Source organism: Oryzias latipes, chromosome 12 (assembly GCF_053564925.1).
Source record: "Oryzias latipes strain Hd-rR chromosome 12, Olatipes_Hd-rR_3.1".
Classification (NCBI taxonomy): Eukaryota; Metazoa; Chordata; class Actinopteri; order Beloniformes; family Adrianichthyidae; genus Oryzias; species Oryzias latipes.
In genome coordinates this window covers 13,545,076-13,689,254 of record NC_136248.1, presented here as the reverse complement: position 1 = coordinate 13,689,254, position 144,179 = coordinate 13,545,076, and the positions used below count along the sequence as shown (strand labels likewise).

At 40.5% G+C, this 144,179-nt stretch overlaps 1 protein-coding gene and 3 long non-coding RNA genes across 11 annotated transcripts; 3 read left to right on the top strand and 1 right to left on the bottom strand.

Moving 5' to 3' along the window:
• Positions 1 to 58,907: 58,907 nt before the first annotated feature.
• LOC144996543 (uncharacterized) lies at positions 58,908 to 65,627 on the top strand. Its single transcript, XR_013659464.1, has 7 exons — positions 58,908 to 59,261; positions 60,268 to 60,349; positions 60,651 to 60,721; positions 61,067 to 61,178; positions 62,723 to 62,750; positions 62,867 to 62,986; positions 65,191 to 65,627. It is a non-coding gene; the product is annotated as an uncharacterized LOC144996543 (long non-coding RNA).
• Positions 65,628 to 67,443: 1,816 nt separating this feature from the next.
• Positions 67,444 to 106,975, bottom strand: LOC144996541 (uncharacterized). Of its 8 annotated transcripts, XR_013659462.1 has the most exons (8): positions 106,764 to 106,970; positions 105,630 to 105,719; positions 105,319 to 105,468; positions 105,076 to 105,107; positions 104,804 to 104,937; positions 103,902 to 104,041; positions 103,055 to 103,180; positions 102,120 to 102,762 (listed from the first exon to the last, which is right to left on the bottom strand). XR_013659462.1 is itself a non-coding variant. In XM_078956142.1 (7 exons), the coding sequence occupies exons 2-7, from the start codon at positions 105,712 to 105,714 to the stop codon at positions 102,667 to 102,669; spliced, it is 618 nt and encodes a 205-aa protein (XP_078812268.1). In that variant the 5' UTR covers positions 106,764 to 106,975; the 3' UTR covers positions 102,120 to 102,666. The 8 variants fall into 8 exon arrangements, 3 of the variants coding, with proteins under 3 accessions (XP_078812268.1, XP_078812266.1, XP_078812267.1); XR_013659463.1 differs by lacking the exon at positions 103,902 to 104,041 and having other exon boundaries at positions 106,764 to 106,967; XR_013659459.1 differs by lacking the exon at positions 105,076 to 105,107 and having other exon boundaries at positions 106,764 to 106,951.
• LOC144996454 (uncharacterized) lies at positions 81,506 to 84,987 on the top strand. The gene is made up of 4 exons (XR_013659397.1): positions 81,506 to 83,490; positions 84,092 to 84,156; positions 84,261 to 84,420; positions 84,527 to 84,987. It is a non-coding gene; the product is annotated as an uncharacterized LOC144996454 (long non-coding RNA).
• Positions 106,976 to 107,076: 101 nt separating the features above from the next.
• LOC110016017 (uncharacterized) lies at positions 107,077 to 110,023 on the top strand. The gene is made up of 3 exons (XR_002291272.3): positions 107,077 to 108,817; positions 109,102 to 109,275; positions 109,484 to 110,023. It is a non-coding gene; the product is annotated as an uncharacterized LOC110016017 (long non-coding RNA).
• The last annotated feature ends 34,156 nt before the right edge of the window (positions 110,024 to 144,179 follow it).

The window sequence follows — 144,179 nt, the reverse complement described above, 5'->3', positions numbered from 1 at the left end:
TTAACAAAGGTTGTTAATAAATCTTATTAAGCTTATTAACACTGACACATTTGTTAGGCACCTATAATATCAGTAAATGCATCATAAGCATCTTGAAAACATCCTAATAATAATGCTTGTAAATGTGTTAACTAAGTAATTAAATAAACCTTATTAGACTTATTGTACTAATAAATGTCTTACTAACACCCTATAAATTCATTTATAATGCTTGTTAATAGGTTAATAAAGCTTGTTAAGGAATCTTAATATAAAGTGTTACCAAAACTACAAAACAGAGGTAACAAATAATTGGGCCCACATCAGAAGACTGAGTCGACCTGAACAGTACCAACCACAAAAGAAAGACCTCACCCCCTGATGAGACACACTGGGAGGCAATGAGACACACATGAGAGAGGATGGGGGGTTTAACTGTAACTTTCAGTTTGACTTATAAATGCTTTAGAGTAAACTGAGAATGTTTCCCCTGCAAAAATTAGAAATTAAAAATGTATTTTTACTATAAAATTCACTTAAATTATATGAAAAGTTTTGGAATAAAATGTTGTGTTCCTCTCACTCTTGGAATGGTTTGCTCCACCTTCCATTTCCGCCAACCTTGATTGATGATTCAAATCACCTAAGCACCTCAAAGCTCCATGGAAAACAAAGGTTAAAAATCAAATCAAGACAAACAATTCACTTAAATATGTACACCTATTGACAAAAAATGAAAAAAAAAACAAACAGAATCCATAATAGTTTAAAAAGACTAAATTTGACCCCCTAGCCTTTTTTGGCTTAGAGATATTTGATTCATGCAGCTGAAAACAAGTCGGAAATAGAACAATTTGGTAAAATAGATGTCTCAGAGAATTCTGTTAATGTTCAAACTTAAAAATGCAGAAAGCACTTTAAAAATCTTGGTTGCCCAACCTGGCTAATTTGTTGCCAAAACACAACATGAACTCTGCCAGCTGTTGGGGCAACCAAACCAAATCTTAATTTCACAAATCAATGCCTGTTTTCAATTGTTATTATAATTATTTTGCTTCCTTAAAACAGTTTTATATCTAAATTATTTTAACTTAAAAATGTCTTAATGTGTCTTAGGTGTTGACCTTTTGACTCTCTGCAAACCGCATCTCAATTAGTATTTCTTTTAGAAACTAGTCATTTTTATGCTTCTTAATAACAAAAAACATGAAAATGTATGAGGCACTTTCATATTAATAATTAAAGAATAACTTTTCCCTCTGATTCAATAACAAACAACTGATTTAAAATTAAATGACACATTACTTATTTGGGTGTTTTTTTAAATTTAAATTATAGTTTCTCAAAACACCCATCTAAGCCGGCTGTTGTGAAACGTCCAAAGTTACTTTCTCCCAACCCAGTGTGTTTAAATGAACCTGATTGGACCCAAACCAGTCCAATTTGAAAACACAGCTGGATATGTAAAACATCATGAAGGTCTTTCACAGCGATGCACTGAGACATCATTAACTAATCCCTCAAAGTAATATTCACAAATGAGGCCCTGTAGTCTTTTGGTGACATCAAAGTTAAGTAAATAAAACCATTAATTAAAGCCGCAAGCGGCGTTGTATGGCCCGCAGACGCAAACCGCCTCCACGCCCAACTCTACGCACCACCGCTGACCTCACCGCCCTCACAGCCCGCAAATTAAAAGCTAGTCAAGGCTGGATTTGCTAATTATGCTAACTATGCTAACTATGCTAATGTGGCTAAAAGTGCTAGCATAGCGATCAGCATCATCAACTGACTCGGAAAAACACATTACCTAAAATGCTAATTATGCTAACTATGCTAGCTATGCTAATGTGGCTAAAAGTGCTAGCATAGCGATCAGCATCATTAACTGAATCAGAAAAACACATTACCTAAAATGCTAATTATGCTAACTATGCTAGCTATGCTAATGTGGCTAAAAGTGCTAGCATAGCGATCAGCATCATCAACTGACTCAGAAAAACACATTACCTAAAATGCTAATCATGCTAACTATGCTAGTAATGCTAATATAGCTAAAATTGCTAGCATAGCGATCTGCATCATCAACTGACTCAGAAAAACACATTCCTCCATTGGTGAGAGCTACATGTCATAAGTTGATAAAAAACCTACTTTTTCCAAAATGGCGGCTTTTCTGTTGATTTTTTCTCCATAGCAACCATTTTATGTTTTGGTACCCTCGGGAGGACGAACAGATTGACGTCAGTTTCGGACAAATCGGTAAAAGTAAAGTTTTTGTTGTCCTTAGCAACAGTGGTTTTATGCTAACCACGCCCACATTCCTTATATGTCCATATCCAGTGTTTTTCAATGTATTCAGTTTCAGGCATTAATGCATGCATTCAATTTTCATTGTATTGTATTGAAATACATGGGAGTTATAATACTGCGCCACTTTGCTAGCTTGCCACGCGCACGCCGTTCAAAATCTACAACTTCTAATTCCAACATTTTTTACACAGTAGCTTGCCATTGATGCCCAAAAAGTTTTGAGACGATCGAAGAAAATTCCAACGACAAGTTTACGTTTGAATCTGGTGGTAAAGGTGTTTTTTATAGAAAATTCAAGATGGCCGCCTTTTCCCGAGGTCAAAGGTCGACGAAACTCCAAAGATGATTGTAGACTTACGCTAGGGACATGCGAGTCAAATTTCGTGAAAATCGCTTGAAAAAAAGTTCATTTTTCCATATCGTGTAAAAACGCGAAAAACTCAAAATGGCAGATTTTGGCACAAAATGGCCGCCAAACCGTAGGTCGTGTGGCCATCAAGTAATGATTTCAAAACTTTCTTTGGATATACCCGACAAAGTTATCTGGGTTTCGTTAGCCGATTCTTAAAAATAAAATCCGAAAATTTTTTTTTTGCCGAGTCAGCACTTTTTTTTGCGACGGTTTTTTGTTTACCACGGCCACATTCCTTTATCGATTTTGTCGTATGTGACATCGTTTTGTTCAGTGTGGGCCAGGGTATCGCATATTTCAGTTTCAGGCTATTCCGATAAAATATGTGCGAGCTAGCTAAAATGGCGACGGTTGCGAATTCGCCACGCGCACGCGTTTCAAATTCTACAACTTCTAATTCCAACATTTTGTCCACAGTAGCTTGCCATTTATGCCTGAGAAGTTTCAAAAAGATCGATAAAAATCCCTAGGACGAGTTTTCGTTTGTATCCGTTACTAAAGGTGCTTTTTTATGAAAATTCAAGATGGCCGCCCCTTCCCAAGGTCAAAGGTCAACAAAACTTCATTGGTAGTTGTAGAATCGTGTTTGTGGCATGTGTATGAAATTTCGTGAAAATCGCTTGAACAAAAGGGTAGTTTTCCCATATTGTCAAAAAACACGAAAATCGCCATTTCTCTGAGTTCGCCACAAAATGGCCGCCAAGCCGTAGGTCGTGTGGCCATCCCATAATGATTTCATAACTTCTTTGGGATATCTCCAACACGCGTGTTTTGGGTTCGTAACTGTATTCCAAAATATTTTTTTTTGGCCCCATAAGCGATTTTCGGCCCATTCATTTTTTTTACGAGAACGCTCGCCGTGATGTCATCGTCGTGGGGGGGTTGACGTTTTCTTTGCCGAAAATTCATTTTCAATTTATCCCAGATGTGTGCCAATTTTGGTGAGTTTTCGGGTATGTGGCGGGGGTCAAATTTGAGCTCAAAGACGCCGTTAGAAACAATAATAATAATAATTAAAGCCGCAAGCGGCGTTGTATGGCCCGCAGACGCAAACCGCCTCCACGCCCAACTCTACGCACCACCGCTGACCTCACCGCCCTCACAGCCCGCAAATTAAAAGCTAGTCAAGGCTGGATTTGCTAATTATGCTAACTATGCTAACTATGCTAATGTGGCTAAAAGTGCTAGCATAGCGATCAGCATCATCAACTGACTCGGAAAAACACATTACCTAAAATGCTAATTATGCTAACTATGCTAGCTATGCTAATGTGGCTAAAAGTGCTAGCATAGCGATCAGCATCATTAACTGAATCAGAAAAACACATTACCTAAAATGCTAATTATGCTAACTATGCTAGCTATGCTAATGTGGCTAAAAGTGCTAGCATAGCGATCAGCATCATCAACTGACTCAGAAAAACACATTACCTAAAATGCTAATCATGCTAACTATGCTAGTAATGCTAATATAGCTAAAATTGCTAGCATAGCGATCTGCATCATCAACTGACTCAGAAAAACACATTCCTCCATTGGTGAGAGCTACATGTCATAAGTTGATAAAAAACCTACTTTTTCCAAAATGGCGGCTTTTCTGTTGATTTTTTCTCCATAGCAACCATTTTATGTTTTGGTACCCTCGGGAGGACGAACAGATTGACGTCAGTTTCGGACAAATCGGTAAAAGTAAAGTTTTTGTTGTCCTTAGCAACAGTGGTTTTATGCTAACCACGCCCACATTCCTTATATGTCCATATCCAGTGTTTTTCAATGTATTCAGTTTCAGGCATTAATGCATGCATTCAATTTTCATTGTATTGTATTGAAATACATGGGAGTTATAATACTGCGCCACTTTGCTAGCTTGCCACGCGCACGCCGTTCAAAATCTACAACTTCTAATTCCAACATTTTTTACACAGTAGCTTGCCATTGATGCCCAAAAAGTTTTGAGACGATCGAAGAAAATTCCAACGACAAGTTTACGTTTGAATCTGGTGGTAAAGGTGTTTTTTATAGAAAATTCAAGATGGCCGCCTTTTCCCGAGGTCAAAGGTCGACGAAACTCCAAAGATGATTGTAGACTTACGCTAGGGACATGCGAGTCAAATTTCGTGAAAATCGCTTGAAAAAAAGTTCATTTTTCCATATCGTGTAAAAACGCGAAAAACTCAAAATGGCAGATTTTGGCACAAAATGGCCGCCAAACCGTAGGTCGTGTGGCCATCAAGTAATGATTTCAAAACTTTCTTTGGATATACCCGACAAAGTTATCTGGGTTTCGTTAGCCGATTCTTAAAAATAAAATCCGAAAAATTTTTTTTTGCCGAGTCAGCACTTTTTTTTGCGACGGTTTTTTGTTTACCACGGCCACATTCCTTTATCGATTTTGTCGTATGTGACATCGTTTTGTTCAGTGTGGGCCAGGGTATCGCATATTTCAGTTTCAGGCTATTCCGATAAAATATGTGCGAGCTAGCTAAAATGGCGACGGTTGCGAATTCGCCACGCGCACGCGTTTCAAATTCTACAACTTCTAATTCCAACATTTTGTCCACAGTAGCTTGCCATTTATGCCTGAGAAGTTTCAAAAAGATCGATAAAAATCCCTAGGACGAGTTTTCGTTTGTATCCGTTACTAAAGGTGCTTTTTTATGAAAATTCAAGATGGCCGCCCCTTCCCAAGGTCAAAGGTCAACAAAACTTCATTGGTAGTTGTAGAATCGTGTTTGTGGCATGTGTATGAAATTTCGTGAAAATCGCTTGAACAAAAGGGTAGTTTTCCCATATTGTCAAAAAACACGAAAATCGCCATTTCTCTGAGTTCGCCACAAAATGGCCGCCAAGCCGTAGGTCGTGTGGCCATCCCATAATGATTTCATAACTTCTTTGGGATATCTCCAACACGCGTGTTTTGGGTTCGTAACTGTATTCCAAAATATTTTTTTTTGGCCCCATAAGCGATTTTCGGCCCATTCATTTTTTTTACGAGAACGCTCGCCGTGATGTCATCGTCGTGGGGGGGTTGACGTTTTCTTTGCCGAAAATTCATTTTCAATTTATCCCAGATGTGTGCCAATTTTGGTGAGTTTTCGGGTATGTGGCGGGGGTCAAATTTGAGCTCAAAGACGCCGTTAGAAACAATAATAATAATAATAAAATTAAAGCTACAAGTAGCATTTAGCGGGCCCGAGCACGTGCCACCGCCTGGCACGAGCGACCGCCCCGTGAGCAACGCCCTGCTCGAGCCATTCTCGTCGTTTTTTCTTGTCCATTCTGGAGCTCCAAGCTAATGTTAATATGACAGCAGCCTGTGGGGAGGGGGGGGGGGGGGGACTATAATCTGTTGCCTTAAAGGACAAAGACTTTTGCATATAGCATGAAAAAAATTCTTAAATCTAAGCCTCGTTTAGACCTGCTCATTTTCTCATCAAGTAGAAGAAGGTTTTTATCAGATTAAGAAACAAGCAATGATGATAATTGCTATCACTGTCCCTAAGGATGAGAACAATAGAACTCATTCAATTTTCACTACAATGTCTAGATGAGTGTCAGCTATGTCTGATAACTTGGCCAATTAGCTGGACCGGGATCTTACAAAGTGCAGGTGGTTTAACGTCCAGTGTGATGAGTCTGTGGACGGCAACAGTTCAGCATAGCTTTTGGTTTCCACAAGAGAAGAATTCCTGACACATCTGCCCTAACAGACAACTACAAGAGGAGTTGAAATGTATAACACGGTGAAGGAGTTTTTGTGCAGAAAAAGGTACCATTAGAAAAGCTGGTAGCCATACCTGCAGACGGGGCTCCTGCTATGATTGACCGACAAACAGGTTTCATCACTCACTGTAAAGCTGACCAAGACTTTCCAAAATGTCTGCATTACTGCTGCTTCTTTCACCAGTAGGCCTTATGTGCAGAAGTGATTGGCTCTGGACATATAATGACTCCTATTGTGAAAATCATAAAAAACCTCAGCTGCAAAGCAAAACAGAACAGGATTTTTAAGGTGCTATTGGTGGAGATATCTGCTGAATATGGTGAATCTGAACTTGTATTCTTGACTGACATTACTGGAAAACTAAACCACTTGATCTGCGAGCTGCAAGACATTGGTAAAACTATATTTTTTTATTGACCAGCCTGCCTGAGCCAGTGTTTTTCTTGTGGGGATCTTTTCTGCCAGGGCTTTCCAGCTTGGTCAGTGGATGTTGCTGCAGTTGTCTCCCTTGCTGGGACAGCTGGAGTTAAACACAGCAGCCTCACGGCTGTGAAGTGGACCCCGTTGGTGTCCCAGTCTGGATGGGCACTGTGGTGATGTTCCAATGTTCAGGCTGGCTCCTGGTATGAAGAGATTCCCAAGTACCATTTCCTAACCGCAGAGCCAAGGATGTGTTTACATGTTTAGGTCAAAAATGTGATGAACAGCTTCATGATGTCTATTGATGTAAGTTTAAGCCTAAACATGTTTCCCTGTTACTAATCCAGTTGATATGGTTCTTATCTGTGTCTAGGTGATAGAAAAGCATTTTTTTATATTTAGAGCTCCAAGCAAACAAACAGTTGTCTATATAAGAGCTTTTACAATTGTGGACTTTTAGCAGGTCTCTGAATACATGTGACCAATGTATGGTGGATTTTCACAGACTTTGTGTAAAACTGAAGGTGACAGAGACTTTGGAGAAGTGGCTACATTGCTCTGGACTTCTTTGTTTCATCCACAGAAGAGTAAAATATGTGATTGATTTTGAAAAGCTGCTGAAAAATGTATCTTTTTAAAATTGCAATTTCTAATTTGGGTTTTACATTTTTTGTTCCATTTTTTGTGATTGTATTAGAAAGATTTGTTATTTATTTGGTGTTTAAAGGTGGTACATAATGTATATACACAATCTTCTTAGAGACATTTGCTATATGTTGTGTTTGTTGTCGTTGTAGTTTAATTTCTTTGGATGTATTGAAAGGAAATGAAAAGAAGTTGCAGCATTGATTAAAAAAGCATAAAAGAGACATTTACTGTCTGATGTTACATCTGTTTGAGTGTACTGAGGCTGGGTTCTGTTTTGGAGCACATTCATATATTTTGTTTGTGAAAAAAAAAAAAGATAAAATATAAAGTTAATTGTATTTTGGATGAATAAAAAAGCAATGATTAGTGCTAAGGATGTATAAAAGACAAACAAAACAAAGGAAATTGCTGTATTTTAGTGTTGAACTTGGCCTTCTAACTGTTCTACTTTCTGTCTGCCACTCCTGGCTAATTTACATGTGAGCACACAGCCGGGGGGGGGGGGGGGGGGGCTAACTCCACTCCTGCAGCAGGGGAGACTGATGAAAAGCTTGAGGATGTAAGATTGAATAAATAAAATCCTAGAGTTGACCAGTTCATTTTATAAATGTAAATATTTTTTATTTTGGTGCTGATAAACTAAACAGATGTTATGATAAAAATATTTGCTTGAGTCAAAATGTCCAAAAATTTGCTTTCAGCACAATAGGGTGATTAAGGTGGTTAAATGTTTCTCGTACGTATAGTGCTGCTTTTCAAACGTGGAGCTTTGTAAGACGCATCTAATTCTGAAATCTCAGCTTCCTGAGACAAACGGCTGATTTCCTATGAAGCTTGATTATATGATCATGCTTCATGATCATTTATGAACTGTTATGTCTTGCTGCTTCTGCTTTGCTGCATTCCATGTCATTCTGCTCACCTGGCAGGTGAAGCCAATGATCTTGATCAGCACCTGCCAGGTATTTAAGTCAGAGGAGGCCATAACCAGGAGAGAGGCATGCAGAGAGAGCAGAGCAGGAGGCTGAGGAACAGTGGGTTGAGTTGGAGCTGTGCTGGTTGGTTGGTTGTTTCCATTTTTGATTCCCTCTTGGTCCTCAGCAGTCTTATACTGCTGGGTTTTGTTATTTTAGTTTGGGGTTGGACCTTGGTAGTCCTTATTTGCGGGCTTTGTTTATTTTGTTTCAATAGTTACATTTTGTTAGGCAGCCTTAGCAGGGACCTGCTGACTCCGACGGTCAACGTGGCTGGGTCAGTTGTCTCCCTGAATTATTTTCTGTTTGGCCAAGGCTCCAATCCCTTTGTTTTGTCTATTGTTGGGACCAGCACAGTAATTATTGCTTTCTGTTTTACAGGACACAGGTTATTTCTACCATCTAATAAACTGTGTTCCTAAACTTTGGTGTCCATCGTCCATATGTTTTGGCCCCTTTTTGATTTACCCCTAGACTGGGACAGGTTTGCCTGTCGGGGGCCGTAACATATTTGGGGGCTCGTCCTTAAAGCTTTATCCCGCTTGACCAGTGGCAGTTTTTGTGTTGGCAATACTTATTTGGAGGTCTGTCTTTATACAGCCTGTATTGTCTTTGTCATCTGCCCAGGGTTTTGGGGTGCTGGAATGCGCATTTGTGACTCGTGTTAGCACTCCGTTTTGGGGTGCTTTTCTTTGTGCCTCGTGCTGACACTTTGTTTGGGCTTATTTGCTCATTTGTGTAGATTTATTTACACATCTTTGGACACCAGTTTGTGGTTTTTGTGTAATCTTCTGCTTCGGTTTTTTCCCTCTCTCTCTTACTCCTTTGTTAAGCCCCTGCCTGTCAGTTGACTGAGGGTCTGCTGTTTTGACCTGAGTGAAATTTTGTTGCTCCCGTTGGAGGTATTTTGTTTGGGAAGATGAGTTTGCCGGACAGCGAAGCTTCTACGTCTCTCCGTCTTAAGGAGCTTGAGGTTGAACTGCTCCGTTTGAAAATCAAAAAGAAGGAAGTTTGTTATGAGTTTGAGCTCAGAAAAATTAAGGAGGAAAACTACAGGCAAATCTGCCTAAAGGAGCTCGAATTGCAACAAGCCACCTCAGTTGTACCACCTCCTTCCTTTTGTGTGACACCATTTGATGTGGACAAATGTGTTAAATCTGTACCTCCACTAGGTGACAGGGACATTAATGAGTATTTTGCTCTGTTTGAGAATGCTGCTAGGGTGTTGCAGTGGCCTAAAACTGTCTGGTCACTTTTGCTGCGGAGAGTCCTTACTGGGAAGGCACAAGAAGCGGTGGTGTCCTTGCCAGCCACTGAGAGTCTGGACTATGACAGGGTGAAGGCTGAGGTGCTACATGCATATGCACTTGAGCCTGAGGTTTGTGGAGGTGATGGTGGATTTATCAGGAAAACAAATGATCTGGCTGACGACAAAGCCCTGATAAACCAACATGATGATCCCGTCTCTGTTAATCAGGTTTCTGATTTGGTTGGGAAACGTCCTGAAGTTTTTCCTGCCCAAGCCAGAAGGCAGGAGCAGGACGAATCTGCAGAAAAGGACTTTCTAGACCTGAGTGACAGCTTCATGGCTCATTTTGAAACACCTGGCCTGCAGCCTGTCGAAATTCATGTTTGCATTGGTGGCCATGAGGCCAGAGTCCCTGATCCCCCTCCGCTTGGGTGTTTACCCTTTTCTGGAACTGCTTCAAAGGGACCAACTGTGTTTCCTCTGAAGCAACTGATCTTAAACATGCGTTACCTTTTATTAACATCCCACTTAGTAATAGGTGCTCCAAGGAACCAAAGCAGGACTGGACTTCAGTGCCAGCTTCTGGTAATGGATAAACAATCTGAGCAGGTCACTGTGGACAGCACCCTATTACCAGGCACTGAAGGTACACATCAGTTTCCTTTAAACATTTATCTATTATCTCTCTTCACAGAAGCCATCCTCAACTCACACACAACCAAGGCAGACCTTTTACAGGAGAGGTGGCTCTGTGATGATGAACTTGAGAATTCTGGAGCATTTGTTCTTCAAGGACTGGGCCCTACAGGTTTTGAGTTATTCCACCACAAAACCTGTTGGTGGAATGAATCAGTGCAAAAGATCAGCAAGACCTCAAAGTTGCCTTTAAAAAGAACATTTAGTCTGACAGTATTGCTTGTGAACATGTTTATTTTTTCATTTTTCTACTTGCAGGAAACTGGCCCCCATGTTCACAAGTTTATGGGTGGAGGTGTTATGTCTTGCTGCTTCTGCTTTGCTGCATTCCATGTCATTCTGCTCACCTGGCAGGTGAAGCCAATGATCTTGATCAGCACCTGCCAGGTATTTAAGTCAGAGGAGGCCATAACCAGGAGAGAGGCATGCAGAGAGAGCAGAGCAGGAGGCTGAGGAACAGTGGGTTGAGTTGGAGCTGTGCTGGTTGGTTGGTTGTTTCCATTTTTGATTCCCTCTTGGTCCTCAGCAGTCTTATACTGCTGGGTTTTGTTATTTTAGTTTGGGGTTGGACCTTGGTAGTCCTTATTTGCGGGCTTTGTTTATTTTGTTTCAATAGTTACATTTTGTTAGGCAGCCTTAGCAGGGACCTGCTGACTCCGACGGTCAACGTGGCTGGGTCAGTTGTCTCCCTGAATTATTTTCTGTTTGGCCAAGGCTCCAATCCCTTTGTTTTGTCTATTGTTGGGACCAGCACAGTAATTATTGCTTTCTGTTTTACAGGACACAGGTTATTTCTACCATCTAATAAACTGTGTTCCTAAACTTTGGTGTCCATCGTCCATATGTTTTGGCCCCTTTTTGATTTACCCCTAGACTGGGACAGGTTTGCCTGTCGGGGGCCGTAACATGAACATATATAGCTCGTCCAAAATTGTCATATCCATGGGTTCAGAATGGAAGTTTCATCAAATCTATTTAATTTCAGTGAGATCAGACAAGGAATGTGAACGTGAGAGCAACATTTGTGCATGGCGAGATACCCAACTTCGCCGCTCTGTCACGACCACATCCCCGCGTTGAAAGATTTGTTTTTCATCAGAGTAAACTTCAATGGTTTTTCAACAGGTGGACGTCATTTTGAGGTGTGTTTGCTCATCCTACTTGGAGCAGTGATGCTCCAAGTAAAACATGTCATTTCCTGTTGCCAACAGGTGGCGCTACACCTGTTTCGGATTTTTCCACTGCAGATGTGTTCAAAGTCAGACTACAATAATGCACAACAAATTTGGATCAGATTAGATTATTTATGGCTGAGTAATGGCCATTTTTCTTTTCATGGCGTGATTTCGAAACGACCTCAAATTTTGACGCGCCGCCACGGTCACAAACAACCGTAAAAACTTAAAAGCTTCGCAATTTAAGATCGGACATGTGTTTAGTTTACAAAACCAAAGTTTGGAGTCATTGTTCAAAAATCTCTAGGAGGAGTTCGTTCCAGAACGAGGCCTGCAAATGACCAAAATACACCAAAAATGACATATTGACATCAATATAGCAGACTTCCTGTGCGACTGACAGCTTGGTCCCAAGAGACTTTTTTGTAGGTTTCCATCTGATGAACATGTCCTGTAAATATCAAGCTTGTATGTTAAAGAACATGGCGGGGCTCTCAAAAACAAACATGGTAGGTGGCGCTATTGAGCCGTTTCTTGTTCACCCATGCAAGTGCTGTGTATCTAAGTTGGAGATATGTAAGAGGCCTCTCATTCTGAAATCTCAGCCTCGTGATACAAACGGCTGATTTTTTATGAATTTTTAATTACCTGACTGCAACGCAATCAACCACTTCCTGTTTGGTGGTGGCTTACGCAGGCACCGTCAGGTGTACACCCATGAAACTTTAGACGATGAGAGAAGACCCTTATGAGTATCTCCTGTTGTAATTTTATGAATGTCGGACAAAGCACAGAGAAAAGATAGGTCAGAATGTGACATAAAATGTATTTGTCAATATCTAGGTGGCGCTATAGAGCTCGTCCAAGATTGTCATATCCATGGGTTCAGAATGGAAGCCTCATCACCTCTATTGAATTTCAGTGAGATTGGACAAGGAATGTGCACGTGAGAGCAACTTTTGTGTGCATGGCGAGACGCCCAACTTCGCCGCTCTGTCACGACCACACCCCCGCATTGAAAGTTATGGCTTTTTATCAGAGTAAACATCAATGGCTTTTCAACAGGTGGACATCATTTTGAGGTGTGTCGGCTCATCCTACTTGGAGCAGTGATGCTCCAAGTAAAACATGTCATTTCCTTTTACCAGCAGGTGGCGCTACACCTATTCCAGATTCTTCCACTGCAGATGTGTTCAGAGTCAGACTACAATCATGCATATCAACTTTGGATCATATTGGATTTTGCATGGCTGAGTAATGGCCATTTTTCTTTTCATGGCGTGTTTTCAAAATGACCTCCATTTTCGACGCGCCGCCACGGTCACAAACAACCGTAAAAACGTAAAAGCTTCGCAATTTAACATTGGACATGTGTTTAGTTTACAAAACCAAAGTTTGGAGTCATTATTCACAAATCTCTAGGAGGAGTTCGCTCTAGAGCGAGGCCTGCAAATGTCCAAAATGAAGCAAAAATGACATATTGACCTCAATATATCAGACTTCCTGTGCGAGTGACAGGTGGGTCCTTTCAGACTTTTTTGTAGGTCTCCATCTGAAGAACATGCCCTGTAAAAATCAAGCTTGTACGTTAAAGCGTATGCGGGGCGTCGGGACAAAAGTCACTGTAGGTGGCGCTATCAAGCCGTTTTTGTGCGCCCATGCCAATCTCCTATAAAATACGAAATTTTTCGCGACTCCTGATGTGTGTGCTAAATTTGGTGAGTTTTGGGGTATGTTAAAGGCCTCAAAAAGGCGACTCTTCCGGTAGAATAATAATAATAATAATAATAATTAAAGCTACAAGTAGCATTTAGCGGGCCCGAGCACGTGCCACCGCCTGGCACGAGCGACCGCCCCGTGAGCAACGCCCTGCTCGAGCCATTCTCGTCGTTTTTTCTTGTCCATTCTGGAGCTCCAAGCTAATGTTAATATGACAGCAGCCTGTGGGGAGGGGGGGGGGGGGGGACTATAATCTGTTGCCTTAAAGGACAAAGACTTTTGCATATAGCATGAAAAAAATTCTTAAATCTAAGCCTCGTTTAGACCTGCTCATTTTCTCATCAAGTAGAAGAAGGTTTTTATCAGATTAAGAAACAAGCAATGATGATAATTGCTATCACTGTCCCTAAGGATGAGAACAATAGAACTCATTCAATTTTCACTACAATGTCTAGATGAGTGTCAGCTATGTCTGATAACTTGGCCAATTAGCTGGACCGGGATCTTACAAAGTGCAGGTGGTTTAACGTCCAGTGTGATGAGTCTGTGGACGGCAACAGTTCAGCATAGCTTTTGGTTTCCACAAGAGAAGAATTCCTGACACATCTGCCCTAACAGACAACTACAAGAGGAGTTGAAATGTATAACACGGTGAAGGAGTTTTTGTGCAGAAAAAGGTACCATTAGAAAAGCTGGTAGCCATACCTGCAGACGGGGCTCCTGCTATGATTGACCGACAAACAGGTTTCATCACTCACTGTAAAGCTGACCAAGACTTTCCAAAATGTCTGCATTACTGCTGCTTCTTTCACCAGTAGGCCTTATGTGCAGAAGTGATTGGCTCTGGACATATAATGACTCCTATTGTGAAAATCATAAAAAACCTCAGCTGCAAAGCAAAACAGAACAGGATTTTTAAGGTGCTATTGGTGGAGATATCTGCTGAATATGGTGAATCTGAACTTGTATTCTTGACTGACATTACTGGAAAACTAAACCACTTGATCTGCGAGCTGCAAGACATTGGTAAAACTATATTTTTTTATTGACCAGCCTGCCTGAGCCAGTGTTTTTCTTGTGGGGATCTTTTCTGCCAGGGCTTTCCAGCTTGGTCAGTGGATGTTGCTGCAGTTGTCTCCCTTGCTGGGACAGCTGGAGTTAAACACAGCAGCCTCACGGCTGTGAAGTGGACCCCGTTGGTGTCCCAGTCTGGATGGGCACTGTGGTGATGTTCCAATGTTCAGGCTGGCTCCTGGTATGAAGAGATTCCCAAGTACCATTTCCTAACCGCAGAGCCAAGGATGTGTTTACATGTTTAGGTCAAAAATGTGATGAACAGCTTCATGATGTCTATTGATGTAAGTTTAAGCCTAAACATGTTTCCCTGTTACTAATCCAGTTGATATGGTTCTTATCTGTGTCTAGGTGATAGAAAAGCATTTTTTTATATTTAGAGCTCCAAGCAAACAAACAGTTGTCTATATAAGAGCTTTTACAATTGTGGACTTTTAGCAGGTCTCTGAATACATGTGACCAATGTATGGTGGATTTTCACAGACTTTGTGTAAAACTGAAGGTGACAGAGACTTTGGAGAAGTGGCTACATTGCTCTGGACTTCTTTGTTTCATCCACAGAAGAGTAAAATATGTGATTGATTTTGAAAAGCTGCTGAAAAATGTATCTTTTTAAAATTGCAATTTCTAATTTGGGTTTTACATTTTTTGTTCCATTTTTTGTGATTGTATTAGAAAGATTTGTTATTTATTTGGTGTTTAAAGGTGGTACATAATGTATATACACAATCTTCTTAGAGACATTTGCTATATGTTGTGTTTGTTGTCGTTGTAGTTTAATTTCTTTGGATGTATTGAAAGGAAATGAAAAGAAGTTGCAGCATTGATTAAAAAAGCATAAAAGAGACATTTACTGTCTGATGTTACATCTGTTTGAGTGTACTGAGGCTGGGTTCTGTTTTGGAGCACATTCATATATTTTGTTTGTGAAAAAAAAAAAAGATAAAATATAAAGTTAATTGTATTTTGGATGAATAAAAAAGCAATGATTAGTGCTAAGGATGTATAAAAGACAAACAAAACAAAGGAAATTGCTGTATTTTAGTGTTGAACTTGGCCTTCTAACTGTTCTACTTTCTGTCTGCCACTCCTGGCTAATTTACATGTGAGCACACAGCCGGGGGGGGGGGGGGCTAACTCCACTCCTGCAGCAGGGGAGACTGATGAAAAGCTTGAGGATGTAAGATTGAATAAATAAAATCCTAGAGTTGACCAGTTCATTTTATAAATGTAAATATTTTTTATTTTGGTGCTGATAAACTAAACAGATGTTATGATAAAAATATTTGCTTGAGTCAAAATGTCCAAAAATTTGCTTTCAGCACAATAGGGTGATTAAGGTGGTTAAATGTTTCTCGTACGTATAGTGCTGCTTTTCAAACGTGGAGCTTTGTAAGACGCATCTAATTCTGAAATCTCAGCTTCCTGAGACAAACGGCTGATTTCCTATGAAGCTTGATTATATGATCATGCTTCATGATCATTTATGAACTGTTATGTCTTGCTGCTTCTGCTTTGCTGCATTCCATGTCATTCTGCTCACCTGGCAGGTGAAGCCAATGATCTTGATCAGCACCTGCCAGGTATTTAAGTCAGAGGAGGCCATAACCAGGAGAGAGGCATGCAGAGAGAGCAGAGCAGGAGGCTGAGGAACAGTGGGTTGAGTTGGAGCTGTGCTGGTTGGTTGGTTGTTTCCATTTTTGATTCCCTCTTGGTCCTCAGCAGTCTTATACTGCTGGGTTTTGTTATTTTAGTTTGGGGTTGGACCTTGGTAGTCCTTATTTGCGGGCTTTGTTTATTTTGTTTCAATAGTTACATTTTGTTAGGCAGCCTTAGCAGGGACCTGCTGACTCCGACGGTCAACGTGGCTGGGTCAGTTGTCTCCCTGAATTATTTTCTGTTTGGCCAAGGCTCCAATCCCTTTGTTTTGTCTATTGTTGGGACCAGCACAGTAATTATTGCTTTCTGTTTTACAGGACACAGGTTATTTCTACCATCTAATAAACTGTGTTCCTAAACTTTGGTGTCCATCGTCCATATGTTTTGGCCCCTTTTTGATTTACCCCTAGACTGGGACAGGTTTGCCTGTCGGGGGCCGTAACATATTTGGGGGCTCGTCCTTAAAGCTTTATCCCGCTTGACCAGTGGCAGTTTTTGTGTTGGCAATACTTATTTGGAGGTCTGTCTTTATACAGCCTGTATTGTCTTTGTCATCTGCCCAGGGTTTTGGGGTGCTGGAATGCGCATTTGTGACTCGTGTTAGCACTCCGTTTTGGGGTGCTTTTCTTTGTGCCTCGTGCTGACACTTTGTTTGGGCTTATTTGCTCATTTGTGTAGATTTATTTACACATCTTTGGACACCAGTTTGTGGTTTTTGTGTAATCTTCTGCTTCGGTTTTTTCCCTCTCTCTCTTACTCCTTTGTTAAGCCCCTGCCTGTCAGTTGACTGAGGGTCTGCTGTTTTGACCTGAGTGAAATTTTGTTGCTCCCGTTGGAGGTATTTTGTTTGGGAAGATGAGTTTGCCGGACAGCGAAGCTTCTACGTCTCTCCGTCTTAAGGAGCTTGAGGTTGAACTGCTCCGTTTGAAAATCAAAAAGAAGGAAGTTTGTTATGAGTTTGAGCTCAGAAAAATTAAGGAGGAAAACTACAGGCAAATCTGCCTAAAGGAGCTCGAATTGCAACAAGCCACCTCAGTTGTACCACCTCCTTCCTTTTGTGTGACACCATTTGATGTGGACAAATGTGTTAAATCTGTACCTCCACTAGGTGACAGGGACATTAATGAGTATTTTGCTCTGTTTGAGAATGCTGCTAGGGTGTTGCAGTGGCCTAAAACTGTCTGGTCACTTTTGCTGCGGAGAGTCCTTACTGGGAAGGCACAAGAAGCGGTGGTGTCCTTGCCAGCCACTGAGAGTCTGGACTATGACAGGGTGAAGGCTGAGGTGCTACATGCATATGCACTTGAGCCTGAGGTTTGTGGAGGTGATGGTGGATTTATCAGGAAAACAAATGATCTGGCTGACGACAAAGCCCTGATAAACCAACATGATGATCCCGTCTCTGTTAATCAGGTTTCTGATTTGGTTGGGAAACGTCCTGAAGTTTTTCCTGCCCAAGCCAGAAGGCAGGAGCAGGACGAATCTGCAGAAAAGGACTTTCTAGACCTGAGTGACAGCTTCATGGCTCATTTTGAAACACCTGGCCTGCAGCCTGTCGAAATTCATGTTTGCATTGGTGGCCATGAGGCCAGAGTCCCTGATCCCCCTCCGCTTGGGTGTTTACCCTTTTCTGGAACTGCTTCAAAGGGACCAACTGTGTTTCCTCTGAAGCAACTGATCTTAAACATGCGTTACCTTTTATTAACATCCCACTTAGTAATAGGTGCTCCAAGGAACCAAAGCAGGACTGGACTTCAGTGCCAGCTTCTGGTAATGGATAAACAATCTGAGCAGGTCACTGTGGACAGCACCCTATTACCAGGCACTGAAGGTACACATCAGTTTCCTTTAAACATTTATCTATTATCTCTCTTCACAGAAGCCATCCTCAACTCACACACAACCAAGGCAGACCTTTTACAGGAGAGGTGGCTCTGTGATGATGAACTTGAGAATTCTGGAGCATTTGTTCTTCAAGGACTGGGCCCTACAGGTTTTGAGTTATTCCACCACAAAACCTGTTGGTGGAATGAATCAGTGCAAAAGATCAGCAAGACCTCAAAGTTGCCTTTAAAAAGAACATTTAGTCTGACAGTATTGCTTGTGAACATGTTTATTTTTTCATTTTTCTACTTGCAGGAAACTGGCCCCCATGTTCACAAGTTTATGGGTGGAGGTGTTATGTCTTGCTGCTTCTGCTTTGCTGCATTCCATGTCATTCTGCTCACCTGGCAGGTGAAGCCAATGATCTTGATCAGCACCTGCCAGGTATTTAAGTCAGAGGAGGCCATAACCAGGAGAGAGGCATGCAGAGAGAGCAGAGCAGGAGGCTGAGGAACAGTGGGTTGAGTTGGAGCTGTGCTGGTTGGTTGGTTGTTTCCATTTTTGATTCCCTCTTGGTCCTCAGCAGTCTTATACTGCTGGGTTTTGTTATTTTAGTTTGGGGTTGGACCTTGGTAGTCCTTATTTGCGGGCTTTGTTTATTTTGTTTCAATAGTTACATTTTGTTAGGCAGCCTTAGCAGGGACCTGCTGACTCCGACGGTCAACGTGGCTGGGTCAGTTGTCTCCCTGAATTATTTTCTGTTTGGCCAAGGCTCCAATCCCTTTGTTTTGTCTATTGTTGGGACCAGCACAGTAATTATTGCTTTCTGTTTTACAGGACACAGGTTATTTCTACCATCTAATAAACTGTGTTCCTAAACTTTGGTGTCCATCGTCCATATGTTTTGGCCCCTTTTTGATTTACCCCTAGACTGGGACAGGTTTGCCTGTCGGGGGCCGTAACATGAACATATATAGCTCGTCCAAAATTGTCATATCCATGGGTTCAGAATGGAAGTTTCATCAAATCTATTTAATTTCAGTGAGATCAGACAAGGAATGTGAACGTGAGAGCAACATTTGTGCATGGCGAGATACCCAACTTCGCCGCTCTGTCACGACCACATCCCCGCGTTGAAAGATTTGTTTTTCATCAGAGTAAACTTCAATGGTTTTTCAACAGGTGGACGTCATTTTGAGGTGTGTTTGCTCATCCTACTTGGAGCAGTGATGCTCCAAGTAAAACATGTCATTTCCTGTTGCCAACAGGTGGCGCTACACCTGTTTCGGATTTTTCCACTGCAGATGTGTTCAAAGTCAGACTACAATAATGCACAACAAATTTGGATCAGATTAGATTATTTATGGCTGAGTAATGGCCATTTTTCTTTTCATGGCGTGATTTCGAAACGACCTCAAATTTTGACGCGCCGCCACGGTCACAAACAACCGTAAAAACTTAAAAGCTTCGCAATTTAAGATCGGACATGTGTTTAGTTTACAAAACCAAAGTTTGGAGTCATTGTTCAAAAATCTCTAGGAGGAGTTCGTTCCAGAACGAGGCCTGCAAATGACCAAAATACACCAAAAATGACATATTGACATCAATATAGCAGACTTCCTGTGCGACTGACAGCTTGGTCCCAAGAGACTTTTTTGTAGGTTTCCATCTGATGAACATGTCCTGTAAATATCAAGCTTGTATGTTAAAGAACATGGCGGGGCTCTCAAAAACAAACATGGTAGGTGGCGCTATTGAGCCGTTTCTTGTTCACCCATGCAAGTGCTGTGTATCTAAGTTGGAGATATGTAAGAGGCCTCTCATTCTGAAATCTCAGCCTCGTGATACAAACGGCTGATTTTTTATGAATTTTTAATTACCTGACTGCAACGCAATCAACCACTTCCTGTTTGGTGGTGGCTTACGCAGGCACCGTCAGGTGTACACCCATGAAACTTTAGACGATGAGAGAAGACCCTTATGAGTATCTCCTGTTGTAATTTTATGAATGTCGGACAAAGCACAGAGAAAAGATAGGTCAGAATGTGACATAAAATGTATTTGTCAATATCTAGGTGGCGCTATAGAGCTCGTCCAAGATTGTCATATCCATGGGTTCAGAATGGAAGCCTCATCACCTCTATTGAATTTCAGTGAGATTGGACAAGGAATGTGCACGTGAGAGCAACTTTTGTGTGCATGGCGAGACGCCCAACTTCGCCGCTCTGTCACGACCACACCCCCGCATTGAAAGTTATGGCTTTTTATCAGAGTAAACATCAATGGCTTTTCAACAGGTGGACATCATTTTGAGGTGTGTCGGCTCATCCTACTTGGAGCAGTGATGCTCCAAGTAAAACATGTCATTTCCTTTTACCAGCAGGTGGCGCTACACCTATTCCAGATTCTTCCACTGCAGATGTGTTCAGAGTCAGACTACAATCATGCATATCAACTTTGGATCATATTGGATTTTGCATGGCTGAGTAATGGCCATTTTTCTTTTCATGGCGTGTTTTCAAAATGACCTCCATTTTCGACGCGCCGCCACGGTCACAAACAACCGTAAAAACGTAAAAGCTTCGCAATTTAACATTGGACATGTGTTTAGTTTACAAAACCAAAGTTTGGAGTCATTATTCACAAATCTCTAGGAGGAGTTCGCTCTAGAGCGAGGCCTGCAAATGTCCAAAATGAAGCAAAAATGACATATTGACCTCAATATATCAGACTTCCTGTGCGAGTGACAGGTGGGTCCTTTCAGACTTTTTTGTAGGTCTCCATCTGAAGAACATGCCCTGTAAAAATCAAGCTTGTACGTTAAAGCGTATGCGGGGCGTCGGGACAAAAGTCACTGTAGGTGGCGCTATCAAGCCGTTTTTGTGCGCCCATGCCAATCTCCTATAAAATACGAAATTTTTCGCGACTCCTGATGTGTGTGCTAAATTTGGTGAGTTTTGGGGTATGTTAAAGGCCTCAAAAAGGCGACTCTTCCGGTAGAATAATAATAATAATAATAATAATAATAATAAACATTCGAATTACAATAGGGTCCTTGCACTCCGTGCTCGGGCCCTAATAATAATAAACATTCGAATTACAATAGGGTCCTTGCACTCCGTGCTCGGGCCCTAAAAACATTCGAAAAACAATATAGAAGTTTTTGCAGTCAGGTGGCCTATGTATTTCAATGCGGCCTGTCTTTTACTATAGGCTGGGCATGTCTTTTTGGCTTTAAACCCGTCTTTTGAGGGCTTTTTGGGGCTTTTTTGGGTTTTTGTCGTCATTTTTGCGACTACAATTTTTACGTTTTTGCGTTGGTGTTGTGCGTGTGTGTGTGTATTTTTGTTGCGTTACACAATTGTCGTGTCGTTTTGTGCTTTGGGCGACTTTTGACCCCATTTTTTGGCGTTTTGACGCGTTTTTTTGACGTTTTGGACCTTTTTGAGTGTTCGACTCTCGTACCAGTTACAATATGGTCCTTGCACTCTGTGAGTGCTGCGGGCCATAATAATGCAGTGGATCTATTGAGTTAAGTATGGTGGAAGTTGGCTTAATAAACTTCTTTACATTGTTTCGTAAATTGGGATTAAACTGACGGATTTATCAACATCAAACATGCTTGTCTGCTTAACTGGTGACACTAAACTGATTGTAGAGACAGACAGAAAGTTGTTTCTACTTGTCTCGTGACTGACTGTTGACCATAAGATAAAAATAAGAAAAACGTAAACATGCATGTGATTATATTTTAAAGGTTAAGAAAACAAGTATCAGTATTTCTAAAGATTGTTCATTAACTTGCATTAAAAACCAGAAAAAATCCAAAAAAGGTCCTGAAACGTCCATCATTAGCCGCGTTTACATGGGCAAAAGTAATCGGAAAGAACGCCTGATCGGAAAGAAAATGCGTCATGTAAACACGCCGTTCGGAATACTCTGCCCCGATCAGACTCGTTCGGATCAGAATTTCTTTCCGATCGAGATAGGTGGGTTATACCGATCGTTTATCCGATCGTGGAGCATGTAAACGGTCATTCCGATCGTGTGTCACTGCTGCTCTGGGTTACGTCACGCATAGATGGTGTGTGGCTCTGCGGACGCCCCGTGAAAAGCGCCGCTCCGCTCTCGCCCCTCTGGCTCTCCCCTCTCTTTCCCTCTTTTCCCTCCCTCTCGCTTCGTGCTCCCCGACGCTCACTCAGTCCACTGGCACCCGAGTGAGCAGAGGAGCTGGATTAATAATTTTGTGTCCGAGGGGGGAGGATGCTTTGTTACGTGTGCGTTTTATGTGTGGGAGAATCCAGACTGCGAGCCGCCCCGCCGCTCTGGGTTAGCGGCTGCAGGACTCAGGAGGAACCGTGTTCGAACAGAGCTCGGGCCGCTAGCTCACAGAGTGGCTTTGGGGCGGCCTGTGTGAACTTTTCAGAGCAGAAATAAATGTCGCGTGGTGTCACGTGGATTTGTGTTTCCAGTTGTGTCCCACCAAAATAAAGGCTGATGTTATTTCCATACATTTATGTGCGCTATTATCGTCTCGTATTACGGAGCTGCAGCACATGCTGTCTGTCTGTGGCAGTGGTTTGTTTACAACGGGACCTATTTCCTAATCCGGGTGATTTTACACTACTGCGCATGCCTAGATGATTCATTCCGAATGAAAGTGTGAGCCATGGGAACGTTTGTTCTAATCGGAAAAAGGTTTTCTGTGCCCATGTGCACGGGTGAATTTTAACCCGACCATTGATCCGATCAAGATATTCTGCCCATGTAACCGCGGCTAATGATGGCTTAGAGATAAAGAAAAAGTTAGTCTACTCTGACCACACCTTCCAGTTTTAAGAGATCAGGTTTTGTGTGATTTTGTAAAATTGTGTATCCCATGAAGGAAATTTGCTCTCATGCCCCAGAAGACCCAGGATGTTTTATTCATTCACAAGCAAAACCTTTATAACCCTTGTGCTAGATGACCCCACCCTTACATTGACGTGTTCTCCCTACCATGACAAAGGTGGATAAAGGTGGAAAGATTTCATGTAATCCATGGACACCAGTGAGGTTCACAAATGAGAAGGCTGTGCCTCACCTGTCATTATGGGAAGAAAATAGAAAAAATAAATTCAATTATTATATTAAATCAGTAATTTGTGTTTTGCAGTCATTTTCCATTTAAATGTCCCATTTTTGGGTGTTTTTTCTTTTCAAAATCGCTGAATTTCCGCATTTGCCGTTCAGATACTAAGTGACATGCGATGAGGAACCAGCCCGCTGAGCCTCACCTTGGATTGCGCAATACCTATGCAGTCAGACGGTACTGCTGTCTCTCTGTATGTCGGTTCAATCACTTGTACTATATGAGCTGAGTTTACATAATTTAGCAGATGTATATGATGTACAGTGTTAGTTTTTATAAATAACTGTATGTGAGGGACGTGTTTCTTGTGCTGAGCGCTAAACGCCGGCGAAAAAGCCGCTGGGTGAGGCCAGCAGTTCTCGTGCCTCATGTTAGGGGGCGCCGGTGAGCCATGAGATTATGACGCTAAAAAAGAATAGAAGAAGTGATGGCAAGCGGCAACTCATTTTCTTCAGAAGGAGCGGCGTATGGACTTTATTTACAAGTAAAGGTAAGACGATAATAACGTTTGTGCTTTTTTCCACGCTGCAGTTTGTATATGAAAAAAAAAACATGTTGAAATGATATTTTAAACAAAACACGTTAACTGTTGTCAATCAAATGGTGAATAAGTTACTCAGTATGGTTCATATGTTTGTAAATCTGACTGATGACGTCATACCTCACCAGCCATTAACCTCACCGCACGTCACTGCCAGCCACTGTTAAGCAAACTTAGGGTACACATCGGACAGGCCCAGAACTACAACAGGTCAGGGTCACACACTCAAAAGACACATACACCTACAACTAAGAGATGCAAATCATCCCATGAAGCATATTTTTGAACTGTGGGAGGAAACCGGAGTGCCTCGAGAAAACCCACGCATGCATGGGTAGAACATTAAAACCCCACACAGAAAGGTCCCAATTGGAATGTGAACCAGGGATTTCTCGCTGTAAATGTACAGCACTAATCACTAAACCAACGTCCATATACCTGGAACAAAACATGTTATTAGCGAATTTCATTAAGGGATAGAGGCTAGACGAGGGGTGGGCAAACTTTTTCACTCGTGAAAATTTGTCAGAAAGGGCAGACTAGGAGCAGATGTGTGGAGTGTTTTGGTCATTCACCTCTTGTGATAAAAAAAATAACATGGAATCTGGATGAAAACGTGCTTTAATTTGCATTAAAAAGTAATAATTAAATTTAAAAGAAAACAATTTTTAAGTTTTTATTTCACAATTTGTGTTTTTTTCCCATTTTAGTGCTAATTGCAACACTAGGTTGATGTCCCTTTGGGTAAAACTTTTTTCTTTAATCTTAAACTGATACAAATTAAAACTAATTTCTTAGTGAACATAATTTAATTCTAGCAGCATTAGATTCCGCGAAATGCTTTATACTGTAAGTCAGGCTGCCTTGTGCCTGTAACCAGTTCAGAAACTGTCTGTTGCCTTTGATGTTAGCGAGATTAATTACAAATTTGATCCTGTTTTAAAGAAATCATCTTTGATTTTTTATGTAATTATCATTGACTGTATAAGAAAAACTGTACTGAGCGACTGTGATATCACCCACTGAAAAGGCCTTGTTTCAGGCTCCAGCCATTTCAGTTGCCGTTTCCTTGCGGTACGGACGCCTCCATTTGGAGCCAGACGAGATTAGCAAGCAGTGGTTGGTCTGAGTCAATGTTTCTATGGCATCTACTGTTGCCAATCAGGAATAAGCTTTTTCAAAGTCCACACGCCTTCCACTGAAAGAAGGCTCAGGAGAATCTGTCAATCAAACATTTCAAACAATCAAGGTGGGGGCCAGTGGGCACCACATGATTTTATTGAGGCATCTGATTGGCCAGTTTTTTAATCTGAATAAGTAGCCATAAAGAAAAAAAATATCATGAAAAAACACTGAAAAAGGTGGCAGAGCAAGAATAGCTGTTCTGACAAATATGACTGAGTAACAGCTGTTTGTTTCTCAATAGAGGTTTATGGTATTTTGACTTCTTAGAATCAGCGGGTCCTTCCTATTTGGAACACGAGGGGTGCAGGGTCACTCAGTAGAGTTATCTTAAACAGTTAGTGATATATATAATAAATAGCAAATGGCAAAGCTGGTGTTTCATTGGTTTTTTTTCCACTTTTTATTGCATAATCTGCCTGCTTCTAGTGATGCCTGGCAGACACTTAACCCTGAAGATGCTCCTTTCATAAGTGCTCTCAGCTGCTTCGTGCTCCTCTCCTCTTCATGCTGTTTGATGTCATAAAATCCTCCATGACTAATTCAGAAAAGCCAGTGCCAGGAGTGAGGGGTGCACCTTGCACACTCAATCCCATGCTCTAGCCATGGATGATTGTTTTCCCATTTCTGTTCTATTTACTGTAGACTTTCTTTTTCTGATGGCAAGCTTTGATTGTTGCAAGATGCTGAGAGCGCCATCCTGGAACTTAAAGCTGAAATCTAACAGATTCTAGGTTGTTGCCTTATACTAACCAAAAACAATATGAACCAGAGAGGAAATTTGAAATTGTTGCAATAGAAACAAAATTAATCTATAGAAGACAGGACAGTCATAAGCAACAGGAAACCACATGGAGACCTCCATATCACCAGGTTAAACAGGCACTAGACACAGACGATTGCTTTTGTGCTTACTCTGGAATGAAAACATTGTAAACAAAAAATGAAAAACACAGACAGTAAAAATGTAATCATCTAAAGGAAAAAAAATGTCTGTGCAGGTTTGTAGTCCCTGACTATATTAAAATCAATGGGAGACTTATTCTTTGGTTCCACCTGACATCTTTTTTGTTAATCAAGAACAGACAGGAAGTTCAGTATGGATTCCCTTTGAAATTATTTTTCTACATTTTCTTTCACCAGGAGGATCGGTTTAGGAGATTGTCTCATTTACAATGATGACCTGGCTAGAGGCCTCCACACAACGATTCCTGTCCAATGAGTCTGCATGGGCCCAAAAGAAGGCCCCTACACAATAAAACCCATTGTTTACCTTTCAGCACATCCCTTTTGGGGTCACCACAGTGAATCAGCTTCCAGTAAATCGCACAGGGGTTGTGGCAGAGATTTTTATGTTGGATGCCCTTCCTAACACAACCCTGTAACCCAACCAAACCCTGTGTGTGGGCTGGTAACTGGCACAAGGAGACCCAGACCAGGGCCCCCTTGTAGCTACATAGTTAGGCAGTAGCGCTTAAGGGTCTTGCCCAATGAACCACACTGTTGGATGAAGCTCATCGTGCCCCCTGGGAAACGAACCCTGTTATCCTATGCGACTGTCCTACATGCAGCCAACAGAGCAGCCGTTAATAAATAAAACCCAATTTAAGGAAAAAAACAAAACCAAGCAGTTAGAAAACCATGGATGAAGAAGAACAACACTGTCAAAATAAAAGCGCAGACCCAAATGCTTCTGTAGACCAAAGAGTTTTCAAAATGAGTGGATTTCATTGGGATACTTATGTTAATGCTACTGACATTGTGTTAGTTAAACGTCTTATTTGTCCTCAGCCTTGTTTTCCAAAGAGTTCACCTCAATCCAAATGTTTTTCAGCACTTTGCAGCATTTAAATAAGTAAACAGGTTCACTTATTTTGTTTTCTTGTGGCTGGAGTCCTTCTCATATGTCACAGGGAGATGGTGTGTATACTGTCAACCCGTAGAACACTGTAAATTAGGTTAACTGAGGTTGTTAGGAAGCACATTCAACTCAAAGTTTGCAAACATTAATTCTGCTAAAAAAAAAAAAAATGGTTGCATAGAGAAACGTGTTCTTTCTTCCTGGACTTCATTTTTGACTTTTTTTTTCTTTTAAAAAATTAATGGAAAAAAAATAATGAAAAAGTCTTTGATTTGATGTTCCCTAAAAATGTTTTTGAAAATGTTTTCTCAATTATGATTTCTTATAGTTTGGGTTTTCCCGACGTCTCTGTGTTTTGTTTGTTAGGTTAGATTGTATACTATTATCTCCATCCGTTTCATTTTGCTCAAACAGAGTTGATTGCGTTGATGGAATGGATATGCAAATCCAGATATTTGAGTAGCATAGCTTCCAAAAAACAAAAAAGTGGGTGTGTTTGTGTAGTCACTGAGTTCAGCAGCTTCACCCCAGAACGATAGCACAATCCCCACCTTCAAAGTTAAATCTAACATCAAAAGGTTTTCTGATAGGAAACAGCTGGAAGCTAGAACTGCAAAGAGGAGCAAGTGGGGCTTCTATAATAAACAGGGCTGCAGCTACCACTTTACATGTGTGCTCACTAATCATTTCGGCCAAATGTCTGGGAGAATCATACAGAAAAAAAACAATGTAAAAAAAAACAGGTTTGGCACTCCTTTTTTTCCTAACAAACACCAATATTTGGACTTGTGAATTTTTTCATAGTATGTTTTTTGTCAACATCCAAGTATTGCACAGACTACATTTCTTCATATACACAATTCAGGCAAAAATAAAAAATAAAAATAAAAAACTGTTTTTGTTTGGCTGCACTCAAAATTCTACTTTATTGTTTGAGTCCCGGCACAGTTCTGCGAACCGCTCCCCAATAGGTGGTGTTAATTTTGTCAGCTATATGGCACAATTCACATACCCAATGTCAAAAACACTGTTTATGTTAGTGGTCTGTTGAATTTTTCCAGGAGATACACAACTTCAATTTTAGTGCGGATAGACCCAATTGTCGTCATGCTCAGGAGTTTTGGTCAACAAATGACTTGCTCAAGACTCATTGGAGAACCCCGCGGACAATTTATTTCAAATTCATTGGCCTCTGTAAATGAATGTATAATAATAAGTTATTTGGCTCCTATGTTGGTTGAGGCATTTTTTAACTGAGGAAAAAACAAAACAAATCTACCTGTACATATCACAAGTTGACTTTAGGTCATTTTGCTTATATGTCACTGGTCCAGCCCACTTGAGATCAGGTCGTATGTGGCCCCTAAACCAAAATGACACCCATGTTAAGCAGTCAGACTGCAACCTCTCCACCATGAGCAAGACAAATGAGCTGTTGAAGGACACCAGGGACAAGATTGTTCACCTGAACGAGACTGGGATCAGCCAATCTACAAAAGATCAACTGTTGGGCCAAGTATTAGAAAATGGAAGAAAATACAGTACAAGTCAATCTCCCCTCACCTGGAGCTCCATGCAAAATCCCACCTGGTGGGGTACTAATGATCTTGAGAACATCCATGAAACAGCCGAGAACTACATTAAGGGAGCTGGTCACCGACCCCAAGAGAGCTGAGACCACAAGAACAAAGGTTATTATGGTAAAACACAACATTGTCATGGATTCAAATCTTGCAGTGCTCCAAATGTCTCTGTGCTTAAATCAGCACATGTCCAGACCCATCTAAAGTTTGCCAGAGACTGTTTGGATCATCAAGAGGAGGATTGCCATCCCAAGAACACCATACCCAATGTGAAGCTTGAGGCTTGGGGCTGTTTCTACACAAAGGAGACAGGACAACTGGACTGCTCTGTATTAAGGAAAGGATGAAAGGGACGACGTAGGAAGACATTTTCGACAAAAGCCTCTTTCCATCAGTGAGAGCATTGAAGATGACACATGGCTGGATCTTTTAGTGTGACAATGATTCTGAACACACCATCTGTGAAACAAAGGAGTGGTCACATAAAAAGCACATCAAAGACCTGGAGTGATCCAGCTAATGTGTGGACCTCAATCCAATAAAGAATCTGTGATGAGAGTTAAAATTGTGTGTTGCCCAACAATAGCCCCAAAACACGATTGCTCTTGAGAAGATCTATATGGGTGAATGGAACAAAAGAGTAGCTAAAGTGCAAACCTGCTGAAAACCTACAGGAAATGTTTGACCTCTGTCAATGCCAACCAGGGTTGTGTTGGAGAGTACTGAGGTGATTTTTAGTTATTGACCAAATTCCTATTATGTGCTCTATTATACAAACAGGTTCTTTAAAAATCATACACTTGTGATTGTCTGAATTCTCTTTTGGTTCATTCTGTTTCTTACAGTTGAACAGACCTCTCATATTTTCAAGTGGAACAACTTGCCGAATCTGCAATGACTACGAAACACTTCCGTCTATCATTTGTAAATATTTCTCAAAATAATCTTTACCTTTTTAAAATAAATGTAAAACTCAGTTCTGTGTGACATAAAAACATACTTTCCATACCTGGCACCTATATTTGTGTAAACAAAATAAGGTAAAATTAACAAGTGTGAGATCCGAGCTTCTGTAACTAAACTCTGTAATGAAATTGTTTTTGCTCTTTAAAAAGAAGACACAGTACCTCATAACATGTGCAATGTTTGCAAAAAGGCCAAAAGAACATTGTGTGAAATTGTAAACTTAAAAGGGGGAAAAAAGAAGTTACATCCCATAATTTGTTTTGCCAAAAACATGCTTCTGCACTTTACGCTTACACTTACTATCGATGAAGATGTCCTGTGAGGAACTTTCTTTTTTGGCCTCAAAATACTACTCTGGTTTAGAAAAAAATATTAAGAGCCAGTCTAAAGGATGGCATTTGGAAAGTATTGAATGTCACATATAAAAACTTTATCAAGAATTACCAGGGTAAAGTTGTTATGAGTATATTAATTTGTACATAGCTTTTTAACTTACTTGCACTATTTTTTCCCCTCAAGAGCCCCAAATCGTCTCAATCAAATTAGCAGCAAAAATATCCATCCTTGATTTAATGGACCCTGTAGAGATGTAAAAATGTTGACATGAGTGTTCTGGAAAAAAAATCACTATTTTTATCCACTGTCTAAAATTTGGTCCACACATTTTAGCATGGTGCATTAGAACAAATCTAAAGAAACAATATTAAGAATGGTGTATTATAAGGAATTATCGATCTAATTTTTTAAAATTAGTTTAACCAATCTTTTTGGCAAAATTCTTGCCTTTGTCTGGGGTACATAGGCCTCAAGTTCTCTATTTGGTTTCTGTTATTTTTTTTCAAAATAGCTAGGTTTTTCAGACTAATCAGATGACAGTTGAAGGTTGGTTCATTAATAGTACTTTCTGTGCTGCAATCTACCCAAATCGCACAACACTTTAAAGTAATTATACTATAATATACTATGTGCCCCTGATCAAAATGCACAATTGTTTGTGGTAGCTTGTCACTTTAGACCAGGGGTCACTAACTAGCAGACCGCAGTCCGGACCCAGGCATTGGGTCATGCAAACCCAGACCTAGATCTGGATCCGAACTTGACGCAAAACTAATACAATGGGCACCTCTAATTTGAATGGTGCAGCACTTGTTGCCATTGGTTTCAATGGCAACAAGAAATTGCTGTATTGGGTGTCCCGAACTCACTGTTTTTCAACAAGCTTCCTGTTTCCGTTAAATCAGGGGTCCCCAAGCCCCGGTCTGAGAAACAGTGTCAGTCCGAGGGCCTCTTGGTACCGGGTCGCGGACAACAAAAAAAGACATACGCTAACTTTGATTCTTTGCGTTTTTCCTTTTTTTAATTCAGAAGGAAGCATTATTTTGGAAAACTACCGGATTCTGTTCACCACATCGCCCTTTCCTGTCGTGTTTCACGACATTAAGCGCTTGCTCGCTCGGAGCACTAGCTAAGTTATAAGCACAAAGCTAAAAGTTAACAAAAGCCAAACAAAAAGAGGTGTTTGGAAAGTATCTTGGGGGAAAAAAAGAGCCACTGAGAAAACTGACGTAGAGCCTTCAACTTTAGAGAAACATAAAGCTGCTGTTTACAGACAAAACCAGGAGTTTTCCTTGATGTATGGATTTATGGAGACATCTGTTTCCACCTACCAAGTCACTGCATACAAAATATGCGGTGACAGACTCTCCAATGTTTCACATAATCTCACAATAATGAAGATGCAGACACGATGGAGTCAAGTATTCACGTTGTTTTGCTTTATTTATTCACCACACATTAAATGTTGGATGAGGCTGAAGTTGGCGTCCTGTGTTTGGCATCCAGTTTGATATTAAGGAAAAATCTTCATCACAAAGTCTAACTTTAAACCAGCTGCAAACATTTTACAGAGAATGAAGATAATCAAATATAGTTGCCGATCTGCTGAAGATGTTCCTGAACCAAGGAAACTTGTATAATGGACATTTAGGAATTATTTTCTACAGAAAGCCTGAATTAAGCGGGAATTTTCCAGTTTTGAAATGCAACTCTGATAGACTAAAAAACTTCAAACATTTGTTCAAATGTATATTCTTCCGGGTTGGTGTTTCATTTGTGGAAGAAGCTAAAGAGTGCTGGAGGATCCTCCTTTCCGTTTTCTTGGGGATGTCAGCAGTTGTCCTGGTAGTGTCCCTGTTGTGTGTGTGGGTGTAACTGTGTGTGTGGCACAAAGTTCCATGTGTTTTATGACATTAATTAATGTTTTAAATTGTATTCAATTAATTTGAAGTGATAGTTAGATAGTAATTACATGTAGATGTACCACCAATCCTCAGCTACTTAAAAATATATATTACACTAAATATTTAAGTATACTTTTTTTCCGGACCTTAACTCCAAGAATTTTTTTTAACTGGACCTATTTAATTTTTATATGAAGACCCCTGCCTTTGGCAAATATATTGTTGTAATTTTTTAGTTATTACAAACAAAATAACTTCTCAGTTTTGTACAACATTGCTTTGAAAAAACACTAACAAATACTATGTATCTTGCTACAGTTTGTCAGTAACTTGTCCAACATGGTCTTGATGTGATAGAGAAGAGAGAATGAGGTGAATGAGAATGGAGGAGTTAAGAAAACATTGTTATGAGAAAAGGGAGAATGTGAAGCAGAAAATGGGTAAAGGGTAAAGAGAGGCCAAAATATTGGACATAAAAAGAATATAAAAACAGACAAACAGATTTGGCCTCAATGTCATAAGTAATTGTTTACAGAAGTGATGCATTTTTACCCCAACCGTACAAATTAACACTCTCAGAAATCTATACAAACAAGAATCCACGCATTCAATCTCTGCACAACACTGCACACAAATTTACACAGATCGACAATTGTCCAATTTGAGCACACAGGCTAATTTACATGTGCATACATATTAGGGCTGGGAATCATTGGGTACCTTACGATATGATTTGCGATACATTGCTCACGATAACGATGCTATCACGATATGGCGATAATGTGATAATCAATATATGTCGTCTCTAACAACTCACAATATATCAAACTTTAATAAAGAAGAACTTGAAAAACTGTTTTTTGGAAAATATTTCCCCATTTATTTTTTTGTTTTTAAACACAATGATAATAAAAAACTTGTGTCCTATTTGGTGTAATGAATAACAGACTTTTCTGTAACATTGCAGAAATCAGTAATACTCTGTCTTTGACAAACAATGACAATTTTCATTTGGAAATATCTCTAAACTTTGGTCTAAACAATAGTAAACATCAACAGCAGTGCCATTACATAGTACAAAATTGCTGTAAACAGGATAAAAAATGAATAAGTCATGTAGCAGCCAGGCACATTGGTATTGACTTTTAAAAAACAAAGCTATACCTATCGCATTATTTAAAACAAAATAGCTGTAAATCAGATATTAATTCTGTGAACATATTATAGTGTCTTTGTTAAAAAATAAATCACACCATTTAGTGCAAATGTGGTGTAAACCAAAACAAAAATATCCCAGAAAAAATACCAGTGATAAAATACATGAACTTAAAGTGCATCTAAAAGTAAACATCTTTGTGAACGAAACATTTGGCGAAAAACAGCATATGTTCATGTTTTTCTTGAGAACCACAGGTTTTTAGCGTCAAGACGCCGCTCGTCTACCGCTGCTTTGAGGAGAAGGGGGGTCTAAGGGCAGGGATGCCACTCTTTCTGCTTTTTCCAACCATAGCTCTTGTCTTGGCGTACAGTGCAGGGATAATTTTTTCAGTACTTCCGAGAGGGAATGTCAAAGCGTGGCTCTAATGCATTCGTTATCCCTCGTTCTCCACCTCGCTGCTGGGACAGAGCCACTTGTACATTTAAACAGCAATCCCGTTTGTTATTGCCTCTGCTCTCGGAGAAGACGGTGGTGGCTCCGCCTGGAAAAGGTATCCATGCCGGGCTGTGTCGGCTTCAGGTCAGCAACAATCACAGCTTTCTCACACAACTCTGGGTGATGCAGCTTCAATGCTGTCGGCGCGTCGTTTAACTTGATGCTCTCGCTGTTGTCCTTGTTTTTGCCCTACGCAATTTTTGTTTAAATGTGTATTCTTCTTCGTTTGCCGCAACAGCCAATCTCGTAAAGAGCGCCCCCTATCTACCCTCTGAAGAATCGTTTTACCAAAGCATGATTAATATAACATTTTACAGGGTCTTCAAACTTAAATAAAAGGTCGATACTTGATGAATCATCAAGACTCAATCATGGGACTAAATATCGCGAATTATCACCATATCTATATTTTTGCACACCCCAAATATATACTGTGGTGGACAAAATTGTTGGTACCCCTCAGTTAAAGAAAGAAAGTCCACAATGCTCCCCGAAATTACTTGAAATGTTCAAAAGTAACAATAAATGTATTGAAAATTAAATAATCAAAATCAGCCATTACTTTTGAGTTGTTGATTAACAGAATTATGTAAAAAAACAAACTACTGAAATAGGGCTGGAAAAAAATGATGGTACCCATAACTTAATATTTTGTTGCACAACTTTTTGAGGCAATCAGTGCAATGAAACGGTTTCTGTATTTGTCAATGAGCCTTGTGCACCTGTCCACAGTTATTTTGGCCCACTCCTCATGAGCAAACTACTCCAGTTGTGTCAGGTTTGATGGGTGTCTTCTCCAAATGGCATTTTTCAGCTCCTTCTACAGATGTTCAATGGGATTCAGATCTGGGCTCATAGAAGGCCACTTCAGAATAGTCCAACGCTATTCTCTTTGCCATTCTTGGGGGTTTTTGGCTGTGTGTTTTGGATGGTTGTCCTGTTGGAGGACCCATAACCTGTGACTGAGACCAAGCTTTCTGACACTAGGCAGCACATTTCTATCCAGAATGCCTTGATAATCTTGAAATTTCATTTTACCTTCCACAACTTCAAGACACCCTGTGCCAGATGCAGCAAAGCAGCCCCAAAACAGAACTGAGCCTCCTCAGTGTTTCACAGTAGGGTCATTGCTCTTTTTGTTGTATGCTTCATTTTTGAGTCTACAAACATAGAGCTGATGTGTCTTACCAAAAAGCTCCAGTTTTGTCTCATCAGTCCAAAGGACATTTTCCCAGAAGCTTTGTGGCTTGTCAACATGCATTTTTGCAAATTCCAGTCTGGCTTTTTTATAATTTTCTTTTAACAGTGGTGTCCTCCTTGGTCATCTCCCATGAAGTCCACACTGGCTCAAACAACGACGAATGGTGCGATCTGACACTGATGTACCTTGATCTAGGTGTTCACCTTTAATGTCTTTGGAGGTTGTTCTGGGCTTTTTGGAGACAGTTCCAACTGTCAGTCTCCTCAATTTGTCATCAATTTTCCTCTTCCGGCCACGTCCAGGGAGGTTGGCTCATCTAGGCTTTACTGGTGAATCCTTGGCATCACTTTTTTATGATGGAAGTAAGCATGCCCATGGTGCAATAATGTACTTAAGAGGAAGCACTGAGCAAAGATCTGTAATAATACTATAGGCACGAAAGCAAAATTGACCAATAGAACACCAGGGCGACACAAGCATAAATGTGTGGGGCTGTGTTTGCATCTTGGCTAAAAATATTCCAGAGAGTTCTAGTTAAAACTTGAACAAACACTGGCAACCAATCATGTTGTTACAGAGTTGGAGGTATCCAAAACAACATCAGAATTTAAGACTGATGTAAGCGTCCTGGTTCATTGAACATTGCTGATGTCATCACTTAAGGTACTAGTCCTCAAAACCTAAATGAAAACTCAAATTGGCAAAATAGACCAACATTTCTAAGTTTATTTAAGTTTGTTAAGTTAGGTTGATCCAGGCTCAGTGAAATTCATTTCAATGTTTTGGTCAAAGTGAACATCTCAGTTGGATCAATTTGGTAACATTTTTTGATGCAGGAACATTTGGCACTATTGGGATTGTTAGCTGTTCATCTGCACTTGGACTTCAAAAACACGAACAGTATGAATACGATTAAATCAAACTAAGAACTAATTAAACTCAAAACGTTTTATAACCCAGAAACAAATGCGGTACAACCTATTTATGAAAAGTCTGGAGACAGAAAATTTAGAAAAAAATGAATGATTGAAAAGCATTTACGCCGATAATTGACCAAACTTGCAAATTTACAGTATGATATGGTTCTAAATGTCTCCAAGTCTAATTGCATTTGAGCTTTTTGGCAAAATTTCCGAGTACCAGCTACCTGTGTTTTATACCATTGCTGATAATTTCAATACAAAAGCACATTTGAAGAGAAAACAACCTTTGCTCCATTTTTGTGTGTACTACAGACATAAGCAGAGCGTTGTTTGAGATTGTTTTTCTGCCTCTGAATCATAACTAAAAAAAAATAACCTGATGCCAAACATGGGGCCAGATGTGTTATTTCCTGGAAGCAGCTGTTCCAAAGAAAACACCATTAACTATGAAAACACTCATTAGGACTGGCAAGCAGAGAAGAAAGAAACGAAGCAGAATGTTACCTGCACTGCTTTACCGACAAATTTGTTGCTCTTCACACTTGATAGTAGTTCACGGTGAAGCTAATAAGGTTCACACTGACTAAATACATGTACAATTACTTTTTTACTCTTGTATTTGCTCTTATCTAAATAAATTATTTCTAAATTGTGCAGTGAGAAGTGAATGAAACCAGCTAAGCACTAAAAAAAAAAAAAAAAGCAGGAGAAAGTCGTTCAGATCTGACTAGAAACGCATGATGTGTGTCCTCCAATTTAGTCTCCTTGTAGGTCATCAGCACGGCATGGAGTGCATGTGAATGTGTCTGTGATTTGGAGTACCTGTGCTTGTGCTCGCCAGGGGGGGAACCAGCAGAGTGACAGAAAAGACGATAAGCTGTGGTGACCTCCTTCTCCTCTTCCTGCTCGCCTGCTTAACCTTTCTGCTGACCCGCGAGAGGTGTGCTTGCTATGCTGTGCACTCAGCAGTCAGAATGTGCAACAAATTGAAGGCGGGTGCCACAGGTACAAATGAGAAATGAAGAAAACTAAGCTGATATGCTTGAAACACACACTTTTGTCATTGGAAGTCCATCAAAGCTCTACTTGGATGCTGTATCTGAAACAAAATTACACCCCATCTCACATACATAAGGCTTCAGAGAAAGAAAAAAAGGTATGCATGAACATGAGGTTTTTAAGATTAGGGTTTGAAATGTTCATTGAATGAGTTTTCCTTTTTACCTTAGCTTCACTCACAAGAGAGTGGAGCAAAGACTGATCAAAACATAAGAAGGCTTTAAAAGCTCACAGGACTTTATTTCTGTCCACTGAGCATTTGGAGCTGGATACATTTGCTGCTGCACAGGTGCAGTGAGGCTGTGTGATATAGGGGATTGATGCTTGGGGACGCTATAAGGGCTGAACCCTTTACTGCTTGGCATGAGCAACTCTTTGCCATTGAGACCTCCCATTTCCTGGTTGACCACCACAGATAATTTTTATTTTATTTTGTGAGTTATTCATTTTTTTCTTCTTTTCTTGTCTTCCAGGTGATGGACACAACTTGACTAGAAATGTCAAAAAAAAAAAAGTCAGATGGAGGTTTTTGCGCTAACAATAGATGTTTTAGCTCCTGTTGAGACCAAGTGTGCTTTGACTTGTTCCAACAAACCTCTTATTTAATGTTAGCTGTATTTTAATTGGTTTACTGTTCCCAAAAACAACCCGCTGTTTTAGTCATTACAGGAGCACAGCTGGTCAAAACGAGGGTTGTAAACAAACAGAAAGACTGGGGACTTTGAAGTGTTCTGCTTCTTAACGTGAAGCTAATTTGATGTAGTTCCTGTCACATGTCACTATCAAATTATTTATCTACAATAGAGAAAGCTGAAAGTATGTTCATTTATCCCACTCTTAATACTCTTATTTCACAGGACTATGCTTATTTTCTTACAATGAGACATTTGTTGGACCTTAGATGTTAGTAAAACACAACCATCCAGAAAAGGCAAGTAGAATTTTGGTATTTCCGATTTTATAATGAATTTGGTCTATGAAACTGTCGCCAATCATGTAAAAACATTTATGCTATATTCACACTGGGCTTGGAAATGCTTGTTCGAGTAGTAGTTTCTAAAAAAAAAGTCTATTTAAACGCACACATATGTGTGTTTTAGACTTCCATGTTCAAAATCTTGCACTTACACGTCGCTACACTTGTTTTTGGGTCGTTTTTTACGCTCTACGTATTGAATGCACAGCAACTCAACGTCCACTGAAAGTTCAACCAGTTGACCTTTGACGAATCAGGGACTCTGATGTGGTAGTGACGCAAGTGTAGGGTTATTTTCAAAACACGGAAGTACCAACCGTTGATCATTGATCATGAAGGAGAAATTAATAAGTGCTGTTTGTGCCCGGCCACAATTATATGTCTTTCATATATCGGAATGCAGCTGTAAAAGAAAAAACCTGGAGCAAGATTTACGTGATTTGCATCACTTTGACATTTGTCACCAAGCCTCTTCTAACTGTGTATAGACACGCTAGACCTGTGTGAACGCTATATACTAAAAGCAAAAACCCACACATTCTTGAATGCGCCACACATTCCCAGTGTGCATGTAGCTTTACAGCTTTTTTTAAATCCATGATGGAAAATTTAAGGTGTTCTCTGTTTCTCTTTCTAAGCAGTACAGCAGACACACTTGTGAATTTCACAGGTCAATGCTGAGACGAAATAGCCGACTGGGTACAGTACTGCCCTCCCGTGGCTTGTTTCCATCATTACAGTTTGTCATTTTCCTGACATTAAATGGCTGTTCTTTAGAAAAAGCGTGAACTGTCATTTCAGGAGAGAGAGGTAGTGGAACTTTTGCAAGGTTTTAATCAGAAACACATTAACCCATCAATATTAACACTGGAGTTTTAGCTGAAGTGTTGATGTTCTTTAACTTATCGCAACTTCTTAAAAGTTTTGTCATGGTGGCCTGTCATACTCCTCCCCCTCCCAGCTCTGCTCCAGACTCACAGCTGTGACTACTCACCTCATCGCCTCACCTGCTACTTAAGGAGACTCACCTCCAGCATTCGTCACCTGTTCGTTAACACTGATGGTGCTTAACCTCGCCTCAAGCCACGTCTGGCCCTCCATGCCTAGTTTCCTATGCTTACCTTGTTTAGCTGTGCATCAGGTCTTGCCTTCCACGAGAGTCACCCGAGTCCTCCACCACCTCGAGCAGAAGCTGCTATCCTCGACGCTCCTCAAGAACTCCAGCCACGCCACAGCTAAGATCCCCGTGCTCGCCATCATCAAGTATATCCGGCTACGCCACTGACTTGACGCTCCTGCCGGGGTCCGGCGTTACGGCTCAACCGAGCACCTCCCTGGAACTTCGAAAACCTGAGCCTCGCGCGAGCCTCCGCTCCGTCAAGCCCCAAGCCACAACACGCTGCGAGATCCGCTGGCTCTTACAAAATAAAACTAATAACTTACCTTCCACCTACCTGTTTCTTCCTTCCGGGTTTCAGCATCTGGGTTCGTCACGTGATCAGATCATGACACGTTTGCTCTATTAGCACAATGCCAACAGATTCTGAGGCAGTGAAAAGCAGCTTTGTGCTGCTCTGCAACACTTTACAATAGTAGTCTACACAAGTAATATAGAAAAAAGGGTTCTAACACAGAGAAAAGCATCCGTTGGAATTACATTATACATAAATGGTCAATAAGAGGGTTTATTTCCTGTTGCCAAAAAACAATGTTATGCTCTGTAAAAGCACTATCAGCAAACTTTTAGGTGTATGAGCACAAATCAACGTATACCTAAAATGATACATCTCATTAACCTTAAGTCTTTAACACTCGAGAAATTCCCTGAATAATACACACTCTGTGACCTACTGTAACTCTTGAAATGCTTACAAGATCAATGTGAATTAGCTGATTCTGACATGAAGAGAATTGGGATTTTCATGTTGTCTTTGCACCAATATACAACATATTGCTAACTTATAATGTTCCATAAAGCTGTGATTCTCTGCAACACAATCAACTGATTTACATTGATTGTTTAAGCACCTCATTAACTGGATAATCGGTTGAAGAGTTACGGTAGTTGAAAGAATGTAAACACTGGAGCTAAAGCTTAAAGGGTTGAAGACTACATTACTTTAAACAAACTAGCAGTTTTAAGATGTATTATATAAACATGTTTTAATTTTTGTTTAACCAACATGTCTTGATGGTGGATTTCTGTTTTTAGATCATTCTTTGTAGGATTCGGTGTAAATGATCAGCCCACATTTCCATTTTATGTGACACTCAGTCATGAATCATTCAACCTCCACAAATCCTATTTTTACACACACTTTTATGTCTCTTTAAAGGTTAATGAGTTATCTAGTCTAAAATTATAAGTCAGCTGTATTTATACAGCACATTGGCTTCCCAGCTAATGCTCTACAGAAAATCGCAAAAGAGTGACTGAGCATTTCTACTCTTAATCTCCTTTCTGCTACTTCAGCGGCAGTAGCACTTACACTGGACTTTAAGTTAATCACACTGTACACCTAATGTTAAACTTGTCAAACAATTAATTTTACTTTATGACAGGATTTTGTTTTTAAGTTGTTATTTAAATATGTGACAAAGTCAACATTGGCAACAGGACAATACTGCACGACTATGTTGTTGAGACACAATGTAATGCAGATAATGACATTAATTTATTATCTTCAACTTTTTGGCAACAAAAGTTGGATTGCATTTGAATTGTAATAGCCATACAATCACAACAATAACTAATGGTCTTTTGATCTATTGTCAAAGCGTTCCCAATCAAAACATTACTGGTGCAACAAAAATGGCGAATCATATTGGAGCTATCCAGCCGTACAATTTTTTGCCAGATGCCAAATCAGACAAAAAAACAAAACAAAACAAAAAAAAAATGTACATGGATCTAGTCGTCTACAAGTGGATGCATCAGAATGGAGCTTGTGGCCTGCCAATTGTAGTTTCTATGTCCCTGTTACAAGCTTTTTCCAATGGCATTTCTTTGCCTGCTCATGATTCACAACAATTTAAATAAATATTCAGGAAGGCAGTTTTAAACTTCACTTTCTTTATATATATATATGTCCTTCATCGTGAGAAAAACTTCACAAGAACACCAAAAACACAATTGTCATTGAAGTTGGTCTTTAAAAGCTATTGCAGCATCCTAAAAATTTACAAAAGAACGAAATCCATCTCATTCGGTGACTTCAATCATATTAGAAACATTTTCTTTTTTTTGTCTAAAGTAAGGTTTAAGTTGAAAAAAGTTGGGCAGAAAAATACTGAGATCTGTATCTCAGTTTTCTTCAAACATTTTATACTGTTTATAACAGGCAGCAGTTTAGCTCAGGCGGTAGACCAGCTCGTCCAACATCCGAAGGGTTGACGGATCGGCCCCCACTCTCCCCAACCAGCTGTTGCCCCCCCGAGTGCTGCTAGTCCTTAGCTCAACGCTCCCCTCAGGGGATGGGTCAAATGTGGAGAAGAATTTCCCTATTGTGGGAAAAATAAAGTATATCATTTTATTTTATTTTTATTTTTAATAAGCATCTCTTTCTCATGGCGTTCCCCTTTCAGATGATATTAATCAGTCCTTGTCTGTCGCCTGTATGTGCATTCCTGCTCAGCCTACCCCCCTTCCACCCCCATCACTCACTCTTGGTTAATTATTGTGATTGGATCAATCAATATCAAGAAGTGCAATCACACAACAAATGCATGTAGCTGTCTGCCTCAGCATAAACTTTCATTTTTGAAAGAAGAGATATAAAAGCATTCAGTCTGAAATCATTAGCCGCGTTTACATGGGCAAAAGTAATCAGAAAGAACGCCTGATCGGAAGAACAATGCGTCTTGTAAACGCGCCGTTCGGAATAGTCTGCCCCAATCAGACTCGTTCGGATCAAAATTTCTTTCCGATCGAGATAAGTGGGTTATACCGATTGTTGATCCAGTCGTTGTGCATGTAAACGGTTCATTCCGATCGTGTGTCACTACTGCTCTGGATACGTCATGCATAGGCGGTGTTTCACTGAGAGAAAGCTTTGGAGCGCATACGGGACCGACCAGCTGCTCTGCGGAGACCCCGTGAAAAGCGCCGCTCCGCTCTCGCCCCGCTGGCTCTCCTCTCTCTTTCACCCCTCATGAGGGGGATGCGGGGGAGGGGCGCTTCGTGCCCACGGACTGGACCCGGCACCCGAGCTCTGCGTTCGGGCTCCGGTGCCAGTGGACCGAGTGAACCTCTCTGAGCAGAGCAGCCAGATTTATTAATATGTTTTTGAGGGGAGGGTGCTTTGTTACGTGTGCGTTTTGTTGTTTTGTTATGTGTGGGAGATTACAGACTGCAAGCCGTCCCGCCGCTCTGGGTTAGCGGCTGCTGGCTTCAGGAGAACCGTGTCCGAGCAGAGCTGGAGCCACCTTCACACACAGCGGCTTTGGGGCGGTGTGTGAACTTTTCAAAGCAGAAATGTTCTTCAGCCCTTAGAAACTGTTCAAACAATCACATGGATTTGTGTTTCCAGTTGTGCCCAGACAAAATAAATGCTGATGTTATTCCCACACATTTACGTGCAGCCAAGATGCAGATTGCAGTTTTTCCCGGATGGTCCTGGAACGATGAGCGAACAGGCGCTTCATAATATTCATAACATTAATAAAAGCACGTTTGGAAGATCGTTTCGTATATTAGCGAGCTGCTGCATAAAATGTATGTGGCAGCAGTTTGTTTACAACAGGACTACTTTCCGCTTACGGTATATTCCACGCTACTGCGCATGTGCGAATGATTTATTCCGACCGAAAGTGTGACCCATGTAAACGTTTGTTCTAATCGGAAAAAGGTTTTCTGTTCCCATGTGCACGGTTGAATTTTAACCCGACCATTGATCCGATTAAGATGTTTTGCCCATGTAACTGCGGCTATTGTGTGTCAAAGGGGTCAGTAATGCAAGTAACTTATAGATGCATTGCTATTAAAACATTTTTTCCTATTAGAATACAATAATTGCAGGACCATTTACAGTCAAAGTTAGTTTTAAAACATTACCCTTTGGACAGGCATTGCTCCCCTACATAACCAACTGTAATGAAGTTTAGGGGAATAATTATAATTTTCACTACATCCATTATACATATTTCGTTGCAGAGGGAAAATGGTTTCATAAACTGGACCAGGGCGCCCCATTGTCCCAGCTTAGATTAGTACTATATTATATTAATGTTGATATGGTAAAAATGTAGTTTTCTATAATTGTGATTATTATTACCATCGGCTAAATGTCCCACAGTGCATGCAACTTACTATTAGCATGTTTGAATTAAATTTCAATAACAATAAAAATTAGTTGTGAGTTAGCTGCTGAAAGTTAGAAGCCAAGGAAAGTATTGTGGGGTTCTGTCCTCTATTCTCATCTATTTCTCCTCTCCTCTATTGTTGATCATTTAGCTATCATTAAGTTCTCAATGCAGTGCGATTCATGTGTTGTTCCTCTTTCCCACTCCCCTCCGTGGGAGCTGGAGTGATTCCAGATTCTAGTTGGCTCATCTGTGCTCCTGTACTTGATGGGGACCTCTTTTCTGGCTTGTCTCACAGCCCCAGCCGTCCCCCAGTTCCATCTGGATGAAGCCCATCTGCTAAACTATTCAAAGAAGAATTTGCTTGTTTAACTCTACAACTACATGTTTAACAGTCCCGGTATATTGCCTGTCCATCCTGGAAGATGATCCCTCCTTTATGTGGAAATCCCTGAGGTTTCTTCTTTTTTTTTTCCTGAAATCATTTTTTTAAGAGTTTTTCCTCACAGAGAAGGAGCATCTAAGGAAAGGGATGCCTAGTTTAGCTTAATCTGTTTAGTTTAGCTTTTACATATTGTATTTTATGACTAATTTCATGTTCTTATACAATTACCAGTATGAAGCCCATTGAGAAACCTATTGTTGTAATATTGGCCTATTTAAATAAAACTGAATAGAATTAATGGTGGAGATCATTATTCTTCTTTCAGCGTATCCTTTCAAGGGTCGCCACATTTGCATAGGTGGTTTGGCAGAGAGTTTTAGGCTGGATGCCCTTCTTGACATAACCCTTTTTTTTAACTAGGCTGTGCACTGGCACACAGAGACCCAGACATGGGTTAATTTCCTTTAAAAAAAAGTGTTTGTAAAATGTTGTTTATTTACAGATGAATCCTACATGCAGCCAATTTTACCATTTAGTCGCTCCTTGGTGATACAGATAAATTGAATTTTTTCTTAGAGTCTTTTCAGTTTGACCTGATTAATGTCAAAAGAAGTCTGATCAAGGTTTATACACCATTAGCTGTCCCAAATAGCATCAAGCATCCTTTCAATGTGTGAACACAATATCTTGAAATCATGGATCACTGTGTTGCATTAATACTGCTCTGCTGAAAACAGAGAGGCTCTGCAGAGAGCAATGACTGTTAGCCGCTGCATTTCCGCTGCATTTCCATAGTTTTTTCTCAACCTGTACGTGAACCTTTGCACTAAGACGACAAAACAACCAGAATGAGCAACAACTTCTTTTCAGAGCATATAATGTGAAAAAATGTTAGATCAAACCCTTACCCTAACCACAACCTTAACCATTGCACATAGGTTAAGTCAAAAGTAGCTTTATCAAACTCTAGATTATCAAATTTGTTTCTGACTTTTTATTTTTTTCTGCAGATTTTGTAAGAAGTTTCATAACTGACAGCAATGCTATTCTGCGCTGACTGCACAGAGGAATTTTTTTTTTTTTTACCTTTCAGTGCCCAGAGAAAAAATAAAATCATTTTGGTCTAAATGCATTTGCAGCACCTACTGTATCATCCTAGCATTAAATTTACTTTTACCCTAAAGTGCACAGTTCTCACGGTTCAATTTCCCTATGATGTCCATTAAAAATACTAAGTCAAAAAAGCTCTAAAATGACCAAAAACCTACTTAAAACCAACACAGCAGGTAAAAAAAAAATGAAATAAAAAAAAAATACATACATCTCATTTTGCATGTGCACACTGTTGTATTTGTGGAGAAGTGTCTAAAAAAAGTAGTGAATCTCTGCAATCGATAGAGTTTGCCTAACACAATATATTTTAAACAAACACAGACTTTTATGGATTTAAATTGAGCTCTATTAGTAAATTGTTACAGCTGTGGCTGTATCATTTTATAATTTATTTTTTTAGTGCTTGCTGATTGGACCAGAGGTGACGGAGGCAGCATTTAAACCTCCGTTTGGCCCTTCATTGCTTATGAAGGGAGTACAGCTGTCTTTAGTGGAGCTCATTGCAGATCATTTTGTTGTACCTTGAGGTGGCATGGGAAATTGTATGACCTTGTTAAAAATTTCAAGTAAAAATAATTCTGTGCTTTTACAGTACCATTTCTTATAGTTTTACAGTTTTAAAAGTATGTTGCAAACAAACAAAATCTTTTATGTAATCATACATATTTCTAGGTACTCATGAAACCACATACAGATGCACTTTGTTTCCTCAAGTGCTCCCACACACATCTCCAGTCAATCTTGGACTTTGACAGAAATATTTGTCTGAACTAATAAATAAATCAGCATCTGACTCCTGTCTCACTCCTGTCAGCAGTTGATTGCATTCAGCCTCCCACATGATTAATTCAAACAGACTTTTGTTTTCCTGTTGTTAAGCATTAGGAAGTTAGCATCTTTTAACAGGATGTTTTGTAATTTATGCCTTCTTAACCTTGTGCTATCTTAGATGAGCCCACCCTTACTTTGACGTGTTCTCCCTACCATGACAAAGGTGGATAAAGGTGGAAAGATTTCATGTAATCCATGGACACCAGTGAAGATCACAAATCATTGAAGAAAAAAGGTTCAGAGCACTGTCTAGTGGGTCTAGAGGACCCAACTCCCAATGGTAAAGTGCCTAGGATAGCACAAGGGTTACCAGAGTCCACAGTTGATCCTGTCGCTTCATTAAGTCTATAGTTTACAGATGCTCACCACCAGATTTTTTATTTTTCACTACAATTTTCAACATTTTTCAAGTCTTTAGTTAAGCCTGTTGCATTTCATTTTTAGGTTTAGAAAATGAAATATATTTCTGCCTTTAAACCGTTCTCCTGCATTTGAGTAAACAGGAGCTGTATTAAACCTTGTGCTATCCTAGGCACTTTAACGTTGGGAGTTGGGTCCTCTAGACCCACTAGACAGTGCGCTGAACCTTGTTTCTTCAATGATTTGTGATCTTCACTGGTGTCCATGGATTACATGAAATCTTTCCACCTTTGTCATGGTAGGGAGAACACATCAATGTAAGGGTGGGATCATCTAAGATAGCACAAGGGTTAAACTGATTTAAGTTTATGTTTATGTAAAACAATAATGCTATTTTATAGCCTCCCCTCCCTGTTTGATCAGCCACTATAAGCCGCCTATAGGCCTTGTCTTCAGGTCAGTTAGGTTTTGTTTCCCATTAAGTCAGTTTGATCTCTGTTGAAGCTTGTGTTTGCTTTTGAGTGTATTCATTTGAGTTATGTTCAGTTGACCTTCTTTATGGGCCCAACTTTGTAATTTTGTTAAGATTTTTTTGTGCTAATATTGGGGGAACAAAATAATCTACGTTTTTAATAATTTTGTTTAACCTGGGGCTCGTTCTTACCACCTGATCTATCACATGCGTATATATACAATTTTTTTAATTATATCATGAACTTTATGGTGACTCTAGATAATGTCTGGTTGTCATCTCAGATTTGGACCCCTTGTTTAGAAATTGGAAAATTGTCTCTGTAGGTATTTCAGAATGTGGCCCAAAAGGGGGGTGAGCTTTCTGTAACTCTGGTAAAAGTCGACAGCCAGATTTTTTCAATCACTCTATTGGAGTTAAGCCAACAACCTGCTCTCTACTTCAGTTAGCCACTTTTTCGCTCTGCCCCTTCTGCTTTCCTTTTTTCTCCTTCCCATTTCCTCCTCTTGTGGCCTAATTTTCTCCTTTTCCATAAATGTTCCCTTTTCTTTTGTGTTTCTTTCCTCTCTTTGATGCTCAGTGAAACCTGGTAATGTGAGGGTGTGAACGGGGGGGGGGGGTTCTACTTTTCCCTTACAGATGTAAAATTTCACAATAAAGAAGCATCTAAAGGGACATTCTTGCTCAAGGATGTCTAAACAGCAAAAGCTTGGCAAAGGGCCACCATGGACAATGCTTTAACTATTAAAATGATAATGAAGCTGGAAAAAAATGATGAAATTAGATTTTGAAGTTATTCTCCAAGGACTTAATGGACAGAATTATTCCACAGACTTGCTTGTAAGATATTTTTTACACTACCCATTCATCCATTTTCTGGTTCCACTGAACCATTTCAGGATCATGGGGCTGCTGGAGCCTATCCCAGCGACTGCTGGGCAAAGTCGAAGTTCACCCTGGACACGTCACCAGTCTGCCACAGAGCCACACACACACACACTTACACCTAGGGACAATTCAAAATCATCAACAAATCTTTGAACCTGGGATTGAAACCAGGGCCTTCTTACTTCTATCCTGTTAAACAAAAATGCATGCAGCATTGTGCAATTTAATTTGTATAGTTGTTGGACAAACACCTTGGCTGAACAGTTCAAAACAAATCTGGATCTAGGTTTGACAAAGATAATATAAAACATAATCTGTATATTTTTTAAAAATATTTAATTTTTCAAGTTTTTATTTTAAGTTTTCATTAACTCTGTAAATTCCACTACATCAAAGAATTAACAAAAAAAAGTTTTTGTAATCAAAATATTTTGAAATCATTTGCTGATACCCACAAAACTTTTTTTTTGCAATATTTCTTTTTTAGCGAATATAGATAATATTAATAGATAATATCAGATACATTTGTTATTTGGTACGTTTTTGATCACAACAATGTTAGTTTAGAATGGTCCCTCATCAACAAATTTTCCTTTCAATACAGCAAATCATTATTAAAAAGAGATATAATGGATACATTTTTTTTTCATCATAAAGTTTTTAGTTAATTTGCTTAACTTTTCCCGCCAAAAGTATTTTTAACCATTTTGAAATGAACAGGAAAAGCCATTTTCCTGCCTCTACTGGAATGATGATAAACTACAGGGAAGAAAACATAGACCAAGCTATTTTACATGTTTTTTAAGGAAACTTTGTATCATGCCAAAAATGATTGTATCAATTATGTTATGATTGGTAATATATGGTTAATTAAAATAATTCAACTTAAAAACAACTGACAGAGGTATAATTCAATAAAATATTCCAATGATTTCAAACAGATGTTGACTGATGAAAATAACCAATATTCAAATTATAAACTTACTGTTTATGATTTACTGAAGGATTAACATAAATAAGGAAATAAATATTGTCCTGACAATATTTATAATCGATGCTAGTATCAGCAACTGAATGTATTTAGGCATGTTGGCATGGTCAAGTGGATCTGCTGCAGTTCAAACCAAGCATCAGAATGGGGAAGATAGACAACCAGCTCTAGGGTTGACTGAGAATGGTTGAAAAAGAGGAAAATACCCAGTGAGTGGCAGGTCTTTTGGGCGGAAATGCCTTGTTGATGACAGTGGTCAGAGGAGAATGGCCAGACTGTTCCAGCTGATAGAAAGGTAAAAAGAACTCAAATAACCACTGGTTACCACCGAGCTCTGCAGAAGAGCCTTTCCGAATGCCCAACATTTCCAACCTTGAGGCAGATGGGCTATAGCAGCAGAATACCAAAATGGGTGCCACTCCTGTCACACGGGCACAGCAAAATGTGACAATAGAAGATTGGAAGAATGTTGCCTGGTCTGACGAGTCTTCGTTTCTGCTGCAACATTCAAATGATTGGGTCAAAATTTAATGTCAACAACATGAAAGCATGGATCCATCCTGTCTTCTATCGACACTTCAGGCTGCTGCTGGTGGTGTAATGGTGTGAGGGATATGTTTTTGGCACACTATGGACCCCTTAGTATCAATTCAGCATGGTTATAATACCACAGCTTACCTAAGTATTGTTGCTGACCATGTCCATGCCTTTGTGACCACATTGTACCCATCTTCTGATGGCTACTTCAATCAGGAAAAGGTCCCATGTCATAAAGCTGGAATCATCTCAGACTTTTTTCTTGAGCAGGATAATGAGTTCACTGAACTCAAATGGCCAGCACAGTCACCAGATCTCAACCTGATAGAGCACGTTTGGGATGTGGATGTGCAGCCAACAAATCTGCAGTTACTGTGTGATGCTATCATGTCAACATGGACCAAGCTCTCTAAGGAATGTTAGTTTTTGTTGAATCTATGCTACCAAGGAAAGTTAGTTTGTATTGGCTAAGCATTTCACACCAGCCAATGCTAGAGTTGTGTAGATGCTGTGTCTCTTTCGGACTTCTTGATTTCTGAGATTCTTGTTTTTCATTGGCACTTGTAATGATGTTGATCAATAAATTACGTGAGGGGCCAGGCCTTTTACATTTCAAAAGTAACTAATAAGAGACATAAGAGTTCAGAGGAAAAGCACAATTTAAATTGGGCTATGAGACAGTATTTGAAATGTTTCTCTTCTTTGGTTTTACTAAAGTAAAATACTAGAACAATATTCGACATTGACAATGGATGTGCCATCATCTGTTCCACTGTTGCTAAGATAAAAACAGGTGAACTATTGACAATAGTTCCAGCAGCTCACAAAGTCTCATCTGCCCGATTGTCTTTTGGAGAAAAATCAAATAAGGACATGGTAGTCCTCACCGTAACCTCCAAATTCACATTTCAAGACTAACCTGTGACCAAAAAAACTGTGAGCTATTACTGAGTGTGTGATTGATTACATTTGGTCCTGTGTAAAGTACATCAGTACTACCTAGACAGTGAGCTTTTTTCCCAAAAGCAAACAAAGACTTCCCTGTCCTAAAGGAGAGTTAAAATGGAAAAAACCTACTGTTGGTAAATTCCAGTGGAAAATGAAGACACAGGATGTCTTTAGTAAAATTCCAGGATAAAGCCTATTAGCTTAAGAACACTGACAGGTTTACTGGTTAGGATCACCCTAAACCTTATTGCCAGGCTAGCTAGTATTCAGATAATATTTAATGTATAGCTCCTGTACCTTTACCTAACCAACTGTAATGCAATTTGGGTGACTAATTACAATTTTCACTACATCCATTACACACATTTATCTGCAGAGGGAAGATGGTTTCATAAGCCAGGCTAGGGCGGACCATCCCTCCTGCTTTGATTAATACTGTGTTGTATTACCATCAAAATCCTAAAAATGTAGATTTTCCACTATTGTCATTAGAATTACCATCCACTATATGTGCCACAGTGCATGCATATTACTATTAGCATGTTTGAATTACATTTCAATTACAATTAGTTGCTAGTAGCCTTCTGGAAGTTAGAGGCTGGGGAAAGTTTGGTGCACTGGGGTTATGTCCTCTACTCTCATCCACTTCTCCTCCCCTCCTCTTTTTTGATCATTTATTTATAATTTAATTCTCCACGCCTCTGTTTGGTGCAGTGTGATTCATGTGTTGTCCGTCTTTCCCACTCCCACTCCCCTCCAGGGGGGTGGGAGTGATTCCAGATTTCAGTACGCTCATCTGTGCTCCTGTTCTTGGCTTTGGACCTTACCTCTGGCTCATCTCATGCCCCCAGCTGTGGTTCTGGACAATATTGTCTGCAGTCAGGCCCTCTTGGTCCTATTCACCAATGCACGCACAGCCACACACTGCTGCCAACCTATAATCACCAGGAGCAACACGTGCGTGCAAAGTGGAAACCAAACCTACAATCTTCTGATCAGAGGTTGACCAGTCTAACGTGGTATAGACATCTTCTACTTCCCAGAGTCTAAGAACCTATGTGTGTAAACATGTTGTGCTTTATTTCCTCTCATCCTTGATTATGAAAATGATGATGGCTATAACCCTTTGCCCTCATCCGCAGACTGTCCTCAGGCCAATAGAACCAATCCGAGCTGGACTGGTTGAATTCTGCAGAATCTCTTTCAGGCAAATGGAAAGCTTGATGGGAAACCTGCTGAAGTGAGATGGGATCTTAATCAATTCTGTAGAACAACCAAGACAGAACAAAACTATTTCTAATAGTATCCTGAAGTGTGGAAGAGTCAAGATTTAGATCTGTGTGTGTTGGGGTGTGTTTATATAGTTGTGTGAAAGGCAGCAAAGCTATTACCAAACTGCTTCACAGTCCATTAGTTAAACTCTTTCAGTTCTCCCTTCTTGCCCTCCTGATTATTTTTCATATCTCGTTCAGGTGTTAAGGTCTGCCATTGATTTGTACTGTACACAGCATCAAGCATGAGGCTTCAGTTACCTCTAACCTAAAGTTCTATTTTTTACTGTGAACTTTTTTATCTCTACATCTTCAGTGTGCAGGTTTTTGTCTTCCTGAAGCAAAAGATTTGTTCTTCCTGTCAAAGTTTTTACTAATGAAATACAATAATCCATCACAGTGGAAGCAGTTTTATAAATATTAATGACAAGAGAACTGGAATTGAATTGACCAAGTTGAGTTGTTTTAAATGTATTTGTAGCAAATATTCCAACACAATTTGTCTTCCGGTTTTAGAGGTGACTGAAATTTATGGTGTTTTTTATTTCACTAAGCAATTTACCACTGTTCTCTGTCCTGTAGTAAGGTCCATAGTTTCTGTTGGTCACAGTTCAGTTCCTGCACGTCATCATCCTTTTGTTCCTTTTCACTATGTTACAGTTCCTTCCATCCATCCATCCATCCATCCATCCATCCATCCATCCAACCACCAAGAGGGAGTTTTCTCAAGTGTCCTCTTTTGCTTGCTTGGGTCAGGGATTAATTTCCCCTAAAAACCCTTTGATTTGTTGCTCATCTATGCAGACCAGTACTAGACCAATTTATAGGCATTTAAATAGGCTAATAGTACTCCAATAGGCGAACTATTGGCATGAATATTTTGGGCAATAATACACAATAAGAAAATGATGGCCTGACTGGTCAATACAGTGTGTAAGAGTTTGCGCTGAGCCCGCATAGAGGGTTGGGTGGAGGGTGCGCTGAGAGCGCGCTGTGGGCGGCATCAGCGCAAGCGCAATAGCACGTGATCCAAGTATTTACGAGAGAGACAGAGAGTGCCAAGTGTATCAACAAACTACATCAACACAGAAACGTAAGGTTGAGAAAATGACATTTGACACTGGAAATCTTGAACCATTTCCCTTTAATTGATAGTACAAAGGAAGAGAGTAGAGTGTGCAGGAAAATAATTCCATGTAGAACTGGCTCCAAAACCAACCTGTACAAACATCTGAGAAAATCTTCACGAGAAAAGAACAGATCAGTACTGACAGAAGGAACCACATCAGCTCCTCAAAGCTCAGACACATGGTTTTCTAAATGTCAACCTTTACTGTGAATAAAGGTCTTTTTTCGTTGTTGTTTATTTTGTTTTACACATTTTAATTTTGTGTGTATTGTGAATTTTGTGTTGTGACACTTCAAATTTGTTTTAAAAGGAAAAAGCAAAAATCTTATATACCAGTAGTTGAAAGCTGAATTGTATTATGGTTGGTTTTGGTTTTATCATTTATCTTAAACATTTTATCTTTATAATAGCATATACATATACTGTACATGTAAGCATTTGATTTGTTTTCTGGAGTCCCTTAATTCATTCACAGTCAAGTAGCCATATTTTTATGCAAGTTTGAGGTTGGTTTGTTTTCAACGTGACAAGAAAAACAAATGATTTCTACAGTTTTCTGAACACTATTGTGATTAATAGTCAAGATAAGATCTAATGCAATTGTAGAAGTGAAACATCTAGTAAAGAAATAATAAAAAAAATAAAAATACTAATAATATTTGAAAAAGTCATTGAAAAAAGTAGAACCCAGGGAAGATTGTTCGGGAGGAAGATTGCAAGTGAGGATGAAGATCTACAAGCTGAAATTAGAGGAGAAGAAAGAAAATGACAAAGGAGTTGCATTTTTTACATGTTTCGAGTTCTTTAGTACAATAATCAATTCAAACATTTTTTTTTACAGTCATGATTTATTCTCAAATGCATTTATCTATATTGGTGTTGTAGCGATTCATTTTAACACTGTTTCTATTCAAATCATAATTTGTGGTCGCTGACCTGATTCATAGTCAATATTGGTTCATTTGTAACGACCCGATTCACTGACCTAAATGGATCCAGGATATCTTTACCTAAAACATTAACAAGTGTGACTTAGAAGTTTTTCAGATTCCTTGTATTTCTTGCAATATAATTAAGTGTAAATTAAATACATGAACAAACAAACAGGTAAACAAGAATTAATGTCAAAAGCATTCAGATTTTAGTGTCATAAAATTCAGCCCACTGTTGTTTCTCCACATCAAAACATAACAAACAAAACAATATTAGAACATTCTACCACACTGTATGGTTGCATGTCTTTGCAAAATTATGTTTCCACACATTGGACTGGAATGATCGCTTGATTATTTTATTTTTTGCTGTCATCACATGTGTGCAATCCACTGTGATGGTACTTGGTTATTTTTACATTATAGTAAAATAAACCAACCGTACTTAAATCCAAAGGGTATTGTCCAAGATTAAATATTATTAATTTATTTCTATTTTAAAACTATTTTATGATCGTTATAATTTGACTTGATTTAATTAACAACTTGAATCAGACAGATCAATTTGATTAGATAAATCAACTCATCAATCAATCATTACACCTCTAATCTGCATTTACTGTTATTAAAATAATTTTTTTGATTAAACTTGTTACCGACATAAACAAAGATCTACTTTCACCCCTGCCTCTATCTATGGACCCACGACATAGTTGTAAATATTGACCTTTAAGAATTTTTAAGTTATTGTTTAACATTTAGGGCGTTTCAACGCAAAGAAAAGAAAACGTGTAGTAATTAAAAAAAATTGGCCAACATACACAACTTAAAATTGCTCTTCAAACAAAACTTCTTGCAGACTTCACTGAAAACAAATATTAAAACACAAAAGCACAATAAGATAACATCAAAAATAGCAATTTATTTTGTTAAAATATTTTAACAGAAGAACAGAAATTGGTGGTTGAAGTCCAATATGAACATGGATCCTATGTCATTTAAGTATAACCTGTGAAAATGGTTGTAGTTTGTACAGTAAAGTTTTTCACATAAATCTGATTGGAGCTGTCTTGAGCAAAAGCATTCCATTACACAGCATTAGCAAAAAGAAGACATCTGGTGATCTTTATTTTCTGACAGACCTTTCAATTCAATTCAATTAAATTCAATTTTATTTGTATAGCCCAAATTCACAACAACAGGCTTCGTATAGGTAATGGAAAAAGTTAAGCATAAAATCAAAACGATCATGAATACATTGAATTAAATAGGAAAATACTAAATTGACTTGGGAAGACCCAGGAAACGCTGGAGAGACTACGTCTCTCGGCTGGCCTGGGAACGCCTCGGGGTTCCCCCAGAGGAGCTGGAGGAAGTGGCTGGGGCGAGGGAAGTCTGGGCATCTCTGCTTAAACTGCTGCCCCCGCGACCCGGTCCCGGATAAGCGCAGGAAGATGGATGGATGGATGGATAAATTGAACTAACTAAACAGACTAAACTAACTGGACATCCCTCCCTGAAAAAACGAAGAAACCTCAGGGGTGCCCACATGAAGGATGGATCCTCCCCCAGGATGGACAGGCGATTATCAGAACTAATAGAGAAGAATTACCTTATACAATATAACCCTACAACTACATATTTGAAGTCCAGCAGACCAGCAGCTTTATCCAGACGGAGTTGGGGGGACAGTTGGGGGCGCGAGTCGAGCCGGAGACAGGATCCACAGCCAGGTGTAGGAGCAGGAGCAGAGACGAGGTAAACGGCCAGGTACAGAGCAGAGACGAGCCAGAGGCAGGATCCACAGCTAGGTGGAGAAGCAGTAGTAGAGACGAGGCACATGGTCAGGTACAGGAGCACAGATAAGCCAACTGGAATCTGGAAGCACTCCCACTCACCCGGCGAGGAGTGGGAAAAGAGGAACAGTAAATGAATCATACTGCACCAAACAGAGGCATGGAGAACTAAATGATGAATAATAATCAAGAATAGAGAAGAGAAGGAGGGTAGAAGTAGATGAGAAAAGAGGACAGAACCCCAGTGCACCATAGCTACCCCAGCTTAAAAAGTACTGGCAGCCTTCCAACAACTAATTGTTATTGTTATTGTTATTAAGTTTAATTTAAACACATTAACATTAAGTTAAGTAATCTCAGAATACTAGCTAGTCTGACAATAAGCCTGTCCAAAGAGGCATGTGTTCAGTCTTACTTTGAATGTAGAAACTGTGTCAGCCTCTCTACCATGAGCTGGGAGTTTATTCCATAAAACAAGGGCTTGGTGGCTAAACGCTCTACCTCCAACTGTACTTTTACTAATTCTAGGAACCACAAGCAGTCCTGCATTTTGGGAGCAAGTGTTCTATTTGGATGGTAAGGCACTATAAGGTCTTTGATATAGGATGGGGCCATACCATGTAAGGCCTTATTGGTTAACAGGAGGATCATGAACTTGATTCTAGAATCAACTGGGAGCCAGTGAAGTGAAACTAACACAGGAGTGATGTGTTCTCTTTTGCTAGTTCCTGCTAACAATCTAGCTCCTGCATTCTGAGCAAGCTGGAGACTTCTTAAGGAACTCTTAGGACATGCTGCTAACAAAAAATTACAGTAATCTAGACATAACAAATACATGGATGTGTTTTTCAGCATCACTCTTAGAAAGTACATTTCTGATCTTAGCTGTATTCCGCAGGTAAAAAAAAAAGCAGTTTTACACGCCTGAGATATGCGAGCCTTAAATGATAAATCCTGGTCAAATAAAACCCCAAGGTTTCTAACTGAGGAATTGGAGGCTATACTTACACCAACCAGGGAGACTATCTGAGCAGACAGAGCATCTCTGAGGTTTTTAGGACCTAGTATAATGACCTCAGTTTTTTTCTGGGTTCAAGAGGAGGTAATTAATTGTCATCCAGGTCTTGATGTCTCTGATGCAGGCATTCAGTTTCTCTATATTGTCATTCTGGTCAGGTTTCATGAATAAATACAACTGCGTATCATCGGCATAACAATGAAAATGAATGCTGTGTTTCCTGATTATGTTTCCTAGGGGTAGCATATAAAGCGTAAACAGGATGGGTCCTAAAACTGTGCCCTGTGGGACTCCATAGTTAACTCGAGTGCACTGAGAGGAATGTCCATTTACATTAACGAACTGATATCCAGGATTTTAGAAATAAAGGGGAAGTTTGATATTGGTCTATAGTTGGCCAAGTTACTAGAATCTAAACTGGGCTTTTTCAGAACAGGGTTTAACAAATGCATTTTTAAAAGACTATGGCACATAACCCATTTCTAGAGAGGTATTTGTTATCGTTAATATGGAATCAATAATTAGGGGGAAGGTTTCATTAAAAGGTCTTGTGGGAATTGGGTGTAACAGATAAGTTGAGGATGTGGAGGACGTAATAATTGATGTTATTTCTGCTTGATCTACAGCAGTGAAGCAGTCTAATATTACAGAAGTTTCTATGGATGCCTTCACTTCTACCGCTTCAGCCTGCTCTCGGCTGAAAGGAATAACTTGATTTAACTTATGTCTAATATTTGAGATTTTACTATCGAAAACTATAAGAAAATCTTCAGAGCTAAGAGAAACAGGAACATGTGGTTCTACTGAGCTCGGACTGCAAGTTAATTTAGCAATAGTGCTAAAAAGAAATCTTGGATTATTTCCATTCTCTGATATTTAGACTGCTCTGAACCGGAGCGGTGCCATTTTCTTTCAAATTTACGGGTTACTTGTTTAAGAGAATGTGTTTTAGTGTCAAACCACGATGCTACTCGGTGCTACCTAACGAACTTAGGTTTCAACAACATCGAGTGTACTCCTAAGGGCTTGTAAGGCATCATTAACAAATTGGTAATTTATACTAAGACTGATGCTATGGGAGCTGGTCTCAGAGTATTTGCTCAGACCGTTACTAAGTACTTATGGAACTGTGAGTTTAAACTTCATTCTGTGCTTCATTCAATCTAACATAGTCATCCTGTTGGAGCCAAGTTTCTGTTAAGGCTAGTAGACTAAGTTTGTTATCATTAATTAACTCATTGACCAAGAGAGACTTGAGAAAATGGATTGAATGTTTAATAAACCACATTTAATGACACCATAATTCTGCTTGTGAGTACTGCTGTCTGTCACTTTAAGGTTTCTGTGAGGCGCTCCTTTCACTTGTCTTTAGGCACATAAGCTAAAGCTATGAACTGCTTGACTTTCTCTGCATGGGTTTTGCACCAGCACTAACCCTAAGGGAGGCTCAGAGGAGAGTTTTACACTGCTGCTCTGCGCTCGGGTCTCGTCTCTGGGTTGTCAGGTTGACCGACTAAGGCTAGCAGAAATGTTTCTAGAATGAAGAGCGGCACCGTCCAGAGTAGGATGGACGGATGAGACCCGGCTTCCTCCAAAACCCGCTCTAGGGAACCAGAGAAAATTACAGTGTCTGACATCGACTTAGCCAGTTTACACATCGAAGCTACGTTTAACTTAACAACCTCTGATTGTCTTAGTCGGGCATCATTACCGCCTTCGTGAATCACGACTCGACAGAACCTGGATCTTACTCTGAGCTAACATCCTAAGGTTCCCCTAGATGTCACCAACTCTGGCCCCCGGACAACACCTGACTGTAGCTGCTGGGAGCTCCACGTTTCTAACTTCAGAAGAGCCAATAATCAGAGTTGAGGGTTCAGCAGGTGTGTCGCTGAGGGGAGAACCTATTACTTTTATTTATTTATCTAACTTGTCCTGTCCGACAGCAGGGCAAACAGAGGAGAGCTTAAGGCCTCTTGTGTTGGACATATTTTACTTTAACAACAGGGGTTATGAATCTTCTGACAAACCAGAGGTATGTCTGAATAAACCCCTTTTGTAATCGAGGCTAAACTTTATTTATTTTAATCATATATGAAAATCTTTTATGTTGGACCGGACGGAAAAGGAAAGAAGGGAAGAAGAGAGAGGGATGTTGGAGAGGGGGGATAGGAGGGTGATCGGGGGGGGGGGGGGGGTGTAAAACCATGAAGCAGCATAAAGCAACAAGCTACAGGATGTTTATCATTACGGTAAGGTTCAGATGTAAGGCAAATCTCAAAGGGCGGGGCCTGTCCACACACTCAAATGTTATAAACACACCTGTTAGCTGCAAACATGTACACAATACAGATAGTGTTCACACATGCATACTTATGCCTTAAAACCAACTAGTGTGAAATATTTCATTCAATCACGCAAAATATTAGTGCAAAGGTGAGCTAACACCTGTGCTCAATTGAGTGTTTATGTTTTTTTAAAATGGATGGTGGAATGTGAAAAGGAGGAGGGAAAGTGCCCATCCATCCCCACACCAAGACCCGCGCTGCAGCAGCCGAGGCAGCCAGAACCCCCCAACGGAGAACCTATTACTAACGTGGAGTCTCGGGTGCTCTAAGTTTTTGTATTTAGCACTATGTTTTCAACCGGTGCAAACCCCTGTGTGTTTCCCGGCTGCTGGGAAAGCGCTGGGGTGCTAACTGGGTTATCCCTGGCAGCGTTGCCCGCGCTACCAGTAACGACCTGGTTAGCCGGCTTAGCTTCCACTGTGCAGAGCCGCACTTCTAACTGCTCTAACCTGGCCTCCAAGTCTAACACAAGACAACACTTTACACATCTACCCCTATCTTCACTAAAGGAGGCAGGATCATCACTAAACATATGGCACATGGGGCAGAAGAGAGGGGGAAAGTCGGAAGGAGTGGTAACCATGCTAGGTTCTACGCTAAGGCTAGCGGTGGTTAGCTAAAGAGAAGTGGTTTATTTAGCAAACTGAGAATAAAGTGAACAGCAAGCGGTTAACAGTAGTGTATTCGCTACTAAAAGGTGCTAGATGTGAATGTAAATATTAAACATAATAACACTTAAAGTAAGTCATAGTAGTCAGGCTAATGCCAAACAAGAGAGCAACAGTCAGTACTGGATTACGCTCACCTGGAAATGACGTCACAGGAAATCCCCATCTGCCATCTACCACTTCACCGAGCAACCTTGACCCTGCGCTTGTGTTTTTCAGAAACCTGCTGAAGAAGGATTTATATGAATAGAAAAAGTATCGGGGGCAGGTACAGCTGACAGGGTCGACCCCGCCATAATCCAAAGGTAAAATTTGAATTTCAAGTTGCAGCAATTACCTGGCACACTACATATTCAGTTGTGCTATTATTTATTAGATGACAAAATGGCATTGCGCAGATTTGGCCTTGAATACTGTATGTATAAACACACTCAAGTTACTTTGAAGCTCTACAATTTATGGAGTTAATTCAGTCTCAATAATCAGAAATGCACACAACCGGTTTTACAAATGCACACGCTCCGATTCACAAATGTCATTTTATGCAAACGTGAAAAATAAATTCGGAAATACACACCCTGTGTTTCACAAACACACAGATTGTGTTTCACACATGCACACTAAATGTTTTACAAATGCACAATAAGTGTTTCTCACAAATGTGCACACTGTTTTTCACAAAAAATTTTTAGAAATTCACAATAAATGTATCAAAAATGCACAGTAAGTGTTTCACAAACATGATTTTTAGGCACACATGTGATGTGAACTCACAGATCATTCGAATTGCAGACTGTGCATTCAAAATCCCGTTCTCGTTTGTGAATCTCCCCGTGTGTGTGAGAGATTTTTCTACGGTGAATATTGAGACTCATCTGACGGAGCGGGTCAACTAATCTCACCATTGGCTAGTGAATCTGTCAATCAAACTCATCGGGAAAGCAGGCGGGTTCGCTTTTAACCAATCGAATGGCCCCTTACACTCCTCACTCTCAAGTGACGAGGGAGGGAGCTGTTCAGCACAGCAGTTGAAAGGACGCGGGCGGCAAACATGGCGGAGAGGTCTTCTGAACGGGATCAGTCTCAGCCCGTAAGTAATGCATTTATTTGATCATTCCCTCGTTGTACGTCCTGTAATGTTATTAAATACTAAGTTGAAGCGATCTCCTTTGCCAAGTGACATGTGTGAATGCTTTATGAACACTGCAGCCGAGTCGTTTGCAGAGTACCCCCACCGCAAATTAGCTTAGCTTTGTTTTGCTTAAGCCTGTGTAAGTTGTGGCTGTGTGAGTGTGAGTGAAGTTCAAGCCGGTGTCGGTTCAAGCTAGCGTCTATAGCCAATGATCTGTAGGTTCTTAACATGATTCATAAGGAACTAAGGGGAAAAGCATGCCGGATTTACAGCAGCAAAGAAAGTTTAATAAAAAGTATTGATTTGGAGACGGCGATTTGTTTAAACACTGATGCTATGCTATGCTATGCTAACTAGCTAGTTGTTCCCTGTGCTGCCTTTATGTAAACGCGATCCGGGTTAAAGTTAGACACAGCATTTTCACAACCCAGACTTTAAGACGGGGTGGACTGTGCAACAAAGTTAATTCATATGACATTCATGAAAACGGCATTTTTTAAATATAACAGACATGAATCCACTGTTGAATGAAAGAAGCCTCATTAAGTTTCTAACGTTAGAACCCGTATTCATTGTGCTGACCAGCCCTGTGAGATTGTGTCAGAGTGTCAGCCACTAAAATCCCCGTATCTTTAATTCCAATGACGTAATGACAAGAATCCCAAACATTATGTTTTTAGGCTGTTTTGTAGTCGATAATTAGTCACAGAAAGGGTGGATGGGAGAAATCAGCTGTCAACAGTGATTTGAGTAGAAGTTACTGTAAGTATTACACACAGGCTTCCTATGATCAGTGTCTTGTCTCTGATTTTTTTTAAAGGTGTTCTTTACTACAAGCTCAAGTAATCATAGCAAGAGTGTTTTAAAAAAATTCCCCTTTCATATATTTGAAAATTATGTAATTTAAGATCAGACAGCTAAATGATCTAATCCATGTTTGTTTATGTTTTTATTTATTCTCTAGGAATTACTGAATGTGACAGCGTAACAATCTTTTGTTCCTCGTGCCATCAGGCAATACAACTCTCTGGCAGGGCATCTTACAAGTAATTTCTTTTAATTTTACCCACTGATTTTCCAATTATTTACCTTTTTTTATCAATCTTTTTATTTTGTGATATTTCTATTTGTAATGCATGTGTGTTTATGTGTTTTTTTAAGATGGCCATTTTAAAAAAATTTCCTCAGGGATTATTAAATACCCTTCTATTCTATTCTATTTCATATTTTATCATCCTATTGTATTACTGTTTTACCTGTCAATTGGGAATTTAGCATTTTTGCCCCTGTAGATATCTGACAGTTGAAAGTATTTGTACTTGTATTCCATGTATCCTGTACCTGAAGATAGCAGAGAACAACTGTGCAGACTTGGCCTTCTTCAGTGACGCTGTGAACGTTTATGGCTTTCCTCTGAGGTATTTATGTTATTCATAAAGAAATATTTTATTCACATATCAGGCAGTATAAGTACTTGGTTATTTGTACAAAAATAAAATAACTTTTTTTAGACTCCTCTCCATAAACAAAGGCAACTCTAAAACTTTCCCCTCATGAATAACATTTTACCCCCCCTTAACAGTCTCTCTCACCTCATTTTTTTCCCCAGTGATACATGTAACCCACTCCTGCAATTTTTTTAACCTAGAAATTCTACTTATTGGCATCATACATAAGAACATTACATTTTAAACTGATGTGTACCGTATTGGCGATGCATTTGTAATTATGTGTTTGAGACATGATTTTCATGTTATTGTCAGGGTGAGAGGAGATCATGGAGGAGAAAATGTGGGCATAGCCGAGTTAATGCTCACAGTACGTACAACTGACACAAACGGCTTCATTGTGGGAAAAGTGTACACACAATCAACGGTGAGTTGAAACTAGTTTTAGAAGCTTTAATATATACACAGGGCTCCAGACTGCGTCCATTTGGTCGCATTTTGCGACCAAAATTTGAGTGTGCGACTGAATTTTACACCCAGTCGCACATGTGCGACCAGTAAATTTGCCTCCTCCACCCTTCGTATTTTTTATACATTAAACATGAAAGGAGCACGTCAATGAGAGATGAAATGAGAGATGAAATCATCAATGAGACGCGAGCGCACACGCACGCAGGCAGACACACACACTCGCGCGAATACTCATGAGACTGGAGCACACGCGAGCACACACTCGCGTTTCATTGAGTGATGCCTGAGGCGGCCAATGCGTCTGAGAAGAATAGGGAAAGTCACTGCAAGTGGCTAAAATATGTGGAGGGGCGGGGCCTAGAGATTATCGAGCGCACGTAAACATCCGTGGGAAGGAAACGGAGACAAATATCATCACAACTTGATATGTGCGTCTGAGCTATGAGCAAGCGAACTATTGATTCGTTCTTCCGACCTGCAGCTAGTGTACCAGTGACAGAGTGTACAGCAGGGGTCTCAAACTCGCATGAAATCGAAGCTGCAGCGAGACTGAAAGAGACCAGGAATTAGGAGTTGTCCTTAACATTCAATTTCGTTTTAATATGCCTCTCCCCCTAAGTATGAGCTGTGATATTACATCTTTTATAATTATTTTAATGTTTTGTAATGGATGTAGCCTTTTTTTAATCAGTTGGTATTTTAAATTATTTTAATTGATCAGTGAACTACAAAAAACCCATCAGGACGCATGTCCCATAATGCATTGTTTTGTAGTCTGTAGGGCAGCTTTTAGTCAGTTCAATACTAAATTTCCAGCTGCGTTCGCTCTGATTGGGGTCTTGCTCTCACCCCTTTCTCGGGATATTTTTGTTTTGATTGATGAGTGATGTTGGAGCAAAAAGAAAAATATACGTCACACACCAGGTGATCTGTGCAGTGTTGCGTCCATCTGGGTGATCTCAAACACGCTTATTGTGCATCTTGGCTGAACCTATTTGGTGTCACCAACATGAATTTCCATCCTCTAATATTTAAATACATTTAAGTATTGTTTGAAACTGTGAAATTACGAAAGGTTACTACGGTAATCACTTGTTACTAAAAACTTTTTTTTATTCTAAAAGTATGGTTTTTTTTTTTACTATTTTTACTTAGTTGTACTGTCGTGACAGCGATGGTGCTGTCAGTTTACCTTCATGTTGCATCTTCAAAAGTGCAGAATAAAATATGACACTGAATTAGAAACAGCACATTGTAATTTCTGCATCTATTATTAAAGTATTTATTTATAATACAGTGGAAATTAGTAGATTTGGTTAGAATGTTGATTTACGGTATGCGCCCCTAAATTTTCTGGTTGTGCCCCTAAAATTTTCAGTTAGGGGCCACTGTGCTCCTAGTGAAAAAAGTTAGTCTGGAGCCCTGATACATAAAAGTGAATGATGTATTAAAAATAAATCTGACAATATAATATTTCTTTTTGCTTTTTTCCAAATACAGGATTGAGCTCCTCTGGTGTGATGTCTTCGTGAGTGTTACTGGTTTATATTACAACATCCTGCACTCTCCTGAGGACCAAGACTTGCTCAATATCAGTTACATCACGTATTCTGCTGCCATTACATCTTTCTACCACGCATTCAGGCCAGTTTGGATGTCTTTAGTGACGCGTGGGACAGCCATCCAATCAGGACGGAGCAAAGCATGACACCAAATCAGCTGTGGCAGTTGGGCTTGACCCAGAACCCTGTTTCTGATCCCCGGGTAAATGCTTTATTTAATCTCACTGTACTGGACAACTGATTTGTGTGCAGTTTGACTAAAGTGGAAAGTATCAAGAAGAGTATCATGAAATCATAATGACTACAGTGAATTTTCATCGAAAATGAATGAAAAGGATTATTGTTGTGTGGTGCAAACTTCTTTCTCTTTCGGCTTTTCCCATCAGGGGTCGCCACAGCGAATCATCCTTTTCCACCTCACTCTATCATGAACATCTTCTACCCTAACATTAGCCAACTTCATGTCCTCTGTTAAGACATCCATGTATCTCCTCTTTGGCCGTCCTCTTGCCCTCCTGCCAGGCAGCTCCATCTCCAACATCCTTCTACCAATATATCCACTATCCCTCCTCTGAACATGTCCAAACCATTTCAGTCTGGCTTCTCTGACTTTGTCGCTAACACAGGCAACATGAGCCGTCCCTCTGATGTATTCGTTCCTTATCCTGTCTAACCTGGTCACTCCTAAGGAGAACCTCAACATCTTCATCTCCGCTACCTCCATCTCAGCCTCTTGTGTCTGTCTCACTGCTACCGTCTCTAACCCATAGAGCAGAGCTGGTCTCACCACTGTCTTGTACACCTTTCCTTTGAGTCTTGCTGACACTCTTCTATCACACAACACTCCTGACACTTTCCTCCACCCGCTCCAACCTGCCTGCACTCGCCTCTTCACCTCTTTTCCACACTCCCCATCACACTGAACTGTTGACCCCAAGTACTTAAACTCCTGCACCTTCTTCACCTCAGCCCCCTGTAACCTAACGCTTCTACCTTGATCCCTCTCGTTCAGACACATGTATTCTGTCTTACTACGACTGACCTTCATACCTCTTCTTTCCAGAGCAAACCTCCACCTCTCTAGCTGTTCCTCCACCTGCTCTCTACTCTCACTGCAAATTACAATGTCATCCGCAAACATCATTGTCCAGGGAGATTCCAGTCTTATATCGTCTGTCAGCCTGTCCATCAGCATAGCAAACAAAAAAGGGACTCAAAGCTGATCCTTGGTGTAGTCCCACCTCCACCTTGAACTCCTCTGTCTGACCTACAGCACATCTCACCACCGTCATACTTCTCTCATACATGTCCTGAACTACTCTGACATACTTCTCTGCCACTCCAGACGACCTCATACAGTACCACAGCTCCTCCCTCGGCACCCTGTCATACGCCTTCTCTAAATCTACGAACACACAATGCAGCTCCTTCTGACCTTCTCTGTACTTTTCCATCAACATTCTCAAAGCAAAAATGGCATCAGTGGTGCTCTTACGGGGCATGAAACCATACTGCTGCTCACAAATCTCCACCTTCTTCCTAAGCCTGGCTTCCACTACTCTTTCCCACAGCTTCATTGTGTGGCTCATCAACTTTATTCCTCTATAGTTGCTGCAGTTCTGGGTGTCACCCTTGTTCTTAAAGATCGGGACCAGAACGCTTCTCCTCCATTCCTCAGGCATCTTCTCACTCTCTAGAATCCTATTGAACAACTTCGTTAGAAATTGCACTGCTGTCTCTCCTAGGCACTTCCATACCTCCACAGGAACGTCATCAAGACCAACGGCCTTTCCGCTCTTCATCCTTTTCAGAGCCTTCCTAACCTCATCCTTTCCAATCTCTGCTACTTCCTGCTCCACAACAACCACATCTTCCTCCCTTCTTTCCCTGTCATTTTCCACGTTCATCAGCTCCTCAAAATACTCCTTCCATCTTTTCTGTACACTCTCCTGGGTTGTTAGCACATTTCCATCTCTGTCCTTAATCACCCTTATCTGTTGCACGTCCTTCCCATCTCTGTCTCTCTGTCTGGCTAGCCTGAACAAGTCCTTCTCTCCTTCCTTTGTGTCTAACCTGTCATATAGCTCATCGTAAGCTTTCTGTTTGGCCTTTGCCACCTCTGTGGTGCAAACAATTTCCCTAAATTGTTTGTTTGTAGGAAGAATAGCACATCTGCAAGTTCAAAATGCATCACAATGCATGGCCTTATGAGCCATCAGATGTACTAATGTCACTACTTTGTTAAGGTTCACTTATTTGCAAATTATAAACAGTTATGGAGATATGAGGTCTGCCTGCAAGCAACAATATAAGTTATTATTAGTCGGTCACTGTTCTTACATAATCTAAAACACAAAAAAAACCAGTGCTGTTCATAAACAGTATCTTTTTTTTTTTTTTTGTCAGGGTATGCTGGTTCCAGAGATTGAATGGGAAGAGAGTGGATCCATGACTGAACCTCATCCTGGGATCAATGTCCCGGTATGGGACAGTCCTCTTTTGGGTCCACAAATGTTGGAACTGCAAGACGACATCAATCCATTGTGGAATTCAGACCGTTTGGGAGTGGACCTATATCTTTACTGTCCAGTGTGTTTAGAACTTAATTTAGGCGACATAATTACATACAGAAGAAGAGAGACTGAGCGGGGCAAGACAGAGTTCAAATCAATACTGCTTTATTGTTCAAGGGACTTCATTGTATGTAAGGAAGTTATGAAAATTAGTTCCAGTTTAAATAAAATTCAAATCAGTAGAGATCCCACATTTGCTTAAATTTTGATGTTTTAATCTGTCCATGTTTTCACTGAATTTTACTCTGCAATAAAGGGTGAATGTTTGCACTTTGTTGTTCTATGACCATCTTTTGTTGTGTAGTATTTAACCAGCTATAAAACCCAGAGAGATGAGGATCTTTTTTGCAAGGGTGACCTGGCCAAGAGGTGTATATGTATATGGTTACAATATAAAATCAATGACATTTGAGTTATTAAAAAAATAAAATTAAGGTCAAGCAAAGTGACTTCGGGCTGAGCAGGGGAGGTGTATTGGGTATCTGTGATTGACAGTGAGATGAACTTGAGGTAATGTAGTCCCACTGCGTGGTACAGAGCAAAGTGATGCCAGTTTCTCCACAAAACCTTCTGTGGAAGTTGAAGATTTTTCTCCTCCACCTTCATATGATCAAGACCGAAGGGGACCGTGTCTGAGTGTTGAAATGACGCTAGCATGAAAGCTAAGAGAATAACGTACAAACAATCCCGAGTGAAACATTCATTTTAAATCTCATGACCAGTACAGAGTTCGATGGATTCAATGTCAACTGCATTCAACCACTGTTGCTTTGCTTCCAGGTCCACTGAAAAGTTGCACAAGCCAGTAATTTTTGACAACCGAAGGCAATAAACCGACAAGCCATGCTAAGGCTAACACGCTAACGACCGACTGGTACAGAATCAAATATGGGCGGGGCTTTTGCCACCCGCCGAAAGCGTAGAGAAAGTGTAAGGGGCCATTCGATTGGCTAAAAGCGAACCCGCCTGCTTTCCCGATGAGTTTGATTGACAGATTCACTAGCCAATGGTGAGATTAGTTGACCCGCTCCGTCAGATGAGTCTCAATATTCACCGTAGAAAAATCTCTCACACACACGGGGAGATTCACAAACGAGAACGGGATTTTGAATGCACAGTCTGCAGTTCGAATGATCTGTGAGTTCACATCACATGTGTACCTAAAAATCATGTTTGTGAAGCACTTACTGTGTATTTCTGATACATTTATTGTGAATTTCTAAAATGTTTTTTGTGAAACACAGTGTGCACATTTGTGAGAAACACTTATTGTGCATTTGTAAAACATTTAGTGTGCATTTGTGAAACACAATCTGTGTGTTTGTGAAACACAGGGTGTGTATTTCCGAATTTATTTTTCACGTTTGCATAAAATTACATTTGTGAATCGGAGCGTGTGCATTTGTAAAACCGGTTGTGTGCATTTCTGATTATTGAGACTGAATTAACTCCATAACAATTTGATTAGTGAATAGCTCATCTGAACAGTAAGATTCCACCATCAGTAGCTCCAGTGTGGTCCGAAATGCCCATGGCATGGCAAGTGGCCTTGCCATGCAATGACTAGATTGCTATGGTAGAATTTTTATGCCAAATTACAACATAGAGTTAACCCCCACAATCACATAATGTATCCATTATTAATTCACTCACCATTTACACTTGGTGATGGTAAGCCACTGAGGTAGCCACAACTTCCCTGGGGCAGGCTGACAGATAATGCATACAGCCCCTCTGACCATCATCGGCACATTCATATGCATTAACACACCAGTGGAGCCACACTGGAGGCAGGGAGGGTGAAGTGTCTTGCCCAAGGACACAACAACAGCTGACTTGGGAGCGTTGATCAAGCCGCAGACCCTTAAATCATTGGCCAACCTGCTCAGCAGCCTGGGCCACCGCCGCCCTAAATGTAACCTCCTAGTCTTAATTATTACCAGTGATATACCTTTTGAGGTTGTGCTTTTTTGCAGATATTTTCAGTGCATGTTTCCTTGTCTTTCATTTTTTTCTCATTTTTTTACGTGCATTTTGTTCTGCAGACCAAGATGCTGGAACCCGTAAGGACCACAGGAGAATGAGATGGATTTAAGGGATTTATTGTGCCAGCAAGTTGTTGATGATTGGACGAGGACCAGTTGGTAAGTAAGAATGTTGATTATCCAAATGCGTGGTAATTCTGGCAAAGCGGCTGAGAGTAGTAGCGTGGAGTCGTGAAGTGGAGTCGTGGCTGGAGGCTTTGGATCTCTGGTGATACTCAGTCGGCTCGTCTGGAGATAGGACCAAGGTCAGCACTCGTGGAAAGCTGTCCTGTAGATGAGGTGGAGAACTAAATTTAATACAAACAATGGAAAGCGTAGGCTAGAGATCATAACTTGACACCAGGTAATGCACCATAGAGGGGCAACAAAGGGGAGGAGGCACCATGACAATTTTTCTACAAAGATTTGAACTTTGAAAGTTTAAACAAGAGAAAAACATGAAAAAACGTTACCGCATGTGTGCAGCCTTAAAAGATCTTCAATAATTGTAAAAAATAAAGGCGACTGTTTTGCTGATTTAACCTGTCGCAGGTTATTTTTAGAACATAACTCTTGGAATAAAAGAGGGAACACTGTATTGAGTTGTTACTTTTTTACTTTGCCAAACATGCATGTGCACATACACTCCCAGCAGTACACAGAAAATACAGAAAGTAAAGGAGCTTCAATCTAGGAGTTTAGTTGAGCTGTGATCACCGCTGCAGTGGTGTTTTTTTCAAAGGGACTAGAGCTATAGCTGTTAGGCAAAGAGTAGATAAAATCTTGTCTGCTCTCGCACTGATTACCACCACTGAGCTCCACCGACGGCCTCAGTGATAATTCTGGAAAATTCTGCTTACTGTGAACTGTTCCCTCTTCTCCTCAGTAATCTGTTCATCATCTGCTTTTGTTTTTTTGTTTTTTTAGCAGGGCACAGACTGTCACGGTTTCAGTTTCTTTGCTTTTGTGTTTTGATTCCCTTTTTGTTCTGGCATGTTTTGAGTTCACTTCCTGTTTTATTTTGAAAAGTTCCTGTTTTGTACTTTGGTTTCAAGTTTTACTTTGGTTCCATTCTGTCCCTTGTGTTCACCTGTGTCTCGTTTGTCTGTGTGTATTTATGTCTTGTCATTCCCTTCCTCCTGTGCAGGTCTATATTATGTTATTCCCGTTTTGAGAGTTTCAAGTTTTCGAGTTTCGAGTTTTGGTTAGCCTGCTTAAGCAGTGGTTTTTCTGTTTGTAGTTTTGTGGACTTTATTAAATATCCTGCTTGCCTGGAACCTCCTGCCTCCTCCTCCTCTCTGCGCCTGGGTACTTCCTTACCCACGTTTGTGACATTATGGACCAGCCAGACATGTACCCAGCAGTGAGGAACATGCTTCATTTTGGAGCATTCTGCCGTGAGGCAGATGAACTCCAGCCGGACGACTCCCTTTATCCAGGAGTGCGTGACATGCGGCTCCTGGAAGCATATTGCCAGGAGGCGGAGAGAACCAGGTCCCCCAGGGTTTGCTGACTGGGCCCAGTTCCCCACCTCTGTGTCCGACGGGAGTAGTCCGGCTGTGGGAGGGGGCTGTCGTCGCCACCACCGCCCTCAATGTAAGTCCCCTCCTGTTTCTGTGGTGGAGGCGGACGCTCTCCGGCAGCGGTCCTTTATGGACCCATGGGACCAGGACATGTGGCTGTGGGAGGCCTATTGCCGATAAGATGAGAGGACCGACTCTTCTGACTGGTTCCAGCTCCCCTCCTCTGCTTTTGATGGCAGTCGCCTGGCTGTGAGGGGGGCCCACCATCGTCGCCGCCGCCGCCCCTCTCAGCGTCCCGCCTCTGCTCCTGGGGCTGTTTTCGCCGCACCGCAGTGCGCTTCTGCTTCCTAGGGGGCGCCGGATGCACCCAAACTTGACCCTGCTTCCTGGCTAAAGCTAATTTTTTTTCCCCAATATATCACACTTGTCCCACCTGCTCCTTGTGTTTGGGTGAATTTTGGCGTTCTTATCTCAATCACTTTTAGTGTTTTTTGCATTTACTGCAAATGAACTCACAGGCTATTATTAAACCAGCGTTTCCAACATGTGATCAAGCGGCAGCTTCTAATAAAGTCTATGTAAATGCGTGTTCACAACCAATCCAGTGGTTATCAGAATTGGTGGCTAATGGTGACATTGTGTTAGTATTCATTAGTGGTCGATTGATCACATGTAAATGGGATGTGAATGTGACCCTAGACTCCTGGATAAAGATGTCAAAACAGGACTGCACATGGAAGATGGAAATATTTTAGACTTTATGACCATTGTTTCAGTTTCTACAATTTTGTGTGAAATCTGACCTTTTCTGAAAAATGTTGATTTCTTCTATAAAATGTAAAAATTGTCAGTTTTTAATTTTAGATTTTATTTTGATGAATTTGTTTTGGAGATCGATGACAATTTTTGAAATAATTTGAAAATATACTTGTCCTTGCATTTCTTTTTTAACTTTACATTTAGACCTGTTTTAGCTGAACTTGACTAACACTTGTGCTATCCTAGGCACTTTAACATTGGGAGTTGGGTCATCTAGACCCACTATACAGTGCGCTGAACCCTTTTTCTTCAATGATTTGTGATCTTCACTGGTGTCCATGGATTACATGAAATCTTTCCACCTTACTCATGGTAGGGAGAACATGTAAATATAAGGGTGGGGTCATCTAAGATAGCACAAAGGTTAAGAAAGTTCTTCCACTACAATAATCAAAACCCGGATCTGGGTTACAGCACGGACGCCTGTGGCTCACAGCTGCTATACAACTATCTTTAAGTGACTTAAAAGTTGATTCTTTCCACACAAAAAAGAGAGCTAACCATGCTACCTAAGAAAAACCAAGCAACAGGTGACTACGAAGACCTTAAAAAGAATCTTGACGTATTTCAACATACGTTATATCCCTAAATGGAATGAGTGAACGAGATCCAGGCTAAGCATACACCTCTCTTGGAGCTAGTGGAAAAGATCTGAAGTCTCCGAGCTCAAAACGAGCAACGAGATAACCAGGTCGACAATCTGGAGAAAAGACTGGACAACGTGGAACAACAAGCAAGGATAAATGTCATTCTCACTGGATTACAGATCAAACCTTGGGCAAAGCTAAATGCAGCTGGAGTTATCATTGCTAATGCTAATAGCACCAGCACTGCTAGCAGTTCTTCTGAAACGTGGAGCGACGGAGTGTCTCTGGAACACCAATTGGAATCATTTCTCACGTCTAAAGGGATTTCCCTGGATCTAAATACCATCGAGACCTGCCACCCGCTCCCCAGGAGAAAGGGGACGGATAAACCAGCGATCATCATCAGGTTGGTGAATTAAAAACACAAGCTAACTCTGATGAATCGAAGGAGGAATCTGAAGGGATCTGCTGCTCATCTTAACGACCATCTGACCAGAGGGAATGTTGAAATTGCAAAACATGCCAGGCTTCTCAGGAAGTGTAAGCAGATTGAGAACACTTGGTTTAAAGGATGCAGGATTTACGTCAAACCACTCGGTCCACCAGACCGGTCCGAGGTTCTGGTTGTTTGCACCATGAAGGATTTTGAGAAGTGTTTGATCACGGATGTCTGAACCAACATACAGTAATAAATCAAAGAGCCAAATAGTTTCACGAAATTAGATGCCTGGGATCTGCTCTAGCTCTAAAAGTCCGAAGTGACCCTGATTTCTGACTTGCAGACAAGTTGACCTCAACTTTCAGCGCCGCTGATAACAGCCACAGAAGGAAAAGGACCTTAATCTAATGTCTGCAGACATAAAAGCGAAGAGAACTATAAACTCTGAAGAATGGCTGTTAATAAACAGAAGAAGGAATATCAACCTTGCACATTCGACAGAATATGGACCAGAGTATTATCTTATAATTAAAAAATGAAAATACAGTTATTGAAGATGGTTAAATGATTAATTTCTATTACATTACGTCACTTGCTCCAAAAATTGATTCATGATTTTTTCCTAATGAAACATAATTTGCACATAATTTCAACTTTTGATACTTGATCAATTTATGCTATGAAGATTTTTTGATAGTGATATGTCTATTTTACTGATATGGTATTATTTTTTAATCTTAAATACAAGATTTTTATGTCTATTTTTTTACATGATTATTACGTAATTCATCTTTGTCATGTGCTTTATTGATACCTAAGTATTCTTAATTCTGTCTGATAAAAGTTATGAACCGGATAATGATAAATCATGTAATAAAATGGATTGTATACGGTAGAACAGGGGTGGGATTATATAAGTTTGCTTCCTTCCAATGCTATGGGGAGCGGATGAGGGAGTACCCAGGCGCAGAGAGGAGAGGAGGCAGAAGTTCCAGGTGGAGAAGGAATTTAATAACTTATACTAAGGAAACCAAAAACCACTGCTAAAGCAGGCAAACCACAACTCGAAACTCGAAACACTTATCACGCAAAACTGGGGAAGAGGAGAATATGGACCAGCACAGGAGGAAGGTAAAGACAAGACTTAAATACATACAAGGGAACAAGACACAGGTGGAAACACTCAGGACTGATGGGGAAAGATAAAACTAGAGACAACAACAAAACAGGAAATGCTACAAAATAAAAACAGGAAGTAACTCAAAACATGCCAGAACAAAAAGGAAACAAACCACAAGGGCAAAGAAACAGAAACCGGAACATAACCCCCCCCTCAAGGAACCGCACCGAGGTTCCTCCTAGGGTCCAGGAGGAGGGGTCCCGAAAGGCCAATACAGGGGCCAACATAGTCTGGTGAGACGGGTCGGGAGGACGACCGGGAGGCCGCTCAGTCCTGAGAGGCGGGTCTGGAGGACGGCCAGACGGCCACGCAGTCAGATGTGACGGGTCCGAGGGACGGCCGGTAGGCCGCGCAGTCCGGCGGGGCGGGTCCGGGGGACGGCCTGGAGGCCGCTCTGTCCGTCGAGGCGGGTCCGGAGGGTGGCGGGAGGCCGCGCCGTCCGGCATTGATTGTCCGACCAGCAAACGGCTGGCAGCTCGGGCTCAGGATCCGGCTCGGGCTCAGGGTCCGCGGCAGGCGGCTCGGGCTCAGGGTCCGCGGCAGGGGGCTCGGGCCAGGCGTCTGGGGCAGGGGGCTCGGGCCAGGCGTCTGGGGCAGGGGGCTCAGAGTCTGCGAAGGCCGGCTGGGGTTTCAGGATGCGGAGAAGGGGGCTCGGGCTCAGGATGCGGAGCAGGGGGCTCGAGCTCAGGATGCGGAGCAGGGGGCTCGAGCTCAGGATGCGGAGCAGGGGGCTCGGGCTCAGGATGCGGAGCAGGGGGCTCAGGATGTGGAACAGGGGGCTCGGGCTCAGGATGCGGAGCAGGGGGCTCGGGCTCAGGATGCGGAGCAGGGGGCTTGGGCTAAGGATGCGGGGCAGGGGGCTCGGGCCAGGCGCCTGGGGTAGGGGGCTCAGGCCAGGCGCCTGGGGCAGGGGGCTCGGGCCAGGCGTCTGGGGCAGGGAGGGGTTGGGGTGCATGCAGCACCTTCCTGTCCGCCACCCCCCTGTCCAGGACCTTCCTGGGAGCAGGGACGGGTGGGGTTTGTCCAGGACCACCTCTGGAACTGAAGCGGGCTGGGGTGCAGCCGGCACCCTCCCGGTAGTAGGGGTGAGAGAAGAGGCGGGACGCCGAAAAGGGCGGTGGCGGCAATGACGACGATGATGGTGGCCCCCCCTCATAGCCAGGCGACTGCCATTAAGCGCTGAGGCGGGGAGCTCGAACCAGTCAGTAGAATCGACCCTCTCCTCCTCTCGGCAGTAGGCCTCCCATAACCACATATCCTGGTCGAGAGTGGCCAGGAAGGAGGCCCCCTGGAGATCCTCCGGCTCCACCCCGGGAACAGGGGAGGAAGGACGATGAGGGCGTCGGCGGTGACGGTGGCCCCCTCCCGAAGCCAGACGTCCTTGGTCCGACCCAACGCTGTGGAACTGGACCCAGTCAGAAGACCCATGGATCCTGGTCCTCTCGTCCTGCCGGCAATAGGCCTCCAGGAACCGCATGTCCCTCATCCCCGGGTAGAGGAACTCGTCCGGCTGGTTTTCGTCTGCCTCCTGGCAGAATGCTCCAAAATGCAGCATGTTCCTCTCTGCTGGGTACTGGTAAGGCTGGTCCATAATGTTACGGGGAGCGGATGAGGGAGTACCCAGGCGCAGAGAGGAGAGGAGGCAGAAGTTCCAGGTGGAGAAGGAATTTGATAACTTAAACTATGGAAACCAAAAACCACTGCTAAAGCAGGCAAACCACAACTCGAAACTCGAAACACTTATCACGCAAACCTGGGGAAGAGGAGAATATGGACCAGCACAGGAGGAAGGGAAAGACAATACTTAAATACATACAAGGGAACAAGACACAGGTGGAAACACTCAGGACTGATGGGGAAAGGTAAAACTAGAGACAACAACAAAGCAGGAAATGCTACAAAATAAAAACAGGAAGTAACTCAAAACATGCCAGAACAAAAAGGAAACAAACCACAAGGGCAAAGAAACAGAAATCGTAACATAACCCCCCCCTCAAGGAACCGCACCAAGGTTCCTCCTAGAGTCCAGGAGGAGGGGGCCCGAAAGGCCAATAGAAGGGCCAACATAGTCTGGTGAGACGGGTCGGGTGGACGACCGGGAGGCCGCTCAGTCCTGAGAGGCGGGTCTGGAGGACGGCCGGACGGCCACGCAGTCAGATGTGACGGGTCCGGGGGACAACCGGGAGGCCGCGCGGTCCGGCGGGTCGGGTCCGGGGGACGGCCAGGAAGCCTCTGTCTGTCGAGGCGGGTCCGGAGGGTGGCGGGAGGCCGCGCCGTCCGGCATTGATTGTCCGACCAGCAAACGGCTGGCAGCTCGGGCTCAGGGTCCGGTTCGGGCTCAGGGTCCGCGGCAGGCGGCTCGGGCTCAGGGTCCGCGGCAGGGGGCTCGGGCCAGGCGTCTGGGGCAGGGGGCTCAGAGTCTGCGAAGGCCGGCTGGGGCTCAGGATGCGGGGCAGGGGGCTCGGGCTCAGGATGCGGAGCAGGGGGCTCGAGCTCAGGATGCGGAGAAGGGGGCTCGGGCTCAGGATGCGGAGCAGGGGGCTCGGGCCCAGGATGCGGAGCAGGGGGCTCGGGCTCAGGATGCGGAGCAGGGGGCTTGGGCTCAGGATGCGGAGCAGGGGGCTCGGGCCAGGCGTCTGGGGCAGGGGGCTCGGGCCAGGCACCTGGGGTAGGGGGCTCGGGCCAGGCGCCTGGGGCAGTGGGCTCGGGCCAGGCGTCTGGGGCAAGGAGGGGTTGGGGTGCATGCAGCACCTTCCTGTTCGCCACCCCCCTGTCCAGGGGCCTCATTTATAAACATTGCGTACACACAAAAGAAGGCGTACGCCACTCTCTACGCAATAGTTGAGATTTATAAAATGCAAACTTGACGGGAAAATGTGCGGTCCTTCACGCAAGCTCTGACCCAGGCGTACGCACAAAAACGGGTGAAATGAGAAACGGCGACACCGTCGGCAGATGGAAGAAACACAATTCATCCTCATAAATAATATAGTTAACAGAACAAATTATGTACAAAACTGATATTCTCGTCAATGTGTCCGTCTGGTGGAGCAGATATAGGTGCAATTACACAGACAGATGGATAGATAGAGAGAGATGCATTAATTGTCCACTGGGGAAAGTTGTTTCATAGTAAAACATTTCTTCATAACATACGGAATTATGGTATTCATGCATATGCCTTTAGTTTGTTTTATTTTTGATAAAACAATGTATGGCGTATGTCTCGACCATTCAGAAAGCAACAAGAAATTACATTTGCGCTGAACAATTTCCCATTTCCACGTCGATTATTCCCGACATCTGTAGCTTGTCAGATGCAATTAAATGGATGGAAATAAAATGCCCCATCACAATGCGTAATGACGCACAATGGCTGATCTTGTGCTCTTAGAAGATGTGGCAAATGGAAGAATTCGGAGTGAACGCATCTTTAGACAGCAAGAAGACGTGCTGGCAAACGAGGACGACTGGCTTATGAGCCGGTTCCGACTTCCTCGAGCCGTCCTGTTGGACCTCTGCGGGCACTAAGGGATTCCCCAATTCTTGCCGCTTGTCTCTCATCAACCCCCCCCCCCGTGGCAGACACACTCTGGCGATGCAGCGCCAGACGTTTTTTTGCCTCGACTTTGATGTCCGACCATTTCTTTTTTATTTAACCAGGGTCCGAGGTCGTGAGGCTACAGCATTTACGGCGTCTGCCACTCACGTGCCTTTTTGGCATTAGTAATGCCCACACTGTGCCCTCCAAACAACACTTTTCTCCTCTTTTCCACCTCGCCAACGATAACTTCTACTTCACATTGAGTGAAGTCACGTTTTTTTCATTTCCTCTCGGTGTGTGCCATGGTTTCGCAATCAATGAATATTCATTTGTGGGCGTTTCACGGACTATTTATGGGCAACTATGGGCGTGTCATGAGGCCGCAAAAGCTGCGCAGCATTTAGAATTGGTTGTGATTTATTAAGGGAAAGATGCGTAAGATGTGCGTGCGCACGGTTTTATAAATCCGAATATTTCTGTGCGTACGCACGTCCTAGTTTTCATCCGTACGCCACTTCTGATGCAAATCCTACGCAAAGTTTTATAAATGAGGCCCCTGGTCTGTAACTGGGCCACTGTATGTAGGGCCCATGTGGAATAATTTACATGGGTCCCACATGAGGAGACCTCATGGGCTAACCATTTAGGCCCGCCAAAGGATCTAGGTGGGTGAAGAAGACCTGGTCTGTAACTGGGCCACTGTATGTAGGGCCCATGTGGAATAACTTACATGGGTCCCACATGAGGAGCCCTCATGGGCTAACCATATAGCCCCAATAAAGAGTATAGGTGGGCGAAGAAGACCTGGTCTGTAACTGGGCCACTGTATGTAGGACCCATGTGGAATAACTTACATGGGTCCCAAATGAGGAGCCCTTAGTGCTAATGGGTTAACCATATAGGCAGGTATTTTAAAAGGTTATTTTTGTCCACTAGACATATGCTTAAAATACAAGAAGATGAGTAAAATGACAGAACCCCTGAAGACTCTTTCCAAATTGAATATGAATCACAGCTTTTTTAATTCTGATCAGTCCATCTGTTAACACTGGCTAAATTGATGAACCACAAATAGACGTACATTTTAATATTTTACCATGTTTTATCTAGAGCAACCTGCATTTGCAGAGTTTTGGTAGTTTGTAGAGGAAGTGCTGAGATTTTGAGGATGTAGCAGTAACCAATTAGATACAAGTAGGGTGACCACTTGTCCCACTTTTGGCACCATACAGCCATCTAGTCTTCTGTCTGGCTTTCTTATTTATTAAATATATTTACTTTTTTCATTGGTGCTCAGTGGATCCAACAGAGATTCAAGTTTTTAACGACACAGTTTAAAATGAAGTGGTAACTTTGTTTGAACATAACACATTTGTTGTGTTGCTCTCCTTATGAGCCGGTTCCGACTTCCTCGAGCCGTCCTGTTGGACCTCTGCAGGGGTTGACATAGCCCAGAAATTTGCACTGGCCCATAGGGCCAGTAGTTTTTGAAACTTACTGGCCCTGCCTGAAAGTTACTGGCCCGACACCGCGCATAGCGGGACCCGCCGCTCCGCAGGTGCTTGCAACTTTAGGGGGGTCTGGGGGCATGCCCCCCCGGAAACTTTTAATATGGTACAATTTGGTGCATTCTGGTGACATCACTTATTTCTACACTTTTCAATGACTGAAAATAGACCATATCAAACTTAAATCTGCTCTAGTCTGTTTCAGATGTTTTGAAGAGAGCACTGCAGTGTAGTAGGTAACACTAGTTCAGAAGTTTTCATGGTGCTTCTAACGGCAAATATCGCAATAAATCATAAACCTTAAATGTGTTAAAACAATCTAATGGCAGCTTGAACCATTTAACGAATCAAATAAATCCCTTAATGCATTTGACCAATCGGATGGACGCCTTCACATTGTTGACCAATCAGATGGAGCCCTGTTATGTTAGATGTTTGTAACCTATGTCAACGTGGGTCATTTGGAGTATAATTTTTAAACTGGGAATGGTTATTTGGTTATTTTGCTGTTTGTTTATATACCGCAAATTATATCGTTATCGCAATTTTAATCTCTGATATCGCATATCGCGAGTTTTCCTCATATTGTGCAGGTCTAACTGAGATCATTCAGCTAACTAGAAATACTTACTGCTTACAGTGTTGTAAAGAAAAACAAAATTAAGTAGTTTAACATTCTACTGCATTTGAGTCTGAGATTCAGGTATTTGGAGTTGCCTTTGATTCTTTGACATTCAGCTTAAAGCTTAGTGGATACAGTTTCATCTTCAATGCATTCATTAAATATCTTGCTGTCCATACTACTAATTATACCCATTACTCCATCTAACATATTCCTTTCTATTCCTGCCATGTCTTCCACATCTCTGACATGCTTCAGTCTCTCTTCAGTGACGGTGTCGGATTTATAATCAAATGTAATAATAACCCACTGGCTTGTGCCTTCGTTGTTGCTGTTTAACATTGTTTTGTATTGAATTGTTACATTCAATAAAGTTTGGAAAAAAAAGTAGTGAGCGCGTGCCGCGTGGTGCTCTGCAGTGAAAGCCGAGCGCGCGCAGGCGGGAGAGAAGGAGAAGTGATCAAAGGTTTCCCATAGAAACCCTTGAAGTCTGAACACAGGACTAGCAGAAAAACTAAATTATGAAGACGAGGTAAATCTACACGTTTTCACAAAATTTACTTTATTGAAAAAGGTGAAGAATATATAAACCGTTAAATATTTTAGTGGCCCGAGCGGACTAGTGAAAAGTAAAGTCTTGTGGTCCGCACTGCTCGAAAAACAGGACCGGGCCAGCGGAGAAATGGCTATGTCGAGCCCTGCTCTGCGGGCACTAAGGGATTCCCCAATTCTTGCCGCTTGTCTCTCATCAACCCCCCCCCCCGTGGCAGACACACTCTGGCGATGCAGCGCCAGACGTTTTTTTGCCTCGACTTTGATGTCCGACCATTTCTTTTTTATTTAACCAGGGTCCGAGGTCGTGAGGCTACAGCATTTACGGCGTCTGCCACTCACGTGCCTTTTTGGCATTAGTAATGCCCACACTGTGCCCTCCAAACAACACTTTTCTCCTCTTTTCCACCTCGCCAACGATAACTTCTACTTCACATTGAGTGAAGTCACGTTTTTTTCATTTCCTCTCGGTGTGTGCCATGGTTTCGCAATCAATGAATATTCATTTGTGGGCGTTTCACGGACTATTTATGGGCAACTATGGGCGTGTCATGAGGGCGCAAAAGCTGCGCAGCATTTAGAATTGGTTGTGATTTATTAAGGGAAAGATGCGTAAGATGTGCGTGCGCACGGTTTTATAAATCCGAATATTTCTGTGCGTACGCACGTCCTAGTTTTCATCCGTACGCCACTTCTGATGCAAATCCTACGCAAAGTTTTATAAATGAGGCCCCTGGTCTGTAACTGGGCCACTGTATGTAGGGCCCATGTGGAATAATTTACATGGGTCCCACATGAGGAGACCTCATGGGCTAACCATTTAGGCCCGCCAAAGGATCTAGGTGGGTGAAGAAGACCTGGTCTGTAACTGGGCCACTGTATGTAGGGCCCATGTGGAATAACTTACATGGGTCCCACATGAGGAGCCCTCATGGGCTAACCATATAGCCCCAATAAAGAGTATAGGTGGGCGAAGAAGACCTGGTCTGTAACTGGGCCACTGTATGTAGGACCCATGTGGAATAACTTACATGGGTCCCAAATGAGGAGCCCTTAGTGCTAATGGGTTAACCATATAGGCAGGTATTTTAAAAGGTTATTTTTGTCCACTAGACATATGCTTAAAATACAAGAAGATGAGTAAAATGACAGAACCCCTGAAGACTCTTTCCAAATTGAATATGAATCACAGCTTTTTTAATTCTGATCAGTCCATCTGTTAACACTGGCTAAATTGATGAACCACAAATAGACGTACATTTTAATATTTTACCATGTTTTATCTAGAGCAACCTGCATTTGCAGAGTTTTGGTAGTTTGTAGAGGAAGTGCTGAGATTTTGAGGATGTAGCAGTAACCAATTAGATACAAGTAGGGTGACCACTTGTCCCACTTTTGGCACCATACAGCCATCTAGTCTTCTGTCTGGCTTTCTTATTTATTAAATATATTTACTTTTTTCATTGGTGCTCAGTGGATCCAACAGAGATTCAAGTTTTTAACGACACAGTTTAAAATGAAGTGGTAACTTTGTTTGAACATAACACATTTGTTGTGTTGCTCTCCTTATGAGCCGGTTCCGACTTCCTCGAGCCGTCCTGTTGGACCTCTGCAGGGGTTGACATAGCCCAGAAATTTGCACTGGCCCATAGGGCCAGTAGTTTTTGAAACTTACTGGCCCTGCCTGAAAGTTACTGGCCCGACACCGCGCATAGCGGGACCCGCCGCTCCGCAGGTGCTTGCAACTTTAGGGGGGTCTGGGGGCATGCCCCCCCGGAAACTTTTAATATGGTACAATTTGGTGCATTCTGGTGACATCACTTATTTCTACACTTTTCAATGACTGAAAATAGACCATATCAAACTTAAATCTGCTCTAGTCTGTTTCAGATGTTTTGAAGAGAGCACTGCAGTGTAGTAGGTAACACTAGTTCAGAAGTTTTCATGGTGCTTCTAACGGCAAATATCGCAATAAATCATAAACCTTAAATGTGTTAAAACAATCTAATGGCAGCTTGAACCATTTAACGAATCAAATAAATCCCTTAATGCATTTGACCAATCGGATGGACGCCTTCACATTGTTGACCAATCAGATGGAGCCCTGTTATGTTAGATGTTTGTAACCTATGTCAACGTGGGTCATTTGGAGTATAATTTTTAAACTGGGAATGGTTATTTGGTTATTTTGCTGTTTGTTTATATACCGCAAATTATATCGTTATCGCAATTTTAATCTCTGATATCGCATATCGCGAGTTTTCCTCATATTGTTAGAAGATGTGGCAAATGGAAGAATTCGGAGTGAACGCATCTTTAGACAGCAAGAAGACGTGCTGGCAAACGAGGACGACTGGCTTATGAGCCGGTTCCGACTTCCTCGAGCCGTCCTGTTGGACCTCTGCGGGCACTAAGGGATTCCCCAATTCTTGCCGCTTGTCTCTCATCAACCCCCCCCCCCCGTGGCAGACACACTCTGGCGATGCAGCGCCAGACGTTTTTTTGCCTCGACTTTGATGTCCGACCATTTCTTTTTTATTTAACCAGGGTCCGAGGTCGTGAGGCTACAGCATTTACGGCGTCTGCCACTCACGTGCCTTTTTGGCATTAGTAATGCCCACACTGTGCCCTCCAAACAACACTTTTCTCCTCTTTTCCACCTCGCCAACGATAACTTCTACTTCACATTGAGTGAAGTCACGTTTTTTTCATTTCCTCTCGGTGTGTGCCATGGTTTCGCAATCAATGAATATTCATTTGTGGGCGTTTCACGGACTATTTATGGGCAACTATGGGCGTGTCATGAGGCCGCAAAAGCTGCGCAGCATTTAGAATTGGTTGTGATTTATTAAGGGAAAGATGCGTAAGATGTGCGTGCGCACGGTTTTATAAATCCGAATATTTCTGTGCGTACGCACGTCCTAGTTTTCATCCGTACGCCACTTCTGATGCAAATCCTACGCAAAGTTTTATAAATGAAGTGGTAACTTTGTTTGAACATAACACATTTGTTGTGTTGCTGTCCTATTCAGAACAAGCCTGGCTTCAAGGTTCAAGGTTTTTTTATTGGCCATGTATGCATGTGCAGTCAATACTTAGGGGTGCAAAGGTCTCAAGGTAACATTTTGAAAAAGAAGAATCATTGTAAAAGTTTAAAAAATAAGATCAAAGAAATGTACAATCTGGTAAATGTACATAAGCATACAAGAGAGCTAGAGAGTGCAAGAACAAAAGAATGGAGGGAGATATACACTAATTTGGAGCACATTTTTTAATGACAGCAGTCCAGTGTAGGTACCAATACTATTCGGCCTGCAATCACCCTTTGCGGTCCTTTCAACTGAGGTTAACGTCACACAACGGTAACTCCACTTGGACAAACTACGTTGCATCAAGATCTGCTCAAGCTCTATAATATTCATTTTATGTTTCCTTTTGTAACCTAAAGTTCTTTTCCTTCATAAGTTGTGTGTGACATTATTCTTTGTAATGTTTATAGAGAGATTTTGCCACAACCCACTTTGTAAAAAGATCTGTGGCTGTTAGAATGAACCTGCTGCTCCACAGAGAGAACCGTGTCTCTGAGCAGAGCAGCTGGAGTCTCATAGCTTTGTGTTTGCAGGCAGGGAAGGTGCAAGTTTAAAAGATAATGTTGCTCTGTCAGATCTCTGTATGTTCACAGGGCCCCTCATAATATCTTCTTCTATGGTAGTATGGGGCGGCCGTGGTGCAGCGGTAGGTTGGTCGACCTCTGATCGGAAGATTGCTGATTCAATTCTCGCCTTGCCCCGCTCATGTGTCGAAGTGTCCTTGGGCAAGACACTGAACCCCACCTTAACTCTGTTTTTGAAGGTTGACGCCAGTGTTCGGCAGCGGAGCCACCACCAGTCTGTGAATGTGTGTGTGAAAGGATGAATGGAACTATGACTGTAAAGCACTGTGGGCCTTCAAGGAAGGTAGAAAAGCTCTGTATCCGTGTACGACATTTACCATTTACCAGTATTGTAATTTGTCCTATCACAATCTGACACGTCACCGGACCAACGGACAGCCAATCAAAAAAATGTGACGTCAGCATTAGTCCCAGGACCCTGAAGGACCTCAAACGGTAATTGCAGGCTGAATAGTTTTGGTACCTACACCTACCATGCCCTACCTTAAATTCTAAAACACAGAAAACTAATGCTGTATACAGTATGTTTTGTGAAACATAGCAGTTTTTAACCTTTTTTAATCCACCCAGTTTTAGTGCATACAAAATGAACCAAGACTTTTATTCCCTGTAACTTGCAATCAACAAACAACACAGATTTAATCTCAGGGCCCTGCAGAAGTGCACTTGCAACCCATCAGTGGGCTCAGGCCAGCGGAATAAGAATTGCAGGCAATTAGATTGCAGATTACAAGACATTAGACATTTATTTGGATGGTGGTCTTTGGTTGCTATTCAGTTATTAATTTTTGACATTAGTTTAACTGTGGCAGGCTAGCTGTGGAAAAGGTGAATGTGTCATGATGCTGTCCTCTGGGCTGTGTCTCACGCTTTGCAGTGTTTCTGTCTTAACAGAGTGAGCTGGGTCTGGTGAATATCTAATAATTCCCTTAGTTCATCTAATTTAGTTGCTGATCGTAAGATTGCAGGTATGATTCCCGCCTTGTACGCCCATGTGTCCAAGTGTCCTTGGGCAAGACACTACCCCACCTTGCCTCTGGTGGAAGGTTGGCGCCAGTGTTCGGCAGCGGCGCTGCCATTAGTGTGTGTAAGTGTGTGTGCATGGGTGAAGGATCTGGACTGTGACTGTGAAGCGCTTTGGGGCTTTGAAAGAAGGTAGAAAGTGCTATATAAGTTTACGCCATTTACCATTTAATCACAATGAGCATAAAGAGCAATTTGCTATTTTTTCTTTTACTTGTGTTAGCTTACAAAAAATAGTTTAACATCTGTCATGCAAACTTTCCTGACACTACTACTGAAATAAAATGTGTTCATATGCTTGATTGGTTTAGTGTAGTTTTTATAGAATATTTTAAATGTAAATATAATGACTTTTATATTGGAGTAGAAACCTGCCTTATTACAAAAACCTATTTTGACTGGTGAAAAGTAAAAAAAATAAATAAATAGAATGAACGTTTTCATTTTTTCTCGAAAGGCGAGCAGGGTGGTTTCAGGAGTTCAAAGTGGTAAGCAGGCGTTGCTGATTGGACGGTTGCTGCGTTTTGAATCTCCCGCTCATTTCCTGATACGGATTCAGTCAGTCGTCCTGGTCCGTCAATGCAAGGAGATTCTGCACTTCTGTCGCACCGTTCATCCAGGCCATTTATTGATATCAAGGTAAGATACCTTTTTGGTTTTGTGTTTCGCTTACAGCTCTAACTGGCAATGATAAATGTGGTTCATAAAAGCATGCGCAGCTCGGGAGTGTTGTTCTGTTCTGCAGTTGAATCCATCCACGTTACTTCGACACTTGCATTTGAAAGAAGCCGGTGTCACAAACGGGCAGACGACTAGTTTCCACGTGCAGCAGGTTTATTTGCAGACATGATGACAAGTAGTGGTGGGTCGCGTCACCGATCATCCAGCCAGTGTGTGTGTCGGCGTTTCACCGAGACGTCAAAACTAGGAAGCGCATCCTAGTAACAGAGTTGCCAGATTCGGCGGGTTTCCGTCCAATTTAGTGGTTTTGATTTGGATCTTGCGGGGATAACTTGTTTTGGTCAGATGTAATTTGGCCAGGTTTTGTGTGAAATGTTTTTAGTTTGTTTTATTATGAGTCTGAATGATCTTATATCTTATATATATATATATATATAAATATATATATATATTTTTTAGATTAAACGTCATTTTAATTATCATCCTAGAGTTACTTGAACACTTGCTTCAGGGAATGGTTATTTCAGAGTTTAGTTATTTTGTCCCTTGTGTCGGTCAGGTCACCTGCAGCTTCACTCAAGTTGTCGTGACAGACTCGCCGATATAGATTTCATGTCAGCAGTTGTAAGTTTATTCTTAAAGTAACATTTTATTATTTATATATGTAATTAAGCTGTTAACGTTTAACTACATCTTTCTATCTTGTGATATTTTCTCTATTTAAAAAGGTTGCTGTGGTTGGAGTAATTGGGGACTCTTCTCTGGACGATGCAACCAGAAGAGTGATGGGCTTCCTCATGTCCAATGAGTTGGCTCTGCAATATAACCTGTTTGGACGTCATGGAGAGAATACGTTCTGCTAGTTGCGTCTTTTTGATGTCTTCTATGGTAATTAGATTTGAATTTATTAATCTATATTCATCATTGACAAAGGATTTAGTAAATTTAATCCCAGGCTAAAATGAATACTTTGTTTTTTGTGATTTCTTTTTAGGGGCAGTGAAGAAAAATGCCATCACCCAACCAGTCCCACTAAAGGAAGTGGAGAAGGGCCTCTCCAAATGGTTTGTTGGAGCTCGTGACAGGGGAAGAAACTGAGCCATAAGGACTCAAAGAGAGCTTGAATAACAAGCCAATGGAGCTTGTTCTCAGGAACCGTCAAGGATGCCATGAGTATTTTGTTTTACTGGATTTATTTATTTTTTCGTCACATAATTGGCACACATTAAGGTTGTTGATATTGTACTGTACCAAGTGAAGTTGTTCTTTATTTTATTAAGTAACTGTAGTATGTTAGATCCTGTGTGTTATCTGTTAAACCTTTGGGTGACCTTGCCATGGTCTTGTATATCGTTTTCATAACGCAGGATCAGGATAATTTATTTTCTTTTATTAAATTGAAGCATTTTAAAAAGCATTTTGTTGATGTCATTTGGAAAATTATGTTGTGAAACAGTGGGATTTTAGAGAATCTTCTCATTTGGGTTTTAGGAAAGCTAGATGGAAAAGAAGACCCTATAATGGTTCACTGGTATATAGCACAGTAGGAAAACAAAGGTGTGACCTGCATGGCAACACTGCACAAACCCACTCATGGCCCACATGGTGGCTTATTTAGGTCCCACATTAACCCAATATGCAATACTAATTGATGCATAAGTGGGGCCAAAATGGGTCATGGATGATTACCTGATTGGGGCCCATCTTTGCCCTGTTTCAGTCATACTTCCAGCCCACAGAAGAAGAACTACGAGTTATGGTTAACTATGAGTATGGTTCTAATGCTACTTACCCACTTGGGGCCTACAGGAAACCCACTGACCACCCACTTCAAGCCCATGTGGGCAAACACAGTTGGGGCCACCATGGAAACTGCGGACAAACCCACTTATAGCCCACGATATAGCTCATTTAGGTCCCACATAAAACCCATATAAGATACTGTTAGACACATTAGTGGGGCCAAATTGGGTTTTGGGTAGTTTACCCAGTTGGGACCCATATGGGCCCTGTTTCAATCCCACTTCCAGCCCACATGGGCAAAAAATATGGGCCCTACATGGGTTCTAATATTATTTACCAACTTGGGGCCTATATGACACCCACTCAGCACCCACTTCAAGCCTATGTGGGCATACACAATTGGGGCCACCACGGAAACTGCGGACAAACCCACTTATAGCCCACATTATAGCCCATTTAGGTCCCACATAAAACCCATATAAGATACTGATAGACACATTAGTGGGGCCATAGTGGGTATTGGGTAGTTTACCCAGTTGGGACCCATATGGGCCCTGTTTAAATCCCACTTCCAGCCCACATGGGCAAAAAATATGGGCCCTACATGGGTTCTAATATTATTTACCAACTTGGGGCCTATATGACACCCACTCAGCACCCACTTCAAGCCTACGTGGGCATACACAGTTGGGGCCACCACGGAAACTGCGGACAAACCCACTTATAGCCCACATTATAGCCCATTTAGGTCCCACATAAAACCCATATAGGATACTGATAGACACATTAGTGGGGCCAAAGTGGGTCTTGGGTAGTTTACCCAGTTGGGACCCATATGGGCCCTGTTTCAATCCCACTTCCAGCCCACATGGGCAAAAATATGGGCCCTACATGGGTTCTAATATTATTTACCAATCTGGGGCCTATATGGCACCCACTCAGCACCCACTTCAAGCCTATGTGGGCATACACAGTTGGGGCCACCACGGAAACTGCGGACAAAACCATTCGGGGCCCACATTTTCTGCCCATTTTTAAACCATATGGGGCCCACTTGGCTTTGCTGGCTGGGTCGGTACATTAACCCACTGTCTAAGTTATGGAATGGTTGTGTGTAGTTAGTTGGAAAAGTGTCTGGCTAGTTGCTGGAAATTGGATTTGTCTGTGTATGCAGGAAAAATGCAGACTGCATTTCATTAGTGAAGACAGAAAATCACTACAACTTGTTCCTTTAAGCTGCTTTCACATTGCACTCTGATTGAATGATACGCCGGCAAATCCGCGTCTGAGCAGCAGGATGTCGGCGCGGTGAACCTTAATAGAAATTTTTAAAATCGCATCTTTTTGGACTGAGCAGTATAGGTGCGAGGGCGGTGAACGTTAGAAGATTTGAAAATCGCGGCTTTTTGGACTGAGCAGTATATCTCTATCAGCGCTGCGCGACGTCTGCGGGCAGCTCCGCTCATTTCTTGAAGATTCTTGTGTTTCCATAGACTAAACGTGTCCCGTACATTTTCATTTTTTCGCTAGGATCTGCTGAAAAACCAAAAATGCTAAGCAGCTCCCCCCTCAGACACACAGAAACAGGTGTGCCAGTGGGGGGGTGGGGGGCAGGCTGCTGATCGGATCCCACTCTGCTGCCGGGATGTGGAAAAGAGACTTAGGAGTTCTTGTCTAATGCAGCCAGGGGTGGGGGGTGGCGTTTTTTTCTTTCCTTTTTTCACATTGATTCTTATTAAAAACCCCTCAGAAACATTTCTGATGCCTTCTAAAACATTTATGAAATAATGGAATATTGCTCAAAATAGAGAGGTTTTTATTTTTTATCCACTTCAGAGCAATTGACTCTACTTTAGGGTACTTTACAATGCACATTCGGAGTATCACTCTGTCCTTTAAAACCAGAAGAGGCCGGTTTCATCCATCATTCATTCATTCCGGATGATAATTATTCTCCGCGGTTATCTTCCTCCACGTTTCAGGATATTTTCGGCTGCTTTTGAATCAGCTGATACCATTTCTCTGTGCAGTGGAAATGGGTTTTTTTCCGGTTCCGGGTTACACAGCAGGATGCGTGGCATGCCTCTGCGGATACAACTATCTTCAAATTACTTAAAAAGTCGATTTTCTCCAAAAAAAGAGAGAGCCGACCATGCCCCCGAAGAAAACCCAGGAATACGAAGACCTCAAAAAGACTCTTGACGTTATTCAAGAAATGCTGAAAAGTTTTATGGACCAAGTGTCGGATTTCGGGCTCAAAACGAGCAACGAGAAAACCGGGTCGACATTCTGGAGAAAAGACTGGACGATGTGGAACAACAAGTAAGGATGAATAATGTCATTCTCACTGGAGTACTCATCAAAACTGGAGCGAAGCTGACAGCAGGCGCAAGCACTGTGAACCGGCGAGCGGTGGAGAGTCTCTGGAACAGGAAATACATTCATTTCTCACATCTAAAGGGATTTCCTTGGATCTCAATACCATCGACACCTGCCACCTGCTCCCCAGGAGAAAGGAGACGGATAAACCAGCGATCCTCATCAGGTTTGTGAATCACAAACACAAGATAGCTTTGATGACCCAAAGGAAACACCTGAAAGGTTCGGCTGCTTATCTGAACGACCATCTGACCAGAAGGAATGCTGAAATCCCCAAACATGCACGGCTTCTCAGGAAGCGTAAGCAGATTGAGAACACTTGGGTTAAAGGCTGCAGGATTTACGTCAAACCACTCGGTCCACCGGACCGGTCCAAGGTTCTGGTTGTGAACACCATGAAGGACTTTGAAAAGTGTTTGATCACGGTCGTCTAAAACAACATGCAGCAATAAATCAAAGAGTCAAATAATTTCAAGAAATATAACGCCTTGATTCATCACTTTCTCCATCGTCTGACGTCACCTGAATAACAGCAGAGCTCTGACATTTGATTTGATTTGAAATGGTTTATTTCAAGCAATAAAATAGAAATAACACACAAAAGCAATACAATCATCAGTCTTACATTCATACAGTAACTAATCAAACTTAGGATAATTAGACATATTAATAAATATTGCTTGAAAGGGAGTGGAAGGAAGCGAATTTATATAATCCCACCCCGTTATACTATAACCATTTTATTACGTGATTTATCAATATCCGGTTCCTAGCTTTTATCAGACAGAATTAAGAATCATAAAGTATCGATAAAGCACATGACAAAGATGAATTATTTAATTATTATGTAAAAAATAACTATTTTAGAAATCAACATGGCAAATGCAGATCAGTCATCTGAAATATTTGCGGATTATGTTACTTATAAAAGTCATTCATATGAATAAAACATAATCCTACATCAGTAAAGTAGACACAACACTGTTTCAGGAATTTTCATAGCAAAATTTCATCAAGTATCAAAAGTTAAAAACATGTGCAAAATTATGCTACATTAGGAAAGATTTGTGAATCAATTTATCAATTTTTGGAGCAAATGAAGTAATATCATTAAACGTCGATCAATTTAACCATTTACAATAAGTGAGTAATCATTTGTTTTACTTTTTTTTTAAATATTTTTTTTGTATTTTTATTTTTTTTTATAATAAAGTAATCAAATCAAATCAACTTCGGTTATAACTATTCAGGAACTGGTGGAACCAGCTGTTAAATGTTCTTTAGCAGCCAGTAAGGAAGGAGACAGGCATGCACGCAGCTATGAGGGGCCGTATAAGACATTATTTATTCTGAACCATTCACATTCATACATTCTTGCTCTCACAGTCATATATACTCTCTTTCGCATACATATATTCTCTTACGCATCCATATATTCTCTCTCTCACATTCATACATTCTTGCTCTCACAGTCATATATACTCTCTTTCGCATACATATATTCTCTTACGCATCCATATATTCTCTCTCTCACATTCATACATTCTTGCTCTCACAGTCATATATACTCTCTTTCGCATACATATATTCTCACTTGCACATCCATATATTCTCTCTCTCGCATGCATATATATTCTCTTACGCATTCATATATTCTCACTTGCACATCCATATATTCTCTCTCTCGCATGCATATATATTACTTTACACATACATACATTCTCACTCTCATTGTCACTCTTAAAAAAGAATGTATGTATGTGAAAGACAAGTATATATGAACGTGTGAGGAAGAGTTTATATGTGTGTGTGAGAGAGGAGTATGCATGAAACGGAAGTTACTTTGCATGAAAAGGAAGGCACTTTGAATGAAAAGGAAGGCACTTTGAATGAAACGGAAGGCAGATGATTTCTCGTGCTCTGATTGGACGAGAGGCCGCCACCTCCCATTTTGAACAGACGCTAACACGAACCAATAAGAAGGCCATCGGAACCTTAAGAAATATTTTATCTTCACCTCAAGTGGTCACAAATCTGTCTGCATCTCTAGAGACACAAAGGAATGTCTCAAATACCAATAATGGTAATAGAAGTGCCACCGAAACAGAAAATCCGTATCCACCTTATTCCTAGCCCCCATGAGCCTTTGCGTGAATTATGGGCGACACTTCCTGTAGACGCTGGAACACGCATTTACATTAAAACAAATTCCTCTTGTTTTCGATCCATAACTACATATAAATGTGGGAAAACCAGCTGTCATTTCTTAAAAAAGGCAACGGTGAGGTGGAGATGAAATATTTGTTAAGGTTCCGATGGCTGCAGGACCCCCGTGGCTACTTCTTGCCGGTTCGTTTTTTTTAAAAAATAAACTTTATTAACAATATCTTGCACATACAAAATACCAAACACAAAACTCCACTGTGTGCAAAATACAATCTTCACGTTCGCCATGAGAATGAACAAAAAAACATAATGATAACCATGTAAAACAGGTTATGCAAAAAGAAAACAAAAATAATAAGGCAAAGGAATCTGTTAAAGTTTCAGGAGAGACCATGTTTCAACTGTTCTGACAGCTTTTTTGTTAGTGGAAGATTTAATACTGTTCACATACAAAACCATTTCTTTCTGAAAAACATAAAACACGGTTTTTTTGTTGGCATATTTACACTTGTGTATAAAGTATTTAGCCATAATTATAAGTAAATTAACTACATATATTTTTTCTGCATTAAGTCTTTCTTGTGTAAAATATCCAAAAATAATATGCTCGTAAAATAATCTATAATCTTCACATAGATGAGTTCTTATAAAATGTATCACATCTTTCCAAAATAGTTGAGTGAAAGAGCAAAACCAAAAAAGATGAGGCACAGTTTCTGGTGAGGAATGACAGAATGAACAGTTTATGTCCAGATCTTTTTTAAACTTAGTAAAGAAATGTTTCACTGGATAAAATTTGTGAAGAATTTTGAAAGAAATTTCTCTGATTTTATTGGTGATGAAATACTTTTGTGGCAGGGTCCAAACCTTTTCCCACTGAATTCTACATCCAAAGCTGTTCCAGTATGAGATAACATACGGTTTTGTGGCAATCTCATTTTGAAACAGAGAACGGATACTTTGATTATTCCTGCTAGCTGAAAAACATACCTTTCCACACCACAAGTCTGTTAATTTGGGATTTCTTGCTGGTTCATGTTAGCGTCTGCACTGTAATCCCTAGCGAGTTGACTGAACTTAAAAATTATTGTGTAACAGATTACGCAACAGTTAAGTTATATTATTAAAACTTTTAAGTTAACATTTATTAAAATTCATATTGTCAGTTGGCTTACATTTGTATTATTTCATATAAAAAATATTAAGATTCCTCAACTTATAAAAGAGAGATTATTTACTTAAAGTTTTTAATATTTTCCAACTAAAAAACGCTTTAACTAACTATATTTTTATATTACTCAACTCATAAAATATGTAAAATTCACTCAAATGCTTTATAAATTCTTTAACTCATTAAATGTGTAGCATTGAAAATATTTAAAATTCTTCAGCTTAAAATGTATTCTAAACAGAGATATTGATACTGCCCCACTACATTTTAAAGGCTAACATTGATAAAAACCAACAAACGTGAAGGCCACACAATAGTGATTGCTTAATACACTTTTTTTAATTGCTCTTTAAAAAAAAGCACAAATATCAAGAGGATGAAGAAACAATAAGTGCAATAAAACTGCATTATAAGAGTGCCACACAACATATTGACAAAAAGAGTTGGTTTTGTATTTTACGGCAGAAAAAGCAAATGATCACAACAAAACACATTAGTTACATAACACTTAAACCAACAAATAGTCCATTCTGGAAGACTCACTCAACGAAACATTCTTCAGCGTCAATAAATGTCCCTTCAGTGGTTTGCTGTCCTCAAGGCTCAAGACAGCATTCTGAATAAATATGAAGGCAAGTTCAAGTTTTTTGGGGTGCTGTAGGTCCAGAGCATAGATGTCCCCGAAGAGTTAGAAGAGATTAGTCAGCCAGATCTGTGGGACCACTGACGGCAGCATCCGGAGCGTCACCACGACAACTGAGAAGATACCCACAGCGGTGTCTGTGAGGTCTGGTATTCTGGAAAATACAAAACAAAAAACACAGATGAGTTCAGACCCTCAAAGATATTCATCACACTAATGTCCAAAACTGACATTCCTGCCATCTGTCAATAGGAATCTTTTCATGCTAACATTCTGTTAGCTTTTAATCAACTGGCTATGATGTTTTAAGGACCAACTCCAATTAAAATTGTGTTTTTAAAAAGTTCTTTAGCATTTTTCTGAAGGAGGACATTTATAAAATAATTTAAGACTAAAGCTTCATTTTTCTTTATTCAAATAATGATGGATCAGGAGCAGAAAAGGTAAACGAAACTCCACTCCTTCCAATCAGGAGTCCCTGATGTTCGCCTTTCATCTTCCGTCTCAGTTTTAAAACCATTTAAAAATATCACTCAGTTTACAAACTACAAACAATTGCCCTATTTATTATGTCACTCAATAAAATCTCAATCAATATTAAAGGATTAGTGAAAACCATTGACAGGGAGTCTTTTGCACTTACTGTACAGGTCTTGAAGAAGTTGGAGGCATCTTCATGCAGATAAACAGGAAGTGCAAGGAGGACAAGTGCCCGTCTCATGTTCACGTCACGCTGGTCCTAAAAGAATAAAAAGAAATATCCATTACCTTTGAAGCAAATGCAGAGCAAACACTTCCAATATTTACTTAAGGAACTTTAAGAAATAATAAAATGATACCTTTTCTAGATGTCTATTTCTAGTAAGAGGACAATACAGTGTTTATGTCATGATCCACTTCAGGTCAAAGACCCAAAGTCATTTGAAGGCAAGTTACACCGTGGCTTCTTACAGCTGTTTACAAATGATTTGTTATCCGTTTTTGAATTATGCACATTAGAAATTCACCTGGAGGTCATAAATCCTAACCAAGCTGGCCAGTTCCTGTCTGTTTTGGTGGACTTAGTCTCAGAAAAGGGCAGCTTTAAGTTACACAAACATGTAAAAACTGCACAATTTCCTCTGACTGCATCTACTCTACATAAATCCATTTCAGATCTTGACAGATGAGTTTTCATGGTTTCAAATGATGGAATGGTGCTAATGCAACATCATTTTATTATTGTAATATACTGTCATAAAGACATGACAATATTCCAAAGTGTCTCCACATACATGGCAGTGGAAACACTTTGGAATATTTGCTATGTAGTACTGCAGTATTATATGTAGTACTGCATAGTGCCAAAGTAACAGAACACAACTTGCACCTCCATTCCATTGTGCCACCTTCAGCCTGCAATCTAAATATGTTTAGTTAAATTGTAAATAATTTCAGCTCTATTTAGACCTTTGGCTAGTTAAAATGTGCATAAATGTTTCCATGCTGCCGTATAAATCTAATAATGGTAATAGTTCAGGATGAATGTATTAAATAAGTATAAAACTCACCCACTGACAGGTCTTTTCTGGTGAAATGGTGACTTTCTGGTGAACTTTCTGAAGTTCAGTATCTGAAAAAGTCCAAAAGAGATTTTTCAATGTTAAAAAATGTTTCAATTATATTCTGATCAAAAAACATTTATTGCACTACACAACCTATTGCATTTTTTGTTTTTTTAAAATAGCTCTAGACAAATAACTGAGACAAGTTACCTGGCTGGCCTTGGCGTCTACCTGGAGGTGAAACACTGAACACTCTGTAGTTCGGTACCTGAACACAACACGAGCACGTTGATTAATTTATTTTTACAAAAACCTTTTTGATAACGGAGATCAGTGATTTATAAAAGCTTAAAGCTGCATTCAAAACCCAATGCTTCCATGTAGCAACCAGGCTTAAAACTGTTGGCGGTAGCTCCTCCCACACAACCGTTAGAGGCTTTGAGTGACATTTTTGGACATGTGTCCAGCAGCAAACTTTAGCCACAAACAGAGGCCTCCAACGCGAATTTCACACGCGGATCATGTTTAGTGTGATTGCAGCATAACAGATCATTTCTACCTCTGAAAAAAAAAAACCTCATCACTGTCGTAACTTACGGGCAGAAATGCATTTTGGGTTTGGCTCGCCATAGATACGTCTGCTATGACAAACTAATCATGTATACATTTCCACATTAATCTCTAAAACAATCATAACACACATATGTTTAAACAACAGTAAACCACATTTACGGTAGTATAAGAGCATTTTTAAAGCATTCATTCATAAACCATGAACGATACTTACCAAATTAAATCAGGGCTGAAGACAAGACGGCACCATCAGCGATGAGGCGGATGAAAAAAAAACCCGAGGTTGGGGCGTCTTGAAGCGGGACGAAATCGCAACGCTTTGCAGAATAATAAAATGCTCGACTTTCAATTTCAAACGTCGCATACTCGCATTCGGCAAATCCAACATGGCCACCTGAGCTAACGTAGAGAAAACGAAAGACCCTCCCACCAGTACGTGATGACGTCATAACGCTACTTCACGGATCTTAAAATTTTTGAGTGCCAGATACAAATAAGCTTTAAAATATTTAGCACTGTTAAGTTAAATTTGAAAAAATCTTGATAGAGCTTAATACTTTATAGTTGAATCAACTACAAAATGACATTTAAGTTGTGTAACCTTAATAGTTATGAGTCAGTACAAGTGATAGGGTTTAGAGTGTGTTCAAAATGGGAGGTGGCGGCCTCTCGTCCAATCAGAGCACGAGAAATCATCTGCCTTCCGTTTCATTCAAAGTGCCTTCCTTTTCATTCAAAGTGCCTTCCTTTTCATGCAAAGTAACTTCCGTTTCATGCATACTCCTCTCTCACACACACATATAAACTCTTCCTCACACGTTCATATATACTTGTCTTTCACATACATACATTCTTTTTTAAGAGTGACAATGAGAGTGAGAATGTATGTATGTGTAAAGTAATATATATGCATGCGAGAGAGAGAATATATGGATGTGCAAGTGAGAATATATGAATGCGTAAGAGAATATATATGCATGCGAGAGAGAGAATATATGGATGTGCAAGTGAGAATATATGTATGCGAAAGAGAGTATATATGACTGTGAGAGCAAGAATGTATGAATGTGAGAGAGAGAATATATGGATGCGTAAGAGAATATATGTATGCGAAAGAGAGTATATATGACTGTGAGAGCAAGAATGTATGAATGTGAGAGAGAGAATATATGGATGCGTAAGAGAATATATGTATGCGAAAGAGAGTATATATGACTGTGAGAGCAAGAATGTATGAATGTGAATGGTTCAGAATAAATAATGTCTTATACGGCCCCTCATACGCAGCCCTCCCCCCTCGCAGCACCTCTGTCGGAGGCAAAAGTCTCGTAAAAGCGTCTTGTGATGAAACGGAGGAATCACGTGACTGGGGGTGAAAAAATAAGCGCTGAAACGTCGATATGTGGGGGAAAACTGTGTGTGGGCACGCGTGCGTGCATTAGACAAGTACGAAACGGGGGAAAAAATCTTTGAGTTTAGAGTTTTTACCAGCCTGACTATAGATTGACACCCTGCAGCTGCGAGCTCCCGTCTTGGACAAGGAAAAGGGGAGTTGTAGTGGGCAAAGGCGGCGAGGTGAAACGCCCACGGAATGCAGCCTCTATTGCCCAACACCTGGATCATCCAGTGCCTGTTTAGACCACTCAGCTCCTTCTAAGGTCATTTATTAACCATTGTAGACATTTTTATTACGGGTCATTATTTTTCATATGAAAGTATTCTTCAGGTATCCCTGTTTTTAGCTGGTATTTGTAATCTGTTTGACATAAAGACAGCAGGTAATGCAGGTGTTAAAACAGCTGGCGTTTATAAGATTATAACGAAACAATCATTTGTTCATCAATGTAGTGATGTTTTTTGGAGGATTTTTACTATTTGCGTTGGACGATATTAGGAAAATTCCAAATATCTTTGCAGTAGTTCCAGTGATAAGTTCTATAATTTAGTTTTTAATGTTTTATAAGACCTAAAATTGACATTCACAATAACATTTAAAAAAACATGAAATCCCTCTGAAACGTTTTCATTGATTAATGTGATTTCGGGGGAAAAAAATAGGCAAAATGTTTTTATGAATTTCTTTATACTAAAAACATTAAATATATTGGTGCTGCTGTGTTAATGCTAATCAATTTAAATTTAATATTATTTATTGATTTAATTATTTTTCTCAGCATCAAATGGTTCAGTTGGTCAAAAGTGTTTTTAGTTTAAATAAGGACTGACAGATTTTTTTTATTTCAGGCACTGTAAGCTTTTTACGGAGCCCTTGTCCTGACATTAAGATATTAAAATATATCTTGTTCCCACAGATTAATATCTCGTTCGTACGAAATACTATTCCGTTCCCACAAGATACTATTGCGTTCCCTCGAAATACTATCCCGTTCCCTCGAAATACTATCCTGTTCCCTCGAAATGATTAACTCGTTCGAACGCAATAATTAATCTGTTCGAACGCAATAATTATTCACGTCATAAGTCATTCACGGGGATATGCTCTCTGTACGTCGGCAAAAGCCGCTTTCAGCGGTAACTTCCGTGTCTCTGTGACCCACATTTGTTCAAAAAAGGAACATGACAAACAAAAATGATCACTTTATTACTGTCTCAATGAATATAAGAAATATATCAAAAGATTTATGATAACTAGGCTGCTTTGTCATACGATAGCTCCTGCTAGGCTACTACTAGCTCCGCCGCAGAGCTCTTTGATGTATGCCGGCATTTGGGCAACTGGCTGGTCGGTTGACAGACAGCTGATATTGTAGTTTAGGGTAGAATAGGAATAATAATATTCAGGACTTGTATTTTATTAACTTTAGCAGTCAGTCACTTTACATTCGAAGGCTATTAGGCTACATGCTAACTAACTAGCCGATCATTTATCCTGTTATTAATTTACGTCATAGATTTACAGCAGATACCTTCACATTTCTATCTGTGTGCGTCTCATTACATTGCATTGAAGACACAGAGGATGTTTAGAGAACAGATTTATTTATTTTAAAAAGCACAAAAGCATCCATCGTATTCACATTCATTCACATCATCCTGATGGTACGCCCTCCGTCATCTTGCTGCAAAAGCCGCTTCCTGCCGCTACTTCCGTGTCTCTGTGAGCATTCAATGGGGTAAAAATAAAAGCAAGAATGGTCGATCTGTTATTGTCTCGATGAAAATCTGAAAAACCTATTAAGCTGGCTGCTTCGCCTAATGCACTTACCTTTAGCTCGTAGCATAACAACAATAGCAGTACGTCACGTTTCCCAGCATGCTTTGCAGCCAGCCATTGGTCTTGTTGTTACACCTTGGTTACAGGGACACGGTGATTGGCCAAATCCCTTTAGATTTTAATGCAACAGCACCCCACAGATGTCCAATTTTAACAAAAGAAAATCTTGCTTGTTCTGCTTTGGTGTACTATTAAAATGATTTTTGTGCTCTGCAAGACTATTTTAAACTTTTTTTTTTTAAAGTAACACACTCTTTTTTTCTGCACAAACCAGCACAAGGGTAGCATAAGGAATTGAGACAATCTTTGCTGTATTTTGCGAGATGGCATCTTCATGCAGCTGCCAGCTTGCTGTGACTATGGGCTATGCATAAATATCAACTTAACTAAATGTCTTTTTTTATTACAGGAAGGGAGAAAAGTCTGTATGAAGTGGACATGTAAGTTTTGCATATTTTCCACATCTAACCAGCGCAGTGTAATAAGACACTACAAGTTGAAGCACAGACATTACAGTTGGTCTTGTCCCTTGCCCTGCATCTACAGTGACTGGGTTTGCACTTGTAAGACTAAAGTGGCCCTGAAAAATCATTTACTTAAGCATGAAACAGTGACTAGTCAAACTCAATATTCTGTAACTCCTGGAAGTACCATTGTTACATATAGATTGCATTGTGAACTATGTGAGTTTTCAAAGTCATGTACAGTTCAAAATTACTTTGTTCATCTGCGAGTCCATTTGAAAAATAAGGAAACTTTAAGGAGCCCTTTCCAGCGTTGTCTTTTTTAGTTAAATGTATATTCCACACATACATCACATAGAAGTAGATATCATAGTAGTTGTGTTTTGAATGATTTAAGACCAGAATTAATTCATGATCTACCAGCAACAGCAAGTGAGATATGTGATGTTACAGCAATAGACATTGATGTCTCTCAGGGTGATTTTTTAGTAGAGGAGGAATAAGTTAACGAAGAGTCAATCAAGCATAGACTAGCGACCTTATTCTTGCGTATGCAGACAGTCCTTCGTGTATCTAAGTCAGCTACACAGGAAATAGTAGAATCACTTTATGATATTGGTACTTTAGCTGGAGAGTACACAAAGAAATCATTGAAAATGTGTTGAAGTAGCACAACTGTAACTCTGAAGGACCCCTGTTGGCATTATTGACAGAGGTCGTAAAGGAAACAAATCCACTTGGTTTTCTTTTAAAGAGTGGTCCATTTGGCTCAGATCACAAAAGATCAAATTTTTTCAAAGATAATTTTCCAGTCATTGAACCAGTAGAGTATTTACTGGATGCAGATGAGAAAAATTTTTTGTGTATGTGCCCATACTTCGTGTGTTAACTGAATTGCTTAGTAGGAATGAGATCATTGACAAAGTATTTGATAAATCTTGTGTTAATTCACAGCCTGACCAGTTTAAGTCATTTCGTGATGGCCTTTTCTTCAAAGAAAATCCACTAATCTCCAGAGATGAGTTATCAATAGCAGTTGGTTTGTATATCGATGAATTTGAGGTGTGTAACCCATTAGGTACCTTTAGAAAAAAACATAAAGTGTGTGCTGTGTATTGGGTAATCTTAAATCTTCCAATCAAACATAGATCTGCCCTGTCATCTATTTACCTTGCAGTTTTGTGTAAGAGTGCTGATTTAAAAAATTTTGGTTATGATATTGTTTTAGATGCTCTTTTGAAAGACATCCAAATACTTGAAAACCAAAGTGTTTTTATCCAGCAGTTAAGGGCAAATGTCAAAGGTACTGTGGGTTTTGTCTCTGCTGATAACTTAGGAGCACATTCTCTTCCTGGTTTTCAGGAATCTTTTATTAAGTTTTGCAGGTTTTGTTTGGCAAGGCCCAGGGATATTCAGACAATTGAAGTTGGAAAATATTTACCGTAAATTCCGGACTACAAAGCGCACCCGATTACAAGCCGCACCCACCCATTTTCACATGTTTAATTAGTTTTATACATACACAAGCCGCGTCAGAGTACAAGCCGCGCATGTGTTAGGCGATATTGTCATCCTGACAGATCACGGCCAATATCCCAGAGTGAGTGCAAATCATTAGCACATTGTGGGTGGTGCCAGCATTGCCTCTGGCTCATGTATTTGAGTGTATCGACATCTGTCAAACAGCATGGACCTTTATTCTGTTCACAAATTCCTCAGTTATGGTGTTTTTATTTCATTTTTTTTTTACTTATTGACAATCTAGGTATCATACATAAAATTACAAACAGTAACCATATAATCAACATTACATCCCTCAGTTATGATGAGGAAATTTACATCCGCGATTCCACATTTCCCATGAGTCTTAGGGGCTAAAGGCGGGGCCAATGCCCGGCTCGCCATTCTGTTGTACGTGTTTAAGAATGAGCAAGTATCAGCAGTGCATGGAGGGGTGAACGGGTACAGCTCTCCTTCCGCTTGTGTCGCGGCAGCGTTATGGGAGTAACGGGGCTGGTTAAAAAACACACCGGTAAAATACAGCAGCGGCGACTGAAAAGCGCGCGCCTCAGCGTTATACGCGCGCCTCAGTGCGGCGCGTGCGTCAGAATTCAGAAGCCTCTGCACTCCGCGGACGCCTCTGCGCTCCGCTCCCGCCCCGCGCGCTCCTTGTCTCCCCTTCCTATCTACTCCGACACCTCTGGCCAGGGCGGCTTCAAGGAGGAGCACTTCGTCCCCGTTGCGCCGGTGGATGGAGCAAATCGTTTCTGTGCAGAGCAATCGGACTTAATACTGTACGTTTTGTGTATGAGGGGCGGGTGCGTTGTTACGTGTGGGAGCCTTCAGACTGCCATCGGCCCCGCAGCTCAATCAGCAGGAGAAGATGTCTCCAGCTCACACGGAGGCTGTGAGTTTTTCAAAGCAAAATTCCGCTTTTACGGTTTCCTTAGAAACCGTAAATGGAGTGTAAATTCACTCCATGCGCTGTTCTCTCTGTCACGCAGCAAACTGGCTTTTCCAAACCCGTTGGTGACGGTGGACTTTTTTACGCTGCTTTTAACAATTGCTTTTAACTTGAAAGCTTCATCATATTGTAGCGGCGATCTGGTGCACGTTGGGTCTAATGGCACCAAAGGATTCTGGGATGCGGCCGGGCATGCGTGTTTCATTTTGTTGAACCATGACTGAAGTGTCTAAGACCTGAAGTCAAGTCCATGCTGTTTGGCTGCTTAGAGGTGTGTTGAATATAAATGCCTTGTGCTTGGTGTTAGATAAAGAATTCAAACTATTCACTGAGTTCGAATGTACGTACATGGCGGCCACTAATTAAATCCATAAATTAGCCGCGTCACTGAATAAGCCGCAGGGCTGTAAGCGCAGGAAAAAAGTAGCGGCTTGTAGTCCGGAAATTACGGTATTTCCTCTCAGAACTAAATTGTCTTATGAAGCCAGTGTATCAAAGCTCAAACAGGACACTGATTTGTTGTGTGTTGATGGTGTAAAAAATGACTGTGTTTTAAACAAGTTGACCTATTTTCACTCTGTAACGGGATTCCCACCTGATGTCCTACATGACTTAGCTTGTGTCTGCGGAAATTGATTTCTGACAGATGTTTCACACTTGAAGAATTAAACACTGCCATTCAGAACTTCCCATATTCCTTCTCAGACAATACTAACCAACCTCAAAGACTAACAAAGACTTTTGAAGTCAGTGGAACAATTGGGGGCAATGGACATGAGAATTGTACTCTTTTGCGGTTGCTACCCCTGATTGGTCACCTGATCCCAGAGAACAACACAACTTGGAGAATATTGCTTGAACTGAAAGACATTGTGGAACTTCTTTCCTCTTCCGTGTTTGCAACTGAATCATTGTGCTATTTGGAGTACAAAATATCGAACTACAGGCAGTTCTTGCAGGAGGATTTCCCGGACTTCAAGTTACGACCCAAACATCATTTTATAAAACATTTTCCCTATCTCATTCGTTGTTTTGGACCATTGCTTGACTGTTGGACTATCCGTTTTGAAACTAAGCACAGTTTTTTTTTAAAGTTGTCCGTGATGTGAACAATTTCAAAAATGTTTTGCTCACATTAGCTAAAAGACATCAACTCATGCTGGCTTACTTCCTGGACCTGCCCAGTCTTTTTAAGCCCCCAGTGGAAGCCAGGAATGTGATTCATGTTTCTCCAGACATTTTGGATTATTCATTGAGACAAGCCATCAAGTCAAAGTACAAAGATGTCTCATCTGTGTCTCTTACATCTTGCGTCTCTCTGGATGGCACAGTGTACGCTGAGGGCATGTTTGTGTCTCTTGGTAGCACAAGTGGCCTCCCAGATTTTGGCAAAATTGTCAAAGTACTAATTGTTGCAAACAAGGCCTCATTCATCATTGAGCGTTTTTCTTGCTGGTACTTGGAGCACCTCAGATGTTATGAACTTAACAAGAAATCTTCTGCAGATGTAGTTAGTAGTTAGATGTAGTTGTTGCTGAACCAGAAGAACTGAACAGCTAAATGGTAAATGGCGTATACTTGTATAGCGCCTTTCTTCCTACAAGGACAAAGCGCTTTACAGTCACAGACCCATTCACCCAGTCACACACACATTCACTCACACATTCACACACTGATGGCGGCTCCGCTGCCAAACACAGGCGCCTGCCTACCACCAGAGGCAAGGTGGGGTTCAGTGTCTTGCCCAAGGACACTTCGACTCATGGGCGTGCAAGGCGGGAATCGAACCTACAATCTTATGATCATGAGTCGACTGCCCTACCGCTGCACCACAGCCGCCCCCACTGCCCACTATCTCCTTACCACCTTCAAGGAAGACTCTTGGTCTCACCCAACACTGTCAGAAAAAATGTGCAAAATTTGTACCTTTAGAGGTACAATGGCTTGTCACTGGGGCAGTACCCTCAAGGGTACAAATGTTGTACCCTTTCATATAGGTGCATATCTGTACCCTTTCAGTATGTACCTTTCAAAGGCAAATATGTACCTCTGTGGACTAAATTGTACCTTATAGTGCTATGGTACCATAATGTACCTTTAAAAAAGGTACAAATTTGTTCTTTTAAGGGTACTGCCCCAGTGACAAGCCTTTTGTACCCTTTGATGGCAAATTTGTACCAGATACAGCACATTAAAAGACCAGTATACTGTTTATCACATTTATTAAACATTCAAAACAATTACAATGCTGACAATACAACTTTTCACAGTATGTACAGTGTCACAACAGGATGCATATATTTACAATTAATAGCAATTTTACAATAATGAAAAATCTATATTTTTCCTTCAGTTCACATTGCATTCATTGTAACTATAACCTTAACATTTGATCAATCGTAAACAGCACATAGCATTTCAGTTACCATTTTTAAACCATGAAATAAAACTTGTGACATTAACAAAAGAAGCATTAGACCTCATTTTAAGTAAATCTTTCTACTGCATTCTACATTTTCTAAAAATAGATAATAAAAAAGTAAACTTATAACCAAGTTTAAATGAATAATTTAAATAAAATGCATAAATGTGATAAGATAATATTGATACGAATTCTAAAAAGAAGAACTATAAAACACACTAAAGATTAACAAGGATTACGTTTATGTCAATACCTAGTGGATCCTCTGCAAGCATCTCTTCTCTTGCTTCTTTGGAGACTTTGGCTAATGGAGCTTTTCTTTGAACAAGCTCAAGCACCTTTGGCACAATTCTGGTAAATGCCGTCCTTGAAGCGCTGGCTTAAACTGACAGGTGATGGATGCATTCGGTCAACTTCATCAAACATCTGAAAATTGAAAACATTAGAAAATTAATCATTCACTTTAACTAAAACAAACAAAAGACATAAAACATTCTAATATTCTTTGTTGCCTCTTTCATTGCCATTTCCCTTTAGTGATCTCATTGTATAAATATTACTTAGCTTGAATGACTATATATTTATATATGAGTTTAGAAAATTACAATGTTTTTACAATTGAGTTAAAGCTGTTAATGGTCATTTTAGCAGATGTCTCAGCTTATATTAACATTCAAAATGTATTTTAAGCTGAGAACTGATTTAAAATGTCACTGACCCCTGAGGTTGTCTTCAAGAAAGGGTACTTCTTTAGTATATCCTCTCGCACCTTGCTGTACTGGATATGCAGGACATTCACATGACCTTCAACGGATGATGCATCCTCACCAATGACAGCAACCACCTATTGGATCAAATTTAAAAGTCCATATTAATAATAAAAAATAAAACTGCAAGCAAAGTTTACTGGGGTTAAAGCACTTTGAGATGATGTTTAAAGACAGTTTGTGCAGAGTGGTTTGGAGTTGATCAGAAATTAACTTCTGAGTTGTAGGCGGGGCTATTGACACAGTAGTTACCCTCTGCTGATGTCCGATCATCCCTTTGTTTACGCCCTCTCCCTCTAGCTTACAGTCCTTCCAACCTAAAACTAACATTAGTGGTGAAACCAAAATGGTGAGCAATATTGAAGCTTTCTGGCCATAGTTTAGATCAAGCTCAGACAAGTATGATGAAGATGTTAATGGATCCGTTTGTCTGCAAGTGGAAACATCAGAATAGAGCAGAGCAGAGGGACTCAGACCCACTTCATTTCATGTGGTGCGTCACAATAGAGACCTTCCTCAAACTGCATTTATTTTGTCTGTTCCTGATTCATCCCAATTTGAGTGAATACTCAGATGTGCAGTTTTAAACGTGTTCTTTTAAACTTATACTGTGACATGTTAAAAATGGGGGACCCACTCCAATGAAAGTTATTTTTTAAAATGTAGCATTTTTATGATGACATATTGTTATAGGTTTAAGAATAAAACTGTGTTTCTGAATATTTATTTTCTCAAATTGGGATGAATCAGGAGCAGATGAAAAGATGTCATTTGAGAAAGCTTTTAGTTGTTACGTACAAGCTACATTTGGCAGGCCACAAGCTCCCTGCTCCGCTTGTCTTCATTCTCCTCGTCTGAGTTGGCATCTGGCTCACATCTATAAGGCTGGATAGCTCCAATATTGCACGCCAATTCTGTTGCTTGGGGGTTGTGAGGGACTGTAAGGTAACGGGAGCGAAAACAATGGTATGATGGGAAATTAAGGCCGGTTAACTCTGCAAAACACTCCTGTCAAGAACTTGAAGGTGTATTCCAATTGAACTGCAGAAACCATGTCCCAGTAAACATTTTTCCCCCTCAAAAACTGCATAATCAATGCCTGTCTTTGTATAATAATAATAATAATAATAATAATAATAATAATAATAATAATAATAATAATGGATTGGATTTATCTGCGCTTTTCAAGACACTCAAAGTGCTTACAGTGTGTCCATTATTCATTCACTCCTCATTCATACTTGGTGATGGTAGCTACGGTTGTAGCCACAGCTGCCCTGGGGCAGTCTGACAGAGGCGTGGCTGCCATTTCGCGCCTATGGCCCCTCTGACCATCACCAGGATCATTCATACACATTCACACACCAGTGGAGCCACACTGGAGGCAAGGAGGGTGAAGTGTCTTGCCCAAGGACACAACCACCTGAGCCACTATCGCCCGTATAGTCAATATCTTGTTAATTATGCAGAGCTTTGTTGAAGGAAATACAGAAGAATTATATGTTTGTATGATGAGGACAGTATTCCAGAATGTATTCAATGTGTTGTGACTTACTCGGTGCAATCTGCTGTTTCCCTAGAAAACTTTAAACTAGTTTGGATGATCTGCCTTACTGCACTGTTTGACAACTAAACTGAATTGGAAAGACAGCCTGACTTTGAATGCTTGAAATGACTTTGTGAAAAAATCATTTACTTACTTTGGCAAGAGAGCTGTCTTCAAGTCTTCGTCTTGTTGTAGGACTGTGTTGTAATATTATGGTGTCATCTGAGTCCACTTCAGTATCTCCACTTGAACTGGTATTGCAGCTCTTTGCAGGACAACTCAGCTGATCTGTCAAAGTATTAAAGCTTTCAGTTACTGTAATATTATATTATAATATAAAAACAAAGATTTTTAAATACTGACCGACTTAACAGTTTAGCAGATTTATTATCTTGTCTAAGACAGCAATAGCATAAAAAAACTCACTTATTTGCCCGTGTTTTGTTCCCCACACTATCCTGTCAAAGAAATCATTAACCCTTAGACTCCTATTGATGCAAATATACAATCAAAACTCTTCAGCTCAAAAATGTTCTTAATTTAGCATGTACTTTAAAAGGAAAAACTCAGATTATTTACCTTGGAAATAAATTCAGGCATCAAAGGGGAATTTACCCAAAACCATTCAAAACAAAATAGATAAATTACAATTTAAAAGAAGAACTTCACCTTCTGGATTTGTATCTTCGGCCAGACAAATTTCCAACACACCAAGGTTTGGGTTTTTCAACAGGAGATCAGAAACCTGCTCATCAACTTCTGTCTTTGAGTCATCAAACACTTTCAAGTCCAAGGTTGGGATGTTGAACTTTTTGGCAGCTGTGAACACAGCAAAATTATGTTTAGAATACAGCACAGAAATTATCTTTAAATTAAAAAGCAATTAAAAAAATCTGTTTGCATCACAGCTGACAGTTTATCCACAAAGTTGACTGATTCCTGTAAAGAAAAATGCTGGAAATTGTGATGTTTCCACTCACCGCATTCCCTAAAGGATTTGTAGGTCAGCTGAACTTCAAAACATTTTTTTTTTTGGCGTTCGACATGTTCACGCACAGCTTGCATCTTTCCTGGTGGGAAAAAAAATAATATATTACAAAAAAGAAAAAACATTACAACACCAAAAGGTACCAACACAGCATTTATTCAGATCTAAGCCCTGTTCCAAATAAATTAATACATTTTAAAATAGTAATGGCAAATATTCAGTTCACACTAGCTGCCACAGCAATGTTGCAGAATTTGCAGAACTGCTAAAAAAAAACAGTGACGACAATGCACTGGCTTCTAAGGGCCTACAGATTTATTTCTTGGAAGTTAATTTAAAAAAAATATTTTTTTCCTGGTTTATAGATGAGTTTTTGGTATGGGAAATCGTGACGAGTATCTGGAATCACGGACCTCCATTTCAAAAAAATAAATAATCTGCAGGAGAATGTTCAAAATCAACAACACAGTGTAAACTTCGCTTGACCAACAATGAGCGATCATGACAACCTAAACAGTCTCTGTCACTGTCTTGCATTCGAGAAATGGTGGCTGCGCGCGCACAGCAGCTAAGGCAGGCTGACATATAAATGGGAAGGACCGCCATACTGGGGTGTAAAAAAAATAAAACGCTATTGGACTCCTACACATTACAGATTAAAATGATTAACGCATTGAATTCAACGGACCTGATAAATATCAGAAGGAATTATGGAGCTGGTCGTTTCAAAAGTAGCTGGCTTCCTTACTAAGAAAGACAGAAAGAAAGAAAAAAGGGGGGGGGGGGGGGTAGGCGGCAACAACAACCGGTGCATCAACGCCAGCGTACATCGATAAACGGCGACAGAATTATCTAGTGAAAAAATGTATATATTTCAATGTATTTAACGGAACGCGGTACAACACCAACAACAGCTTAATTTATTTAATGGCTGCATTTAGCTGAACTTCAAACGGCTGAGGCTAACCGTTAGCAAACTCCTGCTCGTAGTTTTCAATCTCCTCACAGGCACATACACGGTGGAACAGCAGCATTCCACTACAAAAAAGTTAGTCCTTACAGATAAAATAAGCGAACCCGCTTAAAACAAGTTTCCAACTTATTTTTGAGCAATTAGCAGACTTACCTCAGTCACAGCCTCTATCTTCCTCCGGCCGCTGCGGGATAACAAAATGGCGGAAGAAACGAAACTTAAGAAAGTAGAGTGGGCGTGGTCTCGCTGGTTTACTCCAACATATTTCCTCTACGTTTTTACACCTACTTAAACAAAAATTACTGATGGTAACTCCGAAAAAAGTACTCTCTCATTTTTCCTGTGTAGGTACAAAAGCTAAAAGATACTTACATGTACACTTAATGTAACGTAGTAACAGAGAAATTTACTTTTTTATGAGAATGCATGATTAGAAAAAAAATAACTTAAATTAACAGCTCAAAGACTAGAAATTTAAATTGAACTTAGGCCAAGTTAAAGTACACCATATAAGGTAAAAAAACATCAAATAATTTTGTCTACATTGTGCTTTTGCTCTAAATTAAATATAAGTATATTTTTACTTATATATAAGTTAAAAAAAACAGGCTCACACTAATACATGTTTCAAAGGTATTATCTTGATGCTCTGCACAATCAATAAAATATAATGTGCTTGTGTACTGTTCAGAACTAGTCATAAAAGATATGTGGTCTCTTAAATATATTTGGTTATTTAAATAAATAACCAACAACATATTAAATGATTTTGGGTGACGTTTCATACACTTTGAATTATTACTTTTGTCACACAAGTGATTGTACCTTTGTTTGTGGAATAAAGGGTCCAAATATGGGCCCTCTGATGGTTGGAAACATATTTGTACCTTTTTTATCCTTAAATGGTACATATGAGTACCCTAAGGTGTAATTATGACTCACTTAGGGTACATATTCACCATTTGTACCCTAAGTGTTCACAAACGTACCCCAACCGTACCCATTTTTCTGACAGTGAAGGATTTTCTACTACATTAAAAGTATTATTTACATTTTTTTGTCATGTTTGTTTGTAAAGTTTCAAGATATTAACTAGGATGTTGTAAGGGGATCAAACTGATGTCCAAAAGGTACAGGGATCATATGTCTGTTGATTAGTTTCTGTAACACTTTGATGTGTGATTTTGTGTTTCATCTTATCAACAAAGAATTTCCCGTGTTATGGCTGTCTGATACCCATGTCTCATCTTATCCCCAGATCTTTTTCCGTATTTTCCCATCAACATCAAGCCAGCATGTTGCTTCATGTCATCCTTTCAGATGACAACATTCAGAGAGTTTGTACTGAAGCTCTTCCAGAGACAGTGGATGAGCTGAAGTTGATGTTAATGACCCGTCTGAACCTGGAAGGCGAGGGCGAGATGATCATCCAATTTCAAGATGAAGAATTCAGAGGGGAATTCTGTAATCTCAACAACATGCAGGATTTACATGGTGAAAAAATTAAACTAAAGGTCATCATGAAGGCACCACCCAGCATTCCACAGTCAGACGACACACACTGCAAGCTTAGACACATCTTGTTGGTCCTCAGGCGAGACATCTGGACGCTCAAAGCCCTGGCCGAATCCGTTCCCCATACCCACTTTCTCTTATGACATTGAGTTAAAGCTCAGTCAAGGAAATGAACATTATCAGAAGGATGGTTCTCTTTTGCCACTTTCGTCTCACACTGACATAAAAATCGACATTCTTGACAAGGTTGGTCGTGCCATGTATGAGTACAATGCTTATCCAACTCAGAAACAAATAGAAGAAGTTGCCAAAGCCCTGGTTGAAAAGCACCCTTGCTTAAAAGAGCCAGGTTCAAAAGAGGGAACCTGCGTCAGAAGTATCGTATTGCTGGATTGCGTGAGCTTGCAGTAAACCACAAGAGGTCAGTAGGGCAGATAACCAGAAAGATGAAGAAAGCAAGGCGATGCGAGACCAATTTTCTCCCAGACTTCCCTCAAGGAAGAACTTCCAACAGCCTTGAGGAGGACAGAGAATCTCTACTAGATGAAGTCAAGAAGAAGAAGCCAGATTATTATCTAATTAATTCACTTATGGGCCAGACCTTTGCACTTCACAGAAAGGAAATAGTTGGGAACGAGCCACTTGTGACGGAGATTCAAAGCAGATGGCCAGCTTTGTTTTCAGAAAGACAGGTGAGTTCCAACATTATACACATGTTCCTCCTTCATTACAATTGAAATAATTTTGACACAGTTTTGGCTTGTCTTGACAAAACATACATAAAAGGCAAGTGTAGTATTTTTGACACCTATCCCTAGTTGTAGTTTGTCAAAATGTTACATTTGTCATAGCAATGCCTGATTATGCAATTAAAATATTGCTTCACTTTTATATCCATTTAAAATGATTTTTATTTGTCCAGGAATGAGCATCCTGTTCTTCTGCATGAAAAATGTTTTGTTTTCACTCTTTAAAGATTGGTGCTGAGTTCACACGTCTAGTATCTGCTGACCTTCTGAAGTCCTTCCTGAGTGGACTTGATCGATATTTGCCAAGACTGATCAACTTGTATGAAGCACAAAAGCAACGGAAAACAAATCTGGGACATGATGCCAAGCTCCAGAGTCTTCTTGTGTCTTTTGATTCTGTTGTAAGTACATAAAGCCGAAACGTTTGGTATGATCATGTGTTTATGAAAATACTGATTTGCAGGTATAAATAGGTTAAAAGATTAAGCACTTAAATTATTTTTTATTAGGTTAAAAGATTTTTACAAAGTAGATAAAACATTTTCAGCTGTTCAATGTTTGTGTATTTGTGGCTCTAAAGCCCAAATGCTTGTTTTGGTGGTTTTACAGAAGTCCAACCAGAACAGGAGATCCACTGCACTTCTTGTACTTCCATTCATCTTAAAAGAAGATCTCTCAAACTTCATTAAGTTCTCAGAGGTAAGATTGACACACTCCCAGTATTGATATAATGCATGATGTTAAAATTTAAAGGACATTCCTTCAAAAGTCTCACTATGTGTATTGATGTGAAGATCTGTAGAGTTTTCTCCCCATGTATATTGGTGACCATCTTTAACCCCTGCAGATAAAAGGCTGAAGCACAGACGTCAGAAGAAATAACCTAAACAAAACACATTTTGAATGCTAGGGTTATACAGTATATACACATTTTGTTCTCCTTTTTTTACTTTAGACCATGGACGCTGCAGAGGTCCCAGCAGAGACGAAAGAATTGAGTGTTGGCCTACTAGTCACCACAGACCAAAACACGGATATGACGGATCAGTCAAAGAACGTTGTGAATGTTTCCATAATCTTGGAGGGGTGCATCGTTTTGCGGGAGTTGCGAGATCTACCAAATGGCTTTGCAGTGCTGATCGGACTACTTTACTGCCTCAACATCGATTATCCAAAGGAACTGAAGTACACCTTCGAATTCATCCAAAAGGTAATCATGGATATTGGGGGTAGTGCATGCTCTGCTCGCGTTCATGGACTGCGGAACAAACTGCTTCAGGGAACGATGTAGAGACGTTCTTCAGAAAAAAAGCAGGGGCCACATTATTTTTGTTTGAGTTTTCTACAGTTGGAATTTACATTTTTGTAAACTGTTTAGGAGTCTCTGTTTATGGAAAGATGCAAAAATGTTCTGCACAAATTCCTGTGTTAGTTCAGTTGGACTTGTTTTTGACACATTTGCAAAATGTGTAATTGTAAACTTTGAAGTGTACTGTTTAGGAGAAAGCAAGTTATTTGTTCTGTTTTGTGACACACAGACACACGCACACCGAAACATCATCCCGCACGGTGACATGTTGTGAAAAAAAATTGTTTTTTTGTTTTTCTATTCTTTTTTTTCTATTTTTCAGTTGTGTTACAGTGTTTGAAATGGTAAGCCAACTGGTATTACTACGTGCAATGATACTCTGCGTATATCTCCATAAAATTTTACAACAAACATTGACACATACGTGAGTTTTAAACGTTGTTCTTTTCCTTGTTTCAAAAAGATAATTTTATACTGTTTCAATAACAATGCTTTTGAAATAAAATTTTTCACAAATGATTGAGATTGTCTTTAATCTAAAGTTATGTAGTGGATTTAATTTAGCATTTCTCATTACTTTGTGTTAAATTGTAACTCTGACCGACTTCTGCATTTAAGAAACTGAAACACCCTGGAAAAAATTCAAGTTGGCTCAACTTAAAATAACTTTTAACCTGGCTGCCTTAAAATTTTGATTTAAGATAGCAAAATGTTTCTAATAATTTAAACTCAATGATAGTTTTTCCAACTTAAAAGTTCAAGTTCACATAACTAATCGATTTGTTGTGGGTACTTAATTTTGTAGTTAAAAAGAACGTATAGTTTGTTGTGCCAACAATGCAAATTAAGTAACCGCAACAGAATTTTAAATCTGGCCAACACATTTGTTTAAGTAGTTCGAATATAGTTGTAAGTTGACATTACTTAAGAAATTAGTTGGACTTAATAGGAAAGTTAGTTGAGAATACTTGACTTCCTTAATTGATACAATAAAAATATTTGTTTATTTAACTTAAAAAATACATTTCCCAAAACAAAGCAATAAATGATATAAACTTGATCCTTTACGTTTGGGAAACAAATTAATGGGTTGAAGTTACTTGAAATAATTTGCCAGCTTTAATCAAAATTTTAAGGCAGCCAGGTTACAAGTTATTTTAAGTTGGATCAACTTGAGATTTTTTACAGTGTACTCTCAAATCTGGTTGGTCTAAAACTATATTATTTTCAGAAATATTGAACCTTCTCATAAAATAAGTATTCACAAGCAGATTTTGTGATTGTGTGTACAATTGTTCACATGTCACTGTTGTAGCATCACTTGAGATTCCTTGTACTGCACTCTTACTTTGTACATGCAAGATAGAGATTAATATGCAAATGTGTGGAAACTGCTTCAGTTTTCGTATTTACGGATTAACAAATTCAATTAATCAAATATTTGCCCCATAAGGGAAAAGAGCTAAAGGAGCTGCTTCATTTCTAGACAATTCTGGTGAAACTCAGGAGACATCATGGACCTCTGAGTACTAATTATGGACTGCTCAGTGCAGAGAAAAACACAATGGCATGCATCATTCAGAATCCTAAGTCCAGTATGACTACACAAACACAAGGATTCTAACTGAACTGAAACATTTTGAAATTATCCTTTTTGTATGTGAAATTAAGCTTCTCCATAGAAAAGCTAATGTCTATTTCATGTTTGGATCTCCTCGGCATTCATCTTTTTGCTTTTAACACGCCGTAGGCTAAAAGCCCAAATCACTCCGAGCACTTGAAAGCTTTTGTCTGATGAGACAGCATGTCAGTGCTCATTTAAGCACTGCAGTATTTCTTGTTTTGCAAGAATTTGCGAGCAGTTTCCTACCAGTGCCCCACTGGGTGAAACTTGTGAAAAATTTGGTACACAGAAAATCAGACTGACGTCACATTTAACATCTGCACTGTTAGTCCCCCCATCCCTCTCCATATGTCACAACCAGCTCTGCAGTTCAGCTGGCATCAGAGACTCACGGAGGGAAAGAAAAAGAGTCAGAGCAGTTGGATCGTGATGAGTGATTGTTGATGCGTTGAGCATACTAAAGACTAAATATTGCTGTTCTACATTTGGCCTTTGTGCACAACCAGTGTTCCTGTTTCCTCTCCTTATACCCAGTTACCCAAATTCATTGACTTTTTTTTAACCTGCCAATTTTATTTGATACATTACAGTGTGCTCTCCTCCCCCCTCCCTCCAAATGCATATTTTAGGAGATGGAGACAGCCCAGAATGACAGACTCTCGACATAAATACACCACAAACCCTGACCGTGCAGCTTTTTTAAAGCAATCAATGTGGCAGTGCGCCAAATGCATTGCCAGGCACAGAATGCATAAGCACTTCCTTACATAGGTTGATGAGGCTGGCATGTTATCACCCACCTCTCTCTCTGTTCCTAATTGCATGATAACAATAAAATCCACACACAAACACACACTTAAAGTCCCACTCTGGTTAACTTTTGATCTATTTTTAAAGCCTTACTGGTAGTCATTTAATTAGGATTATATTGTTTTTTGCAAAAATCAAAAAACCTGTGTTGTTTTTTCTTACATCGTTTATGCAGAGCAGCAGAAGTCTTGAAATTTTTACTTTAAGTTATCCATCTGTTTACATCAGGGGTCACCAACCCTGTGCCCGCGTGCGCCCATGCGCCCCCGAGCACTCCTTGTGGCGCCCACAGGGAATGCTCCAAAAATAGCACTGCTCATTTAGCAAATCAATAGTATGTGGCAATCTGGGGGTTAGCCCCGCCTTCAGCTTTTAAGGCTCATGGGAAGTGGGGAATCTCGGGTGTGTTAAATCACTTGGCAATTCAGTGCTTGCCATTAGTAATTGTGGCACTTTAGTTCTGCTGTCGTGAAATATATGGCAGAGTATATGGAACAGCCTGAAACTTGAGAATCGGCGCTCCTGCCTATGAGAAAGAGGCACGTGTGTGAGGAGGAGAAGGAGAGGGGTAGTGGGCGCAGGTTGCGAAGTAAAACGGCGCACGGAGACCATTGCGCAACACCTGGATCATCGGGGGGCTTAAATTACTCTGCTCATTCTAAAAATGTCATTCTTCAATAACTATTGCTGACATTTTTAATACTTGTCTGTATTTTCCATATACATTTTTTTTTACGGTTGTTTAGTTGGTGGTACTAACGTATAAATCAATACTTTGTTAATAAATTGAGGATTTTGGAGGATTTTTACTGTTGGTGTTGCACAAAATTAGGAAAATTCCAAATATTTTTGGAGTAATCCCAGTGATGACTTATATAATTTAGTTTTTAATGTTTTATGAGATCTAAACATGATTTTCACAATAACAGGTTTTTAAATAATCAAGTCCCTCTGATACGTTTCACAAAGACACACAAAAGACCAAAGACGCACACAAGACCAGAGACGCACACAGGACCAGAGACGCACAGATGACCAAATACGCACACAGGACCAAAGACGCACACAGAACATCACACACCAAGCAGAAATGAACTTATTGCTAAAAATGATGTCAGGACTTCAGCCCCTAAAAATCGACAAAAGAGCAAAGAAAACAGAATAATTTAGTTTTATTATTTCTAATTATCAATATTTCCTGGCTTTGTTTGTTCATATTTGTATTATTTTGACAGAATAAATTTGTTATTTTGGAATAATATTCCTGTCTGTTTGTATTCATATTTATGTTTAAAAAGTTAAAGAACGGTTAAAGTTTTAAAAGTTTAGCTTTAGTTTGTTCAATAAATGTTTATCTTGTTCGGCCCGCAACGTAAAGTGTGTTTTGGATTCAGGCCCCCTCTGCAACTCAGTTTGACCCCGCTGTAGTACGAGTCTAGAAAATTCATGCAGTTTTTTTTGTAAAATGAGCAAATAAAAATACTGCACACTAAAGGATGTCATCAAATTGTGTTTGTGTGTGTGTGTGTGTGGGGGGGGGCGCTTAGGAAGTTTTTAGCAAACAGGTCCTGTGGCGCCCTTCATACCACTTAGTGCCCATGAAGTAGCCCTCAGTCTTAAAAAGGTTGGTGACCCCTGGTTTGCATACTCTCCTGTTAGCTTAGAGCTCCTCATATGGAGAGAAATTAGACTCAGTCGGATTTGTGCGTAAATTAGGATTTGTGCATAAATTTGGATTTGTGCGTGATTTGTTACTCACATAATACGTTTTGTGTATAAGTTTAAAAAATATAAAATGAAAAAAATTCAAAATGCAATTTACGTATGCACAAATTAAGATTACAACAGCTTGAAACTACTTACAGACACACATCTTTAAAAAACACACACGAATCCCTTGTTACGCACACACGAAGCGAAAGTTACTCACGGATCTACCGTGAGACTGTTTTCACGTCTCACAAATTCGTCCGTAAGTGCTGCGTTTAAATACCAGTGGAATGCTCGGTCATTAGAATTTTCCTATCAGCCTTCCCTTCTAAACGTATCCAGACAATGACTCAATCAATACATGAAGAAAGTAGATGTTAGTGTTGAACATAGAGGCTACTTACTTCGGGGCGCTGACCACCGAGATGGGCCGCCATTCTTGCCATGACTCTCTCAGTCTGACTGCCTTTGATTTTCCCGGAAGAACAAAAACAGTGCCCCCTACTGGTCGTTCCTGTTACGCATTTTGTATCAATTCGGTGTCTCGGAGAATAATATACTTTTAATATATATATTCGCGTTGAATATTCATTCAGTCATATTCTCAGATAATATTTTTTATTTTCCTTTAAAGTTTTTTTAAGCCCTGCTGCACCCACTGAAGGAAATACATTTAGAAGGGTAGGCTGATAGGAAAATTCTAATGACCGAGCATTCCACTGGTATTTAAACGCAGCACTTACGGGCGAATTTGTGAGACGTGAAAACAGTCTCACGGTAGATCCGTGCGTAACTTTGGCTTCGTGTGTGCGTAACAAGGGATTCGTGCGTGTTTTTTAAAGATGTGTGTGTGTAAGTAGTTTAAGTAGTTTCATTTTATATTTTTTAAACTTATACACAAAACGTATTATGTGAGCAACAAATCACGCACAAATCCAAATTTATGCACAAATCCTAATTTACGCACGCACAAAGCAAGAATATGCATGCACAAATCCTAATTTACGCACAAATCAAGAATTACGCACGCACAAATCCGACTGAGTCGGATTTCTCTCCATATCCTCACAACCTCAACCTAACATTATCTCCTTTCACTTTTGGCTTTTCCCATCAGGGGGCGCCACAGCGAAACAACCTCTCTTTCGAGGAGGAGTTGCATGGATAACTTGGCAATGTTTTACGCCAGATGCCCTTCCTGACGCAACTCTCTCAATTCATCCGGGCTTGGGACCGGCACAGAAGCAGAGAAGGGAATAGGGAGCAGCCCGGATTCGAACCCTGGGTTCACGGACGGAAGGCGCTGCAAACCAGCAGGAGCTAAACTGGCTCCTCTTAACATAACATTAGAAATGCAACAAAAGTGGCGAACAATGTTGGAGCTGCCCAGCCATACAGTTTTGATCCAGATTCCAGCTCAAATGACAAAAAAAACAAAGACGTACATGGATCTAGTTGTCTGCAAATGCATCACAATATGAACAGTCTGCCTGTTAATCTTATACGACAATTGTTTTTAAACAATTGTCGTATAAGATTTAACTAATGTGTTTGGCTAAACACATTAATTTCCCCTTTTTTTAATTAAAATTTCCTGCTCTTATCTTTAATAAACAACACTTTAGTCACATGCTCCATATGTGTTCTAATAGCATACGTATTAACACAGAGAGTGACTTACAAAAGCATTTCAAGAGATTTTTTTTTTTAACCTTTTAATGGAAAGCAAAGAGACTACTGCCAAGGGACCATCTACAAAGTGCAAGCTCTGAGAACAGACCATTCTGTAAAAATCAAAAATAAATAAATGTTATAAATAAATATCTACATTTATATGAGCGCCCTACTACAGACTTGCAGCCTGTCCAGGATGTCCCGTGCCTTCGCTCGCAAGTGGCTGGGATAGGCTCTGGCAGCCCCGTGACCCTAAAAGAGACAAAACGGAGTAGAAGATGAATGAATACACTTATATGAGCTAGTAATGAAGACTCGTCAGTATGTTCTTTCTACAATAAACATTTTGTGAGAAAGTCAATCTTTATTTCATTTTATAATACATATTTTCAGGGATGCCAACTTATCATAAAACCTTGGAGTCAGACTCAGCGCAGAAAAAACAAGGACTCAATACCACAGCGAGACATGAGACAAGTGGAGTTTTGTGGAAGTGTAAGAGTGAAATAAAGAACCACAAGGTAAAAAAAAAAAGATTAATTATAAAGTAATAGTATATAAAATCATAACTTTTTAAAGAGCAACCCCTGTATAAGAGAACTGGACTGAGTGTGACATCACCCATAGAAAATTGTTTACTTTTAGCTCCAATCAAATGAAGTCAATTCAGTCGCCATTTTTCCACGATACCGACGCTGCCATCTTGGAACCAGATAAGGTTAGTGGTCCGAGCTGATCTGAGTCAACGCTTTTTTTTTTAATTCAACCTTTCTATGGCAACTACTGTCGCCAGTCGGGAGTGAGCTTGTTGGAAGTCCACACCCCTATCACTGAAAGCAGGCTCAGGAGAAACATCAAACATTTCAAACATTGAAGAACATGTTAAAAAAGTATCAGATCAAGAATAATAATTCTGACCAAAAGAATTACTGAGTAACAGCTGTTCATTTCTCTATAGAAGTCTATGGGATTTTGGCTTCTGGAACCAGCAGGTACTTCCCATTATACAATGAGGGCAGGGTCACTCAGTCCAAATTATCTTAAACAGTCAATGAGAGTAACAGCTAAACTATCCACCTTAACAATACAAGAAACAAACAAACTAAACTACATACTCATATTAAGACAAGACTCAAGGCATTCAGCCGTAAATGTTATGATAATAACAATACATCTGTATATTGTGGACACACATCAAGCTATAACTGTTATTTAAAAATAATTCAAACTTAAATATTGATGGGAAATGGGAATTTGCATCATTCTGTTCCAGATCTCAACCCATCAATCCTCTGATAACATGAATAAACTCCAGCTGGATTTTTAATAGTTAATAAATATGAAAAGAGCCAAATGTGCCAGTCTTTTGAACAGCTCTTTGAAATGAACTGATCCAAAAGATGTGGCTCCCTCTAATAAGCCATAAATCCCATCTCAATAAGGATAAAGTGGGTGGGATGCGTGAATTTTGCACACTGCGTAGTAAACCGTTTAGTGCTGTCCAAGGGACAGGTGCGTGCTCTTTGCGCACATCCTGGCTACTAAAAAATGAGAAAATCAGAGTTTAGTTTGTGTGGACATCCCACAGGCACACACGTATCATGTGCACGTCCTTTGGGTAAAGCATTTGCACGTGGTAAGAGAGCCAGTGCGCTCACTTCACTGCTGACAGTTACAAGGACTGCACGATACACTAACAACACGCACGACAATCGCATATTTGACATCCCTTAAAGTGGGCAAAAGAGTCACAAGAGAACAGATATACCTTAAGATGCGACCGCACTCGTCTATGACCTTCCACAGACCCAGACAGCCCAAAACCCCGCAGCATGTGACTAAGGCTTTAACGGCTAGTTAAAGCCTTAGTCACATGTTACAGTTTCATTTCTACGTGGTGTTTACGAGATACTTAAAATTACATTAATTCTTTAATAGGGTACTAAAATTAATAAATAATATAAAGAACTTTATGTGGTAAACACTCAAAATACATACCTGGAAAATGTTAAATCAGAATACATAAACTGTGGTTGATGTTTCTATTAGGAATGATACGAGTGCGACCCAGTAGTGGATTGCGTGTACAGCGTCCACATACGCGTAAAGATCCCCACTTATTGTAATTGAATAATCACCGCTGTCTAATTTAGGCTTAATTTATGGATCCTCATTCTGTTTTCAGCCTCAACAGATACATTTAAAAAATCAACTGGCAAAAAGTAACTTCAGTAAGTATATTTCTGTCATGACGAGAATGACGTGGCAGACCCAGACGCTGAAACCCGGAAGTAAACTCGGACAAGGAAGTCTTGGAACGGATTTATTTTGATTGTCCAAGAATGTAATACTGTAAAGTTGCATCGTAATGGTAAGTAGTTTCTGGTAGATTGTCGGCGGCGTCGATCTTGGATTTTGATGATGACGTCGTGGAAGTTGTGCCCGAGGCAGAGATCTTAGGGAAGCCGCTGAGAGCAAGACCGGAGCGTGACGAGGCTGAACGTCTAGATCGGAGCTGGAAGGACTGTGGAGTTCTTGACGAGATGGAACCAGGGATACTCATGGAGATGAACCTGAGAGCGAGCGACAAAGCGTGGTGAGTACAAGTCAAGACTATGAAACTAAGCTTAACTTGGAGGGCAGACATAAGCACCGGAGTGAGTAACGAACTGGCGATAAAGGCTGGGGTTCGATCTCCTTAAGAAGGCAGGCAGGTGATGAGGTGAGTATCGGCAGCTGTTTCCAATCAGAGGACAGAGGGGAGGCGGAAGATAGACTGCCAGAGGAACCATGACAATTTCAGCATTAGAAATAGAGGTTTGGTGAGGAATCAATCAAATGTGTGAGTCTCACGACCAATTTTCAATATTTTTAATAGAATTATGAATCCTAATAAAGATGCTCAATAGAACCCATTTACTTTTAGGAATTTTTATATTGAAATAATGCTCAATAGCTCTAAAGATACTGAAGCTACTGTCACCAAACAATCTGTAGTAACTAATCATGACCTCAGCAAATAAACAAAGTGAATTTCTGACATAATCTTTGTTGCAGTAGCACAGTAGGGTCATGATTAGTCATTACAGAAGGTTTGGCATCAGTAGCTTTAATATCTTCAGAGCTATTGAACTATTTTGAGCAAATTTGATCCATATATCAATATGTAAAAAATCCTAAAAATAGACTAAGTGATTTTCTGACATAATCTTTCTTGCAGTAGGACAAGAGGGGCATCCTTAGCCAGTACAGAAAGTTTGGTGACAGTGTCTTCAATATTTTAAGAGCATCTTTAAGATGATCTGTATCTCTTAAAAAATAAAACAATGTATATAATAAAATAAAGATTGGCTTTCTTGCAAAATATTTATTGTAGCATGAATATGCGGACCAGTCTTCATTACTAGCTCATATAAATATAGACGTTTGTTTTTGAGAGATTTTTTTTTTTTACAGAATGGTCTTTTGTTGGAGCTTGCACTTTGTTGACGGTTCCTTGGCTGCCAAGGAACCGTCTCTCTGCCGTGTCTCCATCTGCAGCGTCTCCTTCTGCAGCTCTAAGAGAACACTTCTCGTTTAAAAGAAAAAAACTTTTTTTTTCTTTTTAAATGCTTTTGTATGTCATTCTCTGTGTTAATACAAAGTGATATTTGTCACATTTAAACTTTTTTCAGGATGTTGATTCGCTGATGGCAATTTTTTAATTAATTTTTTTAATGCCCCCCAATCTATACAAACATCCAGTCGATAACAATCATGACCCTTGGTCTTATCCCCCCTCTCTAACATCCCTCTCTCTTCTTCCCTCCTTTCCTTTTCCGTCCGGTCCAACACCAAAGATTTTCAAACATGATTGAAATTAATAAAGTTTGGCCTCAATTACAAAAGGAGTTTATTCAGTCATACCTTTGGTTTGTCTGAAGATTAATAACCCCTCTTTTTAAAGTAAAATATGTCCAACACAAGAGGCCCTCAGCTCTCATCTGTCTGCCCAGCTGTTGGACAGGACAAGTTAAAAAAAAAAAATCATGACCCTTAAATAAATTAATAGGGTTTAAAAATGGGTGAACATATATTTTTCATGTTGTCAGCATGATGTACATTGCATGGAGTACAGTGTGTCTTCATAAAAAAATTAAATACAATAAAAAAATAGTTTATTTAAAGGTAATAATAACATCTCTTTTAGGCATGTAAAAAAATAAGTTGACTACCTGAGTTCATTTCTGACGATCTGGCATTTTAATGTGGCAACTCCTTCTGTCACATTTGACCAACTGGTGAATTTAATCCTAAAAAAAGACTTTGATGATTTCTATCATTTTCAGTTGTAAGAAATCATTCAATGTGCTTGCATGAAACTGCCTTCCAATAAACAATAAATAAACAAAACAAAGATAAAACTGTAAAAAAAACCTGCTTTGAACAGAGTGTTGCTGAGGGGAAGTCAAAGTCAAAGAAACTGCATTTTTTTATATTTGGTTTAAAGTTTGTATAGATGTGCATTCATTAAAACTCAGCGGGAATTCTCAGTTTGCAGAAATTTCACCCAGGTTTTGTCAGTTTCATCACATGTAGCTTCTTCTGTTGATGGTACTGATCCCTTTTTTCAGTTCAATATGCCATCTCTCATCACCTTTGCATCTTCGCCTAAATTCTCTCCTCACAGTGGCACGCTGAAGCCCTCCTTTCACCTTGTTTTCATCTTTAAAGTTCCGTCTTGCTCTGCTCACATCCGTCTCGTGATGTCACAGCTGTTCTTGTCCTCCAGCTCCTCTTCTTGACTTCTTCTGTCAGATTATCCACCATCCAGTCATAAATGATAACACAAGAATATCCAGCATAGAGTGTAAACATAACCTTTATTAATAATACATTATCTTACTTTTCTCAGAGCTGACATCAAACTCAACGAAAATGTTGGGCTTTACTTAAAGAAGATTATAGGATTTTCTAGTAAAGAAAAGTTTAATCCCACATGCTCAAAACATTACATCCAATCTGGCAACTGAACCTATTCGTATGTAGATTAGGAATAAAAAAGGCATGACCAAATCTTCTAAAAATAAAAAGATTACTCATCCCTGCACTCTTCTTACTGAAAACGTCTTCCTCCTCAAAGTGTGGTCATCAAACTGACAGCTCACTTGGCTCAAGAGGGATGAGCAACACTCATGAGGGGATCAAAACATCAATTTTGCCATTTCAAATTTTAGCACTCCTGTTGATGGAGCACAGAGGGCAGCCCAAGATGAGCTGTCCTTTATTCCTCTGAGCTCTTCCTGTCTCACACAGTCGTTTTTAGGCTGAACTGATTTTTACTACGTCATGACGGGGAATGCTTTTAACATGAAATAGCTACAGGATTTTCAAAGTGATGCTACATATGTGCATCTTCAGGTCATGTCAGACATGCTCATCAGGCAGTATGAATAACAGCATTGTTTGTTTTCTATATTTTGTCATGCTGCACTGTGGGGCAGTGGTCAGCGCTTTGGCCTCACAGCAAGAAGGCCCCAGTTCAAGTCCTGGCTGGGGGACCTGAAACAGAATCACCAATAGGGGACCTTTCTGTTTGTGCATGCGTGGGTTTTCTCCAGGGACTATGGTTCCTCCCACCATCCAAAAACATGATGCATGGGTTATTTGGTTACTCTAAATCGTCCTTAGGTGTGTATGGGTGTGTGATTGTGACCCTGCGACAGTTTGGCGACCTGTCCAGGGTGTCCTCTGCCTTCGCCCAAGAGTAGGCCGGGACAGGCTCCAGCAGCCCCGGGACACTGAAAGGGACAAAACTGATTAAAAGGATGAATGAATGAATGAATGAATGAATGAATGAATGAATGAATGAATGAATGAATGAATGAATGAATGAATGAATGAATGAATGAATATTGTTGTCAGATCAACAAAAATCTGAATTCCTACTGGGTTTTTTCCTACTAGATCGAAACAATGTGTACAAATTGTGCCAGAAAACAGTTCTCCCACAGATTCAGAAAAGCAAAAGTTTTAAATGATCTGTCTGAACGCAGATGGGGCAAATTTCAGACGTATCAAATGCTTTACTACAGGTTTCCAAAAAGGGTATTAGAAGAAAAAGGTTTCTAGCAACTATTCATCCATCAAAGCTGTTATTTTTTGAATGACAACCAAGTTAGGATTTGTTGCAAAATGTCTTGTACAAAATACTTGAATATCATTACTGGGTCAAGAGATTATCTGAGAAAAAGACTTCTGAAAAAGTTTGTGATTTGACAAGATGAAATGGACTTCGTGGGTCAGATCGGTGGTTCCATGGCTGGATCAGTAATCACCACACAGCTCCACTCTGGTTAAGCCAGACACCTTTCCATCACAGAGGCAATCCAAAGAGTTTAAATAAGACACCAACAAGGTGGAGGTGGGGTAACGATTATGATATGGCTTGGTTTCGTGAAAAAGTAATAAATTTGACCCCTCGTGGTTGAACGCGGACTAAAGTCTAATTTCCAAACTTACTACCACTTTTTATTAGACCCTGACTTAAAGGAAAAACAGTTTGAATTTTTCAAGACTAATGATTGCATACAAGACAATACTTGACCAATTTTAAACAAAAAAAGGGAAGAACAATGTCATAGTCCTGATCTAAGACTTAAAAAAATAGGTTGCTGGAAGATCAAAAAATTGACTCAATGCACTAAAAAAGGCTTTTTAGTTTTAATGAAAAGGTAAAAAATAAGATGTCCAAATATTTTTATCAAGCTTAATGTTATAACTGCTTGCTAACAAGAAACTCACATGTGTGTTCACACCAAGACAGCCGAACGCCTACATTTACTTTCCTTAATACTAATGTTTACATTTACAATCTGGAAAACCGCATGTCTGGCTCCTGTCCCCAAGAAGACGGCTCCATCTGGCACAAGTGATTACACTCCTGTTGTCATCACGTCTCACGCGGCAAAGATGCTGGAGATGAATTTGTTGGCCCACCTGGGACCTCTGGTGAAACCAACTCTCTAAACCCACTTCAGTTTCCCTAAACCAGCCACGCCTGGGGGTGGATGATGCTGTCATTTACCTGCTACAGCTACCTCACTAACACCTGGATGGCGAGGGAGATACTGTAAGAGTCACATTTTTTGATTTTTCCAGTGCCTTCACCACCATCCAACCATGGTTAATGGGTGAGAAGCTGAGGCTGATGAGTGTTGACGGGTCCTTGGTCTCCTGAACCACTGATTACGTGTCGGACAGGCCATGGTTTGTCCGGTTGGGCAGTGTCCTGTCTGATGTAGTGATGAATAATTTGGCTCTCTCCGTTCCTCTTCACCTTGTCCTTTTCACCTTGACATTCAGTACAATTCAGTCATGCCATCTTCAGAAGTTCTCTGATGACTCTGCGGTTGTCGGCTGAATAAATGAATAAATGGTCTTCAGAAGGAGGAATTATAACTCATCATTCTTTTGCCATAGATAATTTTGTTTGATGTTTGTTTTCCAATGGCTGTTATCTGACTGACTGACTGAAGGATTTTGTCATTCATTGTTTGTTTGTTATTAAGCCTGTACATGGTCACTGCAACAACCAAATTTCCCAATCTGGGATCAATAAAGAATTTTTATCTTATCTTCTCTTTTGTTTGAGAAAAATAACTGATGTTTGTGTTTAACCCTTGGAATCATATTTGAAACACACTTTTCTTAGACTTTCTATTGTGTTGGCACAATCAAATTTCCTTATAAACCAACTAGAAATAACGGTACAACGCAAGACACGTCTACCACAGACTGGTGGGTGGGGGGTGGGGGGGGTTGAGCTGTATCACGTGATGTTTGGTGACAGATGACAGTGGGTAAATAAGATTTTTTTTGTTCTGTTTTTTTCTATACACTCATGTCAATATTTGTCTATCTTAAACCAACATTGTTTTGAGTAAAAACTTGCCAAACCACTTAATATATGATATGATACAATCTATATCTCTTTAAAAATGATATTGTAAAAGAAGAAGTATATTTATTAGGGTTTAAAAACACATTACTTTCCCAAAATGTTTTGACTTTCTGTAAATTCGTTGATGTTGTGGGTTTTACAGGGTCAATTGGGTTTGATTCTACTTAATATATTCTTTGCTTAGCAACATTAGAGATCATGAGAGTGCCAGATTGTATATGGCTTCAAAATTTAAAAATAAGTGCTGTAACAACATTTTCTTAGCCAAAATTTTAGGGAAAAAAATTTCACGTTTAGCTATATTTTCACTTTTTGACCCACTAATGAAACACTACATCCAATATCCAGAGGTGTTTTCAAAGCACATTTAGAATAAACCCGTATGCAAGCAAAGACAAGCCTCAAATCCTTAGAACACACAGGAACAGGGTTTTGTTTGACTAAGAACAAATCAACTGTGCTTATCATTGGTCTGCAAAGACCAAGTCAAGCACTAAGAGATTACAAAAAGACCTCTAGATTCAGAATAATAAATAGCTACAAGGAAGAAAAAAAAGGTGTTGCTGATGTTATACATGTACGCACAACCGCTAAAATCAGTTTGTTCCAATACTTTTTATTTTAATTTTTACATGACTTCTGAGAAATCCTAAAAAAAATATTCAGGTAAAAAGACAAAAGTGAGCTGGCAAACTAACTTCAGTCAGTGAACACCAAACTCACAGACAGAACATAAAAGGCAAACACAAGGATCTATCTCACAATACTTGAGTAAAGGATGGCTGGACCGCTAACTGCAGGCGATTAACATTACAAGAGGGGTAAGTGGATTAATGGAAGAGTGGTTCGTGGGTGATGGATTCTCGGATTGACTTCTCCCTACAGCTGACTTTTCCAGATGGATCGCAGAGAAAAGTGGGAAAGGCAGAAACAGAACTGTGGACAGAAACAGCCTGGCAGACCATGTGTCGACAATGTAGTGGTGTTGCTGTATTTTCTTATCCACTTTTTTTCTTTTTGTAGCATGACTGCAATTATGTGGCCATGTCTTTTTCTTGTTGAAATCTGTATGCTTGGTAGAATCCCCTTACAGGGGCGGTAAGGTGGACATACACATAAATTCATCCATTCATCAATCAGAAGAATAAACAGTGTGTGGATGAAATGTTGGACTGAAGTGTGTGTCGCTTAGGGTTAGTCACATGACTTGTGAGGCTGGATTTAACTTCAGTCATCCCGGAGAGAATTCATATTTTGCTTCTTTTCTGTTTTTATTATTTTTAATTTGTTTAAAGCTGTAAGAGGACAGAAGGTCAAATAAAGTTTTTAACCCCTTAACGCTGGAAATGTCACTGACGACTTTAAAATAACACAGGCTCTTTGACATATTGAAACTCTTCCACCATTTACGCGGTCAACTAGAATCAACAGATTGATGACTAAGCTCATGCTAATGATGTCATTTTTTCTGAACTATTGTAGACATTTTGATGACGTTTCTTTATTTTCCATCAATAAATTATTTGTCTGCCTGTGGTTTGGTTGGTGTCAGTATTTGACATACAGACAGCAGGTAATGCAGTGAAACAGCTGCACTTTATGAGATCATAAATAAGCAATCCATCATTTAGAAAAATAATCAGCACAATGATTTTTAACTTTTTCTTCAGACAAAAAAACGTTAATGTTTCAGATCAATTTACATTTAACATTATTTATTGATTGAATTATTTTTCTAAGCATCAAATGGTTCAGTTGGTCAAAATGATTCTAGTTTAAATGACCGACAGATTTTTTTTTTGTTTCAGGCACTTTAAGCTTCTTTTCTGTTTTAAAATAGAACAGGGTTTCTGTGTGGCTAAATAAATTTAATATTTGTTGAAATTGGATTTATGTTGTTTATTTTGTTATTGTTAGAAGATACAATTTTAGGTATACTTACACAATTTTTATAGATACTAACCTAATATATTGTGACCGCGCGAGTGAGTGTGTGGGGGTTAGGGGGGGCGCGAAACATTTTCTTTTTCCTAGGGGGGGGGGGCCTGGCAAAAAATAATTGAGAACCACTGCTCTAACATAAATTCCTATTCCTGGGACATCTGCTCATTGCTGTTAGGTGTATAATTTAATGGGAGAGAAAGTTACCATCAAGCAGATGAGTCGACTTCAGATGATAAAATAAAGACAATTATCAGCAAAACCTATTTTGAGTTGTTTGGATAACATTTCTGAAATTCTCGCAAATCGGAATTGATAAAAAAAAATCTGCTATTGAGTGTTCAGAGTCCACCCACTTTCATAGATCGTAAGCCACTCTGCTGAAAGGTTTCATAATGAAATGAATGATATTATTAAAAGTTACTCCACTGCAAAAGGTCTTAATGAAATACATAAACAAGTGTAAGCAGAGAGCACAGAAAAGCCAACTTAAAGTCCCACTCTATCTTTTTATGTATTTTCTCAGTTGTCTTTTAATTATAATTATGTCCTTTTTTTTCGCAAAATCATTGTTTTTCGGGACATAGCTTTTTTTAAGTCAAAATCTCATTTTGAATATGTTACATTAACTTCAATCATTCAACTGTTGTTCTTAAAACTATCCATATCATCCCATTTAAAAGCTGCTGTCCTTTTTTCACCCATTTCTGACAAGTCGACAGGTTTTCTTTTATAATTCATCTGCTGCAAAGCTGAATACAATTTTGTGATATAGAATATAAGTGAAACTGACTGAGATAGAGGACTAATTGAACATGTGGGCAGTGACTCTCCACACATTCCTCTCACTCTTAATTCATTAAAAGTTTTGACAGTTTCTTGTCACAGTTGATAAACATAGAGTTAACAGCTACTTTTTTTCACCTGACAGAGTGGAATATCCCTGAGAGGCTGTGACGCACACATATGCTTACGCCATCCCTTCAGATGCTGTCAACCCCCCCACAGGATCTTTGGCCAAGCGGCTGCAGTCACCCGGGTGGAGAAAAGACCAGTTTTCCATCCATCAGCACTGTTAATAGGGTGAAGACAAGATGGATTCAGGCAATTTCCTTCACAACTTTTAATTTTTGCCACTGGACCATAGCTAATACCTGTTTGTCCTCAAAAGGCATTACTGATTGCATTTAAACAAGAAGTTGTTGAAGCCGGTTGTATTATCTGTGTTTTCAAAGTACGTCATTCCTCTTACAGTGGAATGAGTTGTTTCTGTGTACGGTTCACTTGTGTGTTGTTTTAGCATAACTCTTTCCAAAGATGTGTTCATTTAACAGCTCATTCAAGAGTAGGACAATGAACTAGATGTGAAATTGAGCTGGAAAGCAGCTTATCAAGTAAACCTGTCATTATAACAGAAGTCATCACTCCATTTCTAGCTTTCTCTTTTACATTGAGTCTACATTTTAATGGTTAATGGCACTTTTCTACCTTTCCTGAAGGACCAAAGCGATATACAGTCGCAGTCCCATTCACACATTCACACACAGATGGTGCCTCTCTCTGGCACCAACCTAAATCCACCAAGAGCAATGTGGGATTCCCCAGGAACACTTCCACCCATGGTGTTGGTAGAAACTAAACCTGCAATCTAAGATTGACCACTGTACCTCTTCACCACAGTTGCCCCATTTAACTATGGTATAATTGCTATTTTATCCTATGAAAAATTATAACACTAGTTGTTGGATAATATTTTTCAAAACTATTACATTGGAGTGTTTGTGCTACGCCAACAACTGAACAAACATGTTTTACAGGAAAGGGAAAGATCTGAATTTATGAGTTTAACTCTTAAAAAATTGAACTTTTACTGTTAACAACAAAATAACTATAGTTATTGAACTATTTATTATTATTGTTATTTCACCGTTTCCTCAAATGACGTTATTCCAATGGATTCTGATGTGCAGAGAAGCAGCTGATATCCTAACGCAAAGTGTTTCATAAGAGTGCAAAGACACTTTTCGCCACAACACTCCACATTAACACTTCACTACTGTAAAATGTTGCATATCTGTGCTTTTCTCAGCTTCAGCTACATGCACACCAGGCATATGTCGCACATTCAAGAGCATGAACGCGTGTTAATGGTTTTCACACTAGACTGTCGCTACCTATACTGGCCTATACTGGCCATTCCTGTTTTCAACAAAGCTTGTAAACAAAAGCATGTGATTGAAGATTTTGACGTTTAATACAAGTCGCGGGCAAAGCAACAAAAGACAGAAATAATAGAGGTCCTACGCTTTCTAATCCTTGTCAGGACAATTGTTGTATTCAAACCTTATATTTCACTGACCAATTTTGAACGTCGTTATCAAAAGCCGCGGTTACATGGGCAAAATATCTTGATCGGATCAATGGTTGGATTAAAATTCAACCGTGCACATGGGCACAGAAAACCTTTTTCCGATTAGAACAAACGTTCACATGGGTCACACTTTCGGTCGGAAAAAATCATTTGGGCGTGCGCAGTACCGGAAAAGGAAATGAGTTCCACAGTAAACAAACCTAGCTCTCATATACATTCATGCAGCAACTCAGTAATATATGAGACGATCTTCCAAACGTTAATGTTTTGAATACTGCAGGAAATGTCGCAATCTGCTTCTTGGCTGCACGTAAATGTGTGGGAATAACATCAGCCTTTATTTTGTCGGGACACGACTGGAAACACAAATCCACGTGATCGTTTGAACTGTTTCTAAGGACTGAGCGACATTCTGCTTTGAAAAGTTCGTACACCGCCCCAAGGCCGCTGTGTGTGCTGGTGGTCCGAGCTCTGCTTGGACACACGGTTCTCCTGCGTCCGGCAGACGCCAACCCTGAGCGGCGTGACGGATCGCAGTCCGAATTCTATCACATATAGCAAAACAACAAAATGCACATGTAACAAAGCATCCTCCTCCCTTCCCCTCAAACACAAAGTTATTAATCCAGCTGCTCTGCTTGGAGACACAGTTCGCTCGGTCCACCGGCACCTGAGCCAGGACCGAGCAGGGTCCAGACATCACGGGGCACGAAGCGCTCCTCCCCTGCACCCCCCTCGTGAGGGGCGTAAGAGAGGGGAGAGGCGAAGAGACTGCAATTTTGATCCCAAAGAGTCTGTTTGGGGCAGACTATTCCGAACGGCGTGTTTACATGACGCATTTTTCGTCCGATCAGGCGTTCTTTCCGATTACTTTTGCCCATTTAAAAGCAGCTGGTGTCAGGTACAACACTTTTTACTTGCTACTTTGGTACGACAGGCCGTAAACTGCAAGGCTGAAGAGGTGACAGCTAAGAGGGTACGCTGATAAGTGTTTATGACATGTGGATTGTCAGTAAAACAGGGTGAGAAGCAATATCTATCACGTTAAAAGTTGTTTTAACGAGGTTGCATTCATCAGACCACCTTTCAATAAGTTCCTTTGTCCCATCATCATGCTACTATTTCTACCCTGGATGCATCCCATAATGCCCAGCTATGGTGGCTGTGTGCTCCAGTTGTTCCACTCTGAGCTCTGAGCCTATTCAGACTGCGGAAACCTCAGTGTGAACCAGAGCTCAGTCAGATTGGACATGAACGGAGTCCACCAAGAGTGGTCTAAGAGCTGTGGTCCATAGACCAAGGTCCACTTGGGTGCAATCATAATGAAAATGTGTTTGTATCGGGAGAAACAAACTCTGGTTCACTTTAAGCTAACCTAATGTGTCATGTCTGAATACACCCTGATAGCTCGATGGTTGTGAGGGTCATCTCCATCTCTCTCGTAAATTCTGCAGCACTATTTGTTTTTGGCATGGTTTTTGTATATGCTTAAATAAATAGGTGGAATTGTCACTGCACCTTTTACTTTATTACTTTTGGCCTCAGTTTGCTCTGGTTTAAAAAAAACTTAAACTACATGTTTTAAAACAAATAGTGGCAAAGTACGACTGGATGAAATAGGATGTGCTACATAAGTGCATGGTGTTATTTTGGTCTTCCTGATCCATCCTTTTGACAGTGGTGAGTTAAAACCTTAAAAATAGGCACAGATTATGTTTTTTTCAGGACATGTGAAATGTTTCATAAATTGTCTCAAAATGTCTAACACTATCTGTTTGTAAATGTTTTGAGAAGGCTAATATTTAAAAGAACAGTTCCTGGAAAAGCCTAGATCAAATTGAAATTGATCTTTAAGAAACATTGTTTTACTTTGTTTGAAAATATAGACTACTGATAGAATGACATTGCATATAGCACCACAACATTAATTTGTTCAGGCAACACAACCTTCTGCCAAGTTTTTGGCTGTTGGCTATGTATTAAGTTCCCATTGGAAGAACTGAAAAATCCCTTTGTTATGGCAGTGGATTAAAGAAGGAGAAAAACAAGTCTGAACTCTAGACAGTCCCCCAAGTGCTTCAAACATGGCAGCCATTTCTATTTTTTGTCCTTCAATCCCTCATTTTATTTCATCTGTTTATTCTCGCCTCTCTGCAGCATTTAAATCCGCGGAAACGGTAAGTGACACCACAGAACAGCATGAGTTGTCTCTCAATAGCAGAACGTGTCTTGTCTATTGAAACGAGAAGACTCTGACAACATTTCAGCTTTGCAGCATCTGAAATATTCATGAAGCAACAAATAATCTCAACAAACAGGAAAGTGCATGTGAGTGGGATGATTAGGGGTTTAAATGCAGGATTGAGGAACAATGACAAGAAGACATGTTCAAGTACAGCTTCATGTTGAGGAAAAAGAAGTTGAAGGAGAAAAATGTTGGTGGATGATGTCAAAAAGCAATAACTTGATTCTTTTGATTCAGTTATTCCCTTCTGTAGTTCTTTTCACCAAATAGATTAAGAAACAAAGATTCTATCAGAAAATAGATTGTTTTTCTGCCACACTTTATCATATTTAACGTACCGTACTTTTCGGAGTATAAGTTGCGTTTTTTTTTGCATAGTTTGGCCAAGGTGCGACTTGTACTCAGAAGTGACTTGTGTATTTTTTTTTACATAAATTAGCATCAATGTAAGTGAAAGGAAGAGTAGAGTAGCCAACAACCGGGTGCCCTTTAGCGTTTTTTTCCCACAAGCGACTGCCAGAGGGTAAATTTTTGTATATTGTATTGCCACTGCTACTTATCCTCCATGAAATGTTGTTCACCTTTTGGCACATCCCATCACCTATGCCCCGTAAAATATGGAAATCTGTGCTTTTTGGCATTTAACTTAATCCCATAGGCTTGGACAGGTCATTTGTTTTCAAGCAGAGTTTTCTTTTCATACAGTAGCACTTCCACAGCGGAGGGTTGAGAGAGTACCCAGATGCAGTGAGGAGGAGACAGGAGGTACCAGGGGAACAAGATCTTTAATGACTTAAACACACTAGAAAAACAAAACCACTGCAAAGAAAGCAGGCAAACTCGAAACTCCTAACTAGAAACACTAGAAACACTTGAAACAGGGAACTGCATAATATGGACCAGCACAGGAGGAAGGGAAAGACAGAACTTAAATACATCCAGACAAATGAGACACAGGTGACAACAATGAGGGCAGAGGGGACCAAAAGTAAAACTCAATACTACAACAAAACAGGAAACCTTTCAAAATAAAAGAGGAAACTGAAACTCAAAACATGACAACAAAAAGAGAACAAAACACAAATGCAAGAAAAGTCAACGGTAACATGGACTGTCTTGTTATGTCATTCTAAACCCCTCCTTTCTCTCTGTGTGGCTTTTTGGTTTTATCCCATCATCTTTTGCAGCCACTTTTCTTGACGTTTATTTTGTTCCTTCCTCAGAGCTGGAACAGGGAGTCACGCTGCTCTCTCATGAGGCTGTTAATCAAAACCCGGACTTTGACTTACTCTTCATGTCCTCATTTAACCATGTCAGGCTCCCATGTCGAGGCTGTTGCAGCAGGTTTAACATGCATTCATCAATGTAAATGAAAGGAAGAGTGGAATAACTCCTATTTTCATATTCCAAAGCAGGGCTGATGTAACAACCTATGGAATTATTATTTTTTAAAGACTAAAGACTCAGTTAAAGAAAATACTATTTTGAGTCATTTAGGTATAGTTTAAGTTAAGCCCTGGTGAATTATAAAATGCAAATTTAAACTTGATTTAAACCTAAACAAGTGCTGTTATTTTTTATCTATTTTATGTATTTATTGGATGACCATAAATGTTCTGCAATGAAAATAATGAGCCATCCACATAATAATAAATAAGATAAGGGATCAATACAGTTTTTGGACAATAGGTTAAAAATTAAGCTTTTAATTTTTTTACTGAGCCTCATTTTTCTAAGCTGGAGCATTTGGGGCAGCTTAGACAGTGTTCGATAGATGAACAAAAATGCCAGCCATCTAAAATTAATGGGAACACTTAAACAACACAAAAGTGTAAATGAGGGGGAAGTAGGTGAAATGCAGGGACATTGTATGGGTTTTTCATTTTTCAATTCCCCCAAACCTTGCGTACTGCACAAGGACCTCGTTAGTGCTGTTCACTGTCCTTGTTTGCAGCCTGGCTGTTAGAAAAGAGGGAATTAGATATTCAGAGTGTAGTTTGTGTCGGCATTACATGTGTGCAGCCTTTGCTTGCAGTCAGTAAGGAGCCAGTAGGTGCAATGACTAGTGCTTCATAAAGGGCAACGTATGATGGAATCGCCCAGACACCATAAGTGTGTGTAAGTAACATTATACTTACAAATACAATGGTGGACAAAATTGTTGGTACCCCTCAGTTAAAAAAAAGAAAGTCCACAATGCTCACTGAAATGACTTAAAACAGTCAAAAGTAACAATAAATTAAAATTATAGAAAATTAAATCATCAAAATCAGCCATTACTTTTGAGTTGTTGATTAACAGAATTATGTAAAAAAACAAACTAATGCAATAGGGCTGGACAAAAATGATGGTACCCATAACTTAATATTTTGTTGCACAACCTTTTGAGGCAATCACTGCAATTAAACGGTTTCTGTATTTGTCAATGAGCCTTCTGCACCTGTTCACAGGTATTTTGGCCCACTCCTCATGAGCAAACTACTCCAGTTGTGTCAGGTTTGATGGGTGTCTTCTCCAAATGGCATGTTTCAGCTCCTTCCACGGATGTTCAATGGGATTCAGATCTGGGCTCAAAATTGCAAAAGGACATAGCTGAGTTCATCATGACCCCCTGGACAATTAGTTCTCAGTCATTTATGGAGGTACCATCATTTTTGTCCAGCCCTATTTCATTAGTTTGTTTTTTTAAATAATTCTGTTAATCAACAAATCAAAAGTAATGGCTGATAGGTACTCCCCAGGAACTTCAAGACAAACATGGAATAAATAACTTCTTGGAATATCAGCAACTTAAATCAAGTATTACTAAAAAGTATAAAATTAAAGACGACGATTTAAAGCTACCAGATGTAGTTACCACTCTGATTAATTTTTCAATGAATAGAACTCTCTCCAAAATATACAAACTTTTATGTAATTTAGATAACAATATTGCCCTTCCAACAAAAAAAATGGGATGCAGATTTGAGCATCAGCACAGATGAAAGCTTCTGGTCAGAACTCTGTCTAAACACCTTTAAACTGACAAAAAGTCCAAATCTGCAGCTAATCCATCTCAAAACTCTTCATAGAATTTACTACACTGGACAGAGAATGTTCAAGATGGGTCTCAGTAACTCAGACATTTGCGAGCACTGTGATAATAATCTACCCGACAGCTACATGCACGCACTGTGGTTCTGCACTCCTGTCCAGGCTCTCTGGCAGCAGGTATGTGCCGATCTATCAGTCTGGCTTAAGGTTTCAATCATTGCCTCACCGTCACTTTGTGTGCTTGGTGACATGAGTGCCATGGATATAGAAGAAGGATTAGCATCTATCATTTTCATAACTCTTTGTATTGCCAAAAAAACTATTTTAATAAATTGGAAAAACAAGAAAAATATAAACATAAGTCAACACAGAAATCTGCTGTTTGATCATATCAGCTTGGAAAAAATGTCAGCCCAAAGCTCAAGTAACTTTGAAAAAATTAGTTAGTTAGTTAGTTAACGGAAGGTGGGACCTGAGTCCATCTGTCCCCTACCCCTTCCCTGGTGGGGGGTGCGGGCCCCTTGGCGATGGCGGCCGTGTCCCTTGGGTGCCGGCTCCCTGGGCCCGGCGGTGCTCTCTCCGCACGGTGGGGGGGTTCATATTACACCTGAGCCGGGGGTGTTCGTGTCCCTGGGGGGTGGGTCCTGGTCCTTGCCCCTGGGCGCTGGGCCCCGCCAAACTTCCAACATGGCCGAGCCTGGTCGGGCCATATTTATAACACCCCTTGTGGGCCGCCCTTTTTTCCCCCGGGTTCCCCCCTCCTGGGCGGGGGCGGCGGGCCCCTGCCTTGCTCCTACCTGGACCAACCGTGGGCCGGGTGGGTGTGGAGCAGGTCTCCCTTGGGGGGTCCTGGCTCGTACCTGGGGTCGGGGCGGGGGGATGCCCGGAACTCCTGGGTGGTGGTGGGGTGCTCGTCTGGGGCTGTGGGCGTCCCTCTCCGGTGGGGCCCTGCGTTGGGCTCTTCCGGCGCGGCGGGGGGGCTGCTTTCCTGGCTGGGCTGGGGCGGCGATCTCTTTCCCTCCGCGCCTCCCTGCTCTCTGGCTCTGGGGGCCTCGCGGCGGTCCTGCTGGCCCTGGCCTGGGTGGCGGTCTTGGTCGCCCGGGGGGCGGTTGTTCCCTGCCTGTTCCCGTATGGCGTTGGGGGAATTCCGGCTGCCGCTTCTGCTGCGGCGGGGGTCTGGGTGTGGGGGTGGCTGGGCGCTCCTCCTCCTTCTTTTCACATTCCACCATCCATTTTAGAAGAACATAAACACTCACTTGAGCACAGGTGTTAGCTCACCTTTGCACTAATAGTTTGCATGATTGAATGAATGAAAGATTTCACACTAGTTGGTTTAAAGGCATAAGTATGCGTTCGTGAACACTATCTGTTTTGTGTACATGTTGACATGTGGACATTTTTGCAGCTAGCAGGTGTGTTGATAATATTTGAGTGTGTGTGAACAGGCCCCGCCCTTTTTGTACTACATTTGAACCGTACCGTAATGATAAACAACCAGTAAACCTGTCTGCTCTATGCTGCTTCATGGTCTTACCCCCCTTCCCCTCCTATTATCACCCTCCTACCCCCCCCCCCCTCTCTAACGTCCCTCTCTCTTCTTCCCCTCTTTCCTTTTCCGTCCGGTCCAACACCAAAGATTTTCAAACATGATTGAAATTAATAAAGTTTGGCCTCAATTACAAAAGGGGTTTATTCAGACATGCCTTTGGTTTGTCTGAAGATGAATAACCCCTCTTGTTAAAATAAAATATGTCCAACACAAGAGGCCCTCAGCTCTCATCTGTTTGCCTAGCTGTTGGACAGGACAAGTTAAAAAAAAAAAAAAAGAAGTGGACAATAGGTTGCAAACACAAATTTATTGAATGGTTTTATTACATGATGTGCAAAGGGACACTTTTGATTTTTGAATCAAGATTATTAGTATGTCCATTCTACTACTGTTCTTGTTTTCTATAAACCAGCACCTTGTAATGCTATTCACTATTTTAACAAGTCACAAATTCCATTTTAACAAATCACAAATGCAAACATGGGATTCACCTTTGGGTGAACCTTCAGAGCTGACTTTGGAAACAAAAATGTTGGAGTAAATACCAAGTAAAATGAGTAAAAACCCACATTTTCTTCACAATGTATTTTTTATTTCCTCTAGAGGGCCAAGGGGAACAAAAACTAGTTTTGTTGTGTGTAATTGCTGGTGCATGAGTGTGCATGTGTGTGTCTGACAAGTGAGCATAAATCCGGGTAATGTATCAGTGCTGACACAACACTACAGCTCCTGTCCATACTTAAGCATATTATTAAACACACACACCATGTAGCTCCACCCCCTCCACACACACACACACACACACGCACTCTTATGCAATCACTCTACTGATACGTCCTTACTCGGCCAGTCCACCACCAAGCCCCTTTTAAGCTAATTGAGTCTTCAGCAGTGAAGCAGTCGAAACTCATTACAGATAGCTTGTGGAGACGCATTTCTCTGCTTGGTCTGAGTAGAGAAATGAAAAAGAAATTCAGTAAAAGTGGAATTTATATGAAGAAAAAAAACTTTATATGTAACTTTGTTGCATTTAGACCACAAATATTACAACTAGGCTAGCTGTTGAATAGAATAAACCTCATTGTTCTGGTGTAAGAAATTAGTAGTTAATCAAAGCACATCTTTAGAGAACAATATTGCAGATATCAACCCTAAATAGCCCTGAGTGGTTTTGTTATACAACACATGAGGCTAGTATTTTGGAAAATTTGAGTAAAACTTTGGCATCTCTGTTATATTCAAGTTTATAATAAACCTCCAGCTTGTGAGAATGGAGCTTTGCTGCAACATGTCTCCACTGCAGCTTGGCGCTCTTCTCCACCTGTTTTGTAGTTTGTGTTGCACTTTGCAGTTTTTGTGTTCAGGCCCACTCTGTAGTCTTTTGTGTGATGTAGTTATGCTTATGTGAAGCTGTAGGGGCGAACCGACATTTTCTTTTACATAATTTTTCCTCCTGTTTGTTAGTCTATAGGGAGGTTAGTGTGTTTTCATTGATTTCCCTTTTCTTTCATTCACAAGTAAGATTTCTGATTTCAGTTAGGTGGGGTAGTTGTTTGGTATTTATTATTTTATAAATAAATGTGTTATTTTGCATGGAAACACGTTTTTTTTTTGTGTGTTTTGTTGATTAAAGTTTCAGAAAACCATTACGTTTATGTTATGCTCCTCTAGGCCCCCATAGACATAAAAAGGGGCATAACAGACCACCTACGTGCCCCGTACAGATTTGCCCTTTTTTTTTTCTTTCCCTTTAAACAGCCTATATCCACCTGTAGCTTTTATTCTGACAAACGTAAAAAAAATGCAGTGCAACTTTTTGAAAGTTTAACTTATTGTCTTTTTTGACAGGTATTTAAACTTGTTTATTCTATTCTTGATGTCAAAAAGCTAACTAATGTCAGCTTTTGTCTTTCTTTATTCTTTTCTACCATCATCAACATTCCATTCCTATCCTTTGTAGTTTTTGTATATTTTAATTTTGCATTTTTTTGCTCTATTATTCAGCTGCAAATGCTGAGATTTACAGCAGTCATCCATGTCACAATGACACCTGTCTTACTGTCACTCTCACTGTAGTTACCTCCTGCAGGAGAAGCAAAGAAAAGCTGTCAGTGGAAGTGGCCTACAGGTTAGGACATTAATAGAGCAGGCAGTCTCCCTGCAGACGCGGGGTTACATTTTCAAACGTTTATTTTCAGCAAATTATTCAGAGTGACTCATTTCTGTTTTACTGTGCAGCCAGGAAATACATCACCTGATTTTATTTTAGCTTAACCAGTACAATGTGATTTCTTAGACATTCAGGTCAAACTCAGCATCTCAGCCTCATGGTTATTAATACAATGAATTTAAAACTGAAGCAACTGAGGTCCCAAAAAAGTGCCATTCTTAGGGAAAGCTAAAGCCTTGTATCAGCAGCCCAAATGTCTCACAAGCTAAAGCTACAGTACTTTTGCATTCAACTGACAACTTCTGCTGACCTTCAGAACACCTAATAGCTACTCTTCTAACAAAAGCCTTAGTCACATGCATCCGTATGGGGAATTGCATGTGCATTTTTGGGTTGTCCAGGCCCATGCAGGGTCACAGATAGGAGCGGCTGATTCTTTGGGGCAGTGAAGGTGTGTCTTAGTTCTGTTACGGGGGGAATAGGGGGGACGTACCCAGGCGCAGAGAGGAGAGGAGGCAGGAGGTTGCAGGGGAACAGGAACTTTAATAACAAAACTAAACCAACCAAAAAACACTGCAGAGCAGGCCAGAAACATTCAAAACTCGAAATACACTAGACAGGGAAACATTAACCTATGGAGCAGCACAGGAGGAAGGGAAAGACAAGACCTAAATACATGCAGACAAACGAGACACAGGTGGAAACACTCCGGACTGATGGGGAAAGGTAAAACTCGAAACAACAACAAAACAGGAAATACTAAAAATAAAACAGGAAATCCAGGAAACAAAACACAAAGAAACCGAAACCGTTACATTACCCCCCCCTCAAGGAACCGCACCGAGGTTCCTTCCTACAGTCCAGGAGGGGCGGGCCTGAAAGGCCAACATAAGGGCCAACATAGTCTGGAGGGCAGCCGGGAGGCCGCGCATTCCGGCGCGGAAGGTCCGGAGGGCGGCCGGGTACGGTGGCCCAGAAGGGTCACAACACAACACATTAACTTTACACACAACACATTAACTTTACACACAACACATTAACTCACAACACATTAACACACATCACAACACATTAACTCACAACACAACACATTAACTCACAACACAACACATTAACACACAACACAACACATTAACTCACAACACAACACAATAACTCACAACACAACACAATAACTCACATCACAACACATTAACTCACAACACAACACATTAACTCACAACACAACACATTAACACACAACACAACACATTAACTCACAACACATTAACTCACAACACAACACATTAACGCACAACGCAACTCATTAACACACAACACAACTCATTAACACACAACACAACACATTAACTCACAACACAACACATTAACTCACAACACAACACATTAACTCACAACACAACACATTAACTCACAACACAACACAATAACTGCTCCCTCCACAGCTCACTGTGACGTTACTTTCTGTTAGGCAGTTAGCCACTCAGCCCAGTGGAAATTTCAGAATAAAAGCACTTCCATTGCAGCTTTACTTCCGTTGTGAGTTAATGTGTTGTGTGTTAATGTGTTGTGAGTTATTGTGTTGTGTTGTGTTGTGAGTTATTGTGTTGTGTTGTGAGTTAATGTGTTGTGTGTAAAGTTAATGTGTTGTGTGTAAAGTTAATGTGTTGTGTGTAAAGTTAATGTGTTGTGTGTTAAGTTAATGTGTTGTGGGTAAAGTTAATGTGTTGTGTGTAAAGTTAATGTGTTGTGTTGTGACCCTTCTGGGCCACCGTAGCCGGGAGACCGCGCAGTCCGATGCGGCGGGTCCAGAGGGGCGGCCGGGAGACCGCGCAGTCCGGCGCGGCGGGTTCGGAGGGCGGCCGGGAGACCGCGCAGTCCGGCGCGGCGGGTCCGGAGGGCGGCCGGGAGGCCGCGCAGTCCGGCGCGGCGGGTCCGGAGGGCGGCCGGGCGGCCGCGCCGTCTGGATTCGACAGTCTAACCAGGAAACGGCTGGCGGCACGGGGGCCGCGGCAGGCGGCTGGGGCTCGGGGTCCGCGGCTGGGGCTCGGGGTCCGCGGCAGGGGCTCGGGGTCCGCGGCAGGGGCTCGGGGTCCGCGGCAGGGGCTCGGGGTCCGCGGCAGGCGGCTCGGGTTCGGGGCAGGCGGCTCGGGTTTGGGGTCCGCGGCAGGAACGGGAGGGGTTGCGTCCAGCAACCTCCTCGGAGCCGGAACGGGTCGTGGTGCGTCCGGGACCCTCCTAGGAGCAGGAACGGGCGGGGTTGCGTCCAGCAACTTTCTCGGAGCCGGAACGGGTCGTGGTGTGTCCGGGACTCTCCTAGGAGCAGGAACGGGCGGGGTTGCGTCCAGCAACCTCCTTGGAGCAGGAACAGGTCGTGTAGCGTCCGGGACCCTCCTATGAGCCGGAACGGGTCGTGGTGGGTCGGACACCCTCCTCAGAGCCGGAACGGGGAGTGGTGGGTCCGGTACCCTCCTCGGAGCTGGAATCGGACGGGGTGCCTCCAGGTTCACCTCCGAAACCAGGGTGGGACGTCGAGAAGGGCGACAGCGATGACGACGTCGGCGGCGTCCCCTCCTCACTGCCATATGACTCCCGTCAAAGTTGGAGGCAGGGAGCTGGGGGCAGTTCAAGGCCCACTGGGTCTCGACCCCCTCCTCCTCCAGATAAAGGTCCTCCCACAGCCACAGGTCCTGGTCCAGAGGGTCCATGAAGGCCCGTGGCTGGAGAATGTCCCACTCCATCCAGGAGTCAGGGGAGGGCTTACGGTGAGGGCGGTGAGGGCGGCAGCGACGACGACGACCCCCTCTTGAGGCTAGGCGACTCCCCCTGAAGTCCGAGGGGATCTGGGAACACTCAGGGGTCCACCAAAACCAGGTCCTCTCTGCTAGGTACAGGTTTGGCTGCTCCATAATGTTACGGGGGAATAGGGGGGACGTACCCAGGCGCAGAGAGGAGAGGAGGCAGGAGGTTGCAGGGGAACAGGAACTTTAATAACAAAACTAAACCAACCAAAAAACACTGCAGAGCAGGCCAGAAACACTCGAAACTCGAAACTCGAAATACACTAGACAGGGAAACATTAACCTATGGAGCAGCACAGGAGGAAGGGAAAGACAAGACCTAAATACATGCAGACAAACGAGACACAGGTGGAAACACTCCGGACTGATGGGGAAAGGTAAAACTCGAAACAACAACAAAACAGGAAATACTACAAAATAAAACAGGAAATCCAGGAAACAAAACACAAAGAAACCGAAACCGTTACAAGTTCCCTTGTGACTAGTGCAGCCCATCTTAACATTATTATGAAACATTATGAAAATGGAATGCATGATTGCTACTAAAGTGTATGATGTAGCATTTGTAAAGCTAATATGAGTTACACACACTTCTGACAGTTATGATGTTAAAGGTCTTGTAATCCAGTTCTCAATCATAATTGTGTTAGAACACGGCCGTTAACACAATTCTGCACTGAATAATAGCATAAACATAAAATACTGCTTACTATATAAAAAAAATACAAATAACATCCATGAATTGATGGTTAAATAAAGTTTTGTCACAATAGAGATGTAGTAAATGGTAAATATATATCTTTAAAAATACCTACAGATTTATGAAAATTCCTTGTTTTTTCGAAACCGTGTCTCTGAGCAGAGCAGCTGGAGTCTCGTAGTTTAGTGTTTGCAGGCAGGGAAGGTGCTTTGTTACAGTGTGCGGTCCGGAGAAGGGTTTGGAACACAGTCCGTTCGGCTGCAAATGCACTTAATAATAACCATAACAATTATAAAAGCATGTTTAGAAGATAATCTTGCTCTATGTCGGGGCTCTGTTTGTTTTAATATCTTCTTCTATGATAGTATCGTAATTTGTCCAGACCAATCACTATCTGACACATCATCAGACCCACGGACAGCCAATCACATAATGTGACGTCAGTATTAGTCGAAGGGCCCTGAACGGTAGCTTTGAAATTTTGAGAAAGTCACCTGTGTGTCACATACATGTTTGTCAATTTTTCACCCACAAACAGCCTTTATCAACTGTAAGGGCAGTTGTGACAAAGGCTTAAGGAGTAAATCATCCCAAACTATCAGATCATTCTGTGATGTATCGGGTCATTATGTTTTAAAGTGATTATTCAAGTATCAGTAAACATCAGATATTTGATGAGGTAAATTTGTTTTGAGACATGGAACATTCTCTAAAAAGTCGGACATCTTTCAGTGTATATATGCCTTTATGTTTTATTTTGTAGTTTCACATTTGCACATGTGCAATTAAAGACCCACGAAACAACTTGGTGGCATCAATACTGTCTAATCTGTTGGATGCCTGTGCAAACTGTATTGTTTGTAAGGTAAAGTTTTACCTTTATTGTTAGAGTTTATAATATTATGGATGCATTGAGATAAAATATGTCATACTGAAACTTTTAATGACATAATTTTAGGTCTACAGCAGTTGTTGACCTTGTTACAAGAAACCATCAGGGTGCTAAAATTGGACTAAATTGCCAACACTAATTGTTTTTTGTATTGATGCTTTTAGAAAAAAAATGCTTTTAAATTTAAAGTAATTAATATAAATTACATAAAGAATATGTGTATGTCCAATTAGAAAAAGCCTGGACAGTCAGTTGTTTATTCCAGCTTTCACTTTTGTCGAGGTCACAAGAATGATGTGGTGTGGTGGGTGTCAGATAGAGGGAAATGTCTAAATATGGGTCATTAGCTGACAGTATTTCCATCTGTCAGGCAGTCAACAGCTCCATCCAAAGCCAATCATCTAATTATGTACAAGACTGGCAGAAACCGAGAACATGTAGTTTCTAGACAAATGACACAAAATGGCAATTTTCCAACTCAACATTTTCCACAATAATTCTTTTTCTCACACATTATTATTTTGAAGTCCCTGAAAACCACCAAAGGAACTGTTTTAATATGCCCAAAAGGACCATCATAATGAGCAGAAAAAAAGATTAACTTCACTTATCATTTTTAATTAAGTCCCAATAGAAGCAAATCAAGATGACAAAGGAAAAAAAATAACAAGGCATCACTAAGTGTCAAGGGGTTGAATTGTAAAAATGTTTAATTATTATTCGATGGTTTAATTTGCATATACTAAAAACACATTATTAAATACAGTAATGCCACAATGGATTCCTTCATCTAAGAATCCCATGAAGCAACATATGTAATAATTGTTTAATGATGTGTGTTTAACAAACCTGTGAGTCAAATATCATAAAAAAAAAGAGTTTTGAATAAATGAGCAAAGAATAACAAGCAAAAACTTATTCCTGTGGTGTTTTTCTCTTGAATTTGTAAATCACAAAATCTTCTTGTTGGTTCACATTTAAGTGCCACAATTGTAAAAAAACCAACACATGTAGCCTGAACAGCAGAGTTCAGTAAGCAGGTTCACCCATAAAATATGTTCTGTCCATTTTTCCGTTTTTTTGAAAAGGTAAGAATTCTCTGACGTCGTAAATGTCCAAGACACTTTAGATCAAAAGGAAAAATCATGAATGAGAACTATAAAAGTAAACAAATTTGCAATATATGATCATCACTGCTTAAAAAAAATCCAAAACGGAGTGATGTATCCGCTATGTGGATGCTTAAACGTGATCATCTAACCATTTAAAAAAAAAAAAGGCTATTCCCATTTGGGGGTCACAGGTCTCCTGTAGCTTACCCAGCTACACCCTGAACAGTTCACCCGTCAATCCCACAATCACTAAGGGCTCACAAATAACACAACCACATACAATCACAATCACTTAGAGTCACCAATTAACCTTGCAGCCTTCTTTGGAGTGTGGGAAGAAATTGGAGTGCCGTAAAAAATTGAAACTGGGTGAACATAGAAACTCCACATAGAAAGGTCAGTCGGTGATATTGTGGAACCATTTTTGGCCTGTAAAATGTAAAAAATAAAGTTGATGTTGAAAGGTTAAAACTGAATTTGACGCAGATAACAAATAAGAAACGCATATCAAACCTTGCTTTCAAATATAATTGACCAACACTGACAACTTTAAACACCAAAATGAAATTTTCCCTAAATAAATATTCAGTTGGATTTGTTTGATGAATCAATAATTTAGTGATTTCTGACTCAGGGCCAAGTCAGGAAAAGCACAGATAGACATTTTTAGGTGTGTCCAATGATGGTGATATAGACCCCTGACAGGTTCCGTTACTGCAAAAATTTGCAGAACCGGTCAAAACATCAGAATTCATCTGTCCTCAATGTGCGAACCAACTTTGTTTCTGAAGCTCAGGGAAAGAAAAGATCATTACAGATAATTTTAGTTAATGTTTATATTTTTGAAACAATGCTCTTGAATCCATTTTTTCCCTATATTGATTCATGCATGTAAGCAGCACATTTTTAGTATTGTACACACATACACAGATGCATCTTTTTGACACAAACCAAATGATGAACACCCCGTCTTGACAGCAGGTTCTCTCCAAGAGCAGATCACCAGATCAATGTTTTCAATCTCATCTCTACATTTCACCACAGGAGACATTATAATCAATGCTACTGCTTCTGCTTTAATGTATTTACATGCATACACTCAGGCATTCATACACACCCACACACGCATTTCTATTTAATTAATTAACTGGACCTAAAGTGAAATCTATTTTATAATATTGTGTGCTTTGTTTATGCTAAATGAGAATATTAACAATTTGCTTTTTAAAAAGCCATCATTTTCTGCCACTTGGAATTAATTGTTCATTATTTTTGGATTAAAGTTTGAGCAAAGAACAAAAAGGATTTTTAGGTTTTTCAAATGAAAAATAATTTTTCTTTATGAACCATTTAACTTTTAGCAATGTGACATTTTATTGTCAAACGCAATTGCAAAGTATTGATAGATCTGAAAACGGACAG

Coding starts and splice junctions, on each gene's coding strand:
- LOC144996541 (XM_078956142.1), bottom strand. CDS start 105,714: ATGCAAGCTGTGCGTGAACATGTCGAACGCCAAAAAAAAAAATGTTTT. Junction 104,938..105,075: donor AACAAAACACGGGCAAATAA/GTGAGTTTTTTT, acceptor ATACTTTGACAG/ATCAGCTGAGTTGTCCTGCA. Junction 103,181..104,803: donor AAGACAGCTCTCTTGCCAAA/GTAAGTAAATGA, acceptor TTGATCCAATAG/GTGGTTGCTGTCATTGGTGA.